Genomic DNA, 144,179 nt, shown 5'->3' on the forward strand with positions numbered 1-144,179 from the left:
TTTACTTTACAGAAGCTGTGCTAATTTGTCCTTACAGGCTGATCCAAAGCCCACTGAAGTCAATGGAAAGATTTTTGTGGGCTTTGGAGCAAGTCTTATATCATGTTAATCTAGATGTTTTATAATTCTATTTTTAATTGTAATTTCAACTAATTTCCTGGTATTGAAGTAAGGCTCACTAGACTATAATTCCCTGGATCACCCTTACAGCCTTTTTAAAAGATAAGTGCATTTACTACCCTCTAATCCTCTGATATAGTAACTGATTTTAATGAGTGCATATTTTATAGCAGCTCAGTCATTTAATTTTTAGATTCTTTCAGAATTCTTGATGTCTATCATCCAGACCAGGTGACTTTTTGATCTTTAGTTCGTCAGTTGCTCTGTTGACACGACATTCTATATAGTACCTCATCTTTGCTATGTGAAAAGAGTAGGTCTGGGGTAGATATCTCCCCAATATTTCCGGTAAAGCCTGCTGAAAATAAAGCATTTAATTTCTCTGCGATGTCTTGATATCCTTTAATTGTTCCATTTGCTACCTGGTAATCCTGCAGACCCACCAATTCTCTCACAGGCTTTCTGATTTTGATATACTTAATAACGTATTGGTTTGTAAGTGTTTGGCTATTTCTGTTCAATTATCTACAGGTACTTTGCTCCTCAAATTCCCTCTTAGGCCTCCTAATTTTCACTTTACTTGCAGTAGTTTATGTTCTGTAGTTTATGTTCTTTTCTGTTAGTTTCACAATGATTGGATTTCTACTTTCTGAAGGACACCTTTTAGACTAAAATAACCTAAATCTTGAACCTTGCCATTTAACCATAATGATTTTCTCCTTGCCATCCTACTTTCTTTTTTAGTTTAGGGATATGAATGTCTTCTATCACTGTTATGATATGTTTAAGTGGCCCCCATGTAGAGACTAAGGATTTTAATTTCAATACTTTTGATTTAAGGTTTTTTTGACTAGTTTCCTGTCTTTTTAAATTGAAATAAAATAAATCCTTCTTTCTCAGGATAGGGTCACCAAGACCTAGTGTTTGGGATGAATCCTTTCTCCAAAGATTTTGAACTTTGTTATATTGTGGTAACTATTATTTAACAGTTCAATTAAAGTTACTTCTTGAAGCAACCGCTGTCTGTTACCTTAAAACGAAGTTGAGAATAGTCCTGCTTTTGTTCGTTCAAAACCAAAAAGTAATAATTTCAGGTGTCAAGAAATTGATTTTCTAAATCTTGTCCTCTTGTACCATTTGACCAGTTCATATGCAGGTAGTTAAAGTAATTTATTATTGCCATTTTATTGGACTCAGTTGTCTTGTTGATCATCCTCAACACTCAATATATTTTTTTCAGATCAGGAGGCTGGTTAGTATAATCCTCCTAGTATATTTGTATTCTTATGTCCTGAGAGTTATATCCACATAGTTTATCTCTTTATGGTCCTCTCTACTCAGAAATTTTATCTCACAAAATATTTCTAATAGGTTTTTTTCCCCCACTAAACATGTGGCATATGCAGAATACATGATGGTGTGGTGCACTACAAAGGTGTTATTGGCACTCATTTGCAATGACCTTCACAACTCTCTTGTGGCTTCTCCACACATGAGTAATGCACCTATTACAAATTAATGCAGATAAAACCTTTATAACACTCTACACAGTCATTTAATATATGCTACATATTTGACAGAAATAAATATTTTAGAAATATCTGCGAGTTGTTAAACAAACAAAAATTATACTATTTGCACATATGGATTGAAATCAATAAATGGCTTTTCATGGCTATAAATTGCATGGCAGAACAAACACCAGAAAGGGAGACAGATGTTTTAGAGGTGCTGAGCACCAAAGTCTATGAAATCAATGGAAACCACAGACAGTCAAAGTCTCTGAAAACAAGGGGTGAAATACTACAGCCACCCCTTGAAGTGGGATGGGATTTCACCTCACACCACTTGTGTCGGTGTTCAGATATGGATTTAAGGGCCTAACTTTAGGTACTCATATTTTGATATTTTTTTCCAAATATTCTACATGTGTATTTAGTATAAATGGTATGTAGCTCTGCTTTTAAGAAAATTTTCCCAGCAAATTTTGCCAGCAAAACTTCCACTGATTTGTATAGAAGTTTTGGCTGAGTAAGCGCTATAGAGTTTGCCCCTTATTTCAAGGTCCTGGGAGCTTATCCTATGTGTGCCCTCAACTTCATTGACTTCAGGGTGAGTTGAGAACTGCTCAGCATGTAAAGTTGAATACTTAATTATATCAAATGGAAAGAGGCAATTGCTGAATTGGGGGGAGGGGAGGGGGAGAGAGAACAAATCCCCAAATGCATCTTATTTCAACTGAACATAAAAATTAGAAAGAAATCCTTTGATGCATATTACTCATCATATTCCATTGTAAAAGTGAAGTGACTATTTTGGCATGCTGGAACCCTACTGGTCCCTAACAGAAAGGCAAACTAGAGACAACATATGTACATAAACGGGCACCCACCCACTCACCCACAAGATGCCCCAAATGCAGTAGTACTGGCTCAGTACACTAGAGGGAGCTAGTACATAAATGCAATGAGACACTTTTTCATATTCACAGAGCATTTATGTCACATATTTCGATATCCTGAAGTATTTAATTTGGCAACGGTTGCCTAACTATATAATAATAACAGCACAAGACCAAAGGATGGGTGATACAAACCTGCTGAGACAACTGAGTATCTTTGTATCGATGTTCCACTTTACAAAATGTGTTGTTGGTTCACGTCTTATTTTGGTAAATAAAAACAGACTAGTTGTAGCAGACAGCCATACACACTGAGCTTTCATCAGCCAGTCAGAATCCTCCTTTCAGAAAGCCCAGTTTATAAATATACCATATATATATAGTGTCTCTCTTTGGCACACAGACTATGTGTACGTTTCAGTTTAGCGATTCCACACTGTAACAGATAGATAGATAGATAGATAGATAGATAGATAGATAGATAGATAGATAGATAGATAGATAGATAGATAGATAGATAGATAGATAGATTTTACACAGCATTAGTTTCATAACGGTTAGAAGCAGAATCATTCTGCATGGCAAACTAGCCATTTTAAAGCTACAAAGGGGTCTTAGGATTGGGAAGAGCTCTAGCAAGGACACTGATTTGAATATATAAATGTAAAATATGTACTCTGAGTTGAATGATATTGATGGACATAACTAAAAAAAAGCCTGAGTGTAATTTCATTGACTCAGGCAAAAAACCCCTCTCTCACCTGAATTTTTAACAAACTGCTCTAAAATAATTTCCAGAAGCCTCTTGTAATTGCTCTAGATTTTATTTTCTTTACTTCCTAAATGATACATGTTACTCACTTACACATTCGTCATTCACAATTTATAAATGGCAGCTTAACTTTAGTATTTATGAATTGAGATCAATACATTAGCAATCAAAACACTCACCTTTCTATTTCAATACATCATGCTTCCCTCCTCCTCCCCCAACTTTCGCCCGCGATGTCTGAACAGTAGTCGAAGTTTACAGAGCTCTCTCCCAGATGGCTGCTTTAAGAGGGAATATATGTGTAGAGACTGTAGTCCTAGTTTCGGTACTAAAACATTACTCCAGGAAAAGAAAGGGGTGACAGAGCACGCCAGGTGCTTCTAAATATTGGTAATACTTGGATGCAAAAGAATCTTCTTGTGGTCCAGAATCATTTGCAGAAGTGCCGAAATTGCCTATTCTAGTTGTTTACCACCGCATTGGCTTCCATAGGTACCATACAGCATTCGGACAAAGGTTCCTTTGTGCCTGATAAGATTTATATTTTGGTCATCTTGTGAAACCTGCCTACTGTGGTTAGGGTGGGGCCCGATTTCTAATGAAATGTTTAACGGACCTGCGGAGAGGGCAGATATATTTGATTATCGCCTCTTGAGACACTTATTGATCAGTATGTGCTGGAAAAATTATAATATTCGGGATATCTGTCATGCATTACTACATTAGTGCGTTTCAAATAATTGTTTATCAAGTGGCAACTCAAATGTTTTTACCGAAGGCAGGGGAGTTGGGTAAAGATCGCTGCCTACCCGCCGGTATCACAGAAGATATACAAGACCAGCAGCTGGATCACACGGCACATTCTCCCATTCCCACAGTGAAGCATTCTAACCGTACTCAGGGATTTACGTGGAGAACCTGTTGGGAATCTGGGATCTATGTCATCTATGCAAATTTCATCCCGTCATACGCCGCTACTACAGTTTGTTTAATGTCTGACATATGGGAAGTATTGGTCCTAATTTTTCTCTATTTCCAGCGATCACCGAAGACTCCTTAATATTTCTACAAAAAAATTTAAAAATGCCAGAGAAACACTGCAGTGTGTAGAAATGAGAGACTGCAATTTACAAGCAACAAGCCCTTCTCACATTGTTAGTCTCCAATCTAACCGATCTAATCAATGACACCAAAGCACTGGGGATTCAAGCACCGCCTCCCCAAGCCTTTCCACTGATTCTCATTGGCGGCCAGGTTCGGAGGCAGGTTCTTTTCCTCAGCACGGATTGGCTGGCAGGGAATCAGTATCAATGTTTAAGCAGCGGCGTGAGGTGAATAGAGTCAGTCGGCAAGAGGCACTGGGAGAGAGCGATGGGGCTGAGAACCCAGCAAATGCTGCAGTAAGGGAGGGGGGGAGCTATAAGAGACAGTGTTCCAACTGTTGAATTTTCGCAAATCTCCACTTACCTACGGACGGCTTGTACTGTGGATCTGTTTTCTCTGAAATCGACATCTCTTTTGCATACGGTCTGGTTAACGTTGGCTAATGCCTTACTGAAAGGTGCCACCCTTCAATGAGACCGAGAGAAGAATTTTTAAAAATCCCTCTACAACAGACTGCAGAATTAACTATGTACAGTGGCTCCGGACTCAAATAAAGGAGAAAAAAACAGCACAGAACTGAGACTTGGAACTAGAGCTGTGGGCATTTCAATGGGAACCTGTGCTTTCCCCCCCCGTTAATGTGCAAGATCTCTGGGTGTTTCACACATAACACTGAGGAAAGGTGGCTAAAAAACACTCAGCAAAGCAGGAGACAGACGCGCCTCTGTGCCCGTGAGTGGATAACAGCCTTGTTTTCCTGATCCCCAGTCTCCCGGAGAAAGAGGTATAGTAAAAGTGCAGCTGGATCCGACACCCTCCTCTTTCTTCCCCTCTCTCTTTTTTCCTTCAAAACATGAATCTGATTTCTCTGTCTATAGCGTGAGTCAGAAAAGCGTTAGGAAGAAGCTGCAACTAATGTCTGTGAAGGGAGGAACATGAGGCGATAGTGAATGTGATTTGTTCTGCTGGATCTGACTCATCCAGCAGATTGAAACACCTGCATTTCTGGATGTGTCAATCATTTCTTTTCGGCTGTTAAAAGAACCTGAAATAAAATTTAACACTCCCCCCATATATACCTATACATAATATCACTGGGGAGGTAAATCATCCCTGGTGAACGCATCTGGCATTGCAGCCGCTCTTTCCCCATACACCAAGATGCACAGAAAGACTATTACAGCTTGAAAAGACTGCAAAATGCATCACACCAAACACTGAATTGTATTTGTTTTATTCCAAAAGAATTGTCGATCAAAATATTTGCCTCTTTTATTCATCGCCAAGATTCCCCCTCCCCTAAATGAAGAGGACTAGGAGGCAGTGTCATTGGAAGGAGATGCTGAATAGAAAGAAAAGAGAGGCACTTGACAGCTCAGCCTTGTGAATGCAGAGACTGTTTCCCTTTTAGCGAGAGACTAAGAGAGTGTGTGTGTGGTGGGTTGCTTTTATTTTTTTGTTCCTCCTCGCCCTCTTTTTTTAAATCAGTGCATCCAGCCATGGGTTGCCTGTTGATTTCCTCTCGAGTAGAGAGAAAAGCAAACTGGAATTAAACTGCATCGAAAAGTGCGGCTCCACAGACACACACACACACGCAGTGTGAGTGAGAGAGAGAGGATGTGGTGGTGGCGGCGGCTACTGGCCTGTCTTAAAGAAACCCAAGTGTGCATTTGATTGAGCACAGCCTGTGATTTAAAACAAAACAAAACCAAAAAAAACCCACATCTATCGCTAGTGGTGACGAGCAGCTGGTGGGTTTCTTAATCCCCCCCCCCCCAAAAAAAAAAAGAAAAGAAAAGAAGAGAGGGAGGCTAGTGGCGCGGGTAGAGAAAGGAAACTACAAATCCGGACACTAGTTTTCACACTGCAATTTCCCTCCCCTCTTTTTGTTGTTCGGCAAGGAAAGAGTGAGCGTGGAGGAGCCGGCGAGGGGGAAATACCGATGGCAGCGAGATGCAGTTCTCCGCCGCAAGCAATGCAAGATTAGATCTCTAAATGCAGCAAAACACTCCCTGAAAACCAACAACCCCGCGGTGCAATCAGACATTTCACTGCCTCTCACTGCACACGGAGCGGGCTTCTACACAGGCGAGAGACTCTTTTTACCCCCCTCCCCCGCTATCTCCCCCTCCTACCCACCCTCCACTCCATCAGTCGCATCACAAGCAATGAGTAGCAAATAAGCGTTTTCTGTTTACGGTCCTGCTTCCCAACAGCCAACTCCTTTTTCTATATATATATTTTTTAATTTCTTGGACTGATCTGGAAAACCACCACTGCCACCGATCATTTTTTATACTCTTTGTAAATCGGCGGATATTAAAGGGGAAAAAAATCAAACAACCATTCGGATCCGTCTAAAGAAAAAGGTATATTTTTATTCTCCTCCTCCTCCTTCTCCAGCTGAAGTTGGGCAGCCTAAGTAACTGTGCGGGGATTGTGTGGCCGCAGAAGCGCTTGATTTGAGGCTGCTTTTCTCTCGCTCTCTCGCCCCTCCCTGCGAGCTACATGCTCCATTTGCTGCCCCGCATCCTGTGTCTCTGCAGATGTTTTAGAGCAACAGGTTCAGCAACTTAAAACACAGGGGTGGGGAGCGGGAACGGAAGAAGGGAGCGGGAAGAAGGCGGCGGAGGAAGAGGGGGCAGGGGCCACCCCGGTGCTGCCGCAGCTGCCACCACCCCCTGGCTCGGGGATGTACCTTTCCATTTGTTGCTTCTTCTTCTGCTGGGCTCCTGCCCTGACTCTGAAGAACCTGAATTATTCGGTGCCGGAGGAGCAGGGGGCGGGCACGGTGATCGGGAACATCGGCAGGGATGCCCGGCTGCAAGCGGGGGCGGGCGGGCCGGCGCCGGCGCCGCCGCCGCCGGCGGAGCGGGGAGGCGGCCGGGGAGCCAAGTCGACGTTCCGCGTGCTGGAGAACTCGGCGCCGCACCTGCTGGACGTGGACGGCGAGAGCGGGCTGCTCTACACCAAGCAGCGCATCGACCGCGAGGCGCTGTGCCGCCGCAGCGCCAAGTGCCAGCTCTCGCTGGAGGTCTTCGCCAACGACCAGGAGATCTGCATGATCAAGGTGGAGATCCAGGACCTGAACGACAACGCGCCCGCCTTCCCCTCCGACCAGGTGGACATGGACATCTCGGAGAACGCGGCGCCGGGCACCCGCTTCCCCCTCACCAGCGCCCACGACCCGGACGCCGGCGACAACGGGCTGCGCACGTACCTGCTCACCCGCGACGACTACGGCCTCTTCTCGCTGGACGTCAAGTCGCGGGGCGACGGCACCAAGTTCCCGGAGCTGGTGATCCAGAAGCCGCTGGACCGCGAGGAGCAGAGCCACCACACGCTGGTGCTGACGGCGCTGGACGGCGGCGACCCGCCCCGCTCGGGCACGGTGCAGCTCAACGTGCGCCTCATCGACTCCAACGACAACAGCCCCGTCTTCGAGGCGGCCTCGTACGTGGTGGAGCTGCCGGAGAACGCGCCGCTGGGCACCGCCGTCATCGACCTCAACGCCACCGACGCGGACGAGGGCACCAACGGCGAGGTGCTGTACTCCTTCAGCGGCTACGCGCCCGAGCGCGTCCGCGACCTCTTCAGCATCGACCCGCAGAGCGGCCTCATCCGCGTCAAGAGCAACCTGGACTACGAGGAGAGCGGCCTCATCGAGATCGACGTGCAGGCCCGCGACCTGGGGCCCAACCCCATCCCCGCCCACTGCAAGGTCACCGTGCGCCTCATCGACCGCAACGACAACGCGCCCGCCATCGGCTTCGTCTCCGTCCGCCAGGGGGCGCTCAGCGAGGCCGCCCCGCCGGGCACCGTCATCGCCCTGGTGCGGGTCACCGACCGCGACTCCGGCAAGAACGGGCAGCTGCAGTGCCGGGTGCTGGGCGGCGGCGGGGCGGGCGCTGTGCCCTTCGCCCTGGAGGAGAACTCCGACAACTTCTACACGGTGGTGACCGACCGGCCGCTGGACCGCGAGGCGCAGGACGAGTACAACGTGACCATCCTGGCCCGGGACGGGGGCAGCCCCCCGCTCAACTCTACCAAGTCCTTCTCGGTGCGGATCCTGGACGAGAACGACAACCCGCCCCGCTTCAGCAAGAGCCTCTACGTGCTGCAGGTGCCTGAGAACAACATCCCTGGCGAGTACCTGGGCTCCGTGCTGGCCCAGGACCCAGACCTGGGCCAGAATGGGACTGTGTCCTACTCCATCCTGCCCGGGCACGTGGGCGACGTCTCCATCTACACCTACGTCTCCGTCAACCCCACCAATGGCGCCATCTATGCCCTGCGGAGCTTCAACTACGAGCAAACCAAGCACTTTGAGTTCCGCGTGCTGGCCAAGGACTCAGGCTCGCCCCATCGTGAGAGCAACGCCACAGTGCGTGTCACGGTGCTCGACGTCAATGACAACGCGCCCCTCATTGTTCTGCCTGCCCTCATCAATGACACTGCGGAGCTCCAGGTGCCACGCAACGCTGGCGTGGGCTACCCCGTGGGCACCGTGCATGCCCTGGACAGTGACTTTGGGGAGAGCGGACGCCTCACGTACGAGATTGTCGAAGGCAATGAGGAGCACCTCTTTGAGATGGACCCCACCAGTGGTGAGATACGCACTTTGCATCCATACTGGGAAGAACTCAGTCCCGTGGCTGAATTGGTGGTCAAGGTCAGTGACCATGGCAAGCCCAGCCTCTCAGCCGTGGCTAAGCTGATTGTCAGGGCCTTGGCTGGACCACTGCCCGAAGCTGGTGAGCCACAGGTGAATGGTGAGCAGCATCGGCGACCACACTGGGACCTGTCGCTGCCCTTGATTGTGACCTTGAGTACCGTCTCCATCATCCTACTAGCTGCCATGATCACCATTGCTGTGAAGTGCAAGCGGGAGAACAAGGAGATCCGCACCTACAATTGCCGCATCGCCGAGTACAGCCATCCCCAGCTGGGAGGAGGGGGCGGCAGCAGCGGGGGAGGAGGAGGAGGCAGCGGTGGCGGGGGTAAGGGCAAGAAGAAGAAGATCAGTAAGAATGACATCATGCTGGTGCCCAGTGAGGGGGAGGACAGCAGGGGCCCCCTCAATGTCATGAACGTAGTGAGCAGCCCATCCTTGGCCACCTCACCCATGTACTTTGACTACCAGACCCGTCTGCCCCTCAGCTCACCCAGGTCCGAGGTGATGTATCTGAAACCCGCCTCCAACAACCTGACTGTGCCCCAGGGACATGTGGGCTGCCATACCAGCTTCACAGGGCAAGGAACTAACGCCAGCGAGGCTCCCCCGAGCCGGATGTCCATAATTCAGGTAGGAGACTTTTAGAATAACCTGGACCTCACTTTAGACTCTGGTTTAAACTTTACAGTTTGTCTGCAGTGAAACCTGTTGTAAGGCACCAACAAAAATCAGTCACTTCAGGGAGGTGGACTTATTAAAATAAAGGTGTGCAGATCATACTTGAGGGATCTGATTCTGTTCTCATGCTGGTGTCACCAGTGTAAATCAAAAGTTATTCCACTGACATAAATGGAGTTACACCAGTCTAAAGCTGGTCTATGTGAGAACACAGTCAAGCTTAATATGTTTGGTATACTTTGGGGGTAGTCTCCTAAAACAGGAACTGCCTAATAAAGGTGAGAGAGACCAGGTAGGTGAGGTAATATCTTATATTGGACCAGCTTCTGTGGGTGAAGAAGACAATCTTTCAAGCTACACAGAGCTCTTCTTCAAGTCTGGGAAAGGCAAACTCACCCACCTTGTCTCTCTCATAACCTGGGACCAACATGGCTACAACAACACTGCAAACAACTATTAAAGGTTGTCTCTTCCACAGGTTTCACTGAACTTTTGTTTGGGGCGGAGATGGGGTGGGATATTTGAAGAAGTTATGTCTGCTGCTGTAACCAACAGGACATTGCAGAAACTGTACACACTAAGGACACACTTTTTTTTCCCGAGGAAATCTATTGCAACAGTGAATATAGCCTTCCAATCCTGTATGTAATATGGACTATTTCCAAAATGTATGCTTTTAATTTTTTTATTTTCCTTTTTTGACCATATATACATATATTTTTTATCTTTGACACAGAACAGTATAATTTGGGGCCCCATTACTTCTTTTTCTTCTCTGAAAACAATAAAACTTTCAGTCTTGGAAAGTTCGCTTAGTTAACTAGATTAAAATGTAAGTGATAGTTCCTTCTTCCCTCCCCAATGTTAACAAACCTCAAATCCTATTGTAAATCAACAGAATGACTAGTCAGATTTCCAGTAGCCTGAATCAGTATTGACTATTGCTTTATAGTGAAAGACTTGCATGCTCTGTTGTTTTTTTATCAAAGCTCATTTTTGAAAAATGCAGTAGTGGGCCACATTCTGCCTTCAGTAACACTCATCACCCATTGACTTTCATGTATGTCAGTGGTGGCAGAATTTGGGCCATTGGATTGAGTTTAATGTTTAATTAACAGAACAACTTAATACATAGTGTGCGGTTTGAAGTTCAAACACAGAAGATGTTTCTGGAGCAGTGGGCTTATACCATGAAATTGAGGGCAGAATCTGGCCCTAATTGATCTAATTTAAAGTATTCCTTGATTAGTGTGGCTTAATGTTCAAATGTTACAGGTATGCTCCAAAGAAATTTTTAGAGTTTTCATTGAATGCAGGCTCTGGGTAATGACTATTAAATATATCTGAAGTGTCATATCTGTTTTGTCCTGTGGTTCTCCTAATATGCTGTTCTGAGTCATAGGGGAATGAGCTGAGTGTATCAAAAGTGACACAGACTCATTTTATGTTGCCAGCTAATGAGAAAAAGTTGCACTGTAGACACTTAATATATCAAAAAGAAATTCGTAATGCATTTGAGGCTTCATATGATGCAGTTTTGTGAACACCAAATTTACTAGTTTCCAGTGGCATCTAATATTCTCAAGGGAGGTAGCCAATAATTGATCTACTATAGCTCTATATTTTAATAACTGCAGAAAAAATGCCATGTGTACAAGGTCACTGCAAACTATTCCTCAACCCACTGTTGAGTTGTGTCACAGAAACAATTTCATTTTATGCTTATCATGAATTTGTGTTACTATCAATTAGGTGGTTGAGTAATATTCAAAATCAGAAATTAATTTTAACAAAAAGTGACACTTCAGGAGCAATATTAGGTTAGGGCAATACTGAAAATAATTTGAATATAATTCATGCTTTAAAAGACAAATAACTTTCAATGACTCTTGTTTAAGTCATGTAATTTTTTTTTACTATAAAATGAAGTTGTTAAAATACAAAAATTCTTTTTTTTTCCAAGTGACAAGTGTAATACTTTCTAAAACATAGAAAATTATATTCTCTTGCAACCATGTAATGTTTATATAAAGCAATTAATACATGTATTGATGCTACCCAATAGTAAAGATTCAACTGTAGTGTAAGATCTCAGTCGTAAATATTATTCCTTTTTTAAAGTGTTCACTGTATCATATCAGTCATGATTTTTTTTTTAGATTTATATAAAACTGAAAGAGGAATTTCCTCTCGTAAAAAAAGGTGTGTTGTGGTTTCTGTGAAAGTTTTGCTGTGATGACTGTGGAAAATCTTAACCGTAATTCCTGATAGCATGAACCTGTATACCTAATATTTAACTTTCTGTTTTCCTGAGTATCGGCACACAGTATTTTGGAGCAAGGTGATGCAGCTAGTGAGCTAAGAAACACTCATCTTTCGTTTATGGAAAGCTGGATCAAATTTAGTTTAGGTCACAAGTGGACCTGAATTTAATAGTCACAATATAATCATAAAACAAATATGCAGTTTGACGTAGTTGTTGGGCCTTGTTCAGGATAGGCCCAAGTTTATAGTATCAGGAGTTTGTATTAAGAGAACTCTGTGGAAAAAATTGCATGTCTTCACCAAAGGCTACAGATTTTACATGCCACAGAAATGAAATTTTATATTTTCTTGCCTTCTTTCTCTCCCCATCCCCAAATTAAGTATTATATATAAACTCTGCATTTAAAATCAGGAAGCACATGCTACTTTGGGTCTGATTCTGCACTTCAGTGAAGCTCTCATTGGAGTCAGTGGGAGTTTTCCATGAGCAAAGAGTGGAGGATCAGGCTCTCTCCCTAGTAGAATATCTACTTCTAGGAAAATAACCTATGCTGTGAGGAAGCAAAAGAGGTAGCCAGTAAAAGGAAGAACTAGTTTCTAAACATCAGGGTTTCTCAGACGTTCTTGTTAAACCCTGGATTTGTGCTGGAAATGGCCCACCTTGATTATCATACACATTGTAAGGAGAGTGATCACTTTAGATAAGCTATTACCAGCAGGAGAGTGGGGTGGGGGGAGAGAAAACCTTTTGAAGTGATAAACACCCATTTTTTCATGGTCTGTGTGTATAAAACATCCTCACTGCATTTTCCACTTTATGCATCCGATGAAGTGAGCTGTAGCTCACGAAAGCTTATGCTCAAATAAATTGGTTAGTCTCTAAGGTGCCACAAGTACTCCTTTTCTTTTATCAGGGTTATTGTCCACCTTCATTAACTAGTGAAAAATGCACAATTTGCTCATTGCTTCAAGTAGGTGAAAGCTAAGCTATTTTATAAGTATTTTCTCTAGTGAATATTCAGTTTAGTTTTTTTAATACATATGTATGGTGGAACCACATTAATCTCCTACTTTCTAATTTACACAACAGAACAGCTCTCTTTCTCTTCCTGTTTCTCAGCAAGGATTTAATAGAGTTCTCTCGTGAGGTTCTAATAAGATTTTGTATGTTTACAAAATATACTACATTATATTACATCACATACACTACCAAAAATGTATAAATAATTAAGTAGAGACTACAGTTGTCTAATCAATAAGGGCCAGATTTTCCCTTTCTTACCTTTGTACTCTGAAGTTATTCCCAGACTAAAGTCAATAGGTCAGATTGTGATATCCTTATCCATGTGCATAGCATCATATCTCACCTATAATCCCATCAGAGTTGATGGATACCTGGAAAAAGGTACTACTTAGAATCTGGCCCAATGAGAATACTTGCCATGCAAAGTACTGCTCAGTATGAATGAGGTAGCATAATTTTCTCCCAATTTAAGTACATTTTGCAATTCATTATCTTTTATGTTTTAACTGTCCTTTTACTCACTAATTTGTGAGTAAATTTCAGTATTTGCAATGGGTTTATAAGTAACTAATGTGAATTAGTGGGGTTTTGTACCATAATTATGAAAATCTTCAGATTTCCTGTATTATGTATATGAAAAATTTTGGATCGATATTCAGCAGCACTGAGAACTCAGCACCCATTGATTTCTAAGAGAATTGCAGGTGTTCAGCAACTCTGAAAATCAGGCCATGTTTATTCAATAGATTAATCAGTTGACAGGATAACATATAAAGACTATTACTTTACTAGTCATACATAGTTAAGACACCTACTGTGCACAAACACATCTTATTGTTACTTAACAATTCAACCAGCACAGTGTATACATCCTCTAATAAAGAATAGTAGTTTTAAAGAATAATTTAGCATAAATATGTTTAGACATAAATGTACCGGTGTGTGTTTATATACACAGACAAAATGTATTTACAAACCAAAATTTTAAATGATTCACATAGAGGAAAAAAAGTGTAAATTTCATGGTCAGATTAAATCAAACTTCCATCCAAGCCCTTAATCTTGTAACAAATGGGACTTTGCGCTGTATTCTACAAGTACATGCGTTCATATTCAGCCCTATCAAAAAGTTCTGTAGTTAAGTGTGTAAGCAATTCATGCTAACAGGAAACAGGCAAATAGTTCTGCTGGCAAACAAGCCACAATTTCTTTTTCTTCAAGTTTCCAGTAGATGAAAGAGTGGATGGATAAAGGGAAACCAGCAGAAATAGATTCTTTAAAGTGACATGACAGTAGTGTAGAAAACTATCTACATATGCAAGGAGTGTTGATGATCATAGAGAATATTTATTATTATACTTGGGATGCAGTGTGGAGAGATTTGTACATATATCAAGTGAGACAGAATGTGGAAACTGTGGTCACAGATTTTATTGAATAGAAAAAAAAAGAAGAAGAAGACGAAGAAAAGAAAGATACCATTTTACAAGGAACTATCAAGCTGGGAGTCACCACAGTAGCTGCAGTAGGCAGTCCTGTAACATTTTAAGATAAAGTGCAGATCATTCTTAATACTTCCAGGCACCTGATGTTTCCGATGTGTCAACAGATTACTGTTAAATCCCAATGCAACCTCATCACCAGGTGTCTAGTAGTATCTGAGAAGAAATAGACTTCAAGGGGAAAAAAAACTCTGTAAGCTGTATTCATGCTGTTATGTCTTCAAATATACTATTGTTCTATTGTTTGCTTTAAGAAACTTCAGTGTGCAGTGTTGCAGAATGAAACATGCTGACACTGTAATATCAGGAGAACTGAAATAATTAAAAAACAAATTGCATTCATTCCCAGAATTCAGAACTCCAATCTCAAAAGACTCACATTATGTTTGGTTTTTATATCCTTTGCAAAGGGGGAATATTCTTCGTCTGATGCAGAAGCTAATTTTTCTAATAGAGCTAGTGGAAGTTTAGGACATGTATTGAGAGGAGAATGTAGGAGAAGTCAGTGGAAGTTCTGCACAATTGCAGGCTTGCAGTTTGGACATTATATTTCCCAGGCATTTGGATTTACCAACTGTATTTTCTAAACTCAAATAAAAAACTACCAGACTAACATCTGATCTCATGTCAGAGCTATCTGGCTGAGAGGTATTACAATAGTTTTTATAATGTGTATGTTTAAATTAGGTATAATGTAAATTAGCCCTATTAAATGTTTGAGATTTGTAAATATATATTGCACTGAGTATAATTACAGTATACACATTTCTAAAGCTTCTAGGCCTATTTTTCATAGTGTATTAATTTCAATGCAAGTATTGCCAGCGTAAGAACTGCAGGATTGGACATTTTCTTTATATTTGCACAACAATAAATATTTCCTTTCTGCCCAACAGATACTCTATTTGAATATAACACCATTACATAAAATACATGTACTTTATGGCCTGATCTTGCAACCATATCCCACATAGTATCCACTGGGATTACTAATGTGGGTTATGGCTGCAGGATCAGGCTCCCCCTCTTTTGTACCATGTCTGTCATAGACCCTGTGGGCCTGATTCTGATCTTCCTTTCTCCTACATTTTACACTAGTGTTACTCCGTTGACTTCACTGTAGTTAAGCCTGATCCATGCAGGTATAAGTGAGATCAATCTAAGGCCCTATACTCCAAAATGATTTGTGGGTTTAAACATTACAGAGTTAAACAATACAAAATACCAAAGGGAGAGACAAATTACGAGTCAGGAGGAGAAAATGCAGATACTGGGAGTAGGGAACAACAACAATGCCTCCAAAATAAAAATTCTCATTAGCTAGTTGGTTAAGAAGATCAAGGGCTCTGTATGACTTGTTTTCTGTTAACAGAGACATAGACAAGCTGAAAAAAGTTAGTGCAGTTAAAATAAGTGACTAAGGGCGAGATCCTTCAGTCCTTATTTGGGTAAAACTCCCATTGACTGTTATGTGCTGCATAGTTGTTGAAGCTTTGCTCATGTTGGTGACCACTTAACAGGAAGAAAAGGAGTACTTGTGGCACCTTAGAGACTAACCAATTTATTAGAGCATAAGCTTTCGTGAGCTACAGCTCACTTCATCAGATGCATATCATGGAAACTGCAGCAGACTTTATATATACACAGAGAATATGAACCAATACCTCCTCCCACCCCACTGTCCTGCTGGTAATAGCTTATCTAAAGTGATCATCAGGTGGGCCATTTCCAGCACAAATCCAGGTTTTCTCACCCTCCACCCCCCCCACACAAATTCACTCTCCTGCTGGTGATAGCCCATCCAAAGTGACAACTCTTTACACAATGTGCATGACAATCAAGTTGGGCTATTTCCTGCACAAATCCAGGTTTTCTCACATCCCCCCCACCCCCATACACACACAAACTCACTCTCCTGCTGGTAATAGCTCATCCAAACTGACCACTCTTCAAGTTTAAATCCAAGTTAAACCAGAACACCGGGGGGGGGGGGTAGGAAAAACAAGAGGAAACAGGCTACCTTGCATAATGACTTAGCCACTCCAAGTCTCTATTTAAGCCTAAATTAATAGTATCCAATTTGCAAATGAATTCCAATTCAGCAGTTTCTCGCTGGAGTCTGGATTTGAAGTTTTTTTGTTTTAAGATAGCGACCTTCATGTCTGTGATTGCGTGACCAGAGAGATTGAAGTGTTCTCCGACTGGTTTATGAATGTTATAATTCTTGACATCTGATTTGTGTCCATTTATTCTTTTACGTAGAGACTGTCCAGTTTGACCAATGTACATGGCAGAGGGGCATTGCTGGCACATGATGGCATATATCACATTGGTGGATGTGCAGGTGAACGAGCCTCTGATAGTGTGGCTGATGTTATTAGGCCCTGTGATGGTGTCCCCTGAATAGATATGTGGGCACAATTGGCAACGGGCTTTGTTGCAAGGATAAGTTCCTGGGTTAGTGGTTCTGTTGTGTGGTATGTGGTTGTTGGTGAGTATTTGCTTCAGGTTGCGGGGCTGTCTGTAGGCAAGGACTGGCCTGTCTCCCAAGATTTGTGAGAGTGTTGGGTCATCCTTTAGGATAGGTTGTAGATCCTTAATAATGCGTTGGAGGGGTTTTAGTTGGGGGCTGAAGGTGACGGCTAGTGGCGTTCTGTTATTTTCTTTGTTAGGCCTGTCCTGTAGTAGGTAACTTCTGGGAACTCTTCTGGCTCTATCAATCTGTTTCTTTACTTCTGCAGGTGGGTATTGTAGCCCCCAACTAAAACCCCTCCAACGCATTATTAAGGATCTACAACCTATCCTAAAGGATGACCCAACACTCTCACAAATCTTGGGAGACAGGCCAGTCCTTGCCTACAGACAGCCCCGCAACCTGAAGCAAATACTCACCAACAACCACATACCACACAACAGAACCACTAACCCAGGAACTTATCCTTGCAACAAAGCCCGTTGCCAATTGTGCCCACATATCTATTCAGGGGACACCATCACAGGGCCTAATAACATCAGCCACACTATCAGAGGCTCGTTCACCTGCACATCCACCAATGTGATATATGCCATCATGTGCCAGCAATGCCCCTCTGCCATGTACATTGGTCAAACTGGACAGTCTCTACGTAACAGAATAAATGGACACAAATCAGATGTCAAGAATTATAACATTCATAAACCAGTCGGAGAACACTTCAATCTCTCTGGTCACGCAATCACAGACATGAAGGTCGCTATCTTAAAACAAAAAAACTTCAAATCCAGACTCCAGCGAGAAACTGCTGAATTGGAATTCATTTGCAAATTGGATACTATTAATTTAGGCTTAAATAGAGACTTGGAGTGGCTAAGTCATTATGCAAGGTAGCCTGTTTCCTCTTGTTTTTTCCTACCCCCCCCCCCAGGTGTTCTGGTTTAACTTGGATTTAAACTTGAAGAGTGGTCAGTTTGGATGAGCTATTACCAGCAGGAGAGTGAGTTTGTGTGTGTATGGGGGTAGGGGGGATGTGAGAAAACCTGGATTTGTGCAGGAAATAGCCCAACTTGATTGTCATGCACATTGTGTAAAGAGTTGTCACTTTGGATGGGCTATCACCAGCAGGAGAGTGAATTTGTGTGGGGGGGGTGGAGGGTGAGAAAACCTGGATTTGTGCTGGAAATGGCCCACCTGATGATCACTTTAGATAAGCTATTACCAACAGGACAGTGGGGTGGGAGGAGGTATTGGTTCATATTCTCTGTGTATATATAAAGTCTGCTGCAGTTTCCATGATATGCATCTGATGAAGTGAGCTGTAGCTCACGAAAGCTTATGCTCTAATAAATTGGTTAGTCTCTAAGGTGCCACAAGTACTCCTTTTCTTTTTGCGAATACAGACTAACACGGCTGTTACTCTGAAACCTGTCACTTAACATGAGTAGTCTCATTGATTACAATGGAAGTACTCAGGTGAATAAGTGATTACCAGCATGAATAAAGTTTGTACAACTGATCCCTTGAAGAGTTAACTTTTGGTTTAGCAATAACTTTGGCCCAGATTCTGCCACCCTTACATTAAGTACTGTTTTACTCGACACATAATCCTATTGAATCCAGTCAAACTTCACACCAAGGAATCTAGTTTCCATTTTAGACAACAGTATAACTTTCATTGACTTCAATGATGCAAAATCAAGCCTCCTACTAAGGTTTCTATGAAATGTGAGTAAGGGTGGCGGACTCTGGTCCTTTATATTTAGAACTCAGTCATAAAAATCGTCTGTCATAGCAGATGTGGAAAGTTGCTCATATATACATAATATATATAGATAGATAGATATAATGGGACCAGCCTGTGCACGATGGTGCAGAATCCTTTTCTAATGAAGAATTGGGGAGATTTCAATCTAACTTTTTAAAAATAATTTAAATGTCCAAATTTATGGCTTGGAGTTGAAAATAATATAGTAATAATGAATTAATTAATAATTATAGTGATATAAAGGTCAGAGATATCTAAGACTCCCTTTGAACTATTCATAAAGAACACTTTTTGCTATTATATTATATAAACAAATATTTGTATTTGTTTTAAACCATATATACAATATTCTATTATTTTTAAAATGTGGTAAATATAGCTCTGTGAAAAATTTTCACTATGTAAATTTAAAGTATTTGCAGCTCTCACCTGCAAATAATCAAGTATAGACCAAATCTTGCCGTTGCTACTCAGGCAAAACATTAATGAAAATGAATGGAGTTTTACTTGATTAAGGATCACAAAAGTGGACCCTAAATCAGTTCTTGAGGTTTTTTTTTAAAAATATGAAGAAGCTCCAGTTTCTCTTTATAGCCACTTTCTCCCCCTGAGTGAATTTTAGACACTTTGTAATTTTTCACCTTTATATTTTAAAAAAGCCACACTTAACCATCTCTTTCCCTTAATTCTGTTGCAAAAGTAAAAATGTTGTACCAAACCCTTCAGGCAGTATTACACAAATCCATGTCAGTCTATTTCACTTGTCAGAAGCCTTGAAAATAAACAAAAGAACACCCATAGCTGTGTTGCTTTTTGGAGGTAACAAACTCTTCAGGTTTGAGGAGTATCTGTCTGTGTTAGATGAAAGGAAAAAATATTGTGCAACAGTTAAGAATTTCCATGAAAGGATCTTTAAACAATGATTTGTTGACCAGAGCAGAAACACTGTTCCTTTTTTATCTCTACTAGTACAGAAGCAGTATTTTGATGTCAGGAGGTCGGAAGAGAATACTTTGGACATATTTTTTTCCCCCAGAAAGTAGCTTGAGGACTTTATATTTTCAGTCATATCAGTGCTTACATTGTACAAACAGAGGTGGTAAAATTCGTGATGAGAGGGTACCAAAAGATAAGGAATGAGTGAAATCTGCCTCTCATGAGAGTGCAGTTTCTTACGTGGACAGGAAAATGCTCCAGGGAGAGCCTGGCAACATCTTTTTGGAAGAAAATATCATTTTTGAGAGTAAGGACCATTTTGTTTTTTTAGTTAGGAAAAGGGAGAAACTAGTAGATCTGGCTTTCTCGTAGTTCTGAAGTGATGGGACTCAGTATTGCACGCATTCTGCCAGCATTAAGCATTTTGTATAAAATTTCCACTGTTAAGTATTTACACTGAAGAGTAAGCAAATTTATACATATACACCTGTTAATTAGGATATTAGGCAGTGCTTTATATAACCTTCCCAAACACAAATATATTTTATATATAAATCCCAGAGGCTGCAGCATACAGTTCATGCTTTATTAAGGTCACAACAGAAGCATCTATTTCTATTGGTGAATTGCTTCAACCAGTTAGTGTTGCTACCTGTGCAAAAGGACAGTCAGTATAAAGATCAGTTCATCTGTCACTTACTTTCAGTTAGAGGATGTCTCTTTTTTCAGCTCTAAAGTTAATCAGTCCTATGCTGATGTACTGTCAATTTATTGTAGTAAAGGAGATGTCCTCTGATTACTTAAAATAAATTATCTTTAATACAAAAGGCTTTAATGACATCAGTGTGCTCTGTGACTGTGTGCTACAGTCTTCAATGCATGGGACAGCAGACTTTTAAGTGTAAAAAGAGAGAATTGTTAGAAAATATAAATGCAGAATTTCAGCTATGTGGATGGCACATCTTATCGATTAATTGTAAATTCTTTCAGTGATAGACATGTGAAATTAGTTTCAGACAGTGTTTCAGACAATGTATTGATATATGTATGACACACTTAGATTTGCTTGTTCTAGTCCCAGTGACACTATGATTACTGGTATTTGCAATCCTTGCCCTGGAACACTTCCAGACAGTTTTATTGTATTGAAATGACTCTTACAGTTCATTGAGCATCTAGCATAACACTGCTGAATATGATTGGCGCGTTTGCATATATTTATTCAAAAAAAATCAGGCAGTTAAACTGCATAATTATGGGAAAACGAATCATAACAATAAAAGACCATTTAAGTTAACAAGCTTTGTGATCAAAGGATAAATACAGGTTGGATAAATGAGACTCTAGATGTAACTAATCTACATAAATAGGCTTTGGTCTGATTAAAGGAAAGGAATACATTAAAATAATTTAAAGGTATTAAAAGCATTTTGCTTCAGTAGCTTTATAACATCTAGTTTTATCTTATTTTTGTTATGTTTCGATTCAATAAAAATAGCTGTGATCAGTGATAAACTACTTTTATGTGTTTTTTTATTTCTTGATTACCAATGTTTACAAAGCAAAGAAAATATAAAATAGCACAAGTAAACAAAAGTAACAAATCATAAGTTTCCATTTTATTTTGAACACATTGTGTGTCAAAAACCTGAAGCATTTTTAAAAACTTGCAATGTTTTTGATTGATTTTTAATTAAAGAAAAACATTAAAGGGAACATTTAAAGGACTATTTCTTGTTTACTGTCTTTATCAGTGAAGAGCAGCCTTTGTAGTGTTTGAAAGCTGCTGCATTAAAAATCAATTTCAAGTCTTCAAAGCTATAAACTCTTCCTTGCGTTGTAGATATATACTGTTTTTAAAACCATTCAGAACACACTTGACAATTGAATTAAAAACAAAAGGTAAATAATGGCTTCATCAACATTTTGAAGGATTTTAATGTATTTTTAATAATAGCTAAGGATCTTTATATTTAACTGACTTGAATCACAGTTTGTAGTTTTTAAATGAATAATTTGTTCCTAAAAGCAATAATACTTAGTCTTTTATTTATACATTTTGTTTTCAACTTTCATTCTTGGTGTTTTTTGTTTTTCAATGAACATCGTGACTCAAACACAGAGTATGTCAGTCAATATCTTTACTTATTATATTTCTGCCTGGATCACTACTGATTGCTAAGCAACCACTTATGGATAGAATTGTTGTGGCTACAATTCAATAAAAACTGAGCAAGAGTACACAGAATTGCATTAGGAGCTGTCATAACTGCCAGAAGTTTAATTGTATAAAACTGCAAAGGTCATTTAATTTAGAAGAGAGTTGCCATAAAACTCTAAAACACAAAGATTGTTAACTTAAATGGTCTTTTATAGCTTTTTTACTGCACCCCAAATTAAACACTTGGATCCAACTTGCACAAAGCTTATACTCAAATAAATTTGTTAGTCTCTAAAGTGCCACAAGTCCTCCTTTTCTTTTTGCGGATACAGACTAACACAGCTGCTACTCTGAAAGTTATGAGAGTTTTTTCATTAATTTAGTGGATCAGGATCATGCCCTTAATCTGTTTATGATTAACTCCAAGACCTGTGAAAACTAACCTCCTTAGATATGACAACTTCTTAAATAGAACAACTGCACTGGTATTAGAGGTCAAAAGGCCTGATTCTGAAAATACTTATTCAGCAAAGTGTTTTAACTCATGAGAATAGATCAGTGGTGGGCAACCTGCGGCCCATTGGCCGCACACGGCTCATCAGGGTAATCTTCTGCTGGGCTGCCAGACAGTTTGTTTACATTTGCATGGCCACCCGTAGCTCCCAGTGGCCGTGGTTCGCCGTTCCCAGCCACTGGGAGCTGCAGGCGGCCATGCAAATGTAAACAAACTGGTGGCCCAGCAGCGGATTACCATGACAGGCCGCATGCGGGCCGCAGGTTGCCCACCAGTGGAATAGATCCATCGAATTAAATGGGATCACTTGTGTGTGAAGTTGCTCGTGTGTCAATATATGTAGAATTGGGCCCAGAATTTGTGATTCTTTATTATCAGCATCCCTCCCTGTGGCATCTTCCAAAATTGAATCCAAGCTGCAAAAGCTGTTCATTTCACTTTCCCTCAAACTGCACTCTGTAGTGCTCTATTGAGATAATCCTGATGACTGAATATTTGATAGTTTTTGCTGTTTTGCATACACTTGTGTAATTTGATATGCAGATTTGAAGATCATAAAACAATCCTGCTTTGATGATCATGAGCAAGATTATCCAGCCACAGCTGTAAAGTACCCAGTGTGTTCTTTACTGATCTCTTCATCATTTCACTGGATCAGATTACAATAAGAATATAGTGGAATTTGGAGTGCTTGGGAAATAGTGGATTTAAAAGCTTTAAAAATGGCAATCACAAAAACCTCAGAAACTGGTTCAGTATCTAGGCCACACTTCAAACAAAATAAGTGTGCGTGTGTGTGTGTGTGTGTGGTAGAGAAGAGGATGGAATGTGTTTCAAAAAGAGATATCTGCAGCTTGAATGGAAAAGAATGTTAGTTAATGCACTTTTAATGGCTTTTTGTATGTATTACATGACCTGTAAAGAACTGTTAAGCAGTCCTGGAGAAGATGTTGTCAGTCTTTACCCTCTTGCAACAAAGGAGAAAGCAACAGGTTTAGAGGCAGATTCTGTTGTCATGTTTTCCTGGGGCAAAAGTGTAATGAAGGAAGGGCCTCCCTTTCTACTGCATAGTTGCAGTTAAACATCCTGCTTAAAACTGTGTATTCAACTATCAACCTTCAGTATTGAGAATAATGATGAGGAGGAGGTATAAATCATGTGGAATGTGAAGTAATCAGCACTCAATCGGTTCTATTAACAGCATTAGGTATTAAAAAACACACGGTAATTTGCATCGCCATAGCTTCAAGGTAAGGAACAAATCAGTCAACTATGTAGGCAGTGTGTAGAAAAGGGGGAAAAATGTTTTATGTTTCTTTTGAAGTATAGTCCTCTCTTTATGTAAGTCCATAAATGTATTCTATCTGTTTAAGTCACCTGTAACTTCTTTGCAGGCCTGGCAGAATAGAATATTGAATAGTGCTAAAACTAACAGGATGGATTTGCTTTATTATTTATTCATTGACCACCCATTATATATGAAGTCTCTTCAACAGTATACATCTCATTAACACAATAATGTGACTGTCATGAAATAAAGATTTCTTCAGAAGTAAAGTAAGCAATTTTAAATGTGTGTTTCTGCTTCCAGAATCTTGAATAGAACTTTTAAGTTCAGCTCATTTAAAAATTATACACTAGCATCTTCCCCGCATCCCCTGCACTTTGATTTTTGGCAGAACAATCCTAATAATTAGTGGCTAGCTTTCCAAATCTTGACCTGATCTGTAAGGCTACTGTTTATCCTTGAATGAAATTAAAACAAGAAGTTAAAACTGCTACGGTTAAACAAATGCAAGCTGCAGGAATTTTGGCTCGTATTGGCAAAGATCTATTATGGATTGCTTGCAGTTGTGTTTGTCTTGCTGATTCCAATAAATGAAGAAATGGGTACCCATGCTGAGTAGCAAGGGGAGGAGAGAATACATTTAAAGGAGACTGTTTGTTCTGATTTAAATTTTGAGCAATAGGTTTTCGACAGTATTTTATAATCAAGACAATTACATAGTAATTTGGGTTAGAATACGTGCCCAGTTCCCTATCTTAAAACCCAATTTGTTACCACCTGTGGCTATTTCTATTAAAAAAAGAAACATAATTACTATGCGTCTCAGCAGTCTAAGAGTAAATTTTTGCAATTACAATACCTCCCTTGGGCAGATATGTGAAAATGGCAGATTAATTCTTGCCAGGGTCTGTCAGTTCCTTGTGAATTTTTAAGGTTGCTAGTAGTTTAGTATAGTCTGCTTATTACTGTTCGTAATGTTGTGGTTAAGGTTAAGTCAGCACTTCCATTATAAATCTCTAGAAATAGGGCTCTATAGCACTGCCATAAAAAATTCTCTCCAAATTGAAACTTGACATATAAGGTCTCAGGCAAGGAGTGAGAACCCAATTCTGCTTGCATGGGAAACTGATAGGAGTTTTGCCAGTAAAGTTTACTTCAGTAGAAACAGGACTGGGATATATGTTATTATTTTATCCCTGACCAGATTTTAACAAACAAGTTTAGTTTTAGTACAATAGCTGGATCATTCTCAGAGTCATATAGTAAAATTGATGTAATAGTGTGTGAACTGAAGGGCCACATATTGCCTTTAGGATTGCAGAAAATATTGATGGTTTCAAATAGGATTTTTTGTTTTGTCCACAATGGTAGACAAACTTCCATGTTTCTTTAGAGTGGAATGTCTGTGGGCCACCAGGACCAGATCCTGAAACATCCACCGGAGTTACTCATGTGAGTAGTCTTATTCAAGTCCTAATGAACTTTACTTACCTGAGTAAAGTTACTTGTGTGCATAGGTATTTTCAAGATTGGGTGGTTAGGCTCATAGCCTGTACACAGCTCTGCACAGATGAACTCTTGCCTCCAAATCGAGCCCTTGTTGAAGTCAGTGTGGCTGCACATGGGCTCATGAGTCCACCTGCAGGGAGCAGCATTAGCCTGTGTTATGGATTAGTGCCTTATTAGTGTTCAAAGAGAGCAATTTAAGGAACCCTTAATGTGTCCATTTTCTTTACATTCACGTGTTGTGTGTGTTTGATTTTATTTTTCATTGTTGCTGTTGTGATTTGGGATTTTTTTGACAAAAGAATTGTTTGTTTCATTACTCTCAACTGATTGTATGGGCATTTTTTTGACTTGGGCATTGTCACAAACACAGCAGGTTGGAGTGGCTTCCTTAGAGCCTTTACAGCCCATTAATTGAAAATCCATGGGGAAAAAATAGGTTTATACATCACACCACAATATCAATTGATTTATTTATTCTTGATTAAAGCATCCATATGATGGCTCTGAGTGCCTTGCCACTTAAATAAATTATAAAATCAAACCACCAGTTCAGTCAACTCACCCTCGTATCAAGCAGCTGCTTATAATCAGATATTAACAATCACATATATTGGCCTGTACATCAGTCTCCCATCCCCAGGTGAAAAAAATGGGCCCAGCAGCTCTGCCCTGAAAGTTGACAAAAATCCATGCTATTTTGGAATGGGGCAGGAGGGCATTCCAGAATCCCAGGCTCCTTACAGAGAATACCTTTTCAGCTGTCCTCTCTCTACTTTACCAAGCAGCTCTAGCTTCAAAGCCTCCACAACTGTGGCAATGTATTACAGGGAGAGAGGCAGTGCTTATGTGAAGATACATTACTGTAATGGTTCAAACATTTATTTAAGGACATAACCTCTTGTTAAATTTGTGCAGGCCTAAATTATTTATCTTATGTCATAGATAATAAAGCAACATCACAAAATTTTACAACTGCAGATGTACGTCACACAGGCATATGATGTCATCAGATTCGATAATTTGGTGTTCCTTCATTGTAGTTTCAGTTTTCAGTTCTGCAGCTGTTTCCATATACAGAGGATGTGACTCTAACTAGTGCTAGTTCGTGGTAATTATATCTACGTGAGAATAGACCATCATATCCATGAACCAACGTACATGAATAACAACTTTAAAATGTTGAAATAAATAGTTACATGAACCTAAATAAATAGTAACCCAGACAGAAGTAAATGTAGAGTTCATGGCCTTCAGTGAAGAATTAAATAAAATTAAAGGTTTAATTTCTGACTGGCTCGAAGAAAATCTTCAAAAGAGGAAAATATTCTGAAAGCTCTTTAGCAACTCCTAAAGTACCAGAAGCAGGTGAAGGGCACCAATTTAAAGAAGAAGGCAACTGAAAGAACTGTGGGAAAATGCAGATCTGCCTCTGTATATTTCATAAGTATCGCACTGACAGGCAGGTCCAATGCCCTGCTCACTTGTGTCCTCTGCCCCTAGCAGTATGGCTCTAAAATTATACTATATCATAGACTTCCCCTGGACACAAAGCATGGAGTCAGAGTACTAACACCTGTGCAGATTTACATTTGGAAATCTGCTGGGTTTGGAGTAGAACATGTCATATACAGGGTCTGCTCTCTTGGTCATTCACCATTCCCTATCATCACCCGCAAAAACCCACTGAACCCCAACCATGTGTCTGTGTAGAAGGGCATCTGCAAGTGTATATGGGGAGGTGGAACATACTGTACAGGAGTTCCTTCACCCATCATTTCACGTAAGAGCCCATTGTAATCTTTTTCCTGCGCCTTTGCAACTTTCTGCAGCATTCAGTTTATATGTATGTGGGAATATAATCCCGATGTAAGTACTCAGTTTTGCTTCAGCTGAAGTAAAGGGCTAATCCAAAGCACACTGAAGACAGTGGAAAAAAACATCAGTTTATTTTAGTGGGCTTTGGATAAGGCTTGATGTGAATTTTGCCATTATCTTTAGATGGAAAGGGAGCATCCCCAGACTATATAAACAGCAAATTAAGGTGTTGAAACAAACTGAATAAAGCTAAGACGTTCAAAACAGAATGTCTCTGTTTCCCCCCCATCAGTATACTGTGAGTTCAGGATAGTATACCAATAAAAGGACACATTTTGATCTACCCCCCCCCACCATATACTGTTGCTTTTATAGATTTTTTCCCCCTAGAAAACGTGTTCAGTGCTTGTAAAAAAAGGAAAACAATAACAGTAAGAATAGGACAATTCCTGAAGTATTTGCTTGCTCAAGTGGAAGTTTGAGTAAGAACGTTGGGATTTCACTCAAAATTAAAAATAAAATGCCCCCAGCTCAGCATTCATGAGCATTGTAAAACCAGTGTGCATGGTAGAAAGAAAAATGTCAAAAGATAAAGAGATGGTTTTCATAGTTCCAAGGGAGGGTTGCAAACAGGGGGAGAGGAAGAAGAATATTTTTTTAATTATGCAAAAATACTTGGACTGTCTACTTAACTTTTAATATCCTTGCTTTTGTCAGCTTGTATATAATTTTAATTGGTTTAACTTTCAGTGTTAACATTTAATAAGTAAATCAGGATGGCGTTGGTATCAAATTTGATATCAAAGATGTATTATCTCTTCTTGCTTGTGATTCACTAGTCCTGGAGCAAGCTGATACAGTGATAAGGTGGTGCAGATATCATCTAGTCATTTAATTGTAGCTGAGTCAGTTAGTTGTAGTAAGCATAACATCTTGTTTGGAATGCTAAGGTAGATTCAACATAGTGAGAGCCATAGATAAAAGATCCGTTAAAGCATTTCAGATTCAATCATTAGGTTTCATTGCACCCATCTGCTACCAGAAAATGTAATTGGAAACTTGATTCATTGACCTTTAACTGTCATTTTGGACTATAATTTTTAAATCCATATTTTCAAGTCAGAGTTAATTTGATAAGAGCAATGTCCAGTACATTTTAATGCAATTATTTTTGTGCAGTTTTAACAAAAAAAATTATAATCAGGTTTTAATGGTCTGTTGTATATTCTGCTAATCCAGTCAAAGTAGTTATTTAATATGAATGTGGTTAAAAGCAACTAATGTTCAACTTCATTAAGGCTTCTGTTAAATAGGAGGCTTGCTGAACTTTTCACTGTTATTTTATGCACGAACTACTACCTCTTATTAATTATTTCCAGGGGTCCATGTTACACTAAAATTATACTTACAACTTCCAATCACACCAAGATTATACAGCATGACACAGAGGCTAAATAAGCACTGAAATGACATAGCGCTTCAGATATTCATTCCTAAAGCATGCTTAGTTTCAAAGCCTTCCTTGTATTTTTCCTAGCACAGATGCTGTCTCATGCAGGGGGGATAGCACACACACATCCCGTAGCACTTCTCCTGCATGTGTAGCACACAGGTAGAGTGTCTTGTAAAATTACAGGGTTACTTAGAACAAGCAGGAAACGTGTTGTGATAAGTGAGCGTGATTTAATATCCTCTCAGTGATGGTATGCTGTTCTGTTGTCTAAAGTTCATGTGATGGGAAAAAATGATTAGACAGGTGTTTCTTCAGCTGGTGGGATCAAATTCCTGAAATATTTTACATAGTGTAGAGACAGATGTACACAACATAACCTTATAATCCCATTTCACAGCTTTTCCAAATACTGGGGAGCTCAATAAATAGAAAGCCGATTATATTGGCAGCATAACTCTATTAATAGGATTCAGATCTACATTATTGACAAGTCAGTGCTGTTAATATGATCCAGTATATTAAATTGACAGGAAAACTAGAACAATAGGATGCATCTGCAGCCTAATTGACATGGAAGCTCTTTCAAAGGTTCTTAATGTGGTTTTTATTGACAGTGTGGCTCTAGTAAGTACATATCGTTGGTCAAAAGTGAAAATATATTGGATACAACTATACTAGCAGGCTAGAGTGAAGTAGTTATTGTTCTGGTTTCCCATACTGCCATCTTAACTTTGATATAAGTCATATCAAGTCCCCTCATAAGAACTTCACAAATACTTCTTAAAGCATCAGTCTCAGCTGCAATGCTCACAGGCATTTGACATGTTGTGAATTATTTTAAATGTGCTCATCTTTTTTTTTTAAATGAATAGAGGCAATACAGAGTAATGTAATAATGTGTCATGAATTTCATTATGTTTATTTATTGATTCTGCTCTGCAATAGCAGAGGCAGAGCTATTGTATTTTCAGCCAGAGCTCTTTATACAGTGTGGTATTTGGCACATCTTTCTATATGCATTTCTTGTGCCTTCTCCAAAAAATAGTTTATTTTAAGAAGTCATACTACAATTAAATAAATATTTTCTTACTGCTTTTCCTTCACTTTGTTTATGTTCTCATCAGATGTTCACATCTCATGTGAATGAGGCTGAAAGACCTCCTAGTGAAAAAAAAATCTCCATTATGCACAAAGGGAAGCAAGAGCTGGACCTTCAAAGTCTTCCCTCTGATTGCCATTTTAGTAGGAGAGGAGTCATGGACTAAGTGAGGTTGTCACCCTTTCCCCAGTTCTTCTCTTTTTCGTGGAGAGAGATTTGGCTGCTAGATGTCTCTTGTATCTCCTCTTGCAGTGATGGGGAGAAAAAGGGATGTGTTAGTCTGAAAGAGCTTTCCCTCTGAGGAGGGAAGAATTGATCATGGAGAGGTTGCATTCTCTCTTGTGTCTTTTATTTCAGATGCTAATCTGGCCAGGATCCGTCCATCCCCTTTCCCATCTATCTTTCACTTTTCCTTTTTACAAGGGCTAGGGGGAAACCTGGCAAGTATTCTTGCATCTTTTTTGTCTGGTGAATTGCCAAGTACACCATTGGAAGAACTTGGCAAATAAATAATAATACATGGATTGGGGACTGATTTGGCCAGGATAATCTGTGATGCTCTAGTTTATTATATCAGATGTAGAGAGCGGTGGATATCGCTCATTCTTTTGTTCTCTGCTTTCCGTGTATATGGGTTTGAATGTGCAATCCATGGCTTCCCGAAAAGAATCCTTCTTCCTTTGGGCAAAAGAAAAGCAAAAGAAATGCATGATACCAGGAACCTGCAGTCAGTATCCCTACAGCAGAGGCTGGTGGTACAATCTTCACATGTGCCCTTGTTTATCATGTGTTTTCTTAATGAAAATATGCTTTTGGACAATGTCATATGTTATTGGAAAAATCATATAAGCACACTGCACGTTTTCTAATATGGAAACCCACATTTTAGAAGTGTGAAGCTTCCCAGCCATGTATATATGTAATATAAAATATACCACAGTGGTGCAATTCCAGAAGGAAATGAGAGCACAGCACATAAGAGGACAATTGTTCCTAGATTTGTCTAGAATGGTGTCACTTTTTAATTCTATCCTCCAAATAGGTAAAATTCTTCATTACTGATTTATGTACAACTCTTTGTTCGCTGTTGGGCCAATACCTTTTGTTAATGGTAAAGGTCTGAGGTTTAAGGTTTTTATACCGAAATAAAAAACTAAGTCTTCAGGCCAAGTAAACACACTCAGCAGCAGATTTACCAAGAAACCTTTTCTTTCTCTTTGTGGAAAATTGTACCATGTAGAACATAAACAGTTTCTAACAAAATCAAGACAATTGTCTGTTCTTTCAAAACTAGATTTGGCAGAAAACAGTTCTTTTGTCTTGCAAAGTGATTGCCAGTATGTAAGAGCTCTGTTTCACTGGGTGGAAAATACTTGGAATTAAGGTTTTCAGAAAAAGAATTGAAAGATGTTTGAATTAGATATTAAGTGGCAGTCTGATAAAGGGGAGTGATGTTCCATTTCATTTTCTGCTAATGTTTAATTAAAAAGATGTTAGAGTCAGCAAAGACATTTTGTTTTATTGTAGTTTCAGGTATGAACACCTACATAAAATAGACTTGCATTGAATCACACATTTTGCAGCTGTCATGCTTCTTCTTGTAATTCTGAGACATAATCTGAGAAAGATTATGAATATTCTAGTTGCCTAATATTCATAAATCTGATTAATGTTTGTCTTCTTTTTTAGATATTAGAATATATCTTCTTCTAAATATGACAGTTGTTTCTGGGCACAATTTGTCAAGAATACTTGAATACCATGTTTCTCTAAACATTTCTGGAATTGTGTTGTTTTCAGACGTTTATTTTTGCAAGGGAGGGAGCTGTTAAGTTGCAAGCTTGAATTTTCTGTCTTATTTTCTAATCATTTTGTGCAAGCTAATGAGAAATGTACCAATAGTGGATTTCAGACTGGAGAATTGCAGTGTAATAGTGGGCCTGATTTTGTAAAACAGCTTTTAAATTTGCATCTGTGATTTTGGAAGCTCTACACATGCACAAACACCCAAATCTGCACCAGTAAAAACTTTTGGATGCAGAGATGTGGGATTTTGTGCACACAAATATTAAGAGGCAAGGTTCAGGCCCCTTTGGAAATTAAATATTTATGTAAGGGACATACTGATGTTTCCAACGTGGACCCAGATCATACTCTTCTGTCATAATACCCAAGGGAAATGACTCTGGAGGGGAAAATTTCCACAGGTATCATGAAGTTGCCCTATGTTGTCCCGCTGCGGAATAGTGGGATGCGTGCAAACTTAGTGGATCCCAGAGGGTGTACCTCTCTCTTGCGAATCTTCCCAAAAGAACAAAACCTCTAGAACCATCGTGGAAATCTTCTTCGTCTACAAAACATTAAAAACATTTCATTTCAAATAATGTAGATTTCAGTACCCACATTCTTCTCTTGCATGGATTAACAAAAATTAAAAATGGGAGAGACCTTTTAGCTCAGCAAGACTATCCTCCCCTGCCACTAGAGGAATGTTCACTGTAATACAACATCATCTAGGGCTGTATCCAGTCTTGTTTAAAATGTTTCAAATGGTGGGGCTTCCATATCTTTCTGTAGGAGACTATCCCTCTCTAGTGGATCTCATTAGGAAGTTGTTCCTAATATTCAGCCTCCTATTATCTCAATTTCCTCCTTTCCTTTCTCTTAAATTAATCTTTTTGTAAGTAGTAGCCATTGTAAAGTTAAATAGTAGAACCTAACTAGTGGACATGCAAATTTCTGGGTCACATGGTTGTGAATTTGGAAATTGAGAATTCTGAGTTCCCCATATGTAAGTAATAGGCAAATGCAATGTTGGTGTACTGAAATGTATTTCTTCTGAGTACACAGATCCAAGCTGGTATCACAGAATGTGGATAGGTAGGTGTGTACCACAGCATGCAATTTAAAATTCCATGCGGCCAGCATTTCTTATGACTAATAGCAGAATTTGTATGTGTGTTCTTCTTCAGTACTTTATCATCACCGTGCTTGATCCCTGTCTAATGCACTGTGTTAGTTAATTTTACTCAGTGAACATCTTGAATTCCAAATAAAATCTCCAAAATCTGATGCTAAAAAGCTGATGTGGGGGTTTGGTGCGAAGGTGGGTAATGCTATCTGCCTGTTCAATTGGGGGAGCAGATCAGGGTGCATTAGTGTAGCCCCTTGGATGGGCTGCTCCAGGCTTCAGATTAGTAGCTGTTGCCCAGCACCCCTTATATGGGGATTCCTGATCACAGAATACATGTAAAATGCAGTCACCTTTCTGCCCAAATATATTTGAATCTGGTGTAGAAAATACCTCCCTAGCAGCCAGCATGGCTGCCCCAACTAGGCCCTACTATGCAATGGTTCTGTGGACAGTTCTAATAATTATAAATGGCAGTTCAGTTCTGATTCTTGAACATCCTTTCAACATCTAGTTCAGACAAAAACTGACCCATAAATTATTTCCTAAGAATTAAAATGATCAAGGCAACTGCTTAGATTGCAATACCTAAAATCATAAATAGTGTTTAATAGGGGTGTAGTTTGCCTGCCCTTTTATCTTCCTTCTCCTCCAAACACAAAAGATTGAATTCTCTGCTGTTGTAATGTCACTGATTCTTAAAGTTTGACTGTGTTACTCTGGTTGTGTGATACCAGTGGCACTTGAGGTCTTATCCTATACTGTATAAATGAGTGTGTTCCATGTAAATGAGTTCAAAAGTTAGCAAGGAATATGGGCATACAGTATGCCACTAATAAGATCTGCAGCTAATAACATAGAAAGGTTTTGGGCAGTCAGAGTGCAACAAAATGCTTTTTGCTGGTGGTAGGTTTTTCAAAAGCCATACATTGCTTAGAACTGCAGCGGTGTGGTATAAAGTGGTATGACTAATAAGTCTGCTGAAAATATTTAAGATGAAGTTTGGTGAAAATCTTTCATATCAGCTTTCATCAGTGTTACATTTTTTAATTTTTTTAATGTCTGCTCATTTAGGCTGGGATTGTCAATGCAACCGATGTGAGTTAGGCACCCAAATCATTTAAATCAATGTGAGTTGGGAACCTGACTCCCTTAAGTGCCTTTGAAAATCTCAGCCTCAAAGCTTAATGTTTAATATTTATTATAATGGTTACAGTGTATGTAAGGATAGTGTATGTAAGGATTTTGCCCTGTAGCTAAGCGTGCCCTGCTGTAGCTCATCATTGGTAGGGAGTTTCCAAGAAGTGGTAAAAGTCTATGTTTCTGGAGTTGAAGGAGTAGGATTTTATACTTAGTTCTGCAACTATACATAGATTATCTAGTAATTGTGTGTGTTCTTTTGTAACAATGGACTTATTGTAGGATGGCACCCAACTGTTTGTTTTTCTGCTAAGTATAATATGAAGAAAATTAGTCAAATTATTATTGAGTTACAGGTCATTAACCTTTACTTTGATGGTAGCAGCTCCATAGTTAAGATTGCAGTTAGGGTTCCATTATGAACCCTGTTTTTCTTATCCCTTGTAACGTGGCATAGAAAAAGTATTTTCAGCTAAAATTCACTTTAACATTTAAATTCAAATGTATGTATTCCAAAGAATGTTAATTTATACAAAAAATTAAAATAATGGAAATGGAAAGTAAATAATCAAGTACTCACTCCATACAGCTTCTTGAATAGATGTTCATTTATAAAACATCACATCTAATATTCAAAAAACAACTTTAACTCTGCTGCCAAATACCAAACTGTCATGCATCTAGCAGGGTTGTGCTTTACACCATAACACCTACAACATTAGACGTTTTATAACTGTTAGTTATAGATCCTTTCGCCACTCTTCCCTCCCAGCTCCTCTGTGCTTCTCTGGCAGCAGAAAGCAGACAGCTAGCTCACTCAGTCAACTGGGTTTCCCCTGGAGTAGGCAAATCACTAGGTCATACAAATCTGGTATATTCTACTGTATGCACCATGTTCCTATCCCCTTGGGATTGTAGACTGAAGGGTGTGTGGCCAGAACGCACATTGCTCCAAGAATACTGGCAATACTGCTATGGGGCAAGTACAAAACAGTGTAACATGGCTTGTTTTGTCTTGCACCAGTGATCAAATACCTTCAGATGATCCCAGGATTGGAAGGGAAAGATGGAGAAAAGCCATCTACACCCTTTCCCCAGGTATACCATTGGCACTGGCCCATGGATTACAAATGAAAGTGTAATATATTCTAGACCTACTCTATCTCTCTTCCTTTATATAAGTAAGTATTGTGCAAGCCTTGGTGAAGGAAAGGAAATTAATTGTGGGTTTTTTTAAAAATATCATAACCCTGAGTGCCTCGGAAGAAGGAGGGTGAGAAGTTTGCAGAAATCGCCTGTTGTGATTTGGTTATTATTCCTTGGGAGGATATGTATGGTCTGTGATAAGATGGTGTGATGATTGGTGCCGTTCCAAGAATCTAGATAGAAAGTTTGAACAGAGTATTATGAGGCATGGACAATAGATGTAAGGTGGATTGAGCTAAATTTAATATGTGGACTGTATCTGTAAGATAGCATCTTTGACTTTAGGAAGATAAAAAGGGAAATTATATTGAGCTATAAATATACTGGATGAGGTAACTAGCTTTTTGCCTCATAGTGGAACGATAGACGGGAACAGTGTTGATTCTGGGTGGTCTCTTGAACATAATAGATAGTTGAGATTAGGAAAAGGCAAATGTCTAATTAGTATAGATAAGAACAAGAGGTTAGCGTCTCTGGCTAATAATAGTTGAGATGAATGGGATCTAGAAAATAGTCTGTGGTTGGTTCTATTGGCTATAAACAGTATGCTGGGTGGGATGAGCGGTGATTTGTGAGCAGTGGTAGGCTGTTTTCAGAATGTATATAGTGTAGGGTGCATGAGTATAAGAGCATTTCTGGTCTATAGGCTGAGATTGAACAGGCATATGGGAGCAGAGGTTGTTTTGGGGATATGTTATGAGGTATTTAAATATTCTAACAGTTTATCTTCCTTCTCCCATTTCAGAATTGTTATTTTAATTCCTTTAAATGCCTATTTTAAAAACTGTAATATTTATTGCTATATGTACATTACAGCCTACATGTTAACTAGCAAGCTTAATATAAATAAAAAGCTAACAGAGGCTTTTTTTGATAGTAGATATTAAGGATCATGTTTTCAAAAGGGCCAAGCACCAAACGGCTTCTGTTTATGCATCTAAATTAAGTGGCTGGGTTTTCAAAAGTGCTTAGCTCCCTACAGCTCCTACTGTGAGCACTTTTCAAAATCTAACCTCAATAGTGAGAACTGAGCACTTCTGAAAATCTGCTCCTAAGAGGCTTGCTTAAGGTCACACAAAAAGCTAATGAAAGAGCTGGGATTAGAACCCATAACTCCAAAGTTCCTCTTCTCTAGACTACGTTTTCTTAAGTTATACCTAAGAATATGATATTTCCCACAGCAGAAATCCATTTTACCTTCTAACATCTGAATAAAATCAGTTGCTATATGCATATATAAACCCCTATATTTGAAAAGCACTGTGAAGATTTGAGGCTAGAACCATAAATTGGAGCCATGAATCTAAAACATTTTATTTTGAAAAAAGAGGAGTAAAAGTCTGATTCTATTGTCAGACATATGATTTGCATTGCTACACATCTTAAAAATAAACTCTCACATGTGCAAAATCAGATTATTTTAAAATCAACATACACAGTATGGTGCATTCCAAATCTGAAATTTGAAACTGCTTCAAATGTTAATACAAAATGCCTGGTAATACTGTACCAACTGTCTGTGCCAAAGAGTTAATAAGCAGTAAGGGGGAAAAAACCCAGAGTATAAATACTCTGCGTTAACTAGTGGGTGAGAGCATGTAGTTTTTCCCCCAAATAATCTGTAGTTTAAAAAAACACACCACAAGTTATATAGCTAAGTTTATTTTGCATATACTGGGAGAATGATAGATGTTTGATAGTTGGTTGCAGCAACCAACATAGAATAGTAGATTTAAGATGTAGGGTCACATTCTCCCAAACTTCCCATACAACCTACAAACAGCAGCAAATCATTCTTATTACAGTGGATCTTCATCAGTTGCACATAACAACAAACAAACCTAAGAAATTAAGTTGGGAGCGAATAGGGAAAACAAATATTTAAGCGACTAGTCATTTATGTAAACACTTGTCCTGCAACATTAAACCTTACCTTGGGCCTTCTGCTTCGTTAATTGAGTGCTCCCTGTGTTACTGATACTTATGCGCTAGATGCTGTTCCTGAACTCATTGCTGCAGAGCATAATGGCGTGATATGAAGTGTTTCAGAAAACAGTAGAAGCTTTGTCGCTAAGTCAGCTGCAAGAAGAAGTGATGTGTATGAATGTATAGTATATGGTGTTTTATGAAAGATACAGTCTCTTTCTCCCAAAGAACTCTAGTTGATGATACAAGGGGAATTCAGTTCCCTTTGGCAGAACTCCATGTCAGTCTGGATGCTCTAAATACTCCTGTTCTACAGTTACTTAGCTCATACTGCTAAAAATACACTAGTCACAGACTTTATAAAATATCTTCTTTTAAAAGAATGTTTGGCAACAACAATCATTTAATGTTATTGTGTGCATGCAACCCCTATTTTTCAGAAACAGCTATTAATACTGATGAGAATTAACTAGAGAGACAAAATCAAACATATGCATACTGCTTGCATTTGGTTCCAGTAATATTTAAAAGAAAAGACCCATAAACCACTAACAGAAAGATTCTTAAATTATATTTTTTGCAATTCAGAAGTAATGTACTAGTTTAAATGAAATTGTATTCAGCAATAAGGGCATCAGAATCCCAGAAGATGATGTAACTATGTTAAAAGTGAGCATTATTGAATAATTCACTTTTGTAATATGCAAAAATTGGGTAATTTTTTCTTTCCTCTTTAATAACCATCAGTCTTAATATCTAACTAATGAAAAAACATAAACAGTGTCATCTGTCAGGTTACTGACAGAGAATACCACTTATTATAGCCTCATTGTTTACTTTAGCAGGTAATTTGTGGACCGGAATCATTTAATTGTTCTGAGTACATAATTACATGCCAGCATTTTCCAATTTAATTAAAATGTACAAATCTGAAGATTAAGGGATTTTTTTGAATTATTAATTATTTCTCCTCTAGGAAATCTTGTTGCTCTGCAGGAGATTTGTCCAGTGTACAACTATACGTATTTTTTTCCTTCTCTTTCACAGACAGACAATTTTCCCGCAGAGCCCAATTACATGGGCAGCAGGCAGCAGTTTGTTCAAAGGTAAGGCCTATTAAATAACTTTCTCGGCTTCCCCATTTGCATTCTTGTCAAAATTGCTTTGCCAGAGAGTACAATTCAAATTGGAACAAGTAAATACAACTCTCTCTTTTTTTTTTTAAATATGTATTTCAGTAGCTCCACGTTCAAGGACCCAGAAAGAGCCAGCTTGAGGGACAGCGGGCATGGGGACAGTGATCAGGCTGACAGTGACCAAGACACTAACAAAGGCTCCTGCTGTGACATGTCTGTTAGGGAGGCACTGAAGATGAAAACTACTTCAACTAAAAGCCAGCCACTTGAGCAAGGTGAGTGAAGCTTCCAATACCTACAAAGTGTAAAGCTTAAGCAATCATTATAAACCTATTAGTGCTACAGTTGGAGTTTATCATGGTGGAATTGATACTGCTATCAGATAAAACAGTAAATCTTGGCCCAGAGCAAAGAATGTTCAATATCTTTAAGTATAAACATGAAACTACAATAGCCTTTCTTTTTTTATTCCAAAGAAAATTTTAAAAATCATTAAAAATTAGTATTTTTCCAAACTATTAGCATATATTTTGTTTTCATGGACATTTCCATAAATGTATAGTGTACAGTCTTTCTGCCTAGGCATGCCTTGAAAATTGAAATTAGATATGATTACAACAACAGACAAAATAACATCTAGTCATTTCCATTCTTTACATAGTTTGGAGTGAGGTTTAAGAAAAGATCTTGGATATCAGGGGGGAAAAAAAACTGGATCAGAAGAAATTTTCAGTTCAAGGCTATATTTTCCTATTTGTAACGTTGACTTCACTATTCATCGCAATATAAGAAGCAAAGTGTCAAATAATGGCATCATACGATTTTCAGTATAATCATTTCATTCACACCCTAAGAAAGACGCAGATAAGTGTCTGTTAAGCTGCTACAATGATTTATACTAGGACAGCGGCAATGCTCTATAAGCATACATTCTGATAAATAAGCATGTTTATTGCCTCCAAGTCTGTGTCCAATTCTTTTTTTTTTATGCCTTTTCACTAATTATGATATCTTCTATTTCAAAATAAATATGACATTTCCTAACAATGTCAGCCAAACTGAATGCTCCAGCATCATGTATGTTTGTGTTTTTTGTTTGTAGTCTCAAAAGCAATGAGGAAATGAACAACTGAATTCTTTTGAATTTACTGTCACATATCTGTTAGTCATTTTAGTCTGTTGTGTGGAAAGTGATTCACAATGTTAAGGATATTTAAAAATTGATTAATTAAATCATTCTTAATGAGAAGCTATATTTATAATTAAGCAGAAATACATTATAAGCTTTTTATTAATTGATGATTAATTGGAACTAGATTTTTGCCTCTAGCACAGTCTGATCTGTAGCACATTCATCAGCAAATACACGCTCTACTTCATTTTTCTGATCATGTTGAGATTGCAATATAATTTTTGTTGTGTACAATATTTATAATGCTGCAGTATAATTTATTCTGTGTGTATTGGAGGGTTGACCTCATACAAGGCCTTGTTTTCCAAGTAATAAATGCCAGAAAGATTATTTTTTTTCCTGACCTTTTACCACAGTGACTCTGCTTATAATTGGACATTGATCTGTATAAAGATGCAGTGCTGGACTTTTTTTTTTTTTAAAAAAAAGAAACTGTTTGAACATGGATCTAAGTTTCTCAGTTTTTGTATAGAAAACAGAGGACAGGGTCTCCAGGCTTCAACATAACAGGTAACCTGAAAGTACAATGGAATTCCAAAAGACAAAAAAAAAGTGGAATTAGGAAAGTTATGTTCTAATAATCTAAACAAAATAGGTGCATTTTTAGGAAAGCGTTAAAAGACAGAGTTTGTATTATTGCATTTTGTGCAGCAACATGTTATACACATGAGCCAGATACAGGTCAGAATACAAGAAGACTAGTAAGCAAATTTAGTCAACCATTCGTATTGCTTATTTTTGTAATCATGCAAAGAGCTATTCGGAAGTTTGCATTTGTCATCATATCTGGATGAGGGGTCCTATTAATCAAAAAACTACTCATGCAATTGGCTCATATTAATTCCTCAGTTTCTTTTTATACAGAAATTGAACTATGAATATTAAGTGCAATCTGTTGCTGAATGTCAGCAGGAGGCATTTAGGCAAATCTGTTTTGGGGGGTTTTGCACAACAAATTAAATGTAAACATAGAGACGGCAAAGGGAGCTATGTTTCAAATGTAATTAAAAAGGGTAATGATATTTGTTGTTTCCTGTGAGTTCTTCAGGAACAAAATGGATGGTGGAGTTATGTAGACTAGGGTTTCAAACCTTCACTGAACTTCATATGGACACAGAGGTTCAATTCATGCAGAGATCATTGCAGGAAAGAAGCCCAAAAGCCCAATTCTGTTCTACTGAATCAATGATTGTTTTTCTGTTGATTTTAATGCGAGCAGTGTTGGGCTCAATAATTCTACCTGCACCGGTATAGTCTTTCTCTTCAGAAAATGGGTTTTGTTTTTTGAATGAAAAGGCCAGTTTGTGGGAGGAGACATATGACAAGTAAGATAATGAAAGAAAATGATCTTGTTTTCCATAAAGAAAAATTGTCTTCCAGGGTAAAAGAGATGGAAGAGTGGCCAAAAACCAGTTGTCTAGACCAGAGCTCAAAGTGGTAGCAGAAGTGCTGGCTCTGTCATCATTCTAGGTTGCACTCAAGGATGGAAAACCATCAATTTGTAACAAAAATTTAAGACAGGTGGTATTTGTTTAAGTATATTTAAAATGCTGTTGCTTTTGTTGATCTGAGGTCAATTAGAATTATTACGTGTTCAGCACTTTTTAATATTAGACCATGCTTAAATGGACTCAGGAACCTAATGTTAGGGTTTTGAAACTCTTGGCCTGAGTTTGTATCTGCAAACTTTTGTATATAATTTCCAAGCATTCCTATCAGAAGTGTAGCTCCAGACCCAGCCATGGTAGCAGCAGCAGGAACACTCGTGTGAACTGGTTACTGATACGTTAACAACTGTGTCATCTAATCTGGCTCAGAGCAGGTCTAGACGACATGGTGGTTAAATGTCAGTGGTTGATCTACACTGATGCTACCACCTGTACAGCCACACAGTGCTAGCAAAATAGGAAATTTTATGAAAAAAAATGTCTAGGATAGAAATAGCTTCTGGCTGGATATGGGGATCTGCGCAACCCAGCTCACATTTCGGCTTCCACCAAAGGAAAGAGACAGTGGAGAGCAAAGCCCAAATACATCTGCTGTTGAGAAAGTTTGATTTTGAAGGGGAAGTCTACAGGTGGCACTTTTCGTTTTGCGCTGGTCTCAGTACTATTAAATATGGGAGAAACTGCAAATGAGAGAATTTTTATCAAAACTAGACATTGGCCTCTAATGGGAAAAAAATAACCCACACGCTTTAAAAAAAGTCACTGGAACAATAAGTCTCGTGTACTAAACAATCATGTCTCCATTCAGTTATTTCAGTGAAGCCATCCTGCTATATACTTCAGTCCTCTCTTTCTATAAAAATGTCTAGCTGTCTTTTAATCTTATTTATACTATCTGAGTCACTATTCTTACTAAGCAACTTATTCAATATGCTTATGGTTTTGCCAGAATTTTTTGTTTATGCCTCATTTTTAGGCTGTGTCCCTGAGTTATTTTAACCCTTTCACCAGACAGAACAGTTTGAACTCATTCCCTTTGTTAAACACTTTTAACAGCTTTAAATAGTTCCTATTAAGTTACCTTGAAACTCTTCACTGCTCCAACTGAAATAGCTCATAGTATTTTTTTTCCAATAGTATTTTTTAAATACTGGAATCATTCTTTTTGATGCCAATGGTTTAAGCATAAGGGCAATAATATCTTTTCCTGGAAAAGATGACCAGAACTGAAAATCATATTCTAAATGGTATCTAGAAAATGGCTAGTACGATAGCAAAATAATTTGTATTCCATCCTTCTGTTAGTGCATCCTAGAAATCTATTTTCCATTTCTTGCAGCTATCCACAAAGTTGGATATTTTTCTAATAACTCTTAAATCCTTTTCCTGGTTAGAATGCTGCAGGATTTCTATTTCATTTCTGTTTTGGTTTATTTTCATTTCTATTTTGGTAGCGGTTTTTCTACTTTTTCCTACATAAAATTATTTTATTATTTTATTGTCAAAATTACTTTTGAGATCAAGTCTCTCTGAATCTAATAGCCTTGTTCAGTATTTGTTGTAACACAAGGTGTGGTATCATAATTTCAAATATATGATATCAAAGTTTGCTTTTCATCCACATCTCACAGGAGGAGTTTGCATAAATGCTGTTGCCTAGTTAACAATAACTTTATTCTTGAGAGAGAAGAAAGGACAGAGGAGCCTCCTGAGAGGAAGATTAGAAGGAAATTCTTCAAGATTCATGTCAGAGACTCCCTTAAACCCTATAATCTGTTTACCAGGTTTCTCCGCTAGAGGGTACAGTTTTGCCCTAATTTACACAACACGGCTACCCAGTATAAAAGGGGCAAAATGAACCCGCAAGAAAAATAAGAGATACTAAAGCATCAGCCCCAAAATATAATACTTCTTTCTTCTTACAACAGAAATACATATGCATCTTAACTGTAGTAGCGCTACCTGCAGCAATCTTATAACAAAAACATTATCAGTGTTTTAACATCTCAAAGAATATTCTGAACTCTTGAGTTTGTCCACAGAACAAAGTCCCTTAAAGTCTGTTGTAGCTTGTTTGTTGATTTTTTCCACTCTTTGAGCAAGAGTGTGATAATTTGTTCTTAAAATCCAGTACTCTGCATTGATTCCCCAATAGTAAGCATGAGATTATCAGAATTTTTGACCAAGAATTTTTCTGATCTCCCCATTGACAGCCTTGTCACAATTCCTGAGGTCCCCAGGATAATTAAAAGCCATTGGGATCTATTTAATTGGCTGAAATTCAGCCCTTGATGGTCAGTGAGGAAAGATCAGGCACAATTCTTTTCTGCTCTCTGACGCCATCACCAATGCTTTTCGTGCCATTTGGAATGATGGGTTGTTAAACAAGTGCACTAGTTTAATGAGATATCCAAACAAGAAGATTGTGGAGAAATTCCTTCTCACAGTTTGGTGATTGCCTCTGCTGAGAAACTGATTCAGGTTGGGAGTCCCCCCAAAACTGACACAACCTGTGAAATATTTTGTTCAACATTGCTTCCTCCCATAGGTTTCCCCCCCCCCGGACAGAACATCTTCTATCACATTCTCTCTGTGCCCAGAATGTGAATAGCTGTCAGACTGCACTACTTGTTCTGACGCCACCTAAGAATCTTTATGTCCAAGAGTATCATCCACTCCAACTTGGTTACCCCTAACATGGTCAGGTAAGAGACTACCTTGCTGTTGTATGTCAGGACTTGCACGCAATACCCATTCTTCACTTTCATCTGATTCAGTGTGATCCAGACCCAGAGCAATGCCAGCTTGTTTATACATAGAGTCTCTTACCTTTTGATGTCTCAGGGACTTTTCTCATTCTGATTTAGAGGTATCAGTTTCTAGAATTATAGAGTATAGAAACTATTTGGTAGTGCCCAAAATAAATGAGGTTTTATCCCTATCAGATTTGTTCCTTACCATACATTCCCTGGTATTCCCACTCCTTTTCTGACTTCTGTGATTTAAGCAAGCGCATCTGTAGTTTTATGTAAGCAGTTGCCATGGGAAATGCTAGCAACAAAGCTGCTTTATCAAGGAAACGACCTATCTAGCCAGCTGTCTCTGACCAAATCAGTTACCAACACCCCGTGAGATATTTGGGTAATGCAGTATCATTTTAACAATAGGGATTTTAGTTTAAGACTCAGAACCCACTGTGGCTTTTATTATTTATGTATGGCTTTTATGCTCAGCTCCAAAGGTTTCTTAATTTTCTGCAGTGCGTAGGATCTGATGAGAAACAGTCAAATGAAAAAGAGTCCCATTCAATTACATCACATAATGGCACACAGCTAAAAAGTGAAAATATTTTAAAGTGCTTATGTACAAATGCTAGAAGTCTAAGTATTAAGATGGGTGAACTTGTGTGCCTCATACTAAATGAGGGTATTGGTATAATAGAAACTTGGTGGAATGAGCATAACCAATGTAACATGGTAATACCAGGGTACAAAATATATTAGAAGGACAGAATAGGTCGTACTGTTGGGAGAGTGGTGCTATATATGAAAGCAGGCATAGAGTCAAATGAAGTAAAAATCTTAAATGAACCAAACTGTACCATAGAATCTCTATGGATAGTAAGTCCATGCTTGAATAATAAGACTATAGCAGTAGGGATATATTACCGACCACCTGACCAGGATGGTGATAGTGACTGTGAAGTGCTCAGGGAGATTAGAAAGGTTGTAAACATTTAAAAAACTCAATAATAATGGGGGATTTCAGTTATCCCCATATTGACTGGATACATGTCACATCAGGGCAGGATACAGAGATAAAGTTTCTTGACACTTTAAATGACTGCTTTTTGGAACCCACAAGGGGAGAGGCAATTCTTGATTTTGTCTTAAGTGGAACACAGGATCTTGTCCAAGAGGTGAATATAGCTGAACCGCTTGGTAATAGTGACCATAGCATAATAAAATTTTACATCCCTGTGAGGGGGAGGGAGAAACACCAAAGCAGCCCACCCCGGTACCATTTAATTTCAGAAGGGGGAGCTACACAAAAATGAGGAAGCTAGTTAAACAGAAATTAAAAGGTACAATGTCAAAACTGAAATCCCTGCAAGCTGCATGGAAACTTTTTAAAGATACCATAATAGAAGCTCAATTTAAATATATACCCCAAATTAAAAAACATAGTTTAAGAGGACCAAAAAAATGCAAACATGGCTAAACAACAAAGTAAAAAAAGCAGATAGAGGCAAAAAGCATCCTTTAAAAAGTAGAAGTTAAATCCCATTGAGGAAATTAGAAAGAAGTGTAAATGCTGGCAAGTGAAGTGTAAAAATATAATTAGGAAGGCCAAAAAAGAATTTGGAAGAAAAGCTAGACAAAGACTCAAAAAATAACAGCAAAAAAAAAAAATTAAATACATCAGAAGCGGGAAGACGGCTAACCAACCATTGCGGCCCCAGTATGATCGAGATGCTAAAGGATCACTCAAGGAAGATAAGGTCTTCACAGCTGAGGATGTGAGGGAGATTTCCAAACCTGAGCCATTCTTTTTAGATGACAAATCTGAGGAACTGTCATGGATTGATGTGCCATTAGAGGAGGGTTTTGGAAAAAATTGATAAATTAAACAGTAATAAATCACCAGGTCAAGATGGTATTCACCCAAGGATTCTGAAGGAACTCAAATGTGAAATTTCAGCACTACTAACTGTAGTAGATAACCTATTGTTTAAATCAGCTTCTGTACCAGATGACTGGAGGATAGCTAATGTGATGCCAATTTTGAAAAAAGTCTTCAGAGGCAATCCTGGCAAATACAGGCTGGTAAGCCTAACTTCAGTACGAGGCAAATTGGTTGAAACTATAGTAAAGAACAGAATTATCAGCCACATCGATGAACATGATTTATTGGGAAAGTCAACATGGTTTTGTAAAGAGAAATCATGACTCACCAAGCTACTGTAATTTTTTAGGGGGTCAACAAGCATGTGGACAAGGGTGATCCAGTGGATATAGTGTACTTAGATTTTCATAGAGCCTTTGACAAGGTCCCTCACCAAAGGCTCTTAAGCAAAGTAAGCTGTTATGGGATAAGAGGGAAGGTCCTCTCATGGATCAGTAACTGGTTAAAAGATAGGAAACCAGGGATAGGAGAATGGGACAGTTTTCAGAATGGAGAGCGGCAAATAGTGATGTCCCCCAAGGCTCAGTACTAGGACCAGTATTGTCCAACATATTCATAAATGATCTGGAAAAAGGGGTAAAAAGTAAGGTGGCAACATTTGCAGATGATACAAAACTACCCCAGATAGTTAAGTCCATAGCAGACTGTGAAGGGTTACAAAGGGATCTCACAAAACTGGGTGACTGGGCAACAGAATGGCAGATGAAATTCAGTGTTGATAAATACAGAGTAATGCACATTGGAAAACATAATCCCAACGATACATATAAAATGATGGTGTCTTAATTAGCTGTTACCACTCAAGAAAGAGATCTTGGAGTCATTGTGGATAGTTCTCTGACAACATCCACTCAATGTGCAGCGGCAGTTAAAAAAGCTAACAACATGTTAGATAATAAGACAGGAAATACCATATTGCCTGTGTATAAATCCATGGTATGTCTACATCTTGAATACTGCATGCAGATGTGGTCGCCCCATCTCAAAAAAGATATATTGGAATTGAAAAAGGTACATAAAAGGTCAACAAAAATGCTTAGGGGTATGGAACAGCTTCCATATGAGGAGAGATAAGACGGGGAATTTTCAGCTTGGAAAAGAGATGACTTAGGAGGAATATGATCAAGGTCTATAAAATCATGACTGGTGTGGAGAAAATAAATAAGTAAGTGTTATTTACTCCTCATAACAGAAGAATTAGGGGTTACCAAATTAAATTAATAGGCAGCAGGTTTAAAACAAACAAAAGAAAGTATTTATTCACACAACTTATAGTCTACCTGTAGAGCTCTTTACCAGAGTCTGTTGTGAAGGCCAAGAATATAACAGGGTTCAAAAAAGAACTAGATAGGTTCATGGAGGATAGGTTCAGCAATGGCTACTAGCCAGGATGGGCGTGGATGCAAAACCATGCTCTGAAGTGTTCCTAGCCTCTGTTTGCCAGAAGCTGAGAATGGGAGACAGGGGATAGATAATTTGATGATTACCTATTCTGTTCATTCCCTCTGAAATATCTGTCGTTGGCCACTGTCAGGATATTGGGCTAGATAGATCATTGGTCTGACCCAGTATGGCCGTTCTTATGTTCCTATCAGTAGATTGGTCAAGAAAACAGCACTTCTAAGCTTGAGAGTCTGATCAGCTGTACCACTGGCCGCGTCCTCCTCATGAAAGTACTAGGTGCGCTGAACAGACTGAACATTGTAACTTTCCATTGGTGTATTACTGCTTTTGACACAATCATCTAGCATTTTTGGTAATAATAACACTCAAATGGCTTTGCTGAAGTCCACTTTTGCTTAAAAAGTTTTCCTGTTGAATCTTTTAAGCTGTCCATTTTGAATGCTTATAGCACTAAATACTTGTTCAAGGATTTTAAAGGTAGGACAAGCCAAAACCAAGACTTTCTGACCAAAAATACAGATCTGAACTCGTCTCTGCAAATGTGCTGCCCCTCTAATATTTCATAGCAGCCTCTCCTGTAAGGCCAATAAGCATAAAAGATATATTTTAGCAAAGTTCAGCCACAAGTTGTTGGGCTAGATGCAAGAATTATTGGATGAAATTCTGTGGCCTTTGTTATGCAGGAGGCCAGTCCAAATTATCGTAACATCTAAAATGTATGATTCTGAGAAGTATCTATTTCTGTATGTTATATGATAGGAGAACTTACCCCCAAATTATATTTTGAACAAAACTAAGCCTGAGCCCGTCTGACATCCAGCTCTTATTTACTGATATTGGAGGATGTACAGTGTGTTTATTATATTGCGAGAGGAAGGGTTTGTTTGTTTTTGTTTTTTTGTCCCATCCCTTTAAAAGTCCTTTAATAATAAATCCCCTTTTTGTTTGCATGTTGTGTTTTTAAACTTGAGTCTACCAGTTAATTTTTAGATTGAATTTCTGCATTTTCAGTCTCAATTCCGTATTGAGAGTAGGTTCTCGGATGGCATTTTGTGATGTCAGGCCAGGAGACAATAACAGCTGCTGCTGAGAAGCTGGGTCCAAGCCTTTATGCTGGGTTTCTGCCATAAAGACAAGAGAATTCCCGCAAGCTACCTCCCTCCACCAATGTGCTCCCCTCAAGTCTTTGAAGCTTTTGGGAGTTCTAGCAGTAGGATAAAAGGGGGAGCGGGATGAGGAAGAGGATACTATGCTAAAAATGGGCAGAAAAATTATATGAAGTGTTGACCCTCTGATGGGAGAAGAGGTCAGGTTAATGTCTCTATCTATTTACTACCTTTATATTATATATAAAACAGATAAATGTAGGCAGATGTTACAGTAGTTGAAGAGTCAGTGAGCAGCACACTTTGCATGAGAATACCTCTATCTACTCTTACCACAAGCTGCGTTTCAACTGGAGTTGGGTTCATCCAGACCAGGTTTTCAACCAAGGACATGTTTCATTTTGTCTGGGCTCACCACTAGGATATCCTGGTGTTTTGGCAGTGTACTTAAGTATATGGGAGAGACTAAATGAAGCTATTTAGGCAAAAAATTAGGGGGAAACTCTCTCTGACTGACTTTCAAAACATACCGAAAAGTACTTATGTATCTATATGGAAATAGAAATGTGTCTTTGCAATATAAAGGGGGGATAATCAGACAGCAGGGCACTGTATATGCACCATTTGCTGTGCTATGCCACTTTGTCAGACAACATTTTACAGGCTACTTTGTTTTTTCTCCCAACAATTCACCTTCCTTTTTAACTGGAGGTTGGCCAGGCTAGACAGCTGTACTTTCCCCATTCTACTCCAAGCCTGCCAGTCTGCTCTTCTCCTCCAGGGACCTTCTCCCCATTGCCTGTGGGAAAGAAGACTTGTCCTGTGGGACTGGCTCCCAGACCTGCTATTTGAAGGGTCAGTTGTGAAAAGATTTCCATATTTTTCCTTCTATATCTTTATTTTTATTTTGTAGACAAAGTTTCAGCACCAGATTAATTTGCTATCTGATGCTGATGAATTCTTAAAGGGGAAGAGATTGAAACCTGATCTGGATAAACTACTACTCCATTTCAAATGCTGTTTGCTTGGTGTGCTTGTTTGCACATCAGTACCTAGGATATTCCTCAAGCTCACCACTGTTTAACAACAGGTCTTGTGTTTGAACTCAGGGTGTAAAGGGTAAGGTTTGGGAGCTCTACTGTAAATACTTATTTCTACATGTATTTCTGAAAGCTAAAAATGCAGATGTCCCCCCCCCCCAGCCACTCCTTCACACCCTCACCCCTAGTTTAAGCCTCTCTACCTTTTCCTGCAATCCCTATTTTGAAACCACCTTAGCTGTAGTCAGGGACAAAGTCATAGTGCGGTGATTTGTTCTTGGAAGTCTTGGAATTCATAAGTATTTCACATAGTAGAGCTTTGTGTTTTTTTACTGCAAGAAAAGCAGAGAAAAGGCTCACAGTGCTCAGTAAGATGAAGCACTTCTGTGTCAAAATTATTATCTTGAGCTAACAATGTTCTTTCAGATTCTTTCTGTAAATGGAAAGAAAAGTGGGGGCATTGAGAGATCAACAACTTTGGAACAAGGCAACCAAAAAGGAGATAGTTCTTATTGTTTTAGGTTTTATACATTTTTCTTTGTAGTAAACAGCTATTCTGTTGTGCTTACTTTTGTTAATAGAAGTTTTAGGCGTACACATATGAATTCATGATGACTTCATAAAACCCATACTCTTGGGACAGGATTGTACCCTTTTTCTGAGAAAGTTCTCGGTTTGGTGGACTTATATTATAACTTTCCCTTCCTTTATTATAGTTTCTTGTATGGAATTCAATTTTATTTAAAAGTATGTGTCTATGTTTGTGTGTGTATCCAGTTATTTAAATTACATAATTAGAGTATGTACATAATAAAATGTGATGATGGGCCATATCCTGCCTTCCTACATTAAAATGCACAGAAAGGGAAAATTTGCATTGAATAATCCCAAGGCTTTTTTGTCAGTGAGCATCCTCTCTGCTATGAGGCTTGGCTGGCTGTGGTGCAGAACTGGCAGGAGGTCTTGACTGCTGAGTGCTCTGAGGCAAGAATCCATGTAATATAATAATACTACTTAGCATTTATAGAGGGCTTTGCTTAGACACAGTGCTGTAACAACATTAACTGATTAATACTAATTACAAGTTGGGTCTAAACCCCAGGGATGCTGATGTATATATACTCAATGTGTATGTACATGTACTCAATGTATTCTGCCACCATACACTTATCAGATACCCCCAAATCCAAAATGGCAGCTGAGCTGGCTTCCATGTCCTGCTACCGCTTCCCCTTCATCCCAGCAGCTATACTTATATAACTTCCCTGCCCCAAGTGGGCTTCATATGTTGTGAAAGAGACTTATTGCTCCTGAGAGCAGCAGGAACTTCTGATGCATATTTCATCATGTTACAGTTCTTTATACTGAGAACACTCCATGTATAACAGATGTTCCCTGACTACTACCCTTTCCTGAAGGTGACATGCCCTTTTTTCTTAAGTTGCAGCTCTGCTGTGTGTGTTTTCCAAAGGAGCTGATAGTGGCTATGTGTTACTAGGAGAAGAAGCTGCATAGCGGCCCCTGTGCAGCATGCTAAGCTATATTTAATTCTGTCTGCTACCCTGTGCTACACAGAATGGAGGGGAGCATATGCCTGTTAGGGGGCTTATTCCTTCACCCACTTACTTCCCTGGTCCTTCTCGCATGAACAGAGAGCAACAATACCCGAAGTCCAAAGGTGCAAACAATTTGATGTTTATTGTGGGGAACTTCCAGCAAGCATGATTCCAGTTTCCTTCCTTAGTATCCCCCTTCCCAGCTCTGACCACAGAGCCTTACACCTGTGTCCCTGTTCCCATTCCTGCCCTTAGCCAAACATGATCCCAATTTCCCCATCCCCAATCCCTGTTCACATTTCTCCCTTTAGCAAAACATGATTCCAATTTCCCCCCGACACCCCACTCACTTTTTGATTGACTGCAGATTATATAGTAAAATTTGAGTTCTGCTTAGCTATACCGTAACCATTTTCCTGAAATTTAACTAACCAATCCTAACATATTGTAACATGATTATGTAACCAATTATATCCCACCACCTTAATTAGTTTACACCCAGAAAAATTAATTATACAGCAGACAGAAACAATCACAGAACTAGACAGAGATTATACAGACAAACAATAGCAAAGTGGGAACTATCATGACAAAACAATACAAAAGTGAGGATTTCACATCCCAGCTATTGATACGTGAGTTCTTGCCAGACAGGATGCTATCAAACTAAGTTTCCTTTTACATTTTCTAGGCACTTCCCTTTCTCTGGAGGTGATAGGCATTATCAGGACAGGACTGTGTTCCTAACAGCCCAATAGCACCTTATTTCAATGTGACTAGTTTGGAATGTGAGGATGTGACCATTCGCTTCCCAGCTTATGGCTGCCTCTGCTGCTTAGCCAAAGATCTTAGCGTAAGCACAGGGCCTCAGAATGTCACAGTACGAGAAGGCTCTTACACCGGCAGACAGTGATTTTGATTCTTTCTTTTATACCCCTAACTAGCCAAGTGATAAGAATACACCTAAATTCTTAAAGTATGGGCCTTTACAGACAGGCCTGAATATCTGTATCCTAACAATGCCCAATGTAACAAAGTTATGCTGTGACATCAGATTTCAGAGTAGCAGCCATGTTAGTTTGTATTCGCAAAAAGAAAAGGAGTACTAGTGGCACCTTAGAGACTAACCAATTTATTTGAGCATAAGCTTTTGATGCATCCGATGAAGTGAGCTGTAGCTCACGAAAGCTTATGCTCAAATAAATTGGTTAGTCTCTAAGGTGCCACAAGTACTCCTTTTCTTTTTGTGACATCAGAAAATCTTTATTTAAATCTGTAAATGTGTTGTACAAATTTAGGACCAAATTCTGCTAGCCTTACTTACATGAATAGTCCCACTGAAATCAAGGCAATCAAGCAACATATAACCCACAACTCCTAATATTTCAGATGTTAACTTTTTCTTTAATAGTATGTTATTAATCAACAGTTTCTGAAAGTTGATTATTTAAAATATCCCATTTTATTTTGAATTATGGGAGCAGTGTGAAAAATTCAGATTTGTACATTTCTTATACCTGTTCCCAGATTGTAAAAGTAAATGCAGTTTGCAAGTGTGTTCTTATGCCAGGGCAGTCCGTTAACCTCTGTGTTTGTGAAGTTTAATAATTCTAGGGTAAAAACTGCTGCTAGCTAAAACTTAGTGTACAGTATCTCTACCCTACTAAAGAGAGAGAGTGTTTTATAAGTTGAAAGATTTAAAATTGTCGTGTTTTTTAAATAGATCATTAATAGGCACCTTAGAAAAACCGAATATAGGAAGACTTGCGTGTTTTAACAGAATATTCAACTTCAGCCCTCCTCCTTGTGGGTTATTGTGAACTTGCATAACTCAAACCAGTTTTTATGTAAAAACTGAAGTTTGGCAGTCTCATTGGGCCAAATCCTTGGATGCCTCACCTGCCCAAATAAGGTTCAAAAGAATCTTAAAACTGTGCAGGCCAGGTGCAGGAGAAGGACTGTATCACCTTTCATACTGTGAAGAAAAATCTCTGCGATAGTCTCTGCAGTGTCAGTGGTCACAAAAAGTGGCCACTATACAAATCCACCGTTCCTAAACCCCACATCTAGTAAAAGCATGTGTTGTTTCTGCTGCTCCATTCCTAGGGTCTGTGGCCTGTTGGTGTTGAGGATTCTGACCGTTAGCCCTGTGACTTTTTTTGTTGACGTGAGCAAAGCCCACATTAAGTTAAAATTGCTTTGGGCACCATCAATTGGCAACATTGCTTTTTTTTTTTTTTTTGCTCTCTCAGTTTTTCAGTGCAGAACGTTACTACAATAGAACTTCAGAGTTCTGAACACCTTGGGAATGGAGGTTTTTCATAACTGTGAAATGTCTGTAACTCTGAACAAAATATTATGGTTGTTCTTTCAAAAGTTTACAACAGAACATTGACTTAATACAGCCTTGAAACTTTGCTATGAAGAAGAAAAATGATGCTTTTAACCATCTTAATTTAAATTAAACAAGCACAGAAGCAGTTTCCTTACCTTTGCAAATCTTTTTTTAAACTTTCCCTTAATGTTTTAGTAATTTACATTTAATACAGTACTGTACTGTATTTGCTTTCTTATTTTATTTTTTTGTCTCTGCTGCTGCCTGATTGTGTACTTCAGGTTCCAAATGAGGTGTGGGGGGACTGATCAGTTCATAACTCTGGTGTTCGTAACTCTGAGGTTCTACTGTATTTATTATTAATGAAAATTGTACCAGATTATATAAGCAACATGGCAGAGTTAATGTTGCAACCTTAACTTTTAGAATGTCTTAGCTTTTGAATACTTGATCTAAAATCCTGAATATTGGAATAGTGCAGTCTAATTTGAAAATTGTTTATTTAGGAATAATTGTCATGTTTTGGTGTTATTCTTCATACCTGAATGTTTCTTCTTCAGCAGAGGCCGAAGAATAATGTTCTATTTCAGAGAATTCCAGGAAAAACTGGGTTCAGTTGGCTACCATCTCCCATTGTTCTCAATGCGATAGAGGCCAGAGGATGCCCTTAGCAAAGACGAACACTGTCTCCTGTCACCTCCTGACAGACATAGAGGGTTACCATCTTCTCTGAAGGCATGTTGGCTTTATTTCCTTTTGAGAGACAATGGCTATTTTATAAGAGGACATCCTCACTGAGGGCAGGCCTCTGGCCATAGCCTCATTGAGAACAGTAGAAGATGGTGGCCATTTTGAAAAAAGCCAGTTCTTTTTGGGTTCTCTGAAAGAGATTTTATTCTTCAGCTTCCATTGACGGATGCATTTTCAGTAATGAAAGATAGTGTTTCTTCTATTGTACATACTCATAAATATTTCTTTTTTAAAAACTATCAGGCCTACTCAACAAGGAGGATAGGCGATGAGGTGTATGGGTGCAAACTAGGGAATATGTGTTCGGAGGAATGTAGGGGTGTAGAAGGGATGGTGGGCTTGGGGAAGATGGGTGTTTGTGTATTCAGAGGAATGTAGGTGGTTAAGAAAGGAGGGGAAAATTCAGGGTGGTGGTGCATGGGTATATAAAGGAATGAATGAGATTTTGGAGGAGGAAACTGGGGTATACACCATATTTTGCACTGCTGTGATGATGCAAAGTCTCTCTAAACTCAGTTGACTAGTCAGTATGCTCTGACTGGTTTGTGGTTCTCCAGAGTGCAATAAAGTATCCAGAGCATATTGATGAATCTGGCCCTAAAAATTAAAATAAAAAAGATATCTTCAAACTATTAGAAATATCACATGATAGCAAGAGAACACTTTTTATTAAGTGTTCATGTACAACATTTTCAATTAAAAAAAAACAAGAAAATTCCCATACAAAACCTATTTTCAGGTGAAATTAATGTTCAAGGTATATTAGGATGATCCGAGGAATGGAAAACTTGTCTTATGAAAGGAGACTCGGGGAGCTTGGCTTGTTTAGCCTAACTAAAAGAAGGTTGAGGGGAGATATGATTGCTCTCTATAGATATATCAGAGGGATAAATGCCAGAGAGGGAGAGGAATTATTTAAACTCAGTACCAATGTGGACACAAGAACAGATGGATATAAACTGGCCACTAGGAAATTTAGATTAGAAATTAGACGAAGGTTTCTAACCATCAGAGGAGTGAAGTTTTGGAATAGCCTTCCGAGGGAAGTAGTGGGGGCAAAAGATCTATCTTGCTTTAAGATTAAACTCGATAAGTTTATGGAGGAGATGGTATGATGGGATAACATGGTTTTGGTAATTAAATATTCATGGTAAATAGGCCCAATGGCCTGTGATGGGTTTTTAGATGGGGTAAGATCCAAGTTACCCGGGAAAGAATTTTCTGTAGTATCTGGCTGATGAATCTTGCCCATATGCTCAGGGTTTAGCTGATCGCCATATTTGGGGTCGGGAAGGAATTTTCCTCCAGGGCAGATTGGAAGGCCCTGGAGGTTTTTCGCCTTCCTCTGTAGCATGGGGCACGGGTCACTTGCTGGAGGATTCTCTGCTCCTTGAGGTCTTCAAACTACAATTTGAGGACTTCAATAGCACAGATATAGGTGTGAGGTCTTTTTTAGGAGTGGTGGGTGAAATTCTGTGGCCTGCATTGTGCAGGAGGTCAGACTAGATGATCATAATGGTCCCTTCTGGCCTAAATATCTATGAATCTATGAATCTATATTAGTAATTTAGGATAAAATAAATTACAGGGATGTTGCGGTTATCGCTAAAACAGGCATTATAATTTATACCCAGCAGAGTGATAGTTAAGGTTAAACTTTAAAGAAATCCAAAAATGTTAATATATGGAAATGCACTGTTAATGCTCCCAAACAGACTTAGTACTGCCCTATTGTGACACCAAGATGGGGGGTGGGGATTCCTATGTGTCTTTAAAAATGACAAGTGTCTAATCTTAGACCAGAAGCACTATGATTATTGCATGATATCACTATAAGCTAGGATTAATATTGTTTGGATGCCTTAACTGTGTATTTACATATCTCAACATATTTGGATTTCTTTTAAATTTAACCTTAACTCAAAACTTCCTGAGTTTATAATGTCTATCTCTGAAATAATTACAAATGCCCTGTAATATATTTAGCCCTAAATGACTGATATATATTCTCAACCTTAACTCCACCTTAACCTTGTTTTTGTCTGAGAAGGTATATTTTATCTATACTGAACTGCCGATGATTACTAAAACGTTGGCTTATGTGTTCTTTCTGTGTACATGTGTGTACAAGGGGAAAGATTTAAAAAGACAAATTTGACTGTCAGTGGAATTTAGGCACCTAGCTGCCCTTTGTGTCTTTGAAAATCTCCTCCAAGATTCTTCACTAAATATCTACTATTTTAAATTGTACAAAACAGACATTTAACCTGTTTTAAATAAGACAATGTAAGTTCCAATGTAAGCCCAGAAATGGCTTTAACATCAATGGAAAAGATAAGGAGCCAAATGCTACTTTCTCATTTTAAAGTAATTGGAATTACTCCAGATTTCCACCAGTATACATAACTGAAGAATTTGGCCCATGGGTTATAATAATAGATTCTCACCTAATCTTTCTGCTAGCAAAGTAAAGATGTAGGGCTACATTCACAAAGGGATTTAGGCACCTAACTGCCACTTTAGGCACTTAAACCAATACAGATGTATTGGGTTTCTAACTCAGGATTGCGAATTGCACTAGGCGTCAGAGTGCCTGCGAATTAGGTGTTGCTATCCTCAACATAACACCACCTAAGTCCAATTTGTGACTCTAACCAGCACTTACTATATAGCTGCATCCCTTCGAATGCAAATTAGGATATTTTTTGGCTTTCCAGATGTATGTAAAGACAGAGAAGAGAGAGGGAGAGGAGAGAAAAGAGAAAATTAGTTTTGAAGCATTAGAGTAGGAATACAGCATGTAATACCAAAGAGAAAAAGGCAAATAACCATGACACGTTTAGATTCCTTAAGAATAACCAGAGGCTGTCCTACCCACAAAGCAGCATAGTGTGGCCTTCTGGTGAATGCTGTATTTTTTACTTCTCTGTTAAGAACTAAGAAGAAAGCAGAAATTTATTTCGTCATCCTGAAGATTGGGAGCAGTTAAACTTAAGTTGTAGTAAGGCTTACCATAGTGTAAGTACACTTTGTTGTGTGCTGCAGAGACTAATCAGGGTAAGCAGAGTAGACCCACCTTTTCCTGTTTTGGATCAATACAATATAATCCTTACGTACTGCTGTAAATAGATTTAGCATAATTTAACTTTAAATTTTCTCTGCTCACTGCCAGATATCTCCTCTGTTTGTGTGAGATTTTGTTTGTTAAATGGGAAACAGATTAGTAAAAGAGGCATAGCAACAATTTTTTTGTGTGGGGGTTATGCAACTGTTTAATATTTACATTTAGTAGAAATTATCGGAAGCAGTTGAGAAGTAAACATGCTGAAAAATTGGACAAGAAAGTAAAATAAATTATTTGTCAGTCTGTCCAGATCTTAATCAAAATTTATTATTAATTTTTAAAGGGAGAGAAAAATATCCATCACATTGTTAATGAAATCCAGGAAATTTAAGTTACCTAAGAAAGAGAGCAACTTTAAAAGAATGTTTAGTTGAATAAAGTTAAACTTTTCCACTAACGAAGCTATTGAAAACTTAGGCCCAGATTCTCCCCTAGGTGGATTATTCCTCTGTAGAGACATGGAAATTGAAAGAGTTAAGACTCAGAGAGTTTCCTTGGTTTGGCCCTTCTAAAGAAGTGGAAAGCACGTTCAGCCTCCAAAATTTGCAGATTTGCCCAGCATCTGCCAGTGTCCATGGAGGTCCTCTGCCTTCCAGTTCCCTAAATATAGAGGCAAAGTTTCTTCAAGAGTCATGCTACCATGGACTTGCACATTGGCCATTGACCTCTCTCCCATGGGAGTGTGTTTAGGGGTCTGGCAGAAGTTGTTGTTGGAAGTGGAAGCATTAATTTATTCCTCAGATCTTTTCTAAATTAGGTGGGAGACACAGTGATTGTTTGTTCCACATCAGAAATGTGATACCTGTGGCGTACCTACCCATGGAAGGGCCTTACACGGTTATGGAGAAGAGGCATCCTATTGCAGAGCCTGATCCCCGACTTCCATGCTCCCACAGTTAGGTTCTGCTATTCTTCACTTGCAAAAGTGGAGACCAGCATAGGGCCCTTAATTCTTGATGCTATAGTTAAATATTCATCTGTTTAGCTCTGGAATCCATCTGGGCTTGTATCTCTGGTGCCAAAAGCTATAAAAATAGTGCATTTAATATTTAAAATTAGAATCTGAGGTCAACCTGTAGCTTTGCTGTAAAAAGCCAGATTGCAGTGAAATACTCTGCTCAAGTGATTTGACAGAAAATGTTCACTAGTAGCCAAAGAGTATATGGGACTCAGACTAAAAGTCAAAATAATTATCATGTTTATCTGACCACTTGAGCTGTTAAAAGTTATGTTAATTAAATACCAATGAATTATTACAAACATTAATTTAGGGATTAACTTCAGTATATGATATCTATATTTTGCATAGTGTTAATCTTTAGTAATTAATGTATCATTTGTAGGTTTGAAATAATTCACGATAATATTAAATCTAACCTTATTAAATCTAAGACAGTTTCTGTATGTTCATTAAATTCTTAAACAGCTGATAATCCTTGGCACATGTGTTTAAGAATCAGTCAGCATTTCATAAACATACAGAAACAGTCTTATTAAATCTAAATAAATATGTATTTAAGACACTTTGAGCCCTATCCTGCCCTATTATATTCATCATAGCTCAGCATCTATCATTATTTGCACTAAAATCACAAAATACTGCTCAGCATCAACATTATTAACAGTGAACATTCTGCCTTCTAAAAAGGCCCACATATGTAAGAATACACTAGGGGGCTGCACATTTGGCAAATAGAACAGGACTCCCAAGAAAAACATGCTGCATAAATTCCCATCTTCAAAGTTACCTCATTATCAAATGTTTAGCCCTCTGGGTGTACATCAAAAAACTTCCTGCAGAACAAATCTGGCTGTGTTGTACACCAGTCAAAACCTCGTGACCTGGAAATGTTAACAGTAGATTTGGGTTTTTTTTAAGTTTTCTCAAGTGGTGGCCAACTTGCACAGCCATCAGGTCATGAGGATTTCTTACTGGAAGGGCAGTTTGGTTACTTTATGAAATATGGCCACCTTCTTGTACTGGCCTGCTTTTTATTTTATTTGTCTAATCCTTAATATCCACACTGCAGGCTTCTTTTTTGTTTCACATATATTTAAGTGACTTGTTCTTTGGGGAAAATATGGGTTTACATTTCAGGAAAACTGGGTGTGCAAAATGTGAATTTCCACAAGATTCTCATAGGCCTAAAATAAACATGTTTATCTGAAAAAGTAAAAAGGCCAAAGTTTGTACTCAGAGGTAATGTGTAATTTAGATCCCATGACACTAACTTAGGCTCCCTTACATGCACTTCGATTTACTCTGCTGATGAATAAAAGATTCCACATGTGTATAACTTACACCCAGAGGATTCAGAAGCAGATGTAAGTTAAAGCAGTCTCCATCCTATTTAAATTTACCACATTCTACAGCTTCGCCTGGCTTTTCTGGGCTCTATGCTCTCTTACACTCTCTTCTACATCAGTGGTTGTTAGGGAGACTAACTTATCAGTCCCTTCTGAACTTGCCCTCAGATCTCTTGTATTTTGAAAATTCATTAAATTATTTGTTCATTTTTATAGAAAATACATTGTAAAATTATGTTTTAATAAACATAAGAGCTAAGTATTGTCATTATCAGCAAGGGTAGGAAGTAGCGCTATCAATCAAATTAATAAAGAGAAAAGGAGTTTCAGGTTAAAATAATTATATCAAGTGATATATAATAATAACTGTCATGTGAAGCTATTGAAAGGATATCTAGAATCTTATTTTCTCTGGATTTATGGGATTTTTAACCCTGTTTCTAATATGATTCCTCATCATCCAGGGCCTGCCCATTTTTTGTGTGGCACTGTAGTAAAGCAGGCTGTACAGTGTTTTTCTTAAAGAGACATATTGTATCGATATCTTTCAGACATTTTTTGTTGTATGTTCATAAGCAATCAGGTGGGTAAGCATCTGGTTTCACCAAAATAAACTAAGCTAAACTGCTTTAATTTTTTTCTGATGCAGATATTTTAAAACCTGCTTTAAGCAGAACTAAGCTGGTACTTAAAATAGCTCACTGATATTCAGAATAATGGTATGAAAGCAAGTATAGTAAAAATGGACATTAAGGTGCAGTGTAAGCACTGATTCAGCTACTACAACACTAGTTCAAAAATTTTAGCATGTAAGGTCTACATCTGTGTGAATTAAAAAGTGTATGTACACAGAGGCATTCTAGAAAGTGTGTCTAAAATCAGTCAATGGTGGTTGAAGCTGTGAGGAAATCTGAAGTGTGATGTCATCTTCAAATCCTGATTAGGACAGAAGAGGAAAGCAGCAAAACTATTTTCCAAAATGAGTTGGATAATATTCACTGTGTCATTTTCCCAATTTTAGCCTTCCTTGTGACCCAACTGACTTTATCAGCACTTCTTTATGAAAAGGATCTCCCATTGTCATGTCTGTTCCTAAAGGGTCAGGCAGATGTGTCTGTCTCTATTCTGCCTCATGAAAGGTCCGATATTTAGTTTTGTTCTCTCTGGAATATCCTGACAGTGTTAGTACTAAATAAAAGCTACCAATTCCCTGCTTGTGTTTATCCTTCTTGGGAGCTTTGCCTTCAGGAGTGGAAAATTATCATATGTATGTTTAGTGATTATATCTGCTTTTGATTAGTGTATAGACAAAGGTACATCTCAGTGAAAGTACTTTTGAGTAAGATTATTATTAGTTCCTTTATTATAAAATGTTCTAAATACAAAAATTAGTTCTGTTCTTTGTGCTGTGCCATCTTTTTCCCTACTACATCACCATTGGCCTGCTTGGTTATTTCGAGAGTTATTTCAGGGGTTATCTATACAAATCTCCACTCTGGAGTATAACTTTCAACAGTTAATATTTTTTCTCAAACTAAGACACCTCTCTGTGACTTTGGCACACATACAGCTGCATTTCCCATGATGGATACAGCACATACACTTCCAAATACATCATCTACAGTTCCAACTTGGACTGAAATTCAGATTGCCACAAAATGTGCACCTTGTTTCCTATATAAGTTAATAGAATCATAGGACTGGAAGGGATCTTGAGAGGTCATCTAGTCCAGTCCCCTGCATTCATGACAGGACTAAGTATTATCTAGACCATCCCTGACAGATCTTTGTCTAACCTGCTCTTAAAAATTTCCCATGATGGAGATTCCACAATCTCCCTAGGCAATTTATTCCAGAGCTTAGTCATCCTGACAGTTAGGAAGATTCTGTTGATGTCCAACCTAAACCTCCCTTGATGCAATTTAGGCTCATTGCTTCTTGTCCTATCCTCAGCGGTTAAGAAGAATTTTTTTTCTCCCTCCTCCTTGTAACAAACTTTTACATACTTGAAAAGTGTTGTTATGTCTCCTCTCAATCTACTCTTTTCCAGACTAAACAAACCTAATTTTTTCAATCTTCCCTCATAGATCGTGTTTTCTAAACTTTTACTCATTTTTGTTGCTCTTCTCTGGACTTTCTCCAGTTTGTCCACATCTTTCCTGAAATGTGGCGCCCAGAACTGGACACAATACTCCAGTTGAGGCCTAATCAGCACGGAGTAGAGTGGAAGAATTACTTCTCATGTCTTGCTTACAACATTCCTGCTAATACACCCCAGAATTATGTTTGCTTTTTTTGTGAAAATATTACACTGTCGACACATACTTAGCTTGTGGTCTACTATGACTCCCAGATCCCTTTCCATAGTACTCCTTCCTAGGCAGTCATTCCCCATTTTGTATGTGTGCAACTGATTGTTCCTTCCTAAGTGGAGTACTTTTCATTTGTCCTCATTGAATTACATCCTATTTACTTCAGATCATTTCTCCAGTTTGTCCAGATGATTTTGAATTATAATCCTATCCTCCAAAGCATTTGCAACACCTCCCAGCATGGTATCATCTGCAAACTTTGTAAGTTTACTCTGTATGCCATTATCTAAATCACTGATGAAGATATTGAACAGAACCGGACCCAGAACTGATCCCAGCAGGACCCCACTCGTTATGCCCTTCCACCATGACTTTAAACCACTGATAACTACTCTCTAGGAACGTTTTTCCAACCAGTTATGCACCCATCTTATAGTAACTCCATCTAGGTTGCATGTCCCTAGTTTGTTTATGAGAAGATCATGCAAGATAGTATCAAAAGCTTTACTAAAGTCAAGATATATCACGTCTATCACTTCTCCCCCACATCCACAAGGCTTGTTATCCTGTCAAAGAAAGCTATCAGATTGGTTTGACAGGTTCTTCTTCGAGTGCTGTCCCTGTGCTCCACTCCAGGTGATGGTGCATCCCAGTGCCATTGATTGGAGATCTTCGGTAGAAGTGCCTGGTCAGGATGCATGCGCTCAGCTGCTGTCTCGCGGTCTCGTTAGAGTCTGCCTGAGCGCGCACCCCCTGCACTCCCCTCAGTTCCTTCCAAGGAAGGACTCGGGGCAGTGCTGATCCTCTTCCCTGGTTTCTGGAGGAAACAATTACAAAGAACATAGAAATAGTTAGTTAGTAACATCCCAGTTGTTTCCCTTCTTCCAGATTAGTTACTTAGTTTTTTTAAAAAGAAAACAAAACCAAAAAACCCCATTTTTTTTCTTCTTCAAGTTTGTCTCCCGCTGAGACACGCTCCCTGAGCATTCCTAGAGCCAGGGGCTTCAGGATTCAAGAAATGTGCTTCCTGCCAAGTGTGTCCATTGCACGAGCCTCAAAACCAGGGCTCGTCATGACAGGGACCTGCGGCTAAAAATGCTTCCCAGGCAGAAATCCCTGCAGCCGCCTCTAAAGACAGGCAATGGCAAACCCTCTCCCTCACACTCCCCGGTCAGGTCAGAACCAATTGGGAGCATGGCTTCACCCTCTCAGGTGAAGAGGCAAGAAGCCCACTGTCTCCGTTCAGAGACTTTCACAAGAGTAAAGGGTCTCCTGCGAGATCCTTACCCTCAGTGCTGACAGCGCCGAAGGCAGGAGCCTCTGACCATCCCAGCACCTCAGCCACGGCTCCCGCGGAGCACAGAGGCAGGGACCCGACTTCCCATGCCGGGACGGTCTCCTCGGTACCAGTCCCCTCGGCACCCAAAATAGACCTGGTGCTAACAGCGCACTCTGCCCTGGTGCCAAAAAGAACATTGGCACTGAGCCTGCCTGCCGCTCAGATAGCAGCAGCGGACCTCCCGCAGGGCGCCTACAAGCTACCCGAGGCACCGGGAAAATCCAGACAAAAGTCTGTGCATGCCTCTGAGCACAGATCGCACACTGCGGAATCAGAGTCCGGGGAGCAGCAACAACAGTTCCTAAGTCAGGACAACCTCTCAGTGGCACCTGAGCCTAACTCTCCGTTCCTGGACACGCAGTGCTCACTCTTTGACCAGCCACTCTCCCCGCCTGACCTGACAGCAAGCCTGATATGCAGCAGCATGCAGAGTTCTCCCCACCTACCTCTCCTCCTCCACCGGAACCTTTTGCACATCAGGTCATGGCTCACAACCACCAGCCGCAGTTTCCCTATTTCGCACCCCTGTGGGCGACACCTAACTTTTCTTATTCAATGCCTTGGCCTCACTGGTACGCTTGGCCAGCTCCTACTACCACTCGCCCTCATGCTTCTTCCACCAGACCACAAGCTCTTTCTGCTCCTCTATTTCCAGCTCCGTCTACTTCTAGAGCGCCTGAACTCCCCTCTGAAGAGGTAGGCTATGGACCATACCCTGATTCACTGACTCCTAACTCTCCATCAGCTCCAGATGCCATCATGCCTCTGCCTCCACAGAATGTGGACGATTTCAAACAATTCCAGGAACTTTTCAAGAGGGTGGCCCTCAGCCAAGATATCCCTTTAGAGGAGGTCCAGGAGACAGATCACAGACTCCTCAAAATCCTTCAGCCCTCTGCACCCTCAAAGATTGTGCTTCCCATAAATGAAGCACTCCTAGAATCAGCTGACACTCTCTGGCAGATCCCAGCCTCTATCTTACCAACCTGCAAAAAGGCTGAATGTAAATATTATGTTCCTGCTAAGGATGTAGACTTCTTAGTCTCTCATCCACAACCAAATTGTCTTGTAGTGGATGCAGCGACACACAGGATGAAACAGTTGCACTACCGACCCACCCCACAAGATGAAGACCTCAGTTGCCTTGACATCTTGAGCCACAAGGTTTATATCTCCTCCATTCTGCAATTCAGAATTGCCAGCTATTCTGCCCTACTTGCAAGCTACGACTTCGATAACTACAATAAACTCTTTGAATTTACCTCCCATATCCCAGAGGACAGGAGAGCAGACTTTAAGTCAGTCTTCATCGAGGGCCAATTGGTCTCCAGAACAACCCTACAAGCATCTCTAGACATGGCAGACATAGCTGTCCACACTACTGCAACTGCAGGGGTTATGCGCAGATCTTCCTGGCTCTCTTCATCCGGTATCCCCAAAGACCTGCAGATCAAAGTGGAGGACCTCCCCTTTGATAAAGACAAATTCTTTTCCAAGAAAACCGACAAAGTCCTTCACACCATGAAAGACTCTAGAGAGACCCTGGTCATCTACCCATCCCTTCCCAGGAGACAACGGTATCAACCTTACCACACACACAACAGTATCATTGGCGTCAGCCCAGACCATATGATATACCCAGGAATCGGCCTAGACCTCCTAGGCGCAGACAAAACCAAGCGCAAACAGCTACCTCCCAACCTTCAGGAAATAAACATCAATTTTAAAGTGTTGGTCAAGGGTCTGCATGACCACTCCTTGACTCCACTGCCTACTTGCCCATTTGGCCACCGCCTCCAGGTTTTCCACCATGCCTGGCAGGAGATTACACAGGACCCCTGGGTCCTGGAAATAGTTCAGTCCGGTTACTCTATCCCTTTTATATCCTACCCTCCTACCTGTCCCCCTCCCTCTTCAGGGACCCCTCTCATGAGCACCTGCTTCACGTAGAATTGGCTCATCTTCTACAGATAGTGCAGTGGAACCTGTACCGACACAACATCAAGGAAGAGGGTTCTACTCCCACTACTTTCTGACCCAGAAAAAGACTAAGGAATGGAGGCCTATTCTAGACCTACGCGAACTGAACAAATTCTTAAGGGTACAGAAATCCAAGATGGTCACACTGGGCACAATAATACCTGTGTTGGAACAAGGGGACTGGTTCACAGCCCTTGACCTACAGGATGCCTATTTTCATATATCCATTCATCCAGCCCACAGAAGATTCCTACGATTCACAATCGGACACGACCATTTCCAATACAGGGTACTACCTTTTAGACTCTCCACAGCACTGAGAGTATTCTCCAAGACCCTAGGCGTAGTCGTGGCGCACCTCTGCAGACATTGGATCATACTTTTCCCCTACCTAGACATTGCCTCATCAAGGGCAACTCATATGACGAGATGCTACAAGCTACCCATTTCACCATCTCCCTCCTTCACAGCTTAGGCCTGCAAATAAATGTCCAAAAATCCACCCTGACACCTACATAGCAGATCAAATTCATTGGGGCTCACCAAGACTCAATTCGAACAAGAGCCTCACTGCTACACAACAGATTCCTCGCTATCATACATCTCATACACATGCTCTCTGTTCGTCTCAGAATACAGGCAAGAACTTGCCTACAGCTCCTTGACCACATGGCAGCCACCACTTTCGTAGTCAAGTACGCCAGGCTGCACATGAAATGTCTTCAGGGCTGGCTCAACTCCCAACTATAAACCCAGCAGGCACAGCCTCTGCAAGCTGCTAACTCCTCCAGCAAATGTACTAGCTTCCCTACAATGGTGGACGAGACCAGAGAACCTCTGCATGGGCATTTCCTTCCAACAACAATCCCCCATGCTCATGCTCACCACAGACGCTTCTCTGATCGGTTGGGGAGCACATCTGGGGAGGACACACGGCACAGGGCTGCTGGTCCGCGCCAGAGACACGTCTACACATAAATCTTCTAGGGCTCAGAGCAGTGAGACAAGCCTGGCTTCACTTTCTTCCCCTCATAAAGAACAAATCTATCCGGGTCCTAATGGACAATATAGCATGGATGGTTTACATCAACAGACAGGGGGGAGTACGATCGCACTCCCTATGCATGGAGGCCATCCTGTTGTGGAATTGGTGCATACAATACCACATACAAATTATTGCTTCATACCTACCCGGATGTCACAACACTACTGCCGATGCACTCAGCAGACACTTATTCACAGAACTCAAATGGGAATTGCACCCCATGATACTACAACAGCTCTTCTCCCACTGTGGCACCCCGTCAATAGACCTCTTTGCCTCAGCCCAGAATCACAAATGCCACCTGTTTTGCTCCAGAGCAGGATTCGGGACTGCATCCCTAGGAGACGCGTTCCTCATCCTGTGGAACAACTCTCTTATGTGTGCCTTTCCACTGATCCCTCGATACACAGGGTCCTGCACAAGATCAGAGATGACAAGGCCCGGGTCATATTCACTGCCCCAGCTTGGCCGAGACAGACATGGTATCCTTTCCTGTTCCACATGTCCTCCCGTCCTCCACGGACTCTCCCCAACAGACCAGATCTGCTTTCTCAGGACAACGAACGGATTCTCCACCCTCAGTTCCCAAAATTTCACCCGACAGTGTGGTTCCTTCATGGTTCCAGACCCATGAACTAACCTATTCCAAGCAAGTCCGATATGTCCTCCTGCATAGTAGAAAAGACTCCACTCATAAAACTTACCTGCAGAAGTGGAAGCGCTTCTCCCTGTGGTGCTCAACTAAACACTTAACACCCCATATTGCAACCCTTCCTAACATCCTACACTAACTTTTGAAACTAAAACAGGACAGACTCTCAGCTCCATCAGAGTACACTTCATGGCGCTCACCACCTTCCATGATTCGTTCGATGGCTATTCAGTCTTTGCCCACTGCACCATAAGACACTTTCTCATGTGCCTACAAAAATCTCTGCCCTGAGATTTATCCATCAGCAGTTGCATGGAATCTCAATCTCATTCTTTGCGGTCTTATGAAACCTCCATTCGAGCCCTTGACTACCTCATCTCTTCTTCACATGTCCATGAAGGTAGCTTTCTTTGTTGCGATAACATCAGCAAGGAGAGTAGGGGAAATAAGCGCCCTCATGGCCTATGCTCCCTACACAACCTTTTCTAAAGATAAGACCACATCCTAAATTTCTCCCAAGGTGGTGTCCACCTTCCACCTTAACCAACCAATATACTTACCTACATTCTATCCCAAACCTCATGAGACACCGCATGAGGTGACTCTGCATACTCTTGACATCAGATGAGCAATTGCCTTCTATTTAGATAGGACTAAATCATTTTCTAAGTCCTCATGACTATTTGTCTCTACTACTGAGAGATCGAAGGGTGTGGCTATCTCTAAGCAACACCTTTCAAAGTGTATCTCTGACTGCATCAGATCCTGTTACCACATTCAGAATGCTCAACCGCCTGAAGGCATTAGAACTCATTCTACTCAAGCTATGTCAACATCCGTTGCCTTCCTCCATAACGTATCCATTCCTGATATCTGTAAGGCGGCCACGTGGTCATCTGAACACACATTTGCCAAACACTATGCTATTACGAAGGACACCACAACAGACACCATAGTGGGCCATATAGTACTGTCTACAGTACTCACTTCCATAACTCCAAAATCCCACCAACCATAGTGGGTACTGCTCCACATTCACCTGGAGTGGAGCACCCACAGGGACAGCGCTCGAAGAAGAAGACAAAGTTACTCACCTTGCAGTAACTGAGGTTCTTCGAGATGTGTGTCCCTGTGGGTACTCCACTCCCTGCCCTCTTCCCCTCTACTTTGGAGTAATATTCTGACTTCTCCAAGGTATAGAAGGAACTGAGGGGGGCATGGGACACGCATGCTCGGGCAGACTCTAACGAGACCACGAGACAGCAGCTGAGCACATGTGTCCCGACTAGGCACTGCTACCGAAGATCTCTGATCAACGGCGCCGGGATGTACCGTCACCTGGAGTGGAACACCCACAGGGACACACATCTCGAACAACTTCAGTTACTGCAAGGTGAGTAACTTTCTCATTTGTTCTTGACAAATCCATGCTGACTGTTACCTATCACTTCATTATATTCTAGATGTTTGCAAATTGATTGCTTAATTATTTGCTCCAGTATCTTTCTGGGTGCAGAAGTTAAGCTGACTGGTCTGTAATTCCCTGAGCTGTCCTTATTTTTATAGATTGGCACTATATTTGCCCTTTTCCAGTCTTCTGGAATCCCGTCTTCCATGACTTTTCAAAGATAATCGCTAATGGCTCAGATTTCTCCTCAGTCAGCTCCTTGTGTATTCTAGGATCTGTTTCATCTGGCCCTGGTGACTTGAAGATATCTAAGTAATTTTTAACTTGTTCATTCCCTATTTTAGCCTCTGATCCTACCTCATTTTTGCTGGCATTCACTCAGTTAGACTTCCAATCACCACCAACCTTGTTGGTGAAAACGGAAACAAAGAAGTCATTAAGCATCTCTGCCATCTCCACATTTTCTGTTATTGCTTTCACCCCCTCATTGAGTAACAGGCCTACCCTGTCTTTGGTCTTCCTCTTGCTTCTCATGTATTTGTAGAATGTTTTCTTGTTACCCTTTATGTCTCTAGCTAGTTTGATCTTGTTTTGTGCCTTGGCCTTTCTAATTTTGTCCCTACATACTTGTGTTATTTGTATATATTCATCCTTTGTAATTTGAGCTAAGTCAAATACTTATGAAATATCTTTTTGAAGTATCTTCTTCCTTTATTTTTCAAAGAAAGTTTCCTTTGTCATTTTTTGTTAAATGAAGTAAATAATGTTTTGTAATCTCATTATTTTGTTTTAAAATACTTGGATTTTTTTCTTTCACATAGTGTTTTATAACCAAATGTATAAAATCTCAAAATTTTACATTCTAGATTTCACATACTGCATTGTGTTAAAATAACATTTTATGAGCACAACACCTTAAGCTACCAGCCCACTTTACATCCACTGCTGTTACAGGTTCTTGTATGGAGCCATTTGGGGCTCCATGCCAGTTACTCTGCCACCTATCACAAACTGATGTTGTTTCACACTGCCTGCTGTTTCCTAGCTTAAGGAAGGTGGCAGGACTCAGTAGAAGGAAAAGACAGAGCATGTAAAGGGTTCAGACCAGGGGTGGGTCATGACACCTACAGGTGCTCAGAGCTCAAAAGTAGTGAAATCACCATGCCCCTACTCCATAGGAGGACAATGCTATGGAGAGGCCACAGAGGAAGAATCTAAGTCTCCATCTTGAGATCTGCTTCACAGTGCCTCGCTACTCAGCATGTCAGAGGGGGGTAGGAATGTGGTAGTTGCTCTGTGAGGCAATGACCGTTTTTTCTTTGAGTAACATCTGCATATTCCCATTTGTGGAATCAAGGCACCTGAACCATGAGCTTCTTCAACCTTCTGGAAAGCAGTATCCATTAGGGCCACACACCACTCATCCCCCCTCTTGAATGGTTCTGAGGGTATAAAACAGGGAGTGGCCCCAATCACCCCTCATTTCTTATCTATTTCTTATCTTGGATTGCATAGTGTCCTTGATACTTTCCTTGTTGGTTTTTTTCTTTTCTCTCTCTCTTCGTTTTTGAAGCAAATTTGAAGCAAAGCCTTTTTTGAAGCAAATTTTTGTTTATAGTTTTTCAGTTACTCACATTTTTCTTTAGAAAGAAAAAATGAGATCCTGTACTGCCTGCGCTCTATAGGGCAGCCTGAGACACACCTCCTGATAGAGGTGGCTCATGAGGCCCAGTCGACTAAGCTGGCATTGAATAATCCAGTATCAGCTCCAGAATTTGTCCCACCGGACCAAATTTGTCTGTCTCTCAAGGCACAATAGAGGCATCTTAGGGTGGTTGTTTTATGGCCGTTTCTTTCTGAGGGAGTGGCCAGTTTCTAATCTGTTTCACTTATAGGTTCTCATTCACTAATGTAATGTTTGGGTTGCAATTTATATTTATTTTAAAATATTCTATTAGAACCTTAAAATTGAAATATTTCTATTCCTATAACTATAGCTAAAATAAGTTTTTACAAAGCCTAAAATTTGTGTCATATTTGACCTGACAGTGTCCCTCTACTAGATTGGTTGATTCAATCAAGCAGTGCCATCAATCCCATATTCAGGGGTTTCCAGATCTGAAAAGAACAATGCAGGTTTGAATTCAAAGCCATGGTACACTACAGTGTCAGACTGATCAGCTCAAAAGGGGACAAGGATACCTGAAACTCTATGTAACTAAGCTGGAGTTCTACACTGATGCATGCTGAGAACTAACGTGACTTATTCTCTGCAGTGACTGCCAACCATGTAATTCTTAGATGATATCCTGCCATTTGTTCTATGCAGCAGAACTGATATCAGTTCCAAAGTTGCTCTCTCCACTTCGTGTGTAGAGTTAGAATGCAAAAATAGTGATTGTTCGGTATTGTGGAGAAAATAATATAAAAATGGACAGTGATGGAATATGAGGAGAAACAAAAATAAAAGTTCATTGTTGCCTTCTAAAAACAAATTAAAGTCAGATAAATCTTTTACAATCTCCTTTTCCCATGTGTCATTAACTTTCCTTGCATTAGCCTTACTTGTATATATGAGCTTTGAAAGTTCATATGCTGCAGGTCTGTCTATCTATACTATGGTGTTTCTAAATATAGCAATTCAGATACACATTATTGAGTCTGCTCTTCACCTTTCACGGGTTTGGCTGATTTTGCTTTCTCTGGTTTGTTTTATGTTTTTGTAATTTTTGGTCTTTGATTATTGTGTTCTATTAAGATTGCAATGTGCTTTGAAAAGTTCTGTCTTGATCCCTTCTTATGTCTTTGGTAGGTTTTTCCACAGATGGCAGCTATCAACTAAGAGCATTTTATCTCTGTTCTTGAGAGCTTCACATGGAATACTGTTACATATATTGGCATAGAAAACACTGCTGTCGCAGTGTCCAATGAATGGAGAAGTGGTCTCAGATATATTGTATCTATTAAAAGCTTTAAATATTATGACCAGGGTCTTGCATTGGCATTGTAAGTAAAATTGGAGCCAGTGGAGAATGCAGAAACTGATGTGATATATTATTGATAGTTTTTCCTTCTGAAGAACCAAGCGTCAGCATTCTATACAAGTTGGAGTGTTTATGTGGCATTGAGGGTGGAAGCAACATTGTCCACATTCTCCATTGGCTCCCCATTTACTTCCAATGCCAACAATAGCAGTAGTAATAGTGAGAAATTTCTTTTGCTCCTGCATCTGGCCACAGTTATCAGTCCCTGTCTAGAAGTGACTAAAGCATTGATTACTGTGGCCAGAACCAGGACCAAAAGAAATGGTTATAATTTTCTGGAAAGATGGGCAACAGGGGATGGATCACTTGATGATTACCTGTTCTGTTCATCCCCTCTGGGATACCTGGCATTGGGCACTGTCGGAAGACAGGATACTGGGCTAGATAGACGTTTGTTCTGACCCAGTATGGCCATTCTTATGTTGTTATGTTCTAAAGATGGAAGTTAAAGAAGGCATTTCTCACTATTGTTTCTACCTGTTATTCAGGATTGGTGATGAATATAGTAAGATCCTGAGACTTTGTATTTCCTTAATAAACATAGTGCATATGTCTCAGGTGGTGAGAAAAGTTACTGTCCTGATTATCTTCTCAAACTATTCTTTTTCCACCATCATCACTTCAGTTTTACTTTGGTTCAGTTGAAGCCAGCTGCTTTTCGTCCAGGTACTAATGTCGGTAATACAACAGCTTGGTGATGGCATCTGTTTAGAAGGTGATATAAAACAGGGTTCCATCAACAGTGGGGCCCCTTTATGTCTTATCCCTTCAAAGGAATCACCAACAGAAATTGAAGAGGAGGGGGAACAGTACTGATACTTGCGGAACTTCATGTTAGAGCAGCTGCACATTACATGTTCAGGATACTATTTGAAAGAAATAATTGAGTCATCATAGTGCTGCACCATCCTCTCTGGCTAGGTCTCATAGGTAGGTCAGCAACAGCTTGAGACTCACTATGGCTGTTGCTTAAAATAGATTGAATACTACAAGCACTGAGGTTTGATATCAGTCATTTTCCCTTTGGGAAGTCATCCATCAGTGGAACAGAGTCATCTCTATGTCCAGCCTTGGTCTGTGTGGGAAGCTTGAATGTGTGTGGGATTTGGGATGTTGGAATATGCCACATGCTGGCAAAATTTGAAGAGATGGTGGAGGACAGGGTAGTAGTAGGAAAGACTGTCCATATCAAATGTTGGTTTCTTAAGGAGAAAGTGGGCTGTCACAATCTTCAAAATGGCTGGTAAACTATCTTTGGTGAAGGAGGCATTGATAATTGCTTTCAGTTGTAGGCCTTATTGCTCTTTGCTGTTGTTCACTAGCCTGGAGGGATAAAGATCTGTTTAGTAAACTGGCTGGGAAATGGGGGAAAATGGCAAAAATTTTGTTTACATTTTTTGTTAAAATTTAATTTTTGACAAATTTTGCAGTGATCAGTGCTTTGATCAGATGTTTGGGGTATACTGTCTGGGGTGATTAGGCAGTTGTCTGCGCTGAACAGTTCTATAAACTGTGATTTCACCACTGCTGGAGCAGAAGAAAATACGTTTGTTTTTTCACAACCTGTATAGAGGTGGCAAGTTTCCACTACGAATGGTTGAATTTAGGGCCATAGTTTCTAAGCTGGGCATAATAAGTATGCCTGCAAAATTGTTCCGTTACCTGAGCTACTCGGTTTGTGTTCAGTGAGTGCAGACACATTTTAACAGTGGCTTTTGTTTTGTTCTACTGAAAAATTGGCCCTTAATGTTTAAGCAGTAGACACATTTTCCTGATTGTTAAAGCAGAATTAAAGGAGGATCAAAATTGTTCCTGTGTGTGATATGAGACATCAGATCTTGAACTAATATGTCTGTATGCAGTGAAGTAGGATTATATCTTAAATTTTAAAGTACTTTTTACAGGTAAGACCTTGGAAAATGTGTTGCTATTATTTATTAATTACTTTATGTTTGTGTTGCAGTCTTAATCAGATGAATTGCCCGTTGTACAAGGAACTGTGCAAACAAATGACAGGTTTCAGAGTAGCAAATTGGATACAATTAACTTAGGCTTGAATAGAGACTGGGAGTGGCTAAGTTATTATGCAAGGTAACCTATTTCCCCTTGTTTTTTCCTACCCCTCCCCCCCCAGAAGTTCTTGTTAAACCCTGGATTTGTGCTGGAAATGGCCCACCTTGATTATCATACACATTGTAAGGAGAGTGATCACTTTAGATAAGCTATTACCAGCAGGAGAGTGGGGTAGGGGGAGAGAAAACCTTTTGAAGTGGTAAACACCCATTTTTTCATGATCTGTGTGTATAAAAACATCCTCACTGCATTTTCCACTTTTATGCATCTGATGAAGTGAGCTCACAAAAGCTTATGCTCAAATAAATTGGTTAGTCTCTAAGGTGCCACAAGTACTCCTTTTCTTTTGTGGAAACAAATGTAAACTTTCTTAATGCAAACTGAGGAGAATAGGTGTAGTCTTCTTTTCAGCTATTATTTCTGTTTAGAAAAATGACTTTATGTCCTTCCATCTTAAAGAGGAAAATTATAGAAAAGGATATCCAGGGATAATAGCTCTCTTTTCAAATCATGAATGGGTGCTGTGAAGTGATTCCTTTCCTAGTAAAAAGCTCAAGAGTTGTACTGTAGACAAACAAAGTAACTGAAAGGTTTCAGAGTAACAGCCGTGTTAGTCTGTATTCGCAAAAATAAAAGGAGTACTTGTGGCACCTTAGAGACTAACCAATTTATTTGAGCATAAGCTTTCGTGAGCTACAGCTCACTTCATCGGATGCATACTGTGGAAAAGTAACTGAAAAGGATTTAAAGTATTGTTGAACAAGTTGTTAAGATCCTAACATTTACAGAAATCGGACTTGGCAAACCTCGTGTAAGTGCAGATACACTGTATCTAGATAAATATATTAGAAATTTTATGGCAGTAAGTAGTGAAGTTTAAATCTATGTTTTATCAATTATCCTGGATAAAGAAGGTAGTCGTTCCGTTTCCAAAGTGTAAGACTTTTTCACATCCCTGGTGTTAAAAACGATGCCATGCCAAAGAATTATAAATAGAAATGCTATGGTCTAAGAAAGCTTTTAGTTCTGTTAGGGAAGTAAACTGACTGAAGTTTTTCTCATTTAGTCGAAGAAAAATAAAGGCTTCAAACATGAGGACTGGCAGTACTTGTATCTGCTTAAATTGCTTCTACATCTCCAGTTGATTGACATACTCAACAAGCTGTTAATTGCCCACTTGGTGTGTTTTAAATGAGCCTTAAATTTTTAGGATTTCTGATGTAGATTTGTAAGAACTGGAAATTAAGTAAGTTTAATTGCATGTTGAGTATTTTTATTCACCATTCACGGAAACAATACTCTAGGCCATAGTAGCACTTAGTGTGGATTTCCAATGGTCCTTTCCCCCTGATTTGAGCAGCATACATTTGTTTTCTTTAAATGAATAACTGTGTACTATTTATACAAAGATAGTACCTTTACACTGGTTCTACAATGAGAACATGCGTGTTGTATCAGTTATTCATAAAATAAAAAAATGTGTACGTAGTTTGGTAGTGTTTTAGAATAGTAATTTAGAGGCCTTCTTAGATAAGAATATAAGAGTGTTGGAAGTCTAAGGTGACTGTAGTTGTCTTCACACAATGAATTGGAACTACTCTTTTTTCAGACTACTTGCTTTACTTTTACTTCAATAGTTTTGGTCCCTGGGGTGCAGAGCTGAGAAATATAGATTGTAACTATGATGCCACATAAGCAGAATAGTTTAAGTGATGATACAAAATGAATTGCCTCTGGTAGTGAACAAGTAGAGACTGGTTTGTGTAAAACAGTTTTTTACAGTCTGACTGTGGTGGGCTATTCTCAACCCCAGTGATACCTGCTGAGGAACTGTTAAATTTAGTTACATTATAGTAACATTTCTCTGAAGAAATGAATTATATACCTGTAGAGTAGTAATTGTTTGCATGCAGCCATGGCTGTTATTATGCACTCAATGACATTTTGTCTTCAGATGTGAACATTTGGATTAGTGCCAGATGTGAATTAATCTGTGGTTGTGATATAACAGAGAATGTTGGCAAGGTTGGGATGGTTGGGATGGCAAAGTTCTCTTCTCAGTGTCTAGACTTGATTGTCTTTATTGTGGTCAATAAATGCCATGTGATCTTTCATCATGAACCATAAATAAAAAAAAAATCAGAACATAAGATAATATTGAATACAAGGAACTGTCCAACTATCCAACAGAACCCTCTAATATTGGACACTTACAGCATAGGGTACAAATCCTGATTACCCAAACTTTACCTCCTCAAGGACTACATTGTCAACTTTCAAGTGGCCTATAGGCTGCACCTAATTTGCATTAAATGGAGAAGATGCAGCCATCATTTTGAACAAGGATGTATGGATCATGGAGACTAGAGAGTGTAGTTTACAGTGTTCCATCGTGAGCTGTGCGGAAGGCTGCACTGCATGTTTGCATATGTAGTCTCTATTCATGATCAAGACAGCTGGTAGGCATCACTTCAGCCACCCTGCTCTGGAGATAGAAGAGTATGCCACTAACTGAGTTATACTGAAATACTATATCTGGTATAAAATAGCCACTGTGTTTTCTGTGACCTCATCCCTGCAAACCAGCTGCTAATAGGGGATATCTGTTGAGTCTTTCTATTATACATCATCTCTTACAATTCCTGTCTGCACAACTTTCATCTGTCTTTATACCTATTGCACGCATAAAGTAAGGTGGGGGTGGGGTGAGAGGGAGAGGAGCTAACCTTTTCAGCTCGATTACAGAGAGAACAGTTTGTTTTTGTAATTAGAGCTCAGCAGTGATCTCTGTTTATTTCACTGTTATTCAGCTCGCTGTAAACAGAACTCAATTTTGACAACTGTTTGGCTCACGGCACAGATTTAAAGTATTAAAGGATAATGGAAGACTTATTAGATTAGCTTTTGCCATGATCTTTTAGTGTCCCAGATAATTATTATTTGTGATACAGCTGAATGGTTTATGCTTGTATTATTATTATGCATGCATTTCTGTGTAATACCTTATGTACTGTTGATAGGCACTAAAATATGCATTAGGAAGTATACATTTAGTCAGATTGCACTGATGTCAGTGGCGTTTTCAAGTGGTTCAAATTGCTCTTTTATGTGAACTGCTTTAGTTTGCATATTAAAAGAATGAAAAGGTTCTCAGGCTCCTGATTTTTTCTTTTAAAGGCTGCGTCATCTTCTTCATCATTATTACTACTCTTAATCATTTTTAGTAACACTCATGTGATTCCACCACACACCTTTGATCCAATCATTACATTACATTTCTCCTCAGGCTCTGGCATTTTTACTTTTAATGCTCTCTCTCTCAAGCTTTCTCAGTGTTCTTCCATATTTTTTCTTGCACTACTACCCTTCTTTTGTTTCTTGTTTAGTTCTTTATCCCTGCTAATCACATGCTGTTTTGGACTTTCTCATTTCATTCTTTTTCTGATTGCCTCTTAATACCCATTAATTATGATACATTGCTTCTTACTCTGATTTTATCATTGACTTTTTACCTTTTGATCACTTCCTGCCCATTGTACATAAAATCTGTCTTTTCAGTCTTTCCCCCACTTTTCCCCACATCCTGGGTCCCCAGTTTCTCTTTCTTTTAGCTAACCTTGTTCTGTTCCTTTGTCTGTCTCTGATCAGAAACAATACCTCTAATCTTATTTTCTGTTTTTAGCATGAATTGTATACACTATTTTGCCTTTGTTTATAGCTTTGATATCCTATGTAGTCTTTCTCTTAAAAGACTTAACTCAAATGGCAACTTCCAGGCAATATTAATAGATTAGCTCACTGTTTTCAAAAGAAGTTAACCTGATCATCTTGGGCACGTTTTACAATTACTGGAAAAAATAACTGAGAAAAACTTTAATATGGAGTTTTCACATTTGAGAGATTGCATTTATTCTTAATGTCCATTGGAAAAGAGCATATGTCAGTGACGAAGTGGATGCATTTAACAAAAAGATGGGGATTAGTTCATAAGTGAAACACATTTCATATTTTCTTCTCAACCCCAGGTGATCACTGGTGGCTTACTGGTTCACAATTTGCTTAGAGGAAAGGGAGCACTCTGTCAAGGCCCAAAATTGTGCCTAGTCTACAAAATTTTCTGATTTTTTGAAATGTACTTTTCAAAAAAACAGTCTGATATGCATGGGTCATGGGTGAAGCTTCTCCTGGGGGAGGCTAGCTCCCTGTCCTGCCTCTTTCTCCCGTGGCTCCACTTATACTCCACCCCCACTCTGCCCCAGACCCCACCCGTGGTCCATCCTTGCACCCCCCACCCCGCTCACCACATCCCTCCTCACCTACAGCTCTCTATCCCGCTCAGCCCCCTCCGCCGTCACTCCCCACTTCCCTCCTCTCCTCCACCCCCTCTCTCACAAGGCCCCCACCGCCCACCACTCCCTCTGGCCCTCCTCTTCTCCACACACCCCTTCCCCCAAGACCCCCGTCGCTCACGCTAACCACATCCCTCCTCTTCTCCATCCCCCTCCCCCTCGAGGCCTCTGCCGACCACTCACTACGTCTCTGCGGGGGAAGAGCGGCTATGGAGCAGAGGAGGGATTCAGTGGGCAGGAGGGACCTCATGGGGGGGTGGAGGAGAGGAGGGATGTGGCGAGCGGCGGGCACCTCCGGAGAGGGGGCGTGGAGTGGAGGAGAGGAGGGACTCAGCCAAGCAGAGTTGGGTGGGTGCCTCAGGGAAGGGGTGCAGCAGGGACAGGAAGAGGCAGAGTGCAGATGGCCCCCAACGGCCCAGGCATCTGGTGGCGGGTTGGCAGCCACTGTACCAGGGGAAGCTTAGACTGCCTTGGCCTATTATACCCGCTGCCTATGCTGATATGGAAACAAATACCAGCTTCTCGACAATGTGATCTTTCTCTCAATCTCTCTGTTATATATTAGTCTTTATACTGCACTCATGCTCGTGGTATCTGATCTACTACGATAAAACAAAACAAGCTCAGTTTTTTGATAATTTTAATCATATGTGGATGTTACCCCATCCTTTTGCATGGTGCTCTCTTTTTGTTCACTTAGGCAGGCAAGATATTGAAACCTACAAGCACCCCAGTTTTACAGCAGTGTTTACTACTTGGGGGTGAGGGGCTTGTCCGTCTTTTGGGAACCAGACTGGTTATGTGGGCCGAAGATAAAGGAGTAGATAAATGTAATCACTTTGGATCGGAAAAGCCATAGTTTGCAAATTCACATGCACACATTGCAAACATGCTGCTGTGTTTGTGGGAAAAGAAGCAGGTTGCTCTCTGAAAGCCAGAATCCTCCTTCTCTATGCTTGTTCCTTGTGACCCTTAATGTAGTTGATTGCAATAGCTGATTGCAATCGCGTGTATACAAGATTGCAGGCTCAGGCAGCATCCCACAAGTCAAACTTTTTTTTTTTGCCCCTGTTGCACAAATAAATACTGCTCGCCCAGCAGCATAAAGTCTCTGTATGAGTGAAGGAATTGGGAGAGGGCTCAGACTTCCCAGACAGCAGGAGATTAGGAATGCGGGGAGGGTGTGAATCAGACAGAACATGTAGAAATATTGTAAAGACTAAGGCCTTGTCTACACTACAGGGGGAGATCGATCTAAGTTATGCAACTTCAGCTATGTGAATAACGTAGCTGAAGTCGACGTACTGAGATCTGCTTACCATGGGGTCCACACTACGTTAGTTCCACTGGAGCTCTCCCGTCAACTCCCCTTGAGCTTCTTGTTCGGGTGGAGTACAGGAGTCAACGGAAGAGTGATCAGCGGTCGATTAGCGGGTCTTCACTAGACCCACTAAATAGACTGCCAGTTCATCTATCACTTTGCGTTGAACCCCCAGTAAGTGTAGACAAGCCCTAAGAAAGGAAGATGGTGGAAGGAAGCAGCGAAAGAGAAGACAGAAAAGGAAAAGAGAGAGGAGAGAGAGAAAAGAAAGTTAGTGGTATCTGTGACAGGAGGACATAGTGTGAGGGGCATGTTCAGTGGCCATCTGCTAATCCACAACAAATAGAGGCTTCAGCAAAAAAGGATGGAAACCACTGTCTTAGATTTTCTTAAACTTCTCACAAGAATGGAACAGATCAGCAGGATGGCAATGTGCATGCATACTCACAAATGCTGGTAGGTCTGATTTCAGGCTTATTGACTCGGTGATGTCATTTAAAAAAAAAAAAAACAGCAAATTCTTTCCCTGCAAAAGAATGGGTGGTACTTTCATCTGACAGCTATCCTATCTTGGTAGAACTCAGAAGGTGATGTTGCACTGTAGTGCATGTGGCCAAAATGTGTAGACATGAATAGCACTTACAAGGTCTGTATTTTTTAGTGAAAGAAAAAACCCCACAAATATTTGGATTAAATTTATATGTAAAATTTTCTTCTTTAACTCAGAAATAACTGTCCTCTGAATTCATATATAAAATCTGAGAAGACAGGGTAATTAATCACAATCCAGTGTATACTGTGAGTGTGCCATTTTATTTTAACACTGAAAGGAAAAGGTTTAAATTATTTCCCTCCTTTTTTTGTAGCCATATTCAAAGATAATGATTGTATATATATGGCTTATTATGTCTTTTCTTTTCTTTTTTTTAAAGAAATGACATAATCTGCTCTGCAGAATACTTGAATGTGCAACAGATAATATGTCCGTAATGCTATTGTATATCATTCTTCTTTTCTTTGATCATGATTCTGATAATAATAATAATAATTTAAAATATAATTCTGCATCTTTTTTCAGATCAACATAGTGGGTTATGGGCTAAATGTCATGAAAAATTAAATTAAATCACAACATAATTCCCTATAGAAATCTGTTTAGTTCTGTAGAATTCCCATCAGGAAACACTGAAACCTAAGATATTTGTATTGTTTGGTGAAAAAAGTTGTTTGAAGCTAAGTGAGCAGGGTGTAATTTGCAGTGCTACAATATAGTATGCATTTCTTTTTCATCCAAGCAAACTGTAATAATGTGGCAGAAAGACTTTCCTATAAACAATATCACAGTTGCAGCAATCTCATATAAAATAGTTTCTTGTATTTGTATTGAAAATGTTGTTGTGATTTTTTACACGCAGTTAGGTTCAAAAGTCTTGCTGCAACTTACAACCTGGCTGGATCAGTTCCAAGATTCCCAATTTTCTGTGCACACATGAGTGCACAATAACTAACAATACACTGATGTGTGGCAGTTAGTACAAACTAATCTTCCTCACAGTCTTCTCAGGTAGTTGCAGGATGTGCCAGATGTGGGGTGTTGTCTTTTAGCTTCTTTCAATGTTTTGTGGCATTTTCTCTCCGTTTCTAAACTGCCTCTTCTGCTTTGATTCCTTTGTTGAGAGCAGGCGAGGATGGTTTGGAATAAACGGGTTTTTTGTAACTCCAGTAAATTAAAACCAAAACTGTAAAGAGATTTGTCTCAAGCATATGCAGAAGAACCTCTGCACAGAAATAGTATTTTTTTCCAAAGTAAAATTTTACATTACAAAAGAAATTTCCATGTTAAATATGCACATATTTATGGCTAACTTTACAGCCAAATTGACAAAAACTATACACGTCATCTTTCATTATTAGAGCAGCTTCTAGAACTAGATGCCATTTAAAAAAAATCACATGCATCTCATTACCTTATCACAGAAAGAGATTTAAAATCTGAGGTGTTTCATTTCAAAATGATTTTTAACCTTCTGCTTGGGGGAAAAAAACACGTCTTTCAAGAGAACAAAAAAAAAAGTGGAATAATCTGATAATCTGTAACTCTGTCTCCTAAATGTAATTTTGCCCAAAGAAAAGATATTAAGCTTTCTGAAATATTTTCTGTTCATATTTAGTTCAAAAGCATTCTTTTATTCATCTACATCTGACTCTCCTAGTGGAATATCATGATTTCTCTTTTACTGAAAAGCCTGAAGCTTAGGAGCTGCACACTATTTTATGACCTTCTTTAAAGAGCAGAAGCTAACTAGGAATACTAGGAAATTAAGTTTTGTCTCCAGCACTAAAAAACTAAAAGTAAAAAGTATAAGGTAATCTTTTGTGAGAAAACAGAAAGGGGCTTGCAAATGATATTCTGTTCTAGGGGATAGTATCTCTTCCCACTGTAACATAAACTGTCAGTGGAACCCAACATAGAATAAAAATTGCACGCTGCAGAGCAAACCGGAAAAAGATTAAAATCAACATTTTCATAACAGCCTGCCAAGAAATATGGAGAGAATACACAAAGGTGTCCACAAATACTGTATAACAAACTGTGATAATATTAAAACAAAAACCATATTCCAACATAAAAAGCCTTTCTCAGTCCTCAGAGCACAAACGTGATGAACTATTAATTCATAATCTTGTGGATAAAATATTCTATTTTAAATTATTAAGAATGATTTGGATCCATCTTGTTTACAATAATTTAGTATTCACTGGATAATCTGAGGTGAGATATTTACTAAGACCTGAAGATAGGAGTATCGAATTGCTCTAGCACACATTTTTCCAGAATCTGCTGTGTTTTATGCACTTGTGATCCATCATATATAAGATGAGATCCCGCCTAACAATTTCCATCTAGTATCCTCTTTTGAATATGACTTCAATCGCTTCTGCATTGTTTTTACCCTTTTATTCTAATATGGATAAAGTGAAGATTAATTAGACCATTTTGTTGTTTTTCTTGGTTAGCTCCTACTTGTTACAACATATTTTTCACTTGTACATTGGAATTAGGACCCCTTATTCATCCTAATAAATGATCTCTGAAAATTCGTGGAAAACGGAGCATGTTATACCACTCTCTGTTTGCATGGAGGAGCTGTGTGTTTCAGAGGACCTTTTGGACAGAGCGAACACTTGTCAGTGTAACATTTTCCACTTTTTTTTAGGTTGAATTTCAAGTGCTCCTTACTGAAATGAAGTATTACAAAATGAGAAGTATTTATCAGAGAAGCATGACTACTTTTAAGATATATGTGATAAGATATATATGTTTTATGTCAAATTTAGGAAGGCAAAAATAAGCCTGTTGGAGAAAAGAGAACATTTATGAATACTGAAAGACTGTGAACCTATATAAAGAATCTCTTTAAAAGCTCTGGAAAACTCACTGGAGTATCAATTTGACTGTGGTAACAAGATGACTCATAGATTAATTGCTTTTGCTTCAACAAAACAAATAACATGCCTTTCACTCTGCTCTTTGATGTGCTGAATACCATAATAGTAGCCTTATAAACATGTGCATATCCCAGAATTACTTTCAGGTGCTTCCATATGTTGTGAGAGCACACTTTAAGAGCAGGATAGAAACATACACAAATTAAACAAGAAGAAAGAAAGAAAGAAAGAAAGAAAGAAAGAAAGAAAGAAAGAAAGAAAGAAAGAAAGAAAGAAAGAAAGAAAGAAAGAAAAAGAAAGAGATCTGCAGGGCAACAGTGTGAAAAAATGTTTAAGCTGCCTACTCAACCTGTTTTACACTGGAATTCTGCATAATTATGTTACAGAGGAGGGGGAAACAACAGATGTTGAATAAAGATTGAAAGTAAGAAAATGAGATTGTTCAAAATAAAAAAAATTGAAAAGGAGCTACAGTTGCTCTCAGCTAGACATTTTTTTGGCAAGACTTTTAGACAGCAATCTATTTCTCAAATTCATTGCCCATTTCAGTAAGATTAATGTAAAACAAAGTGTTTCTTTTTGAGTCTGATCATTTGAACAATTATACAGCTTCAGTAATCCCCAAGTCAATCTTTCAGAAAACAGCTGAATGTTTCCTCAAGCAATTTCATAAAGTAGATTAAATTAATTTGATATCAGGTCAAAAAAACTGCAAGTACTTTGCATGAGTAGGTGTTTTTTCCCCTATTATCTTATATAATTAATTGTTTTTACTTTCTGTACAAATATTTAAATAATCAATAGATTGGACAGTTGTTCCCAATCTTTGTGGGATAAATGCCATTAAACTATACTAAAACTTTTTATTTATTTTTTAATGTCACCTTTCAGACATCCCCTGACACACCTCAGACATTAGAGCAAAGGCAAAACTTTTACTTGAAAGAGAGTGGGTCCCATTTTTTCCTCTCATTAGCAGATAATTTCTGGTTTTGACTTTTAGTACATTGTTACCTTGAAGTTACTGTCAATAGTGAGCCACGGTATAGCCAAAATGAAGTGCTGAAAGATACATACAGAGACAACACACTATTATCTGAAACTATTTGAATCACCACTATGACACTCCCATTATCATTTGCACATAGAATAATTTACCCATTGACTTCAATGGGAGTTTTTCCTGAGTAGATCCTTCACAGGATTAGTCCTTGACTGGAGGCCTCATGCATTTCTGTGACACTGCTGCCCTACTCTTAGAGATGGTCATTCAAAAAGGTTGTTTTATACAAAAGCAGAGACCATTTGGGGAGCGGGATTCAGAATTGAAATGGACCCTTTTCCCAACATTTTATTTTTCTACTTGTTAACTAAAAATATTTTATTTTTCAAGCATTCCCGACTTTGCTTTCCTTTGCTATCCTCACCCTACACACCATCACAAGTAGACTTCAGTCTGTTGATCTGCTTCTGCCAGGTGAGCAAATACTTCATCTGCTAGCTGTCTTCTCTTGTGATCAGAATTTTACATGTAAGATTATGAATCTTCCTAGGTTTATTTTTTAAGGCTATGGCGCAGAACTTGATAAGACTGTATTATTTCTTAAAGGGCTTACAAGTAACATGATGAAGAAAGAGACTGCAGATTTGTATGCATTTTATATTCCAGAAGAGTTGAACCAAAATTTCATCTGAATAATATTCAAAGTTAAATCACTCTGCCTTACTATATTTGCATTAGTCCTGACAGAACTTTATAAAAGATGGGATGCAATGCAGAGAGGGTAGAGGTATGAAAGAAATGAAAATGTATCTGTGTGTGTGCATGTACGTTTTCTGGACATGCTCTTACTGCAGACTTTCACTGAAATGTATCAGACATGAATATCCATAGTTCAACACTTGAACACATTTAATACTGCAAGTCTGCTACTGCCACCAATCTCTGTAGGAATTGTATGGTTCACAAGCACCAGCATGTTGATGGATCTGTCTGTGGAATCAGGACAAATCTTTCTTATGATTCATTTTTGCCACAGATAAGTCGTAAAACTAAGGCAGCAGATTGATGGGGGTTTAGGTTTTCTGCACTTGTTTTAAACAGTAGATGTAGAACAGGTTCTTCTGTTTTATAGCCTGGAGCTAAACTGTCAACATAAAAGATGTTCGGACTTAATACCTGAGAACCAGGCAGAAGAATTTCTTCCTACTTTTTTTAGAGCAGATTAACTGCCACACAATATAGCTCGTTACTGCCTAGTGTAAATTTATTGAAAAGGCAGTTTTTGCTAAAGTACATGAAATACTTTATCTAGTCATTATCTGCTTTACTGCAAGACGTAGAAATCAGCGGGAGAGGATTCTCCAGCAGCTCAGAGAAGAAAGATATTCACTCAAATCACTGTCTGTCTGTGGAGATTTCTGCATCTGACCAAAACTTATTGGGCTTGAAACATTATTCTTTTGCGTGAAAGTGAGAGAGAGATCGAGAAACAGATTGACATATATATACCAACTCACTGTCACACGATGTCACATGATGGTGGTTAGAAATAATTTTGATTTATTAAATCTGTAATTAAAGAAGAAAAGAGTGGAAGTGATGATCACATACAGAGTAACATAACTAAAGAAATAACTGTTCAGGTTTTGCCATGTTTGATGAATATTGTGGGTTTCTAGTAATTAATGAAAAGGGTGACCTCTATAGAAATCAGTATATCATTTTGTTATTATACCTATGTCATCTAACAAAAGCATATCACATCATTTTTTTCTGAGTTAGAAAATAGCCTGTGAAACAGTGGAATGAAAAAGAAAACAAAGTATCATAGAATATCATGGTTGGAAGGGACCTCAGGAAGTCATCTAGTCCAGCCCCCTGCTCAAAGCAGGACCAATCCCTAACTAAGTAAATGATTTTTAACAAATAACAGCATTTGTCATCATCAGCAGCTTATACCTAGTAGAAACTGCCTTCTTTTTTGTAGTTGTTTTCCATGTTCCTCATGTATAATTTTTTCTAGGAGTGCACATGCCCTGGACAATAGAAGCCAAATCCTGCTCTCTTTACCCATGCAAAACTGCCATTGAGCCAGTTCTTGAGAGGTGCAGTGCAACTACAACTTTGAGGGGGGTCTAAGAGAATTGTAGTTGCTCAGTATCTCTGAAAATTCAGCCCATTCATTTTCTCAAGGGAGATGTACTCCCATATTTACTTATATGACAGAATTTAACATGAAGTGTTTGCTTTAATTATTTATTACTGATAAAGCTAAATGGTGAAAAATACTTGCTGGGTATTTTTGATAAAGCTAAATGGGGGAAAGTTGTGCTGAAATGCATTGTTGTTTAGCTTTTATTGGAAATGAAACATCCTTTGTTAGCCTTTGCATTGCATAGGATTTTCTTTTATTTTTGCTTGATGTCAGAATTAAAAAATCCACCTGTGCTTAACCACAGCCCTTTATCAAAGCAATAAGCTGATCTTGCAGGGATTTGTGATTGAACAGTGGGAAAGGCAGCAACTTACTCAAAAGGTGGATTGGGTGTTTTCTGTAACCACTAAATGTTTGGGCGGAGTTGTTTTTAGTTTTTTTAAATTTTGCCCTTAAGTAAGGCAGGTATATGTCAGACATCCTATTTACTGCCTCTGTGTTTTAGTCTGTGTATAATGTGTGTGCATGTGTAAATGTTTTTTTTGTTAGGGTTTTTGCCTTTATTTTTTCAGAATGACCTCTGAATAAATAACTTTTTTAGTGAATGGTGTTTTTCTGTGTATGTAAAAAAAAGGCATAATTAAGGTTGTTAAGTATAAAGTTTGCCTTACCTTGACATTTGTCCGACATTGAAATTCTTACCTAAAGGGCTCCATTCATGAGGGTGCTTTCCTTTTTAAACAAATCCTTTTTGCCACTTAAAATTATACTTTAAAAATAGCACCTAAATTACTGGAGAGCCAAGGTTTATGAACCAGTGGGTCTAGAGCAGGGGTCTGCAACCTCTGGCACGCGTGCCAAAGATGGCACGCAAGCCGATGTTTAATGGCATGCTGCTGTCTGCTGAGTCACCGGCCCCACTCAGCCCCCTGCTGAACCCAGGCCGGGACTCCAGCAGGCAGCAGCGAGCCATTAAAAATCCTGCCCGCCCCGACCTGCTCTTCTCCGCCCCCACGCCGGCTGTTGCTGCAGGGCAGGCGAGCTCCCCCTCCTCTTCCCCCAGAGTGCTGCGTTCCTGCCCCTCCTGTCCCTCCCTGCCGCCCATCAGCTGATGACCCTTGCGAGGGAGGGGGAGAAGCGGAGCTGCAGTGCGCTTGCTGCTCTAGGGAGGAGGCGGAGACGAGGTGGGGACGGGGGGTGGAATCAGGGCATATGCCCTCCAGCCCCCTGCTGTGAACCGCTCTGGGCAGGGGGCTGAGAGCACCCCCACAACCCCAGCCCACACCCCCAGCCCTCTGCCCTGACCCCTGCACCCCCCTTACACACCCCCAGCCCTCTGCCCTGATCCCTGCACCCCCCACACACCCAGCCCTCTGCCCTGACCCCTGCACCTCCCACACACCCTAGCCTCCTGCCCTGATCTCTGCACCCCCCCATGATCCCAACCCTGACTCTAGTACCCCCCACACATACCCAGCCCCCTCACACCCTATGTCCTGATTCTTGCACCCCTCACATTCGCACCCCCACCCTGAGCACCAAACGGGAGCTCCTGCACGCCCCCCCCCCCACTCACCACATTCCCACCTGCACCCCTCGCACCAAATAGGAGCTGCCCAAGTAAGCACTCCACACCTAAACCCCAACCCTGAGTCCCCTCCCTCATTCTAGCTCCTGGCCAGACCATACACCCCAGCCTGCTTCTTCACCCCCAGCCCTGTGCTCAGTGCACTCCCACCCTCAGCTCAATGCAGAGAGAGAGAGGAAGAGAATGAGCTAGAACCAGGGAGAAGGTAGGTACCCACTCTATGTGGGCAGGGGCAGGATCCCAGACTGGCAGCGGGCTGAGCAGGGCCGGCAGCCGGGACCCTGGCTGGCAGAAACCGGCGGACTGAACCCCAGACCAGCAGCAGGCTGAGCCGCTCAGCCCACTGCCCGTCTGGGGTCCCGGCCGCCAGCCCTGCTCAGACCACTGCCAGTCTGGGGTTCTTGCTTCCAGCCCCTTGCCAGCCGGCTCCCGGCCCCAGGCCCTGCTCAGCCTGCTGCCAGCGTAGGCGAACAGAACCCCAGGCTGGCAGCAGGCTGAACGGGCCGGTGGCATAAGATCAGCATTTTAATTTAATTTTAAATGAAGCTTCTTAAACGTTTTGAAAACCTTGTTTACTTTACATATGACAATAGTTTAGTTATATAATATATAGACTTATAGAGAGACCTTCTAAAAAAACGTTAAAATATATTACTGGCACGCGAAACCTTAAATTAAAGTGAATAAATGAAGACTCGGTACACCACTTCTGAAAGGTTGCCGACCCCTTGTCTAGAGATTGTGGGTCTTGCATTCTAGAGAATGATGAGTCAGAATTTGCAGTCCAGATTCAGACAAAGCTCCCATTATTGTCAATGGTACTGTTGCTCGAATCAAGATTGTAGGATTGGGCCTTATGTGTATACTCTGGTTTGTTTGCATAAGACCCATAGTATGTTGGGTATCTGTTTTTTAATAGAGTTATGTTCTGAGTAGATGTAAGTACCTCAGACTCTTATGGCCAGCACTGTCTTAGATTCTCTGTCAGCTCTTGCTGCTTTCTTGCCCTGTACCAGTATGGATAGGAGATTGTTTGCTGTTCTCCATGTCTGGACAATGCCATTAGGGGTCCCATAGGCCAGTCTCTAGCATCAGTGATACTCTCTACCTTCATGGAGGGGATAGGATTATAAGCAAGTTTCTTTAAATTAGCTCTTCTTTCCTGTCTACTTGGTGGATGCAAGGTGTTTCATTAACCATGTGCAAATTTCTTGCCGAGTGATTCAGCCCAACTGGGCATGACAAGTTATAGCATGTCATCCAAGAAATTTAAAAACCATGTTCCTGAAAACATGAGTGTGAGAAGTAGCAGATATCACAAATAAAAACGCTTTTATGTAAGATTTCATTATGAAAATAGGCTGAGTTCTATTTGCCACAGAAACAAAAACAATCCATTTGGATGTTTGGCTCTGCAGTTTTGCTTATATTTGATAGCAGAATTGTCTGCAAAGGATATTTTCCCACCTTGCCATGAGAAGAGCTAGGAAGTCACTATTTAGGATCTAAGTCCAAAATCTTCAAATGTTTGCATCTAAAGGTTCAAATCTATATCTATATTTAGGCACCTCAATCCTCATTAGGTGCTTGAATACACACTTAGTTGACCAACCTCAGAAACCCATATTTGAACATTTTAGCCAATTTTGATTAGTTAGTTAGTTTATGGTAACGCTCATGATGTGCTGGGCACTTTCCCAGGCATTCCAGAATGGAAAGTTCTTGCCCAAGCAGCTCACAGTCTCAGGACAGATAGATAGGTTGACAGAGGTTAGGGAAAGAAGAAGAATAAAGAGGGAGATATATTATGGCAAGTCCTATCTATCTATCTGTCCTGAGACTGTGAGCTGCTTGGGCAAGAACTTTCCATTCCTGAATGCCTGGGAAAATAAATACAAGGATGGACAGATAGATAGATAGATAGATATCCCTGTATATTATATATGTATAATAACCCTTTATTTACTTGTATTTATATATGCAAGAGGGATATATATTGATACATATAGTCAACTAAGAATTGTAGACAGTATATTAGATGTAGGTCTTCAAAAGAGAATTAAATGTGGGAAGAGTAGTGGTCTTTCAGATGAGTTCAAGGAGGTCATGGGAGGGGGGCAAGGAAGAAGGCAGAGGCATTTGTGCAAGAAGCTGACAAAGGCGTGGTCAAGATTTGAAGGGAGGAGTGATGTGATCAAATCAAATTGCAAGCAAGACCACTAGTACCTGCTGAATATGAGGGCCTGAATGCAAAATTTGGTTTGTGAGCACTGAAAGAGTATATGTATAATAAATGGGGCGGGGGAACTTTATTTTTTCTATCCCGAACTCTTGACCCTTTCTGTGATTTTGGTGGGTGACTCCCAGGTAGATTTGCACTTGAGAGGAGCATGCTAGAGAGAAAGGGCTGCATACTCATTACCCTCTTCTGCTCATTACCTTCTCTGCTCCTACCTGCACGCCACAGAGCCATGGCTCCCACATTCCACTAAGAGGCCTCCCTTAAAGCAGAAGAAAAACACAGCAAATTCTATCAGAGGTTTGGAAACTCTTAAAGCAGATTTTGCTCCATGTAACAGAGAGTAACAGCTGGTCCTCAAAGTATTTATTTGCTACTAAATTATCACCACTTTTATTCATGATCTGTGTTCCTCACAATAAATGTTCTCCACTTTCATTGTGCCACGTCATAGCTCCTTGTTAATTTATCCTCTGTCTATGATTCTTCAGCTGCTGTCATAGGGATCTCTAAAGCTGCTTGTTAAGAGAAAGCATTTTAACAGATGCCCTTGCACATTGGGATGAATGTGTTATGGATACAGAATTATATTCACACTTCTTACAATCACCTTTTTCACCTGCTCAAGCAGTGAACACCTCTGGCTTGTTGTCAGTTCACTTGATTGCAGCGTGGGAGGTGTACAGGGTCAAAGCAAGCCTTGTATCTTATGTTCTGTCATGCAAGTCTTGTGAGCTTTATTCCCATACTCCCAATTTTGATATGGCTGCTTTGTGCTTTTAGAATTACAGTATAGTAACAGCATAATTAAATCTTTTTCATCCATTTGTAGGATGACAGTTTTGTCCCCATAATATATATCCCTAATATCCTTATGAATTTAACATATACATATGTGAAGCTGATCTCAATATGATAAATTGCAGAGAGATGTGATAAATTGACTTTATCTTTTACCTTTACCTGACTAACCTGCCCCCTGAAACTAGTCCCTTTCCCGGGGACTTATTCAAACTATCCATCCCTGCCAGCCTTTCTAACAGGCATCATTATTTTAAGTCTACCTGTCAAACAGAAATTTCCTCCTTCCCAAAATTCCACCTTTGCCCAAACTGTGATAGGCAAAATTCAGCTCTGCACCAGCAACAGCTTTTCTGTGTATAAAAACGTCATTAGCATAGGCCCCAATTCAGTAAAGTACTTAAGCACATGCTTACTTTTAAGCATATAAGTATTCTCAATGAAGTCAAGATAGAAATTTGCTTCCTTTTTTAAAGACTGTAAATGAGGAAAGACAAAAGTAAGCTTCATGTGTAGCTGTACAACAAAGTCAAAGGGACTGGCTCAGAGAGCTCCCAGCATGGCTTGTGAGCATGAAAGCATACACAATAAACGGCCAAGATGTTTATTGTCTTTCTTTGCTCTGTCCCAAACACTTGATTCTTTCCATGATTTTGGTGGATGGGCCTAAGTATTGGGCAGACCAAAAAAATTCTAAATGCTAGGTTGGCAAGTCAGGCATTTCAGCGCCTAGCCCATTACTGTGTTTGAAGATCTTCATGTGGCATTTTAGAAGGATTTTAACTCTCTATTTAAATCTATCCTCAAAGATCTCAGGTTCCCCTCTGTAGGCCTTTGTGATTCAATTTATCTCTGAAAAATTGTCAGTTAATAGTTGTTTTTTTAATTTTAATTTGTGGGTGTTATGGAGGGAGGAATAGAGAAAGTGAATAAGTTAACTTTAATGTTTTGACTTACGTAACCCAGAAAGTTACTTTTAATATGATATTTTTTTAGGTAGTGTAGCTCTACAGGTGATATCTACCAAATGGAACTTTTTACAAGGCATATCTGAAACTATAAATCTGATTAAAAGAAACATCTTTGCTCAAATTGCTTTCCACCCTTAAAAGAACGCTTCTTTAGATCCTTACGGTTATCTCCTTCTCTTGGACTCCTATCCATCTAGCTTAGTTTAACTTAACTGGCAACCTTAGCTCCCTCCATGGAATTGGTTCCATGAATATGATGAATAGTCTCAAGAGCAGAGAAGCAAGCTGAATTTAACCCTTTCCTTTTAACACAGTCTTTTGGGACTCCCAAATCCTACTGGCAGGCACTGATTGCTGAATAATAAGCAGTAGGGGATTAGCTGCATCTGTATTGACTGTGTCTTTGGAGAATGCTACCAGTAACACCAATTCTGTTTGTCTACCACTAGGAAATGAACAAAGGAAATGTGTTAGAAGCAAAATATGAACAACAGGATTTAGCATGGTAAACAGGTGCATATCCCTGTAGAAATCAGATAGCAAAGCAGAGAGAGAAATCCTAATAGGAAAATGTTGCTTACAGCTTCTAACTGGTTGGGTTTAATAGGCGTATTTTCCTTGACCTCCTGTACAGGATTACAGCTTTGCTAGAAGGAAGACTTGAATTTTAGATGTGTTCATCCATGTCATCAAAGATGCATGTTATCATCAGAGCTAGAGTTGGCTAGCAGTGACACTGAAAGCATTTAGAAAACTCTGTGCTTTCCCCCTTCAAAATCAGAAAATACAAAGCAACAGAAATGCACATACTGTAGTTAATAATCCTCTGTGTCTGAAATACTTTATTCTCCACTTTTGTCCTCATTAGATTTGTAGTTTGGGATTGAAGAGTCCACTATACTCAAAGATGACATTTGCTGATTGTTTTATAAAAGATATGCTACCCATAAGAAAAATAAAATAAAAAATGATTTTGTAAAACTTTCACTTATTAAATGCTACAGCTCAGATTTTCTTGGAAAAAAAGAGACTGAATATGAACAGTCTATACGAAATGAGTTTTGATTGCCTATTTCTATTAAATATTAGAGAAGACATTTTATGTTTCATATATAATTTCCTCTCCCTTCTCTGTTTTCCATTTTGAAGTTCAGAATACCTAATGTCACTTTTTCTACTGGAGAACAGTTAATTGGTTAAAGAGTTACCTTTTCTTTATTCATGTGTATTGGCCATTTTCATATTTCTTTTCTTATGTCTTTTTACTTCAGTGCTTATCTTTTTTTAATTTTCGTTCCAATTTCTCATTCTACAGGCTGCCAATACATAGCCCCGAAGATACTGTAGATGTTAGTTTCAGTACTCTGTCCAGAGGGTCAGTAAGCCTCTGAAACACTCCCTGAAGGTGTGCAGATGCATTGAACTGTGGCTGCAAATGTTGGAGGCAGATCGGAAGATCCAGCTGCCACTGAATTCACTTGAACATGATGTAGACCAGTAGGTTCTAGTGTCTGAAAGTATCCATAGTAATATATCATAGGAGCATTTTGTAATGCAGGTGCACTCTACAGGATTGCTGTCACTGTTTACACTTGATTGTGTTTTAAGAAATTAGCTGCTAAATATGTGATGTCAACTTGTCAGAAGGGCAGAGGCTTATAGGTTACAGTGAGGTTTATTGAAACCTTTCTTTATCCCCAACTCTGGCTCCCTAAGAAGTACTCTTATTGAATCAAATAGTTAAACTGCTAATTTATTTACATAAATGATATTTGAGTAAGTGTTCAGAAGCCAAAGACCTAATGGAAAGAAAGAGGTCAGGCCTCTTGAGGCTTTGAAATAGGAATTTCTGGCTCAGAGTGCATTGCTAGCAAACCCAACAGGGGAACAGTGATATATCACAATGAATATTACAGGTACATTGTTCTAGTAAAGTAAACTTTCTTCTCTGTTTTTCTGTTAGAAAAGAGAAAAGCTGCATATAACAGATCTTCCTCCTGCCCAGCTATTACTGGTGGTGAGCCCAGCTTACTTAAAGTCAAAGTTCAAGATCCAAAGCTAGTGGTTATACAATACCAAGAGAGGCAGACGGTCATGGAAAAACCTGTAAATAAACATGGGTTAAGACTTACTCTTTAGAAAACAAAAGTTAAATTGTATACTTCTGATAGTGTCTACCACAGTTCTGTAGGTAGATAGACAAGGAGGAGGAATGCACCTTTATTTTTGTATGGAAATAACTATGTGGAAGAATAGCTTAAATCTTGTTTTGACTAGTATGCTAAGTAAATATGACATAGAAGTCATATTGTGAATAGGTATATGTACCAGCAAGGTGTCATTTTACAGAGTGACTTTTTTTCCACCAGAAGGAACACTTAAGAGCCTGTAGACTTGTGGAGGAAAATGGATAATCATAAGCATTACAAAAATAAAGACCTTGAGCAGTTATAGTGTTTGTTGTTATAATTCATGAGGGATGTCAAATTTCTAGCATGTTACAGATTTTTGTGCTCCTTTGCAAGAAGAATTCATTTTTATTAAAGTTATACACACATTTTTCATCTGGAATTAAGATCATTGCTAATGTCGCCATTTCCTCTGATGCAAACATTAGCACGGAGATTCAGATAATTTCAGATTAGGCATTCCTCTTGTTTGTGTGTTTGCTTTAGTTTTGTGCAATTGCATCAGTATTTTAATGGACCACTATTCTGCATGAACTACCAGACCAGAGGTCTGGACATGCCATAGGCTTGGAATTTTTCAAAATGCTGAAAAATCTGAGATCAGGTGCTTTGCCTAGGTATTGCACTCTTTTGCCAGTAGCAAGCTGAATATTACACTAAGCTGTAGAGTACCGCTGCAGCTCACCCAAAACCATTAATGAGCGTAGCTTCAAAAATGACTCCTCTCCTGCCTTGCCAGTCAATTAGGTTCTAGGACGGCTGATATGGGTGAAGAAGGGAGGAATGGCAATCGAAAAAGAAAAATGAGAACAAATGGGAAATGAAATTCCAGTTCAAGCATTTCCTGATGGAAACAGCACTGAATTTGATTAAGCAGCTATGAGAAGTACCAAATATCATACTACAAAAAGACCACTGTTTCTATTTAGAAGGTAGAAATAAACTATTTTGTTGACAGCCATGATGCAGAGCAAATTCTGTCTGCAAACCCTGCCAGTAATGTAACAGTAATTCTCCAACATAACATTTGTCCTTTTACTTATTTATTTTGTATTAAATGTCCAGAGCAGAGATTTTCACATAATCATACTAGGGACAATTAAGTCTATTTTTACATAGAGATGGATGCCATGTGTATATGAGTAGCAGTTACGCTGGAAGCATATGCATGATACCAGCTTTACAAATACTTGGGCTCCCTAGGCACTAGATAATTTTGAGCTAAGGGAGGGAATGTTTTTCATGTTATAACGTTTTTTTCCTTGGTGGTAGCAAATTAACTGCTTTGTATGCATCTTCAGCTGGATCTGCACAGAGTCACTTGAGAACTTAACAAATAAGTTTAAAGCTCTGCCATTGTATCATTTTAGCTAAATTACATGCCTGAAACCTATGAAGCATGGTGTGTGATGTACCTGTACAGTAGCAGGTAGCACAAAGAAAAAAAAAATTAGAGTTCTCTTTCTCTTAAGAACAATTTTTTACTTCCTTAACTCCTTATGCGGTTTTTCCTACTGAAGGACAACAAGTATAGTTACATGTGGTGCTACTTATCCATTTTGGCCCCTTAATAGTCAAAGCAACATTTTTCATTACAAGAAAAATAAAGCAAATCAATGTCTTATTCAGAAGTCCATTGGTCACTTTTAGAACCATCAGACAACCTTTGGGGATCAGTTGTTTCGGATCCCTGTTATATTTTATTCTAAGATCCAAACGATTTAGACAGCTGAGCCAAAAAACCCCACACCTTTTCTTTCCATGCACACAGAAAGACTAAGAGCAGAGGTCTAATATAAAACAAAAGCAAATTAAGGTTTAGTAGAAATCATATATGAAGTTCTGTATTAATTAAAGCAAAAGGCTTCAGGAAACCAAAATGGCTCTCTGAATAGCCCAAGATAGTTCATAATGTTTACGTCTACAACTAGATTGGTCATCTTTCTAAATGTCTGCACCCATGTCTGCCTAAATGAAAGGCTCTATCATTTATGGAGTGGAGATTTTGTCCCAAGGAATTCATGGACAGACATATTGTGTGATTTATCTTTAAGAGAAATGATGAGGCTTCCTCAGTAGTCTTAAGGGCAGAAGTAGCATCTACCTGCTTTGCCTGAGCTGTTTTTTTAGACTGTGGAATGTCTTACTGTAGCTCCTCCTTAATAAAGCATGAGGATAAAGTAGTAGACAACATCTCTCAGAACGATTGCACTTCCATTTTGGTTGTGCCTGTGGATGCCCTTTGGCTTCTTGACCAGTTCTGTAGTATGTAATGCAGTTTCTCAAAGGAATATGATTCAGATTGTAGGAAGCTAATGGCCAGGCAAAGTAGCTTCTAACCAAATCCAGGGAGGTTATTTGGGAAACCTGTGGACGAGTAATGGCAAAATCTTTGGGGAAAAAACCCAGAGAGACTACAAGTCTTGCTGTAAAACAGAATGCCATTTTGTTATGGCATAGTACTCAAGCAGATCTCTGTAACAGATGAAGATACAAGTTCAAAGGTGATGCGTACCAAGGTGACTCAGCTGCTTATTTCAACACATGCAAATCAGAGGAACCGAGAAAGTTCCTCCAACAGAGAATTTTTAAGGTCTATATTCTATTTTAATTATGATCCTCAAAGTATTAAAAAACAACAGCACAATCTGGAACTTGAGGCTCTTGATCAGGCATCTGGAGAAATTAAAGTTCAACATGAAGACTCTAAAAGTCATCTTCAAACAGAATCTCTTAGTGATTTTTTAAAATTATTATTGACTGTGAACCTGGAAAAAATCTAACTGCATCTCTCTGTGTTCCCAGTAGTCTATGCCAAAGTTCTCATAGTCATAGAGGCAGCTTTCAGACAAAGGGGCATCTTTATTTATTCTCTCTTGAATTATCTTGTAATGGAGCATCACTCAGGCAGAAAGCCAAGGATGATATTTTTGTGACACTCAAAATCATAGAAGAATGTGGATTCCTCATAAATTGGGATAAGTGAGAACTCCATCCAGGAAATCTCTGACTTGAAGGTACTAATAATACACTAAAACATAAAGTCAGCAATTGGCAAAATCATAGTCCATGGTGCCATTACTCAAACAGTAATGTCCCCTGCTGGTTATCCGACCTAGGGCAAATCCCACATGAGGCATTTCCTACACCTTCCTACAAAAACATCTCTAAATCCATATCCAAAGTTAGGTTTCCTCGGAGATCTCAGCCTACTATGTAGCGAGGGAGAGGTTTGTGATGATCTGATAGCTGAATCTTGGCAAGCAGAAGTAGCAATGATGGCCTTCAGGAGGAATGGAAAAACATTCAGCCTCCCACGAGGATTAAGGTGTATGACGACAGCATAATATTAACCTTTTGAAACAGAAAGTGATATTCAGTTGGTTTCCCCTATCAGTAGAGAACAGACATGATCTTTCCCTGGCAGGCAAAGAGTTTTTAAATGTAACATTAGTGCTTGATGGCAAAAATGTGAGAGAAATGGTAATTTTTTTCACATTTGGTAACATGGTGGTCCAAAAGTGGCCAAAATTAGGATATATGTCCTGGATTCAGATTGTATTTGTGTCTATGTAAGGGTGCATGGCCAACCCTCTTTATCAATCTCTGAGGGAGGCCATGCCTCCTCACAGTCACATCCTTGTTACAGCACTCACTCAGAGGGGAATTAGCTGTCTTTAAAGCTGAGGCCACCTGACCTGGGCCAAGCAGCACCAAGTGTAGGTGCCCAGGCCCTTAGGCAGTGTGGGGCACCACCAAGTGAGGGGCTCTGGACAGCAGTCAGGGCAAGTGCAATGAAGTTTATAAGTGCAGGCCCTCTGGCAGGATGGGTCAACAAACAAGTAGGAGGCTCTGACCTATAGTCAGGACAGAGCAGCAACAGTCAAGCATCCTGACTTTGGCAGACTGCAGACAAATGCAGCCCACGTGGTCTACAGTGTGGAGGCTGCTGCCCCAGTGGCAGGGGATGAGGGGACGGGGTCTCAGCCCAGGGCCCTAACAGTGGTGAAATGGTCCACAACTAGGTCAGCGGGTCTCTTCCCGCAACACGCGGACCTAGTATCAGGTCAAAGCCCAACCAGACTGTCATCTAGTTCTGATGGACTACTTCCTACTTTCCCCTTGATGGGTACCTCATTCCATGGGTGTCCTCCATCTCCCCGCAGTAGGTGGTCAGCAGCATCCCCAGCAGCTCCTCGGCATCTTGGTCGACCGGCAGCTCTGGAAAGTCCTTGGTATGGAGTCCTCTTCGGGCTCCAGTAGGAAGCAGAATGCAGATATCTATCTCCCTCAGTGGCTCCAGCCCAACTAAGCTGCAGGACCTGCCTTTTATACTTCCGCTTCTTGTCCTACCCCTTAGCTTCCGGCAGGGCAGGCATGACCCTCCTGGCTCTGCAACCCAAGGGGTGGGTTGTAGTCCCTCCTTGTCAATCTCTGAGGGATGCCACGCCTCCTCATCATAGTCTACCATGTATAAAGGATTGAGTATCTACTGACAAACTTTAAGGTATTGATCCTGCAATAGGCAAACCCATTCTCACAGAACCCTACTGACTTCAGTCTATCACAACCAAAGAGAAGTGATGATGTACTCTGAATGACAGCAGGGCTATTAAAATGGGTATATAAACAAGAGAGAATCCTTCAGAAAGCCACCATGTCACCAGTGCCACATAGCAGTCAGACATGGCCTTTAAAAATATCTGCCATCCCCAAACTTTTAAGATGGTGTATCTCAGCTTAAAAAGCAAAAGTCTCCTCTTCTAGCTATAGATGTAAAGACTGTATGTTAAGCTAATTGATAGTTTATGAACAATAGTTCATGTGGTAATATAAAGCTAACCACTGGTGCTTGGTTATGTGTTTGTAAGGGATAGCAACGTTTATTTATTTAAAAAAAATTGGTATGTTCAGAAAGGATCAAGAGTCTGATCATGTTTTCATTACCTTTGTTTATCCTCCCTCATTCTTTGCTTTTATTTCTCATAGTCACTTGTTGCCTCTTCTCTCTAACTAAATTGTAAATTCTTTGGAGCAGGGACTGGCTATTACTATTTGTTTGTATGGTGTCCAGCACAATGGGGCCTTGATCTTGACTGGGCTTCTAAAGATAGATATGAACATAACACAAAAGAGAATTTGAATTTTATCAATTATTGGTAAATAATTATACAAATTCAGTAAAATTTCTGAACTAGAGCAATCCCATCTCATTGAAATAATGTTGATAAAATTGCATTGTATGATCTACGGACCTGCCTTTGACAAAGAATAGAAAAATGTGTTAGTCTGAAAATGTCCTTTCTAACAGATCCACAGATCCGTCCTATTAATTACTGCAGTCATATTTCTCTTCTTTTCCAGGAAACAGCTCTTGGGCTCTACAACAAGGAGTCACTATAGTCACAGTTTAAACGCTAATAGTTTATCAGTTTAGGCCAACTGTTTGGGCAATGCAAACCACCAGCTAGTCTCTTGCTGGAGATTTCCTCAGCAAGCATAGAGCTGGAATAGCTGGCTCTTACATTTTCCTTCCTGCAGCCCTGGCTCAAGGGAGTATTTTGGTGGTGGGATCGGGGAGAGCCAGAGTATGCTGTGCTGTCTATCCACAGCTGGCATTTGGTCCATTGGTGAGCAAATTAAAGCAGACTCCAGCCCCTCTCAGGGTTGGTTCAGAGGCAGAGAACTAGGGAGCCAAAACTGGTTGCTCGTTTTCTATTTCTTTTTTCCCTTTTCTTGAGCTGTCCTGTGTGAAGAAGGGGATATGTCCTTTTCTAAACACTTCCCTAGGCTCAGTCAGAACCACTTGACCTCCTATCCTGCTCACTTGGGGCTCCCAAACCCTGGTAGGGAAGCAGGTACCATGGAGCATCCAGAAAGACTCTCTCTTCCCTTCCCTCTGATGCAGCAGGTGGTGAGCTATCAGAGCTGTTCCTGGAGCTAAATGAGAAACTGATCCCCTTGCCCCTCACTGCAGAGTGGGAGGCCTGATTTAAGCTCTTCAACTGACAAATTACAGGATATGTCTCCGGGAACACATTATCAATTCAGTCAAGTATAAATATTCTTATTAACGCCGTCACCCTCAGGGAACACAGTTTAGATTCTCAAGGGCCACTAGTGGTGCCAGGACCACATGTTTTACCCCCCTCTGATTTAGACAGTATTTTTTCTGCTGAGGAAGTGTTCACATTTGTGGGCTTTGGGGAAGTGGAGCCTATCTCTGTCTGTGACTCACAGATCTGGTTTGCCTCCAGAACAGCTAGGCAGAGGCCAAAGACCCATTGTTGGGATCTGTGGACCAGCCCGCTGTGAGGAAGGAAAATTTTCAGGTAACAAGTACATTTTCTTATATTTGCACTGCCTCTAAAAATATGTAAGACTGACACTAACTCTTTCACAGATTTCAAAGCATACTTTAATGTACTGTATGTAATCATCCTCTCAGCCCTGCAATATTTTTGAAATGTTTATGGACTAACACAGCAGTGATGAACTAGGACTAAATCTACTGGCCCACCACCTTTTAATTGCCTTTCTAACATTTTATGCAGTATCAATGTTAGAAATATCCTTACCTTGTTTCCAGGAAAACCAGAGGGAAACTCTGTATAAAGGTAACAATCCTCAGGTGTTGATAGTTGTAATATCAGAAGAAAAGCCTACAAGAGTTAAGAGGTTTAAAAAGATGGGAATCCATTTTGGTTCTACTGTCAGTCATCTTTCTAATCTAAGCAAATTGCTTTGCCTAACTGAAGGAAGCCTTTAAACAGACAAGCCAATATAAATATGCAGATTGCAAACAGCTCTGTTTAATAAATGCAAGCATGTGCAGAGAACTGTTTGTTTACCTCTGCTTATTTATGTCAAAAGCAATTGTAATTAAACAGGAATCCAACCTCAGAAGTAGTACTTTAGTTGATGGTTCTCATCAGAAGTGTCATATAATCCTAGTGTTAGGGCATGTCAGAGAAACCATTATTTTTGTCACTAATAGATGCCTACTGATAAATAGTTCTTTCAGGTTACAACATTTTTGAGTAAAGGTAATTGTCTCCCTCAAATCAAAAGTGAGACACAATTTCATATTAATTCTAGAAGGTTTTCTAATCCAATTACAGGAATTACTAGCTATTGTTGTTAAGAGAGAGTTATTGATATCTCTTTTGGGAAAATATGTACAGTTAAGTGTTCAGCTATTTATACATATGTGTACATAAATATAGGCATTCAATATTTAATATGTATGTCAAAATGTTAAAATAGTGTATAAAAGTTAGTGCATTCCATTGGTCTAAAGTAAATGCTGATTTTTCACTTTGCATAATTTTGTATGCAACAAGAGTGTTCAGCTTCTAGGAAAGTCCATGTGAACTTCGTGCATGCACCCAAAGGCAAATCTTTCCCCCCTTAATAGGTAATAAAGCTCAGAAAACACATTGTTTACTGTGTAATGAAGTAGAAAAGAGAACATTTCACAAGCAAGAGGTGGACTGTAATAGCATTATCTAAAGCCACATGCTTTAAGAACAGGTAGATATAAACTTTGGGCCCAGTCCTGTAAACCCTTTCTCATTTGAATAGCCCTGCTCACAAGAGCAGTATCATTGACTTCAGCTGGACTGTGCATACCACTAAGGATTTGTAGGATTGGATCTTTTTTTTTACCTTTAGCATTTATAAAGGTGAACAAGGTAAAACAGGTAGATTAGAATGTGGCAGTATCCAGAAAGGATAGGAAACAGGGGTGAAATCTTGGCTCTATGAAAGTCAATGGCAAAACTTTCATTGATTTTGGTGGTGCCAAGTTTTCCCTCCAGGTGTCCAGGAGATCAGCTGTTATTTGAAAGAAGAGGAAAAAGAATAAAGCATATAAATATGTAAAACTGATGAGCATATGCTAGTATCCACCAAGACTGTAACAACATATGCATAACAAAATTATTGACATTTTAATTCACTGCCCACAAATGTTAGAAAGTAAGTGTTCTTTCTTTACTTATCCAATATGTAAATGTAATCTGTAGTGTTACAGATCTATTTTTCTGTGTTTTTTTATAGTCCTGTTACATGCCTATATGGTGATGGGTAGCTACACATGCTAAATGCCACGAGAATGAAATTTTATGCAAAGAATGCACATGAGCTATCATTTACCAAGTCAGCCAATATAAGGCATAATGGGCCAAATCACGTTTGCCTCACTCAGGTGTGAGTTTAGGGAATTGTGGTTTGGTTTTGTTTGATTTTATATAATTTCTTATATATAAGTGAAGTCAGCTTACACACATAAACACAGAAACATGAACATATACTATTACATTATGTACAGTAATTTGACACAAACTGCAGTGACCTGGAAATTATAAACATATCATATAAGATGCTTCTTGGCAGTTGTTTTTTATGTTTGGTCTTTTATTTTTAAAGTAATTTAAAATAAACATCTAAGAGCCAATTAAAGTGAAGTAGTATTTGTGAAGTTAGGTTAGCTATACATTGTTAGAAGCAAAAAACTTTAATTCTATTAAATTAACCTTGTGATAATTAAGAAGACACTTAAGAGTTAATGAGTCAAATTATGATTTCCCATTTTTTTAGCCATATGAAAGAAGTCAGCAATATGAACCCACTAATTAGTTATCATGGTAATGCAGTGTATTTGTGCTGTAAAAAGAAATGTGGCACCATTTTTATTTTATTCTGTTTTATGAGGACTGTGAGGAAAGAGTAAGGAATTAGAGAAAGAACCACAGAAATGCATCTTTCATTTTAAGATTAGCTCAAATGACCATTTTTTGCATTATTTTTTGTTGTAGATGTAGCATATTTTGATCAAATATATATCTTGCATTGTACAGTCTACATTTTGCCAGCATGACTTCATCCTGGGCTATCTTAGCTCTTTCTGCTACAGATTTCCAATCTAGGTTACTATCATTTGCCAGGTAGCTTGTTTCCTTTTCTTTCTATGGTTGATAATTTAGCAGGTCTATTTTAGGATTTGTTCTCCCTGAAGTGCATAAAGCACTTCTGATTGTTTACCCTTAAAGCTCCAGAGACTGAGGAAAGTCTCCAGGCTGCTGCTGTTTATTGTACACACTTGGACTGTTAAGGGTTTATTTTCAACAAGAGGTAGACAAGTAGAGATAAAGACCAACAGTGCATATCACCCTTCCAGTGCATCTTGCTGTACAATGCTGCATATAACCTATTTTATATATTTATTTTTACCTTTAAATTGATTCTGTTTTCTCATAAATACTAATTTGGCCCTTGGTGGTGATAGTTCACTTTGTGTTTATAGTTTCTGCTGCTGGTACAAAAGTGGCTGTTCGATTTTCTTCACTGTCTTCTAGCAGCAGCAGTCAAAATTACAGGCTAATGGTGAGGGTGAGCAGCTTATAATGTATGATAATCAATAGTCCAAATCTGCTTCCTATGATGCGACATAAAAGAGTGAAGTAAAAAGGTACAGATTTTCAGCAAGGCAAAAGCTCATGTACTGCTGGTGGTTTTCCCTTCAAGGTCAACTTGTATTTTTTTCCTCACAAAACTGTTCTCTCCTTTTTTTGCTTCATATTTAATTCAGTCAGTGCTAGGATGTCCAGGGAACAGAAATGGAAGGCTAGTCAATACTGCAAATATGAATGCAAGTATAAAAACAGCTTTAGCCAATTCAGGAAACTAGAGGGAAAAGATAAATATGATATATAAAGATAAGTATTCATTTTATTTAAAGGGATTGCCAAGTCTAATGGATCATAGATTTTTCTTTGTGTACTTACTGATGAGGGACAAATAGTGTGTAATAGTTACACACATATGTATGTAAACACTTATATGTATGCACATACATATATTTCATAAAGGTTGACAATTTCAAAGCTGACTAGGGAACTTAGCCACATAAGTCATATTGAAGTTAACGGGAGTTTTGTAAAGTCCACTAGTTGGCTTTGAAAATCTCAACCATAGGTTTTTTTTCTATACGTTACAGATAGAGCCCTGTATGGATACAAAATTTGTAGGGCCTTAGCTATAAAATTTGGATCCGCATCCATCCATCACCAATCAGCAAAAATGGTTCACATCTGCAGATGCGAATATCTGCAGATATAAAGTGGATATCTGCGAATTTGCAGGGTTTTAGTTACAGACAGAGTGTATAGTGAGACCTATAGTTAACATTGCATAAGTGCTTCATTTTATTTTCAGTCTTATTATATATTTGGTTTTTTATCTTTGAATGGTTTGTTCTCAGTCCAAGGACTACTGTTTTTAAAAAAATAAGTAAAACTGGTTCAGCCATTTTTGAGAATGGGAGGCAAAGAGAAAAAAATACAACTTTCATATATGAAAATTTCCATTTCCATTCTCAAAAATGGCTGAAACGTTATTACTTTTTTTAAAAAAGTAATCATTAGACAGAACAAAACAGCCAGATTTCAACCCAAGAGTTAAAAGACCAAAAAAAATATAAGACTGAAAATATTGTTTAGATTGGAACACATATGGAATGTTAAGTATAGGTAAGGCTGTGAGGTTGTCATGGAGATCACGGAAGTCATGGATTCCATGACTTTCTGTGACCTCCGTGACTTCTCCAGTGCCTGGTGCAGCTGACCCCAGGGCTGCCCAAGCAGCTGGGGCAGCCCCAGGGCCAGCCTCACCAACCGCTGCTGGGGCAATCTTGGGCCACCACGCCTCCCAGCAGCAGCAGGAGTTTGAGTGTGGGAAGGGGCTCAGGGCTGGGATTTGGGGTGCGGTATGGGGTGAGGGCTCTGGGAGGTGCTTACCTGGAGGGGCTCCCAGGGAGCGGCAACATCCCCCTGCCTCAGCTCCTAAGTGGAGGCGTGGCCAAGGGGCTCTGCACACTACCTCCACCTGCAGGTACTGCCCCCACAGCTCACATTGGCCATGGTTCCCAGCCTATGGGAGATGTGGAGCCGGCACTCTGGGTGAAGGCAGCGCATAGAAGTGCCTGGCCACATCTCCACCTAGGAGCTGAGGGAGGGGGATGTCGCTGCTTCCGGGGAGGCACGGAGCCAGGTAAAGAGCCTGCCAGCCCTGCCAACTGCACCCCCCGGCACCAGTAGGGGTCCCAGGCTGCGTGCCACCGTCCACCCCCCACATCAGCGGGGGTCCCAGGCCACTCCCCCCAGCACCAGCGGGGATCCCAGGCCGCCCCCACATCACCACCTGCGGTGCCCCTGGGCTGCCACCCCCACCAAGATTTAGTCAAGGGTATATAGTACAAGTCGTGGACAGGTCACGGGCCCTGAATTTTTGTTTACTGTCCGTGACTTACTAAAAATACCCTTGACTAAAACGTAGCCTTAACTTTAGGTCTTGATGTGAACATTGTAGTTGTTAAAAACTTGAAATTTAGCAGGAATATAATTTCTTCTTTGTAGATGTGCATTTTAGTGGTTTCAGAAAAGTTGTCTATGATTGTCAATGCCTCACACCCGCTTCACCTCTTCCCGCCCTCACTCCACCCCTGCCCCACTTCTTCCCCACCCCTGAGCACATCCCGTCCCTGCTTCTCCTCCCCCTCTCTCCCTCAATTCCTCCCGCTCCCTCGCAGCACCTCCTGCGTGCCGCTGAATAGCTGTTCAGCGGCATGCAGGAGGTGCTGGGAAGGAACAGAGATGGGGCACGCTGCGGGAGGGGGTGAAATTATGTCCGGGGCCGCCAGCCCCACGGATCAACTCCTCCTCCTCCCTCTCTGATTTCATCTCCTCCCTCCCAGTGTCTCCTGTACGCCTAGGAACAGCTGTTCAGCGGTGTGCAGAAGGTGCTGGGAAAGAGAGGGAAGAGCGGGGATGGAGTGAAGTCAGGGGAGGGGGCGGAATCCTGTCTGGAGCCACTGCCCCCACTGATCAACTCCTTCCCCTCCCTCCCAGTGCCTCCTGCATGCCGGGGAACAGTTGTTCCCCAGCGTGCAGGAGGTGCTGAGAGGGAGGGGGAGGATTTGAGGGGAAGGAGTTGATCAGTGGGGCCAGTGGACCACCTGGAGAACTCTCGCTGACCCCCAGGGGTCCAGGGACCCCAGTTTGAGAAACAGTGCTCTAGCAGGTTGATGGAAGTTTTATTTTGTTTGGTTTGAGGTTTTTTTGTTTGGTTTGTTTTGAGATTTTTTCACTTTTTTTGGTCAGCCATTTATTTTTCATTTGGTTCTTTTGAAGCTGCTTTGGGGGTTGGAATTTTCAAGCAGTTCTGACAGAGATAGACTAATTGGTGAAATGCAGGTGTAAGAGAAATGTAATTTATCTGTGTGGCTCTGCATTTTTATCACCAGGCAATTGTCACTACGTATTTTATGTGTGTACGGGCACTAGTGTCATCTCATTAATACAGAGTAAAAACAGGCATCACAAACTTCAACCCCAGTCTTTAAGCTCTTCCCAGCCCTTTCTTGGTACGCTCTCTTCATTTTCTTCTTAAACTCCCTGCTTCTCACCATCTTTACTTTACCCCATTTCCCATACACTAAGAAGAGTGTCCAACTTCTTGTTCTCCAGAGATCCTCTACTAATTTCTTCCATAAATCTTTCCTGCTATATTCTATTCCTTAAGAATTTCTCCACACTCTCTTCCCCCATAGCAATTTACTCTGTCTCATATTTGCTTCTTTTGTCAGTCTTAGATTTTAAGCTCTTTGGGGTCAGGAACATGTGTAGAGCACTGCATGAATTCGCAGTATTCTGTAAATGATTATTAATAATATATCTAGGTTAACTCTCTCACCATGAATTAAATTACCTCACTATAAAGTGATGTAGCACAGCATTAATTAAACTTAGCTCAAGCTTCAGTCATATGGCTGATTTTTTTTTAAGTGTAAATGATTAATGCTGTTTTACAGTATTTGATTCTGCCTCTCTGTGTTTTTATCTGTGTGTGGCTCTGTGTAGTTTGTGTATTTAATACATAGAGGTTGTGTTCTAAGATTATTAAATAGTTATTGTCTGATCCTGATAGGTGCAGTTCACCTGTACTATACTTTGACGTCAAGTCAGTGAACGTTACGGGTGCTCAGCATTTTTCAGGCTCAAGACCTTTTGTGTGTGTGTGTGTGTATGGGCGCATACATATATCAGAATCTCAATCTTTTTAGTTCAGCTGGAATTCCAGATCTAAAAATTTTTATGGCTACCAAATTCTTAAAAAAAACGTAATGATTTGGAGGCCTGTCTGGTACTTTAGCGGGTGGAAATTTTTAGCAACTGAGGAACAGTGTTAAGAAAACCCAGAACTCAAGACATCTGAGATTTACTTTCTCAGTATTGGTTGGAGAGTACTGAGAATATGGGCAGTAGAATCATAGAATCATAGACTGTCAGGGTTGGAAGGGACCGCAGGAGGTCATCTAGTCCAACCCCCTGCTCAAAGCAGGACCAATCCCCAACGAAATCATCCCAGCCAGGGCTTTGTCAAGCCTGACCTTTAAATCTTCTAAGGAAGGAGATTCCACCACCTCCCTAGGTAACGCATTCCAGTGTTTCACCACCCTCCTAGTGAAAAAGTTCTTCCTACTATCCAACCTAAACCTCCCCCACTACAACTTGAGTAGTTCCCCTTACAATCAAGAATCCCTTAATAAGGGATCCAAAGGGTATTTCTGAAATTTTCTAGCCTCCTAACATAAAGCTGGAGTCATTCACACAGTGAAATTCGGGCTGAAGAATGACAGTCCAGAAATAATTGGTTTGGCTCAAGATGACCAGCCAAAACACATTTTTTTAAGCAGAGAGGGATAGGTTCTCCAGAGGACTTAGGGCTGTGGTACTCAACCTATTTTTCATGCGGCCCACAATGTGTTACCTGGGCTGCAGGTTGAGAACTACAGTGCTCCCCCGCCCCGAGCCTTCCCCTACAGACCCGTAGACCTCTCCACAGAGTGGGGCCAGGAGCAGAGCCCTGGGCGGGGTACTGGGCAGCACGGAGGCAGCCTGGACCCCAACCCCACTGCGCCTGGCAGCAGGGAACCCGGATCTGGCCATGCGGGCCTGGCAGCATTTAGCACACAGTTGGGCCGTAGCTGTGTGCCAGTTGGACTGCATGCTGGCCATAGCTTGGGGGCCTGATTTAGGGCCTAAGTCTGACATTTACTTGCCATTGAGATACTCAAAACCACCGCTCACCTGCCGCCCACCTCTGTAGGTGCCTGAATTTCCATCATTACAGTCCCCTAGGGCACCTACATTTCTGCCAGGGAGCATGCACACAGCTGTCGCATTCTAGGCACCTATCTCATGCTGAAGCCCCAGCAGGATGCTCAAACTAGGTGTTCCCCTGCTTATCTTGCCTGTGGAATCCAATCTAGTGGGCATTCTCAGCGAACACCTAAACCCACACAAAACAGCTGCTGGTGGTGCCCTTTTAACTTTTTGCCCACTGGTTAGAACACTCAGCTGGGATGTAGTAGATCCAATTCAGTTCTTCATTCTGCCTTATGTGGAGAAGGGATTTCAACGTAGTTCTTCCCCCTTCCAATAGAGTGCCCTAATTACTGTGTTAGGGTGTAGTCTGAGGTAGGCTTCTCTCGATCTGTCCTGTTGAAGCTGTGCTGCTTTGTATAATTAACTAGGCATTGGAGAACAGGGACTGGGTCTCCTACCTCCTAGGTGAGTGCCCTAACCACTGGACTGTAGTGTCATCCTCTCTCACTGTCTCTCCCAGTGTGCATTTAAGCAATTATACACAGCTCAACAGGAGAGACTGAAAGAAACCTGCCCCAGAATACATCATAGCACAATGGTTAAGGTAATCTCCTGAGACAGGGAAGACCCAAGTTCCTTATTTGCATCAGACAGTGAGGAAAATTGAATGTGGGTCTCTCACAATCTGGTTAAGTGCTGTAACCAGTGGGCTGAAAGATATAAGGGGACCACAACCAGCACCTATTTCTCTTTTACCTATGCACTGTACAGGGAGCCTAGGTGCCTAACTTGGGGTTGTGGATTCCTCTGAGCAGTAAGGTGCCTAAAAGTTAGGTGTGGTAACATGAAAAAGAGTACTTGTGGCACCTTAGAGACTAACCAATTTATTTGAGCATAAGCTTTCATGAGCTACAGCTCACTTCATCCAATGCAGTGAGCTGTAGCTCACGAAAGCTTATGCTCAAATAAATTGGTTAGTCTCTAAAGTGCCACAAGTACTCCTTTTCTTTTTGCGAATACAGACTAACACGGCTGTTACTCTGAAACGTGTGGTAACATGTTAGTCCCTCCGTTAATCTAGCTCAAAGTTCTTATGTATGCCTTTGAACTGAATTGTAGGACCAGAAATTTCCACATTTAGTCTTTAAAAATGCAGTGAACAAAAATGCTTTATTTAGCTTTTTTCCATTATCTCTTTCATAAAATAGAAATATAAAAATCCTGACTGAAAGCATTATCAATTCAAATAGTATGTCAAGGCTTATCATTCTTCCAAATTGTATGTATTGAGTAAATCCATTTTCACATACTTTCACCAAAACAAAAAAGGAGGAAACTGATTACATGATCCATTCTCATGTCTAATAAAATAGCGGTATGCATTTTTGACAAGCTTATACTGAACCATACAGATGGAAAATTCCAGTTCTCTATTCTCAGCAGGAAAAGTTGGCTTTTTAAGAAAATCTTTTTATTTCATGACTGTCACCCAGCATAGCAATTACAAACAAAATGGAGGTGACAAAAATGAAAACTCAGCTGGCTTAATTCTATGAAGTGTTTGTATTTCCATAGAGCCAGTCTTTGCTCAGTTATTTGATTTGAAAAATTAATCCTGATAATGCCTTTTGAGTTCCTTAAGTACTGTTCACTATTTTTCTAGGATGAGTTCTACAGAACAAAGACTAACAGATTTCTACAGCAGATTAGTTTACAGATGAAGCTCAATTCTACTGAGAATGATTCTCTAACGACCCCTTTTTATTTCCTTTGGGCTATGTGAATGCTTTAATATTGAGAGAACAGAGTTAAGTAAATATATTGTCTCAAACGGTTAGTTTATGCAGTCCTCCTGAAATGTTTTAATTATTCCTTTTTTTCCATAATTAAGAAATCAGAGGTCAGGAAAGCCAACTGAGAGCTGATCATAGCTTCTGTATTAGTTTAAAGGAACCCCTAATAACATGAGTTGTTGTTTTTCTCATTTGCTTTACAGAACAAGAAGAGTGTGTTAATTGCACAGATGAATGCAGAGTGCTCGGTCATTCTGACAGGTGTTGGATGCCACAGTTCCCTACAAACAATCAGGCTGAAAATGCAGATTATCGCACAAATCTCTTTGTACCCACAGTTGAAGCTAACGTTGAGACTGAGACTTACGAAACTGTGAATCCCACCGGGAAAAAGACTTTTTGTACATTCGGGAAAGACAAGCGAGAGCACACTATTCTCATTGCCAATGTTAAACCTTATTTAAAAGCCAAACGTGCCCTGAGTCCTCTTCTTCAGGAGGTTCCCTCAGCATCGAGCAGCCCAACCAAGACATGCATTGAGCCTTGCACCTCAACAAAAGGACCACTGGATGGTTGTGAAGTGAAATCAGGAGCCTTGGCTGAATCAAGCAGCCAGTACTTGTCAACTGACAGTCAGTATCTATCACCTAGTAAACAGTCAAGAGACACTCCATTCATTGCATCAGATCAGATGGCTAGGGTCTTTGCAGATGTACATTCCCGAGTGAGCCGAGACTCAAGTGAGATGGACTCTGTTTTGGAGCAGTTAGACCGTTCAAATCGGGATCTAGGGAGAGAGTCAGTGGATGCAGAGGAAGTTGTGAGAGAAATTGACAAGCTTTTACAGGACTGTCGTGGAAGTGACCCTGTAGCTGTGAGGAAGTGAAAAAAAAAGTGTAGGCTGGCACTTACTTGCCTCTTCTGCTTATCTGGAAAAAAAAAGATCGCCCCTGGTTATAACAGTTTTACAGGGATGAAGGAAGACCAATGCTGCTTTAAGGCTTTTAGTGAACGTCTGAAGTGCCCACAAGTATGTTCTTTTCACTGCTCTTTCTTTTTCACATAAAATACTGGTTTCATTTTGACCAAACTTTCATTAGGACAGTGTGAAGTACATTAAGAACCAAGAGAAAGAAGGAAAGACAGTGCCATTTTGACAATCTGATAGGAAGGTATGAGAAATGAGGAATAGAACTACGTCTGATATTTTAAGACTGTCCTCAATAGTTGATGCTGACTTTACTGTTTACCTATAAACCCCATGAAAAGCAGGGTTGAATCATTCTGATCTGTGGTGGATTTCCAGCAGTCACCACAGGCTTCTACTGAAAGTCCTAAAAAAGATTTTGTAGTAGTCCAAGCTACACCAAACATTAACATTCATTTGTGGTAAACATTTCTGTATAAAATTATCTGCCACAAAAATGAAACAAAAACACAAAAAACAAAAATCATTCCACATCATTATTCAACAAAACATATCCTGGTCATTAGTAACACAACTCATATCATATTAAAGTTAAATGTAAAATGATATAGTCCATTTTGTCCTGCACACACATAAGCTAATTCACTTGATAAAAAGGAAAAAAAAAAAAAGGTTTTAATGCCTATTTAGCATTTTAGTGTCCAACAAAAATATAAATAGTTAGCACTAAGTTAGAAACAAACCTGAGGTATAATACAAGTTCGCAAAAATAGTTACCTTTGAAGGGTAATACGTGAAACAAAATAACATTATTAACACGTTTTTATTAATTTGTGGACACTAAAATAGCTCAGGAAAGTGAAAATGTCGTAGGCATCTACACAAATCACATGACCATTTAAATGTGCAAATGTAAGAAGATTCAATGTGTTTACATCAAATGACATATTTTTATTGATTTATTGCAGATTCAGTGCATATGAGCCAAATTGTTGAGTGTATAAGAGCTATATTGTGTATTTTATTAAATTAATATATAGTTGTGTTGCAAAAATATTTGGGCTTATATTGTAAATGGCAAGTGTTGCCTCAGTAGCTGTCGAACTCTATGAGTTTTGTTTTCTCCTGCTTCCTTTTCCCCATGGAGTGTGGGAAGCAGGGCCTCAGAGCAAAGTCTCTTGTTTAATGTATGGTCTACAAAGTACTTCAGTACATAATCTGTTCAGAATGTGTTTGAGTGAGCTGATGGAGCTAACTGAACGGCCTACAAATACAACTATCAGTCATGGTTATGTGCAAATCCTTCTATTGCAAACCTATGTTTAATAACAAAAATTACACTTGAACCAACACCTGAAACCTCCTTGTTTTTTTCCAAGCACATATGCAGACAGTCTGTTAGGTAACACATTCTTGGTTGAAATCACAACTGATCCTAATATTTAATGTTTTATGCTACTGTTAAGTTCCTCGAGTATAAAAATGTGTCAGAGCCTGTGTGGTAAAGCGCTGTTTTTTCTGGTTTCTTGGAAAGTGCTATGGTTTACAAAGGTTCTGGGTGCAGGCTGCTTATTTTTTATTTGTTTTTTTAACTATTATTTTAAGTTGCTTTGTTACCGCCTTGGAATAATTTACAAGAGAATCTCTCTCTCTCTCTCTCTTTCTCTCTCCCTCCCTCTCCTCCCCCTCCCCCCTTTTAACGTCAACCCTTTAGAGAGTTTGGCAAACTTCAAAATTGCTTCTAGATGAAAAGCTGAAAAAATACACATTTAAATATTCGCTTAAAATGAAACTAGCACAAGAAGCAGCAGAGGAAAAGTTTAGACTAAAATTTTCCTCTAGGTATTTTAAATACTCTCTATGACATAGCACCATGAAACACAGTGATAAAAAATTGTTGATCTGTATTACACTAAATTTAAACTGTCATATTTTTAAATGTATTTAAAAGAGTGAATTTAATTCAGGTTGGCCATTTCAGATCCCACAAGGCCGTACTTAAATAATATTCATCAGTTCAAGAAACAGAGTTGACCAACATCTGGCTGTGATGTTGTGTATTCCGTGATAAAGGTGTTCTCATCTAGTCAGACCTACAATGAATTGTCTTTGGTTCTTGAAAAGCAGCCATTACAAAAGTTTGCTCTCAGCTTCCATTGTACAGAAAGTCTACAATCATATGTAAACAAAGGATATTGTACATGTTTTATCAAGCTACTCTCCATATTTTGGACAATTTGTGTATCTAAAATGTGTTGTTGTCTGTGTACTACAGTATTATTTTGCCAAGAGATTGAAAGTTGATTTTGCTTGATAGCTAAAATTCCAGAGAGGATCCCTTTTTGTTTTGTCTGTCTTTTATCCTTATTTCCATGGTGCTCATCACTTTAGTTTATGAGCACCAAGCTTTTAGTTCAGCCAGTGAGATCCATGATTCAGATAAACCTAAATCAGTATGTAAATGCAGTCAAGTGATGGAGGCTTCTGTATTTTATAAACAATTTTAACATTCAGAAACCAATTGTACAATTCACTGTATGTGTCTGAAGACATAAAAACACAACATTCTGAGAAAGGGCTGTGCCAGTGTAAAAGAAATTTACCTTAAGGCTCTCTGTCACTAGTGATTTACTAGCTTGAGCTGTTTAACACATTATCTGTATTTAGTAGTTATTATTTATTTACCAGTCTGAGGTAATTCGGAATTCATGACTCACAGCTTTAGAGCTGAGTTTAGCAAATCTTGCTTTTATATAATTTGTCCAGCAACTGCCTTGTGTTGCAGATCTTTGGCATATTGCTTCCAATGAGGCTGTCCCGGAATATGATATCTGCGTCATAATTTAGGAGTCACCTGTCACTGCTGTTGAGACATCATGATCAACTGATAAAGTTTACGTGGGGGGAGGTTTTGAGGGTTAAGTTAGCATCTGTGTGATTAAGTGAAGGAGATACCACACATGGGAGAAGTAAAATATAACTGTTTATCCTTCAACCTCCTTGCAAACAACTGGAAACAACCCAGCAATTAAAACTAAAGCCCATGGATTATTTCTTGCCTTTTTTACATACATAAGGCAGATTTTAAAAGTGACTTTTAATACTAAATGAAAACTTCCACCAGACAATTGTAAAAATAATTATTGTTACAAGGGGAAATCCATTAAGCAACTAATAAAGATGTGTGAAATATGAGTGGAGAGGAATGGATGTCTATGCCACTTGTATATTAACCAAAGCAAATAATAGAGTAATATTTCCTATGATTTCAGAAAATGTTGACCAACCAAATCATAAACAACTGAATTCAAAATCAGTTAGAAAATTTACTTTTTTCTAGGCCTGTCCTACAGAAGAGAACTTCTCTTGAAATGTGATTTGCCATTAGAGCACACAGGAGATTGTCCATTTAGAAATATGACCATTAAAAAGTCATGCAGATGCTAGTGATGGAGCTCAATGCTTTATTCAAACTAGCTTTCCAGCTGTTTGTTGCCTAATGGAGTAGAAATGCTGAGGTCAACAAGTAGTCTGAAGTCTGGCATATTATACGCCCACTCATTATTGTCTAATTACATTCTTTTGACATCAGGCAGCATTTATCAGTGCATTAATTCAAATGGGAGTTTTGGCTATCAAGATTTGTTGATTTGAAGTGTAATTGAATGAAACCTGATTAAGGTCTTGACTTCTCTGGCCCCATTGTTCCACAGGTTGGCAGTTCACATTTATCAACCCTTGTCTCCCCATATGGCTAAGAGCTGCACCAAGTGATTGGTGAACAACACTACAAAAACAAAAGCAGCATACATTGTATGGATTATCTCAACCGCTATTGTTTAATGGCTGTGTTTAATGTGACCTATCTGGAAAATGAGGACTACGAATAAAAAGCAATTACTAATAGTGGTGTTGCCTGCTCTTGCATTCATTAACAGAAAAGAAATGTGTTAAACACTGCATACCACAGGGAGCCTGATGGTAATTACTTTGGAAAAGCAACTTGTGGCAATGCGGCTGTTACAGCTAGTTAACAGTTTGCCAAAAAAATGACAGTTCCTGCTTCATTTATTAGAAATGTGTAACTGTTTTCTCTCAACAGGAAAGTGGTGAAGACTTTTCATCAAGCTGGGTACGGTTATCTTTTAAGCAGCTGATGTGATGAAGCCCTACAGGCTATTATTACAACAGTATAGAGCTTCAGTAATAGGACTTTACTATACTGAAGTGAACTCACTAGAAGTATTATAAATGAGGGTCTCAGTTCTCAAAGGCTGTCAGCCTAAGAAGAAAGATCAAATCACTGCTCAAGTGTACAAGTGGAAAAATAATCCAAACGATGTAGGGTTTTTGGTGGTTGTTTTTTTTAAATCTTTCTCAATGTCCTGGGTATCGGAGGTAAGTAATCTCTATTCCTATTCTGCTGTAAGCAACTTGACAAAACAATGGGGAAAAATGTGACTAAGTATTAAGTCTGGCTGCTTGAGTAGTTAACAAAATATACAATCTTAACTAGCCTGTAACTTGTTCAGTTTTTACATCAAGATGAATTCACCAAATGATGTTCCAAAGGGCTTTTTTAAAGTGCTCTAATTTGAAGTCTTCTGTGGTTACCCATGTGGCATAATGATAATAGGTTGATTTATGTGGAGCTGTGGGGAAGTTACTTCCACAAATTTTCAACCAACAAGAGAATAGTTTTTGCTTTTGACAGATTCATATTTAGATCATTCAGAATACTGCAGGTATTAGGGAGATATTTGTAAATACCCAGCTTCTAGCTCATGGTTAGTCTAACATGATCTTTTGTCCTTTTCGGTTCTGTATTACCAGAGGCTGACCTTTACAGTCCTGCAGGCAAGGGGCTATTCATCCCATATCTTCTGTAGCTCTATTATGCATAAACAAAACCATCCTGCATCTAATTAGCTGACTACCCTGCACACAGAAAACGCCTATTGTTTTCTTGTTTGTCTTCCCAAAGGCTGCATTCCAAAATCCAGCAAGCCCTGTCTATGCAGAATCCTGCCAGAATGTACCTTATGCTCCTGAAGTCCTTGTTTGACGTGCTGGTTTGCTGTCATGAACTCTGCATAATTCAGAGCTTGGCTGGATACATAGTATTGGTAGAACAAACAGGAATAAACCATCCCAGCTTCCCTTTACCCCAGAATACAGTGTTATTGATTTCTCATTTGCAAAGTGGCCAGTCTGTTGCATAAAGATTCTTAGATCTCCACTAGGCCAATCACATATAGCTGCTTTACAGTGTTCACTCATGGGACAAATATCCTGTTCTCAACCCTTATATGTCTGAGACAAGAAAGCAGCTGAAAGTATATTTCTTCACTTAGTTATATGTCCCTACAGGCAGAATTTCACTGACAGTAATGGGGAGATGGCCCTATGCAGTACATGTGTAGCCTGAACTGTAAAAGGTCAGCTTAGTATCAGTAGTGCACACAGAAATGGATCAGGAAGTTAATGAGCCATCTTTAAGCCTTTTGAGTCACGTTTTCCAGGATGCTTGTGGTGTCAGAGGGATACATAGGGAGCACAAAATCGCCCTTTGTTCATTTTTTATTATTACTAATATGACCCCGCTCACAATATGTTAAATTCAAGTTTAAGAGAAACATTTCCCTTAATGGTTAGGAGACAGTGTTTTCTTTCTTTCTTAATAGATACTGGAATCAATCTGTGGAGTCTATTTTAGTTTCAAAATAAAAGTACTGTTGATAGGCATGTATCTTTTCTACAGGTATTGTTGAGCAGATATGATTGGGGTGGTTTTTTATTCACACAAAAATGTAATATGTCCCCAAAGACTTTTCTGTGTTCCCTGATAAGGACAGGAACCACAGGTAGATCTTAGAGCATGGCCTGGCAGTCAACAAATTTGGGCTCTGGCTAACCTGTGGAGAAAGGGAGCAGCCAAGGACCCGCACTATTTAACAAGGAGACTATCAACTAAGTGCCTCTGCTGCCACTGTATCGCAAGGAGAGAGGGAATCTGTGACTTATCCAAGACATTCGAGCTTTTTAGGTTAAAACCAGCAGCACAATTTGCACCTGGAAACGAACTGGAAGCCAGTGTGGATGAAGCATGTTTTTAACATGCTTTCAAGAAGAACCATTCCTTAACAAATCCAGTCACATGCTGTGCTAGCTGCGGTTTCTAAAGGCTTATCTACAGGTCCCATTAGGGTGTAAATTCTAGGGCGCACTAGCATGTTGCGTCCTCGCTGGCCTATGTGGACCCTAGTGGCACATACCCATAATGTGTCTTAGCGTAGTCCTGTTTAAAATGGAACTACATTAGCCCACTAGGGAACTTTTATTGCACATCAGCAGGATCCACAGGGGCAAGTTAGTGCATGATATGCCAACACACTAGAATTTATAACCTTTTTTTGTGGACTAATGCATCATGTAGACAAGCCCTAAGTGGTCTTAAGAAATAGTCACATGTAGAATTCTTTGCAGCAGTCCAGTCTGAAAGTGACAAAGACATAGATCACTAGGCTGAGATCTGCATCCAAAAAAAAAATGTCACACCTTTTGGGCCTCATGTAAAAAGACCTTTTGCCCACTCCTGCTATTACCACACCTCAGCATAGTTGCCAGTAGCCACTATTATTTGTAACAATGGTTTTCAGTGTAAGTTTACATTTAATGTTTATATAGTATAAGGAAACAGTTTCACAGAAGATAACTTCTACATCACATACTCATTTGCTCTCCAGCTGCTCCTTAGCAGTCCCATAGTGTTTCTCTCTTTTATTATAAATTTGTACTTAAAAATGTAAAACAAAGTATACATATAAAATACTTATATTGCATAAAACAGAAGATTTATCATCATATCCATTATAAATTTACTCCAGGAGTAAGCTTTTGGGGGCAGAGAACCCTTGTCCATCTTTAGGAGCCTAAAACGCTTGTTGGCAAAACTGTTTGGTGTGCATGTTTTGTATAGTTTGTGTAGTTAATATATTTTATAACTACTCAATGTAGTATAGTTCATAGTTAAATAATGAACAGTGATAAATTACAGTATCTCTGAAGTCCTATTTGAGTCTAAAATGATGTAAATAAATATTTACCATGGGACTGTTGGGAGTATAAGGTGGGAAACTGAGTCACAAGTCCACCCATTTAGGCTTAATCAATTTTTGCCTTTATTTATACAGTTTGAGACAGAAGTATTGTCTCTTACAGTACCTGAACATATGTTTATAACAGATGATAAACAAATAAGTTAGTATGGGGCACAAGTTACCATAATCCCAGGCACAGAGAAGTTCTCCTGTATGTCATGATGGTCATCGCTGCCTCTGATCTCTGGTCTAATCCTTCAGACCCGTTCCTTCAGTTTGTGGTCCAGGGTTTCTCTGATTTGGTCTTATTCACTTGGGGGTATTTATTCATTTCCACATTACATATTAATTAACCTTTTTCCAATTAGTGTTTAGTATATTATGCATTTGTTTTATGTGACCCGTACAATACTCATGCACAAGATTCAATTTACACAACTTTTGCTGTTTATACAATTTCCATGTCATTCTGTTCCTGTGTCACCCTGCTCCTGTGACTTCTTGTCATTACAGGATTGTGTACTTTTTACCTAAAATCTTCCAGCACATCACCTTTGTCCTGTCAGCAATAACATCATTTTAAGCAAATCAACAAATCTATGTCAAGGGAGAAGAATTGACAAAACCACAATCATGCCAGAAGGGCATTGACCTAAGAGTGACCTCGTCTAAACTCATTCATTGTCTATTATAAATTATCATGGCACAACTAACAAAGCTCTTAATCTTACTATTTTGCAATTCTTCACTTTTATATTCCAGTATCATAATGCTGTATGTGTATTATACCCCTTTAATCTGCTTTAACCATGGGTTTTCAAAGGCCCTTTTCACTCAAAGTCCACTTATATTTGTGAATCATTACCCCCCAAAAGTAACCCTTGTTAATTTTCCTTGTGTTGCATTTTGAGGGGTGTCTTGAGTTTTTGGCCTTAAAAATAGACTTCCCCAACAGGACTGATTCTCTATTGCCTAATATCTTGTGCCAGCCAAGTTCACAGTGTGTGTAAACCACTACTATTCTGATTTGGTAGCATTTAGCGCCCACTTGGCACAAGCTGCAAGGGTGTTGAGAATCAAGCCCCATATCATTTGATAAGGATTCATTGTAGTACATCAAGAAAAGAATAGAAATGTATAGAACAAGAATAGTCCAAATGTGAAATTATTTGAATAACTTGTATTATTTTTTTACCAAACTGTTTTATTAGGTGTTTAGAAGACAGATAAACAAGTGTTAATAAATCTTTAACTTTGGCCACAAGATAAGCTTCTGAAAAACATTTAAGCTTTCACTTACTGTATATAAAACAAACAAAAGATCTACAATATTGTGCTAAAGATTTTATATATCATTTTAGTTTCCAGCTGAAACACCTTTCTTAAAAGACCCATTCTTTGACCCTTAAGCTTAAAAGCAACATCTACGAAACTGGTAAATTTTAAAACCACTAAAAGGCTAAAAATCTTTGGGATTGGTATGTGTGGTGATGGTGGTGATAAAGCAAGTGGTTTGGAAGTGGTTGATGGTGGCAGTTCCTTAACACCTCTGCAGAGGAAGTGAAATGCCAGGGACATGCCATACCATTGCAGTTAGAGGTAAGGCAGGAAGGCTAGAGGACATCTGAATTAGGCTCTCATGCTTGAAGAGCTTTGCTGGAGCCTTGCCAAGCTTAATGTGGGATCAGGAATGTAAAGCTGAGACAGCTCTGCTGATAACTGGTGATTCTTTTAGTCTAAGGTGCTGTTCACATCACCGCTTGCCTGGATGAAATCCAAGCATTTACAGGCAATGACAAATCTAGGCAGCAAGGAGCCACCAGAGGCTGCAACTAAATCTTGAAACTGACTCACAGATCCTTCTGAAGTGTTTTACAGCCGTCCTCATTCATGTTTCGTTGTTTAATCCATCCTAATTATTTTTAAGGAATACCAGTAAGTACTAGGCTGCATTTCTAAGCTTACAGAGGTAGACCAAAGAAAGACCAACCTTTGGACGTGTGCATATTGTTTTGTGCCGCAGACACAGTTTCTGAATCCAGCAGTCAGTTAAAATTCACATTGGCTTGTATTTGAAAAGCCACCTGTTTGTTTGTTTGCCTGGGTTTGGGGAGGTGTTTAAAAAAATAATCCAGCATGACAGGCTTCTTTTGCGAAAAGCAGGCACAATTTAACTACAATATAAATATTAATCATAATCAGTAGTCCACACTGAGGATTTTAGTTGGCATAACATGCACATATGCAACAGTTATGTAAAAGTGGAAGTTATTATAAACAGTAATTAATACACTGTATTACCAGCAGACTAAAAGCACTTTGCTCAGCATTCACTGCTTTAAAGACTGCATCAAAGTGGCAGTAAAATGTTTACCAGATTTAGTAAAGCACATCATTAGCCTTAGGGTTGCTGTTCCAGTGGTGACTCGCATTACCATCCACAACATGTGTTGCAAACTTGTTGGGTTTTATTTGTGCTGGAATCTTGCTATATAAAAAACAATATAATTGCTGATTTACCACTGCTGTTCAATCTAATTTACTTCTTAATGGTCCATTTGCATAGCAGAATTTGCATTTTATTTCACAAATAATGTTATGACTCCACCTGCCCTACTTCAGATAACATACCAGAATGGGGAGATGAAATGGCACCAGAAAGGAAGTTAGAAATTGGCTGCCCTTATCAAAGGCTCCCACAACTGAGGTAAAAGGGGTGGGGGAGAGAGGAGAAGGGGAATAAAGGCACAACCTATGTACCAAAAAAAAAAAAAAAAGAAAGTGTTCATGCCCCCATTCTCAGCTTTCTTTGGCTTCTGCAATTCAGAAGAAGTAATTTTCATGTGACGCTATCACATGTCACCAGCCCTGTGAAATCTTATTCATTTTGAAGAATGTGTCAGACAAGTGTGAAGATATATGCAGATACTCATTGTTTTATCAAGCGGTAACATCACTCCAGCGCAACTATTTCCTTATTGACTTGGACCCTGTCTAAACACTGTAGATCACGGGTACGTTACGAGGGATTCCTCAGCGCACTGTAAGGTGATCACAATAATAAAAAGTTCGGAGGGTTTTTGTTGCTTTGGTTTTGGTTAACAGTGCATATTTGCTTCATTGTATTTTTACTCCTGCTTCAAGACTCAAACCCTGGGGTGACAGCTGTCATTTTAAAGATAACTCGTTACAGATTTTACAGAATCCTTTAACAGATGGGTAGGTCTTTGTTTCCCAGGGAACACTAACAGGTTAAGTTTTTCATGAGCTTTTAATCAATTGAATAAAACTGGTATACATCTATCAATTATTTAGTAATGTTAATAACACAGCAAGCTGAGGATAACAAAAGTGGGGTTTTTTCCCCCATGAAACCAGTGCTTTTCCATAGAAAGCAGAACAAAAATTCTTCGAAAGAGTTCTTTTCCTCCCAAGCAATGATGCTAAGTGCCACTATTTGTAATAGCAAGTGAATTTTATTTTTAAGGGGTCTGTCTGTGTAGCCTTCTTTGGCGCCTCACAACCAACATTAAAACCATAAATCATTAAAACATACAGCAGATAACACATGACAAGATAGAACCACATGAATAATGAAAACCGAAGTCATTGTTTAGAACTGATAACTTTGCCCAGGTGCAGGTTTCCACTATGGCACTTTTTCAGGTCCTTTTGTTGAGTATTTCACAGTAGGCCAAGATACCAGGAATATACACACCAATATATGGTCTTGGTCTGCTTCATGGTCTGCCTCATGCCCCAAACCCAGCTCCTTGTTATATTAGGGCCCGAGCCTGCAACCCTCTCCTCACGCTACTAGTTTCATTGTAATGACATTTTATAATAATTACACTGAAATCGTCCAACGTGAAAAGTAATTATACTTTGGTTTGATATCTGTTATTACCACTAACTAATATCACCAGCAGGCTAAGTGCTTAGGTAAAATACTTATTAATACCCACTTATTTTCCCACTTAATGCATCACACTTCAATTACCTTGAACATTCTACTTTTTGACTCTAGTGCCTAGCACAAAAATCCCATAACAAGAAGGTAACTACAGAGGTTAGATATAATTGCAGCATCTAGTATTACAAAATGTACATCTCCTATTGCCTTCTACAGGCCTACTTGTGTGAGTAAGTCCCTTATTAGTTCTACTAGTAGTATTACAGTAGCACCCAACCAAGACCATTGTGTTAGGCACTGTACAAACACAGTAAATGACAGTCCCCGCCTTCACAAGCTTACAGAAGAAATGTAGACAAAGGGTGGGAGAGAGGAAGTGTTGCTATCTCCATTTCATAGATGGAGAATTGAGGCACAGAGAGGCTGTTGCTTCCCGTTGCTCACACAGGAAATCTGCGATGGAGCTGGGCGTAGATCTACAGAGGCTCAGTCCTATACCTTAACCATAACACCAGAACTTCTGCTTACCCTCAGAGGCTGAGATAGATTATGGGGCAAAAAAAAAAGAGTTCTAATACGTTTACTAGAATTTACCTGTACTCCATGAGTGTTTACCACTTTTCCGAGTGCTTATATATTTCAGGTTTCAGAGTAGCAGCCGTGTTAGTCTATTCGCAAAAAGAAAAGGAGGACTTGTGGCACCTTAGAGACTAACCCATTTATTTGAGCATAAGCTTTTGTGAGCTACATCTCACTTCATCGGATGCATTTTAGGTGCTTTTCCTTTCATCATTGTAGCATCAACTTAGTCCTACTGCACTGAGTTTCCAGTATCTCAACAGGAATTTCTAAGGCCTCAACTTGTCTGTGCCCCATCTCATGGAAACAATACATTCCGTGGTCAAATGCTATTCCGCAGAGTAAGACAAGTAGCAGCTGGCACCATATAGTTCTGTTATAATGAAAACATGAGGTGGCTGCCATTTCACAGTCCTGCACTAATGAGAACAGTAGGAGGCTAGCATTACAATGGTCTAATGAAAACAGGAAATGGCTGGCATTCGACTGGTATAATGAAAACAGGAGGTGGCTGGCATTATTCTAGTACAATGAATAAATTAAGATTTCTGGCCTTACCGATCTCATCTACATTATATATGAACCTAGTGTGCACAATGTAGGCTCAGTCCACTCAAAGTGAAACCAACAGTGAATGGAAACAGAATCCTCCTTTAATGTATTTTGAAGCAGGAGGCTTAATTTTGCTGCACCTTTTAATTCTTTTTAGTGAACGCGGGTGAAAGAAAATGAAATGATAGGATAAAAAGAAGGCACACCATTTGCACAGATCCTCTTTTTCCTTAAAAAAAATGCTGTGTGATTTCTCATGACTAACCCATTAGACCTGAAGGTTAAAGTTGCTCAGCAACAATGAAATCCAATACAAGAGCTTTTAATTTAGTATCCTACTTTTTGTGGGGGAGGAGCACGGGGGAGGGGGGGGACGGGACACACGTATCCAATGGCTACTAAATGCTTTGTGGTATTGCATGTAACATAAAGAAAGAGAACAAGAGGAAAAATAAATGCTGAGAAGAAAAAAAGAAGTTAAGCACAAAATCAATCATTCAACTAATGGGCTTTCTTCTCAGAACAAAAAGGTCAGGTGTTTTTGTTCCTTGCTTTTCAAGCTAACCTCTTTAGTTGACTTTTTTTTAATTATTACTGCAGAAGAGAGTCTTGTGTGTAGGTCTCTGACAATAAATATACAACCATCTTCTGTTTTATTGTGACTTTTACAACCATCAGAAACTGATTGATTCTCAGTCTCCCTACTCTGGCTGGATTCACCATCAAATTCCTGTAGTTCAAGGCCAGTTCATTAAGACATTGCATCAATCTTCTTGTACAGTACCTTTCAGTTCCTCAAACCCCTGGGTTTTTTTACCTCAAAAAATCAACCACATCTTTCTGGATATCTTCCATTTGAACCGATAGACAAGATCAAGCGAGTATAATTTCCAAAGCAGCAATTAGTATGCTGGAAAGTTCCAGCATAAAATGTCATGCTTCCTGCTGCCTAGTATGCTGTCAGGAGCCCCAGCTTCCCTGCTCAGGCTGCAATGAAAATATTCTAGGCAGGTACTACTGAGTAAAACAGCAGTGTGATGCAAACAAGGGTACAGATAATCAAATCAAACTTTCTAATCGAGTTTTGCTATGCTGACACTCTTATTTCTCTCTAGCCTGCAGTTTGCATGTTGTTTTACAACACTGCAGAATTACTTAAAGAATAAATACTTGTGAGTTTATGAAATCATTTATGGCCAACATATATCTGAGAAAGTTAGAGGGTGAGGGAAATAATCTTCCTGTGATGCCTGTACTACTAATTTGATTTCTTTACATGTCAGCCTAACTTGTTCTTTTCTCTCTACTGTGCTATATTTTTTGAATCACCAGATTCCCATTTGGGGGTAAGGCGTGCGGAGGGTTAAGAGTAAAATGAAGTAAAGGCAGACATTTTTTCCCCCATCTCCTTCAAAATGATTAAAGCTCTTGCATTTAGAGAAATGCATCTTTATACCTTCAGGATCAGATTTGAATCTCAGATGCACAGCAGTGGTATCACCGAGTGTTTCATAAAAACTACTGCTGTGCATTACTTGTGCTAGCCGCAGACGTGGCTTAATCGAGATAGGAGTCCAACGCGTGCCATGCATCTGAGATTAGAAGCTGGCCCTCAGCCATTAATGCTGGCATCCCAGGAACCAACAGAGTCCTCTGCCAAACTTCTGGGATTTGGATTCACTGAATCCAACTCACAACCTCTAATCCCCCACAAGCAGAATCTGTTTGAATTGTGGGGCCTTTGAAACATCCAGGTGGCAGTAAAATTGTGGCATTGCCTGTATAAGCTCAAGGAATACCAAACTCAGTTTAGGAAGCTAGGAGCTATTTTCCAACCCTGAAGTTTTTCATTCATTGATTACTGTGGACTGTTTAGCAGTCTGAACTTCACCTATTGCACCTTTTTAGCTTGTTTATTCTGCACAGAGACCATAAACATATTGTCTGATGCCCATGCCACCAGACTCCGTTGAAATATATGAGAGCTTATAAATATTGCATACTGTAAATTTGCTTGACAGGTGTCATCACTTTATAAGCAATATTTTTTCATTAGCCAACTTTGTAGTAAAATGGCATTTTGCCCTATTTTCAAACTAACAAATTCTGTCAGGGATGGCATCTTTATTGCATTATTAAATACATCAGTCAATACCACCTGGTGTAATTGAGTCTTGTTATGTGATTCAGATAGTCATTTAAACTATGGATTTTTCAAAGTCAAATCATCTGGCAGAAAGAATATTGTTTTAATGGAATTTTAGATAAATGCTTTCTGTATCACCGCAACCTCTAGTCCTGATTTAAGATAATGAATTGACCTTTCCTCAGATGATACTCAAAATCATTTATAATTGTGTTGTACAGAAAAAGCTACAATAAGCACTTGATTATGCTTGATTTCTGCTTTGTGCTACATATCAAAACCAGCACCTGACAGTTATAGCGAAATATGAATGAGTGTGACGGTGCAATTAGTTTGGAGAAGACAGAAGGACTTAGCCAAGTTCTTTTTAAGTACTTTAAAATAATAGTAGAGATATATGGTCCTTTCTCTCTCTCTCAAGGTCTATGCAAAAGGAAAAAGGGCTATCATTAGCAAACTATATTGAATGTTCTCTAGTGGAATGTTAAAATGAATTTTTTAAAAACCACCAGGGAAAAAATTATGGGAAAATAAGTGGATTAAAGATGAGCCAACAAATTCGGAATAACTATAATCTGATTCAAAGGTATAAGTTTGAAGCTGAGGCATGATACTATTTTACCACAAAGGTGGCTACTGAAACGTTTTTTTCATTTTCACGTGCTGCTGCCATTTCTGTTTCTGGCTAGTTCCATTAAACAAGGAAATGTTGAAATAACATTAGAAAAACTTTTATTATGGTATGTCTTGCTAAGTTTTTGAAAATTCAAGAAGTTCCTTTATCATCTGGATAAGCATTCAAATAACAGGTGCTTATCTTAACCAAACCTAAAATCTTGATTTAAACCAGCATTGCTCCGTGCCAATTCATTTTTCACATTATGTATTTCAGTTAATCACAAGTTACTTTGGCCCAGGTCCACAAAGGGATGCAGGCATCCAAAGCCCATGTTTAGGTGCCCAAGTCCCAGTTTTAGTCAATATCGCAATCCACAAAATCCCTGCTCATCCACTGCCTAACCCTATAAGTGCCAAAACTCACTTGCTGACTAAATTTTCACTGGAAGAGTTCATTAGGGACTAACTTTCTGCCCCTCGTCATGCACGCTGCTGCCTCACTGTAGGCGTCTGCATGCCTATCTCCCACCTAAACTCCAGCACAATCCACAAACCAGGCAAAAACATGCCTGAACTAGACAACTTGACTCCTAAGTGCCTTTGTGGATCTAGACCTTTGTCAATAACTTCCCTGCCATTTTCCAAAGGTATGTGAAATACAAGTTTTAAGCTACTGTATCTTCTTCGATGCTCGGTATCAAACGTTTAGAAACTATGCACGGCCTTGGTGTCCTGACACCCTTGATATGTCCTCACATTTCATTAGATAGAATGGTCATTTTACTACAGCTGTATTACCACAGCATGTTTTTGTGGCAGATCTAGTAAATTAAGCAGAGGTGGGCCTAGTCAAGCAAACTGGAGAAATGTGGTCTAGATGAAATTACTATAAGGTGGGCACACAACTGGTTGAAAGACTGTACTCAAAGAGTAGATACCCAGGGTTCGCTGTCACACTGGTGTATCTAGTGGGGTCTTCCAGGGGTCAGTCATGGGTCTGGTACTAATCAACATTTTCATTAATGATTTGGATAATGGAATGGAGAGTATGCTTATAAAATGTGCAGATGCAAGCAAGCTGGGAAGGATTGCAAGCACTTCAGAGGACAGGATTAGAATTCAATATGACCTTGATAAATTGAAAATTGGTCTGTATGCAACAAATTCAATTCAATAAAGACAGGTGCAAAGTACTTCGTTTAGGAAGGAAAATCAATTGCACCAATACAAAATGAGGTATAACTGATTAGACAGTCATACTGCTGAAAAGGATCTGAGTTAACAATGTGATGCAGCTGTGACAAAGGCTAATATCATTCTGGGGTGAATTACCAGGAGACTGTCATATGTAAAACACAGGAGGTAATTGTCCTGCTCTATTCACCACTATTGTGTCCAAAGTTGGGTGCCACATTTTAGGTGAGACTCCAGAGAAAAGCAACAAAAAGGATAAAAAACAGTTTTAAAAACCTGTCCTATGAGGAAAGGTTAAAACACCTGGGCATGTTTAGTCTTGAGAAAAGAAGACTGAGAGGTAACCGTCAGAGGTAGGAAAAGAAGTAAAGGGCTTAATGTATAACCAGGGAGATTAGGTTAGATATTAAGAAAAGCTTTCTAACCATAATGGTAATAAAGCTCTGGAATTCCAAGGGAAGTTGTAGAATTCTCATCGTTGAAAAATTTTAAAAACAGGTTGGACAAACACCTGTCAGGAATGGTCTAGGTTTATTTGGTCCTACCACAGTGCAGGGGCCTGGTCTTGATAACTTCTCAAGGTCCCTTCCAGTCTTACTTTCCATGATTCTATGAACTCTTGGAAGAGAGACCTCCAAGGAAAACACAAATTGGTCTAGTAAATGAGCTTGCTTATTTACCAGATGATACTGTACTCTTCCTTCTAAGTAAACCAAAGGCCAGTTAACCAAAGGCCAGCCTAGTGATAGGGGAAAGAGAGATAACGTGTTGTCAAAAGTACTGGGTTTGGATGAGTTGTAAAACTGAGCTACTAAATACATAGTATCGTTAACGACTGCAGGGCACTTCCTGTGAGATGATGGGTTTTAACTCTGTTATTTTACCAAATTTCAGTTTGGAAAATTAAATTATTTTTTGCTATATTCCCCATACATCTGCAGTAAAAAAAATATAACAAGGCTCTTTTCCAGCAATGGTACAGTTGCACTGGTGCTAATAACAGTGTAAGTGCTAGTGTAGATAGGGGTCAGATATTTTCAGCACAGGGTCATGAAGCAATGATGAAAATGCTTGACCCTTATGTACCCAAGTACTGTCACCATTTTTATACTTGTGCTGCGCTGGAAAACGAGATACAGAATGTTCTAGTATAGACAAAGCCTCTGTCTGAAACTATTGTATGGTGTATTATATCTTGTGGCATACATACTGGGACGGTGAAACATTGTGTAACCCTTCTGCCTGTCAGAGTTGGCAGCAACAAGGGCCGGGTTCAGGATCTAGGGTTCCATTCCAATAACACAATGCAAAACCGGCTCGAGCCCCCACCCAGTGACCTGGGACAAATATATACCACCCCCGCTGGGCTCCTCCAAGAGGCAATACTTCCCCTCTCGCAAGCACATAGTCTGAGTGTAGCAAAAAGCCTTTTAATAACAGAGAGAAACAATGTGGCATTATGTTGGGGAAACAAAACCAACAGGATTCATAACACAACCCATGAGCAAAAACCCCACCCCAAGCAAATTGGGGCGTGTCCTTTCCCTTTGGTTCTTGAGTCCAGCAACCCAAAGTCCCAAAAGTCCAACGACCCAAAAGTCTCTGTCCCTGGTCAGGGCAGCCCCAGAGTTTAAAAGTTTATCTGCAGAGTTTTACCTCCCAACCTTACGTGGTCCGAAGCTGATAGCCCCACCTCTCCATGGAGCTCCACTCTGCCAGCCACCCCATGAGCTGCTCTAGGCATCCGACAAACTGCTCTGCTCCACAAGCTGCCCTGCTCGCCATCCTGCAAACTGCAATGCTCTGCTCTACCAGCCGTCCCACAAACTGCTCCACCATATATCTTCAGGCTCCCCCACTACTTAACACAACACTCAGTGATTTCATCTCTTAGTAAGTTTAGCTCTTTTGTGATTTCAGCTTGTAGTAGGGGAGCCTCAGTGCTGGTACACCATTGGCCCCAATTGAATTCCGGTCAGCAGCCTGTAACTAGATTCCTAATGGAATCAAAATTAGCTCTGATATTCCACAGTGGAGAAAGAAGGAAATGGGCCTCACCAGGGGGCCCATACCACCAAGTATTAATACCTGTCCCAGCCTCTCTCTCTTCACAGAATTTTGGAACCCATGTCCCTTGCCTAGCGAGTGCTATTTAGGTGATGGTGAGTCCCTCCATCATAACAAAAGGCCAGGTGCAGTTCCACCTGTCCTTGATTCCCATAATCAGGGTAATAACAATTTATTCTTCCTGCCCCAATAACAGAGTCACTGGGGATCCCACAGTAGCCAAAGTGACCATTTGGGCAGCTATGGCCTCATTCTAGGTGGGGTGGGTGTGCCTATGCAAATGAGATCGGCCCCTGAAGTTCTTTTCCACAACTTGCCACACCTCACCACCTGATGTCAGGGTGGAGCTCATCCTGACTCTGCTTACAATTGTCTCTATATTTTGGGATGAAAGGTGTTTACAGATACCATGGTGATGGAAATAATATAATAAAATATGGAGCATTGTGAAATTTTATTTCCTTGCTCATTCTAGGTATGCAATTTTGCTATTGTTGTGATGGGTGAGTAAAATATTATTAGCTTTTTTTCATCATCAGTTATCATGTCAAAGGGAAAACGAGTAGATTTTTGTACCTACAATGATAAATGTTAATGGCAATTTTTGCAAGGCAGATATAAAATATAGTAATCATGTAATAACATAGATTGTATTGTTTGCAATGCAACTATTGTATGATACAGAACTGTTTGCATCTTGTTAATGGCAAGACAAACTTTTTCAGCTCCTTGACTTGTGTGTGAATGGGGGCAGGGGAGTAGAAAGGGAGGGCTGATGGGGAAGAGATGCTGTCAAATAAGCAGATCACACTATGATGGTACGTCTAGCAAACCACAGTTAAAAACAACATTTTGTCTTATCTGAACTTCAAAGGTTACAACGAAAGGTTAGAGTTGGCATCTTCTATGAACCTGCATGTTCTTCTAGTTTGGCAAAATTCCTAACAAGGATGTAGGACGAGGCATTGAAGTGCCTCATTCTCACCTTGATGAGCACTTAAAATGTAATTTACTGTTGCTCTCAATTACTGTAGATTCCACAAGTGTTTACTATTTTTGGCATCCTGCAACCTCACAGCCAAATGATGATGAATGAATATAGTGATTTGTTCTGTTTCAACAGAAATCTGGTGGTAGGGCAAAATAAGATATTTATACTAATCCGCATGAGTCCTGTTTGAAACTTTAATACACTGTCAAGAAGATGCGCTAGCACTACATTGAAAGAAATGCTCTAGGATGACAGACTTTTTTCCATAGAATAAGTTATTTCTTTCAAAAAAGAGAAAGAGAAAGGACCTTTTCACAAATATGTTTTTATATTAATTATGAAGAAGGTCCTATTCAGTTGCACAGTTAAGCTCCCATCTAGAACCTCAGCAATGGGTTCAAGTTCTTAGGAGGATAACAACTACAGTCTGTTTGCTTCATTTGCATCTAATTTCTTTTTTCTCTAGGCATAAGTCACAAAGAACCTTCAGCAACTTGTCCTCAGCCTTTCAGATTTTTTGCTGGATTTTTTTTTAATCTTGTATTTTGCTCTTAACAGGAAGGTTTTCTTGATTTGGCTGTGGCAGGAAGCAGAATAACCATCATGAAATAAAATGTCCACTTCCTCATCCCCATAGGATAAAGCTTTTCTTCCTTGCAACTTACTAAGCCACCTCCAGACTGGGGACTGGACACAGAATATACCTCCTACAAGGCTCAACAACCTCACACAGCGTGAAATTCATCCCACTGAAAGGGACCCATACATGATCCGATGGACCACTTCAGATGTAGCTTAAATACTGCATATGAGCTATATGACCCATCTGCATTGGGGTGAATTGCACCCTTCCTTCCTGTGATAATCCACCATAGAAAAAAATTCACTGCAAACAAAACAGTAAATCAGTTACAACCACCAAATTTACAACCATTTTTAATCTGGACCTCCAGCTAGCTAGCGGGTGTGTGATATATCTTTATATTATTTCACCTGATGGTTTGGGAGCCTAGCCCTGCTTTCATTGAAGTAAATAGAATTTTATCACAGGCTTCAATGAGAACTGAATCAGGCTCTTTGACTCTGATCCTCCAGTTGGATTCATGACTGCACTCCATGCCCATGGGAAGACCCACCCAGGCAGATCCTATTGCAGGATTGGTCCTTTAGATTGTAAGGCTTTGTGACAGAGGCATCACAAAGATTTTCAAAAATAGCTAATGATTTGGATGGCTTAATGTCTGAGTGCCCAATCTGAGACTTCTTTTACACAGATTCATAGATTCCAAGGAGACCATTGTGATCATCTTGTCTGACCTGTGTAACATAGAACTCCCCCAAAATAATTCTTAGAGCATATCTTTTTAAAAAACATCCAATCTTGATATAAAAATTGTCTGTGATGGAGAATCCACCACAACCCTTGGTAAATTGTTCCAGTGGTCAATTACTCTTACCATGCCTGGGGTCCCAGCTGCCGCACCATGCCCGGGGTACTGGCTGCCGGCACATGCACAGGGATGCTTTGGTCCCAGCCTCAGCTCTAGGGGAAGAGAGTGAATAGAGGTAAGGGGGCTGGCTTTCAGGGCCCGCACTATTAAAAATGTTCCAGCACCACTGTCTATCATTATAAGGCACGTTTAATAATCTTTGAATCAATCTCGTGACTCTTCTCTGAACCGTCTCCAGTTTATCAACATCCTTCTTGAATTGTGAAACCTGAACTGGACACAGTATTCCAAAGGCCTTCACACCAGTGCCAACTACAGAGCTAAAATAATCTTTCTACTCCTACTCAAGATTCCCCATTTATCCACCCCAGGATCACATTAACAGTCAGGAAAGCATATTTATGGGACAGAGACAGGAATTTTGAGGCCTGTGCTATGCAGGAGTGCAGATTAGATCACAGTCATACCATCTGTCCTTAAAATCTATGAAATTCTCCTACCTCAGGGTGCAGACTGCTTCTAAATGATGGGAGTTAGGAAGAAACTTCCCTTATGGGCAGGTTATGCCAGAATTCTCTACTTTGGGGTTTATTGCAACTTTTGCTGAAGCATCTGATCCTAAACATGTCAGAGACAAGGTATCTATGTAGACAGACCCCTAATCTGATCCAGAAATTCCCATGTTCCTGTGTGAATATATTCAGGAAGCTAGATTATATTTTTCCTGAAGTCATTTTGTTTCTAACAAAGGTTCCACATGGAATTTCTTTTAGTCTCTTAATAACTATTCTCTAATTATATTTTCTTATACAACACAAATGCATCAGTATTGAAATATTAATCCTTGGGGATTAGTTTGCATTGCGTGTGCTTTTTTATAGGACCATTTTTTTACATTATTTCATTGTTTGAATACTTGTTGTCTTCCACAGGTTAAGGTTGTACAAAGTGTGTGTAAATACTCAGATGTCAAGAAAAATATTTAAACGCCTGCATACGGTTTGCTTATTTGCTCCATTTTAGTGCTTTTAAAAGTTCACATTCAAAAAAACTACTGTTGTATTCTCCAGGAGCATATTGTAGCTTGTGAGGGCATGAGTAAAGCATTTGGGGCTAATGCCATTTAATACTGTGGGGGAGATTGTTCACCTACATATCCATGGTGAAGGACCCTTCTACCTGTGAATATCATCCCTCCCACATTGCCTCTGCAGACCATTCCCTCCTAGTTCCCTGCCTCAGACCACACAGAGTCTAGATGGGCCAGAGTTGTCTCTTGTCCCCTCCTCCAAACAGCCATCAGCAACACTGCTGAAGAGGAAGTTCAACACCATGCTGTTTCAGCCTTCCTGTGGCCCCTTGCAGTGCAGTGAAATCCCATCTCTTTTATAGGGTCCCAGGAGCATTCTCCATTTCAAGACGTCCTGACAACATGGTGTCTTTGGAGCTGTGCTGAAAGGGAATTAGAAAGAGTTGCAGGGTACCTAGCACAGAGCCACTGGTAAAGATCTGCAAGTTTTACCATGGGAGGCAAAAACTGTTTTTCTGTGTCTTGCCAGACAAACAGCTTTTGAGACTGAAAAACCCTATTTATTTTACTCGTGTTGTGTAGTACTTTATCCTGTGGCATTCCTTGTGGAGCATGGTATTACTCAACCAGAGTAAAGCTGTCAGAGTCTTATCTTTAAAGAGCCATGGCACCAGGTCTTGCCCCTCACAGCTCAGCCAGTATTCCCCAAACCCATCCTAGAGGGTCCATTTTAGGAGGTGAAAAGGAAGTTCAGTGTCCATGCCAGTTCAGTGCTTGGCCTCTCAGCTGGAACTGTGTCTGCTCCATAGTTCCAACTGTGATCACGGTTTTTATGCTATGCTCACAGGTCCAGAAGAACCCGATTAAAACCATCAGTTAAATTTAGATGGGTCACCATGTAGCCTGTAGATAGTAACAACTTTAGGTCACTCCCAATTTGAGCCAAATTTGGCGTAGCAGCTTCTACAAGGGAAAGGCTAATTATACCGTTGTTAATCAGCTGAGTCACCTACTCTCCCACGAAGCTCATACAGAATGTTTGAATAAAGCCATCTTGGCTTTTGTGCTGCCATATTTCATGTGATGTACTGACAATCTTTAAATGTACTGAACTATGGTTATCTCATTTTTTGATGATGTGTAGCTATCTGCATTACACTAGACCAAGCTCAGACATCCTCAACTCCATTGGGGATGTAGTGTGGTGACTCTTGTCCATGTCTTTCTTTAATGAGAAAGAAGATGTCACGTAATACTCATCTAAAGTTTTCTCCACATAATGCAGCAGGTTCCAAAGGAGAACAATGAACACTCACTAACCCCATGCACAGCCCAAAATAACTGGGTTCAACCAATTACTTGGTTTAGGATCCACCCAGAAATAAGAAAGGAAGGAGCTTTCTCTTGAGGCTGCAGAACAGCTGTATCCGTTACTTGGATATATATAAATAATGTATGGGGAACAAATATTTAATAATGGGCTTTTCAGTGTAGCAGAGAAAGGTGTAACACGAGCCAATGGATGGAAGTTGAAGCCAGGCAAGTTCAGACTGGAAATAAGGCATAAATTTTTAATGGCAAGAGTAATTAACCATTGGAACAATTTACCAAGGGTCATGGTGGATTCTCCATTGCTGACTATTATTAAATCAAGATTGGATGCTTTTCTCTAGGAATTACTGTGGGGAAGTTCTATGGCCTGTGTTATACAGGAGATCACATTAGATTATCAGAATGGTTCCTTCTGGCCTTGGAATCTATGAATCTCACTTCTCCAACATCTGAGCTGGAATGGCCTCAAAAACTGTAATGCACCTGTTCTGCTGGGGATAATGGCCAGTAGATCTACAGAGGAGTGGATCCACTACCTAACCATGAAGCCTCCATAATACTGAACTCTGGTTCTTAAAGATGTTTGCCTATATACTGTCTTCTGACTTCATGCTTCTGCTCCCTATTCAGCAGAACCTCTGCCTCTGGAAGCAGGATCTGGCCCTAAACGTTGCAAGAATTTCTATTCAATCACTATTTATTTTTCTTTTAGAGTGTGCAAAAATTGTATTTGTAATAATTTAACCATGGCAGTGTGTACATGTGTGCAGAAAACTCCTGTACAGAGCCATGTTTCCAGCCAAGACACTGCATTTGTGGGAGCAAGAAATCTAACTGGTTTTAAAAGGATAAGATTATGAACAGGATTATCTGACAGGGTTCTCTGTGATAGCAGAGGGTGGCGCTGGGTGACCCAGGAGGTCCCTTTCTGTCCTATCTTATTATTTCAAAGTTTTTACTTCTACACAATGTGGATCTGTAAATAAAAATTTAATCACCATGTGCTGTCATAAGTTGAACAGTTCAGTCTGAGAGATAAGGTAAACCTCTCTTTATTCCACCACTGCAAAATTTGTAGTTGATTGTTCCTGTTTTTCACAACTAATGTCAACAGAAAAGTGAAGCCAGGGCAGCCTATAGAGCAAAGTTAAGGCTACTAGTTGAAGACTGCCAGTTTGGTGGTGCACTGATTCATTGCACACCCTGCACACTAATGAGCCCACACAGATGCAGCTTTTAACAGAAACAGACTTAACCTTAAAGTGTGCAATTAAGACTGTGGTTTCCACGGAGACAGCTGTGAAAGATGCAACAGAGTTGCAAAATAAACAAGGTCTAGAATATCAGACACATAAACTAGCCATAAAAGCAAAAGGAAAAGCGATGAGCAAACAAGGTATGACTTGTTTTTAGCATTGTAATTCCACACATATGAATGCCTTGCTTTAAATATAAGCAGTTCAGACACAGCAACCATAAGGTTTGTATTTGCTGGATGTTTTGTTCTGCACCTAGGGATAAGCATTGAAAAGAAGAAAGGCACCCCCATGCATTGGGTGACAGATACTGGCAATGGCTGTGGTTCAGATGTCACATCATTTTTGCCACATCATAGCATGAAAGGAAAGGACATAAAATGCAAACTGGTTTATACCCCCTGTGGTGGAAATACAATTCAAAATCATATTAGATATTGGATCAAAAGTATATACTTTATATTACACACAAAATGATATTAAAAGAATATTTTGAAGGTTGCAAAGTAAACACTAGATAATACCAGAATTTCTGCCCCCTTGTGTATATGCATTATGGTATAGCCTTAAATTTTCATGATCCCTCACTATTTTTTCCCACAGGATCCTTGCATCGTTCTAAGTCCACAGTATGGAGTTGATATTTTGTTTTCTCCTCATTCAGCAGGTGTCCCCAGGCCTCATTTACTGCACACTATTCAAACCCTGCTCTGAAGACAGAACTATTAATTTCCTCGTATTTCAGGACGCTCATCACTACAGTATCTGAGTGCTTCACAAACATTAAAGAATTTATCTTCAGAACACCCCTGTGAGGTAAGGGGGTGATAGGGAAACAGATGGGAAACAGAGGACCAATCCACAACCCTATTTAGGTGCCCCATGCCCATTGATTTCCCAGTCTCCTTGCCCAGCAACTCCTAGTCTCATGTCTCTGGACTCCCAGTCTCATCCCCCACTTCCAGTCCCAGTCTCTTGGCCCAGACAGTCTGAGTTTCACACCTCCCAGTTCCTAATCCAATCTGTCACTCCCGCACACTCTGGCCTCCAGATGACCCTCCACCCCCACCCACATTCCCCATCCCCACTGGTTCCCAGTCCAAATCTCCCTCCCTGGGCTCCTTGTCCAATATCATGATTTCTCCCTGGCTCCTTGAACAAGTGTCTTTGCCCAGCCAGCCCCTGTCTCCCTCCCGCTCCAATTTCCAATATGTTTCCCTTTCCCCATTAGCCCCAGGCTTCTTGTATTCCTCTTACCCCCTCCTCCTCAGCAGGGCTGGCATGCATCCACTTTGCATTCGAATTAGGCAGCTTTCCCCTCCATGCTGGTTGGGCCCTGCATGGAGGGGGAGATCATTGAGGGCACAAGAGAGACAGTCAGGCTCCTGGACCCAGAATGTCCTACAGCAGCCAGAGCTGAAATCAAAAGGAAAGTTCTGCTCAGCTCTGGGCTGGAGCATGCCCAGTGTAGACAGAATCTTTGGGGAAATAAGCTGCTAAACGCTAAGACTGTTCTACTGAATTGTGATTTTTCAAAGACTTGTAAATTGGCCAGATTTGGCCAGATTTTCACAGGGATGGCAAAAGGCACATTCCTGGCATACAGCCCATCCCATTGCTGAATTATAAATCCCTGCTCCAATGCATGTCGCATGAGAGCATCTAAAAGAAAAGATCATCAGAAATTCTTAACATGGGCAAAACAATGAATATTTCCCTAGCCTCACTCTCACAAATGGCTGAACCATTTGGGCTGAAATTTTCCAAAACAAGTCATCCTGAGGCATGGAAAATTTCAGCCCAAGTGGCAAAGTTATAAGCAACTGAAAAAGGAAATTTTGGGCAATCTTAATAATAGCAATTGCACCAGGCTTCACCTAAAATTAGGACATGAAAACATAGACACTGCCATACTGGGTCAGACCCAAGGTACATGTAGTCACATATCCTTTCACCTAGAGAGTGACCAACACCACTGCTTCAAAGGGAGGTATAAGAACCACACAGTAGGCAGATGTAGGATCCTCACATTAGGTCTCAATCTTATCTCTAATAGTTAGAGACTGGCTTCATCCTTGAAGCCTGAGATTTACTATCCCTTCCAGAATTTCTGTTATCACTAATTATGAAAACTTTGGATATTCTTAATATCCATACAACCTTTTTAATCTTAAACTCTTGACTTCAGTTACTTCCTGTGGCATTGAGTTCCACAGTTTAATCACACATTGTGTAAAACCAGTATTTTTTTAGTTGTTTTTAAATTTTCATTGAATGTTTCCTTGTTCCTGGATTATGAGGCAGGGAGAACAGAAGTTCCTGATCTACCTTTCCAAGATCATTTATTATTTTCTATACTTTTTCATGTCTCCTCTTATTTATCTCCTTTCTAAGCAAACAATCCTAATCATTTCAACCTTGCTTCATATGAGACTTTTTTGTGTCCCGTCTCTCAGCCCCCTCTAGTTCTGCAATATCTTTTTTGAGAGGGGGTGAGCAGTATTCTAGATGAGGCCAGACCATTGACTTACTTAAAGGTATTATAATCTTTACGTCATTCACCATTGTTTATGCAACCAAATAGTTAGTTAGTTTTTTTTTATTGCAACTACATATTGAGCAGAGGTTTACGTTACAATGGTGAATGATGTAAAGTTAAGTTCATGCCACACACACAGAGAAGTTGGATAAAAACATAAATACTCTTGCAGTGTACCACGACTTTATTTTGTAGAATTCAGAATGATTACACACAAGAATCTGAAAACAGGCTGCTCCCTAAGGCAGGAGACCACACCTCATCTCCCCTTTTTTAAGTTGGCTATTTCCATAACTGGACCTGTTTGCATACTTTCCCACAGAGCCCCCAAGCCTGCAAGCAGGACCAGCAACCTCTCCACCCCCACTCTTAAAGCAATAGCTTGCAGTGCCAACGCAGTCTGCAATATAACACAGAAACCATGGTGATTAGATTCCATTGCATGATCTTTCACATGTTTTGCTATTCTGTTTTCACTGATCATTTCAATCAATTTAGCAGGTACAGATGTAAGGCTCTATAATTGCCAGATAACACCTAGAGGTGGATATTGATTTTAATAAAAAAAAAATCAAACTAAGAAGACTCACCCTGCTGATGACATGAAAAGAGGTAGCATAAGTGCAAGTGAAATAATATACCGTGTATAATAATCCTTTATTTATTAATCAGATTGCCTGAGTGCAATCAGATTGGACTGTGGTTCAAAACAGAAAGGGAACAACACAGGAACAGCGTTGAGTGTGTTGGCAGTGTACTCTAAGAAAGACTAGACTCCCCTAAAATACCGTAGACCAGATTGTCTCAAAAATCACATAGCCATCACAGCAACTGTAGTAAAAGTCATGAGTTACCGCACTTACCATGACTGCTCCCTTATTTTTTATTTAAAAAGCTCTCCTCCTCACTAAGGGCTACCAACCACCCCCAGCAGCACCCTCCATCCACATCCCACAACCCTAATTCTGTCTGGGAGGAAGGACAGCCACAGGAGTGGGGGGAGGGTTGAAGAGCAAGCCCACCCTGCACTTACTGCAGGCGGCAGCTCTTTTACCTCAGGCTGGGCTAGGCTCACCCTGCTCCGGGTGTTGTGCAGGGTTGCAATGCTGATCAGAATTCATCACACACCCACCCTCGCTGCCCCCCTCATGCCAGGGAGGCAAGGGAGTGAAACCTGAGTGGCAGTGCATCAGACTCAATGCCCAGAGCGGGGATTCAGGCCCAGCCCCATGGGACAGGAGCCGCTGCTGCGGGGTGAGTGCAGGGCAGGGTCACTGTCCCTTCCTCCACGCCAGACTGGTGACACAGCCTCTGGGAAAATCATGGACAGGAAAAAAGGTCACAGACAAACAGAAACTCTAAAAGAAACATCATGGTATCTGTGACTCTTTTTCCTTCGGGACAAACCAGCAGCCCTACTCATGCTAAATAGTTTCCTGCTCTGCAAGTAGTCCCATTGTTCTCCTTTCCCCCACTCTCCGCCTCTTTGTCTGCTTTGTCTTTTTTCGACTGTCAACTCTTTAAGTCAAGTAGAATACTACCTTTTTTCTTTCTTTTGGCCCAGATTTTTAAAGGTATCTAGGTGCCTAATAATGACGATATGCTTCAAGTAGTATTTTCTAAAGCACCTACCTCCCACTGATATCAACTGGAATTTTCAAAAATGCCACTAGGTGCCTAACTGCAAGAGTAGGCACCTAAATACGCTTATGAATCTGGCCCCTTATATCCTGCAATGCTGAGCAAAGCAATGTCTGTATAATTGTAACAATCTGGCCCTTAGTTCATAACACAAAGTGTTTTCTTCTGGCAACACAGAATAATAATAGTGAATGGAAAGACAGCCTTACACAACAAATAATCAACCTGTGAAGCTCACAGCCACAAGATATTATTGAGGCTTACAGCTTAGTACAACAAAAAAGGATTAAACCTTAAAAAGAATATCCAATGTTGCAAAGCTAAAAGAAATACTTATAAGGGTATCAACTCTTATGATTCAGGACATTTATTAAAATAGCCCTCATTTACCTGAGGTTAGTAAGAACATTTCCCCTGAAAGTATATTACTGCATAATTTTCCATCAAGGGGGGTTTTATTATATCCTGTTGTGATGATTTGGGGAATCCGTAGTAAAATGCTCATCAAGGGGTTAGCTGGGTTATTCAGAGTATTATGGATTGGTGCTAAGCTTCATCTCTCCATTATTTTCCTGTTTAGTGAGGGTTCCCCATCACTCTGTTTATTATGGAGCTGAGTAAAGCAGCACATTCCCAGCCTACAGTACTGTTTCTTGTGCATTTGTTCAATTTATGAGTTCTGGTTGATATTATGAAGTTATTATGAAATTGTTGTATCATGAAGTGCCTCTGTGGATATGGAGTCAGCCAGGGCTGTAACCCAATTGCTGGTTGTTAGACTTTAACTGGTCGCCTATACAGGAGGTAACACATTGGGATAGATGGCTAGCTGAACATGGGAAAAGCTAGTTCTCTGCAGTGCGGGGGAAATGGAAAATCTCTAGGAGCAGAACGAAGAATCCAAGTGTGGGACATATAAACTCGAGGGACACAAAGAGATAGACAGGAAGCTTTGGGCAGGAGGGAGGAGCATGCTTTTGAAGCAAGGGTGTCCTGTGTAACTGTGTTACCAGCAAGAGCAAAGGAAAGCTAACATACCTAGAGAGGCAGAAAGACTCCATGATTTTGAGAAGGATCTGGACACCACAGAGGACTCCTCCCAAGTCCTCAGGACTCTCCCAAGTGGTGAGGAACCTGAGGCAGGGAAATACATATAAGTATGCTTATTATTTTGTCTAGATCTGAATGTCTCTTGTCCTAAATAAAGATTAATGGTTAGGATCCTGTGCAAAGTCTATCTCTGTGTACATTTGCTTTCCCTATCACGTGCCCCTGAAAATTTAAACTGTAAATCCTGAGTACCTCTGAATTCTGCCAAAGGGTGTGCTTAAACTATGGGAAAGTCTGAGGGGTCAGCACTAGTCCTGGGGGATAAGCAGCTCTCAGAAAGGGGCACTAGACAGAGGATCTGCACCTCAAAGAATATGCTTGGAGGCCCAGATCCTCAAAGGTTGAAAGCACTGGGAGTAAGGTTCCTAAATGCCTTTGAGAATCTGGACCAGAGACCCCAAGCCGGGGCCATGCCTGGACTCTGTTCAGACTTGGGAGGTTTAAAGGCCACATGGGCCTACTGAGGTGGGCTCCAAACAGTTTCCTGCCAGAGAAGGAGCTCTACTAGTTCTGTGACACCTGTGAAATATCCAGACTAGATGGCTCACTGATCTGGTCCCATATGGAAATTCCTGTGTTTTTAGTGACCTGCCCTGTGGTAATTTGATTTTCAAGCTACTACCTTATCTGGAGAAAGAAATAGAACCCCTTTCCCAGGTATAACCCTTCTGCTCACTCACAAGAACAAGAATTCTAACAGAAAATAATTATCCTCTCATCTGTGAGAAACCCTGTGACCTTATTGCCTGACTCCTCTGAGTCCCAGAAAGAAAACCTGAGCTAAAGAAATGACCCAGCAGTGTTTATTCACTACCTAGCCACCCAAAAAAACATGCTCCTATTTTCTGTAATTGATTGCCACTCCTGGGTATGATAGACCTGGCCCATACAAACCCTTTGAGCTAGAAGTGTCCAAAATTGTTTTAGAGGCTATAGGCCAGATCTTCAGCTCGTGTGAATTGATTCATTTCCATTAAAGAAAATGGAGCTATGCCAATTCACACCAGCTGAACATATGGCCTATATATCTAGGGCTAATTTATGTCTACACTAAGACAGAGATCTCTGGGGTGGAGTACAGACACCATTCTTCTTCAACAGCACTTTTTTTTAAAGTGATTCCCTTCCCCAAAAAAGTGAAACTGTAGGAGAAATACTGACATCGGAGGTTGCTCAGAACATTAAATCTATCACCTTAGTCATGGCATCTCTAATGACTGGAGGTGATCCTGACCTCAGTTTTATATCTTTTCCAAGATCTTTTCCAGCCACATAATGTAGCCTTAACACCTGCTTTGACTCAATACTTAACTGAAAAGGTAAAGTCATAAACAATATTTACTGAAGCCCCTGGGCCCATATAAACTCTTCTTACAACATAAAAGCTGTATTTACACTTTAAATTTATGTGGGAAAGTATAGGAGTCATGTGAACTTGTCTAATAGAGTACTCTAAAGTTGCTACAAGTTCGCAGTATAATAGCTTAAAATAGAAACGCTCTAGGTAAAAATATATATAGGACAGTGGAGGAAGATGTATGACAGCTGCTGGTTCTGATTTGAACATATACTGTAGAATATGGAATGGCTTACCCCTAGTTCTTCACTACAGATGCATAATGGTGTTATAAATATTTCAGTACTAATATCAATTTGTCCTTTGCTTTGTAGAACCAGTTTTGTATTCTACAACTTTCTAGAACAGCACCAGTTGCCCAGCTTTCTACTTCACAAACAAAAGCAGTTCAATCCCTAGCAATTTTTCAGCTGACGCCATTCATAAGCAGCCAGAAAAACTAAATTTTGTTTTTTTAATGTCACAATTTGCATCTAGCTGCAATCCAACTATTTACATCAGAAGGAGGGGAGGGGTGAGTAACATGGAACTTTATGCAATCAATCTGAAAAGCCTCATGTCCAAGCCTCACCTCTTAATTATATTTCCCTTCCATATGTGCTGTTATAGTGAAGAAAAGAGATTTACCAGACTACATTGCTGAATAAAAAATTGGTGATGGCACCTTCTCTACAAGAAATGTACATAACTATGCTTTAATAGAAAAATGGAAATCAGATACTTGTTTTGCCAGGAAACTTTAGTGCTGTGTAGTCATTGAGAATGTGATTGCCTGTTTATTGCTAGTTTAGGTCAATATTGCTATTTCACCCTGACATCTGCTTTACCAATAAGGCAATTTCATACAATTAATTCCTTTTTTATTTTACACGTGCATCCAGCTGGAAATCTGCATAGCTGATAACTATAACCATCTTTAATAACTAGTGAAAAAACCCTCTCTGAATTAATGATAGATTTTAATCAAATAATCTCATTGCATGCTTTCTTCCAGCAACACCTATCTTCTAAAGCAAGCAAAGAACTCAATCCAGCTACTAATTCTTCTAACCGCACTTCTGTGCTCTTTGGAGATTTAAGATTCTGGCTGTGATATATGAAGTTGGAAAAAAGACGTTAAATGCCGGAAAGCCATAAACTGTGAAGACAGACTCTCATATCTAATTTCGGAGGTTTGGCAAGTGCTGTATACATTGATTTTATAGTTATTTTCTGTCCTTTTTGTAAAGTTAAAAGGCCACATGGAGTGCTGTAAAGCATAACACAAGCTCTTACCCTTCTCTTATGTGGATATATTCTGCTTTTTTTGGACAACGTTTTACTGGCAATGCTTACAACTCTTGCTTAAAATGCTTTTTGTGGTGCAATTGTCTTTTAAATGCAAACCCATATGTGCCATCTCTAGAGAAACTGGTAAATTTCACCAAATGTGCATCCCTAAATTACATGCCATCTGTAGCTAGTGAAGAAAGGACTGAACCCAGTCAGCTGTGATCTTGCACCAGTGTATCTATCATTTTGATTGGCTCTAGGGAAATCAACAGCCTTTGGCTTGAACTTTTTCAATCCCAACAGGTTATTGTGGACCAGTTAAGATGTACTGGCTAAAAGAATGTGTTAGTCCCATTTAGGCCCAAGGCCTGTTACTATTGATGTCAATGGCTAAACTTCTTTAGAATTCAACAGGAGTAGGATCAGGCCCTGAACTAGCACAGATTCAGCTTTCCTGAAACCTTTTTGTGCAGCCTTATTAAGGCATAAGGTCTGTTCAAGTATTAAGCTACTGAATAAAATTTAGATAACATTACTATTGCCTATTTAGCTGTGCATTAACAGCAGTAAGAAAAACAATGAACTTTTCAGAAGAGCATGTTCACCTTCCAAGAGCATAATTGGTGAAGCAGGAATTACTGTATTATAACAGACTTAAATATCAAGGGAAGGGGATGGACATAGAAGATATTACAGTAGTGCTCCCTCATCAAGTATAGATCCCTCTTAGAAACTAATTTATTTCATAAGCCTTCCACCAATACTTGCTGTCCCCTATACCCTTACCTCACATCATGTTCCTTGAAATTAGCCCACTTTACAATTAAGAATTATACTTTTAAAATGTAACTAATGTTACTGCTTGGAACTAAGAAGACATGTCAAATATACTTCCCCAATCGCCATGTGCTTAATCCAGCTGTCAGTATTCAGTTTTAACTTAATCCCTGCCTATGCATAACTCAGAAATTAAACTCATAAATTTCAATGAGTAAAGATTGAGTAAAAACCTCAGAAATTGACCCTATGGTAGAGGTGAGTATTCTCTTATTCTGTTTTATCTGTCAAGGATAATTCACTTAATCTTTCTTTGCTAGTTGGCTGAAGCTCAACCCAGATAAGAATGAGATAATGATAGAAGGTTGGGGGGAAAAAACCAAAACTGTGGACATTATATTAGCAATATTAACTGTGGGACAGGGGAAAATATGTACACCACTTATTTTAAAATTCTCAGCTTTGTGGTCTAGTTGGCTCCCAAACTGCTAGGTAGCCAGGATAGTTAGTTTTATTATAATTTATTTTGTTTATTGCAGTAGTGTCCAAGATCATGAACCCACAAAGAGAACTGCATAGAACCCCCCTGAAGTTCTTTTGGCAGGATCAAGATCCCATTGTGCTAGGATTGTACAAACATGTATGTGTACAATCTAAAAAGTCAACAAATCAAAGAAGTGTGAGTGAAAGTGATCCAACATGCATATGAAGCAGTCAGAGTGATGGCAGGCACAAATTGTGCTCATTTCATGTTCTTTTATTTCAAATTTATTTGAGTGCAGTAGTTTGTTTGGGGGGGGCATTTGGGGTTGAAGTGGAGAAAGAGAAGGGATTATTGAAGTAAAAGTTTGGTAGGTAAAGAGAGAAATTGAGGGGGAAGGTGGTAGTGCAGGGAAGAGAATAAGGATGAAAAGCATAATGACAAAGAGATGGGTAGAAGAAGAGCAGGTTGAAGGGGAACCAACAATCAATGGTGATATAGCAAATGAAGAAAGAAATCCAGAATTCAAGTTTCAGAGCTAAGTGAAGGACAGTGCCAGGAGGCTGGGAAGGATCTCCTCAGCGGCAACAAGATGCAAGTAAGGTGGTCCACTTTTCAGTAAAAAGAAAAGGAGTACTTGTGGCACCTTAGAGACTAACCAATTTATTTGAGCATGAGCTTTCGTGAGCTACAGCTCACTTCATCAGATGTTTACCGTGGAAACTGCAGCAGACTTTATATACACACAGAAATCATGAAACAATACCTCCTCCCACCCCACTGTCCTGCTGGTAATAGCTTATCTAAAGTGATCAACAGGTGGGCCACCTGTTGATCACTTTAGATAAGCTATTACCAGCAGGACAGTGGGGTGGGAGGAGGTATTGTTTCATGATTTCTGTGTGTATATAAAGTCTGCTGCAGTTTCCACGGTAAACATCTGATGAAGTGAGCTGTAGCTCACGAAAGCTCATGCTCAAATAAATTGGTTAGTCTCTAAGGTGCCACAAGTACTCCTTTTCTTTTTGCGAATACAGACTAACACGGCTGTTCCTCTGAAACCTGTCACTTTTCAGTAGTATTTCAGGTAGACAGCACATTACATATCTGTTACATGATCTGCATTGACTTTCAGTCAATT

General features: G+C 39.7%; 1 protein-coding gene across 8 annotated transcripts; it reads left to right on the plus strand.

Moving 5' to 3' along the window:
• Positions 1–4,649: 4,649 nt before the first annotated feature.
• Positions 4,650–111,153, plus strand: PCDH17 (protocadherin 17). 8 transcript variants are annotated; one of them, XM_073346091.2, is made up of 7 exons: positions 4,650–5,181; positions 6,299–9,702; positions 37,788–37,846; positions 37,979–38,151; positions 83,191–83,274; positions 99,001–99,075; positions 108,908–111,153. In XM_073346091.2, the coding sequence occupies exons 2-7, from the start codon at positions 7,090–7,092 to the stop codon at positions 109,588–109,590; spliced, it is 3,687 nt and encodes a 1,228-aa protein (XP_073202192.1). In that variant the 5' UTR covers positions 4,650–5,181; positions 6,299–7,089; the 3' UTR covers positions 109,591–111,153. The 8 variants fall into 8 exon arrangements, with proteins under 8 accessions (XP_073202192.1, XP_073202186.1, XP_073202200.1 ...); XM_073346085.2 differs by having other exon boundaries at positions 4,650–9,702; XM_073346099.2 differs by having other exon boundaries at positions 4,650–9,702; positions 37,982–38,151.
• The last annotated feature ends 33,026 nt before the right edge of the window (positions 111,154–144,179 follow it).

Source organism: Lepidochelys kempii, chromosome 1 (assembly GCF_965140285.1).
Source record: "Lepidochelys kempii isolate rLepKem1 chromosome 1, rLepKem1.hap1, whole genome shotgun sequence".
NCBI lineage: Eukaryota > Metazoa > Chordata > Testudines > Cheloniidae > Lepidochelys > Lepidochelys kempii.

Bases quoted from the DNA above. Each gene is read 5' to 3' on its own strand.
- PCDH17 (XM_073346085.2), top strand. From the start codon at position 7,090: ATGTACCTTTCCATTTGTTGCTTCTTCTTCTGCTGGGCTCCTGCCCTG. The intron at 9,703-37,787 runs GTAGGAGACTTT...TCTCTTTCACAG, and splicing joins GCCGGATGTCCATAATTCAG to ACAGACAATTTTCCCGCAGA. The intron at 99,076-108,907 runs GTAACAAGTACA...TTTGCTTTACAG, and splicing joins TGAGGAAGGAAAATTTTCAG to AACAAGAAGAGTGTGTTAAT.